Here is a 144,179-nt window from a genome sequence, read left to right as displayed (position 1 = left end):
TTTTTGGAATTATAGGGACAGAACTACCCAAACTGTATTGAAATTTATCCATGTATGCAACTACAGCGGCAAGAATGTTACTTGCCCAAAAATGGAGAGAAGAAGAAATCCCGGCGAAAGAAGAATGGATACAAAAACTTATGGAATACGCAGAAATGTTAAAACTTACCAGAAAAAATAAGAAATCAAGATAGCAAACTTTTTTTTTATAAAAGAATGGAAATGGTTTATTGAATATTTACAAAGAAACTGTAAACAGATAAGAACATTGGCAGGATTGTTGTAATAACCTGCAGTTTTATAAGCGTATATATTTAAAGTAGATGAATAAATGAGCAAATTAATTTGAATACGCAGAAAATATTAAAAATAAATTTAAGGAACCGCAGAAAGAGGGGGAAGGAAGTCAAGTTTTGAAATGTTAAAATCAGTGCTTTATTTCTGTGAGTACGCAGGGGTACGCATACCCCTAAACATTTTGTGAATCTAAGTTTGGCCTCATTGAGGGGCAGTATTTCACTTTAGTAAGACAATGAGAGTACCCCTAAACATTCTTTTAGGGGAAAAAAGCACTGGTTAGAATGATTGTAAAATTATTGAAATATATAAAACTGAAAATCATAAATAATGTAGATAGATAGATAGATAGATAGATAGAGGACAAAAGTAACTAAGACATGTGGTGCAATACTGGGGGATGAAAGGCAGAAGGAGCAGGAAATGGTCAATAACTATGGGAAAGAAGAAAGTTGTATGTTACATAAGAGCAACCCTTCTGAATCATCCTAATGGCCCACCTAGTCTCCTGGTCTCACCGTAGTCAGCCACAAACAGCTGTTTGTGATACCCAGGTCAGAGGCATACCACCTCTCATACTGAAGGGACTACACAGCAGTCTGGGGCATCTTGCCCATAGAGGCAAGTGGCGCGGGGTGACAGGGTGCCAAGTTCTGGAGGGCGCCAGGGAAGAAGCGGAGGCTGGACACGGCACCTCCCAGCATCAGCTTGCCTCCCTTGCCCGCCTCGCTGTAGCAGCGCCGCGCCTGGAGCCTCCGCCTCTTACCCACCGGAGGAACTGCCCTCCAGCCGCTGCCCTCCTCCTCCAGCCCCGCAAAGCTGCCGGCAGCGCCGTAAAAAGGTCAACAACTCTGGGAAATGGGGGGGGGGGTGCCGGAGGGATCTTTGCACCATGGCGCCGGATATACTTAAGACGGCCCTGTGAACAGCAGCTTATACATTTACAAGATAAGTATGATAACAACCCTTAATGCATTCCTGTCGTTATTGGACATAGAGTACACACATGCAGATTATTCCAGCTCAACCATTTATTGCACTGGCAATTTCAGTAACATCAAACCCCAAAGTGTGGCACAACTAGAGTTCTTGCTGGATTTATTCCTTTCTCCACTGCCTTGGACAAATGTTGCATAATCCTAGCCTGGAATTACTTGTAGATTAATCCACCAAACATCTGTATGTATTTTTAGAAGAATTGTTGCTCAGTTAAACCTTAGGGTTCCATTTCAATAATTTTTTCTTTCTCTCTTGAACTTACACCATGGGGGGGTGGACTTCTAGATGCCATATATGTTTTGCAACACTGCCTTGTTAAACTGTTGGCATTTTCTTTCTGCATTAACTTTAACAGTTGCCTCCTTTGAAAACTCACACACCTGAATAATTGGCAAAAGAAAGTGTAGGACTGAAGTCTGCAGAGAAATACTACACTCGTCATTTCGATTTAGAAATCCAAATATTATCAAAAAGATATTTTTGTACATTTGAGTATATATATTCTGAGTTTTGACAAACTTCATGTTTTGGGCTGTCGTTTTGATTTTATAAAGGTATGATTGTGAAATCTAAGTTTCAACTCCTCATAATGTTTTTAATTCAAATATTATATTTCAAATGTTCAGAAATTGAGATTTGTGATCCAAAATGACAACTTCTGAATATTTGACAAATATTTTAATGAAAAGCTGCAGAATTTGGGGGAGCTTTTTTCCTGCAGCAGTGCACTCTCAGATATCTGAACTGCAAGAGAAAACAAAAAACCTAACAGTTCCACAGAAGTCAACTCCCACATTAGGCATGAGAGAGCCATCTGCTCTTGAAAAGATCACCATCACCTCCCTATTTATAGTATTTGCTTTAAATGTTTCAAAACCACCAAAATACAAAATAAAGCCTATTTTATCTCCTATACACAATATAAAACCATTTTTATAGGTCTATATATGCTTCCAAGGAAGAGACTGGAACAGCTTCTCTTCCAAGAGCAACTTTGCTGTGCTGTTTAAGCAAGGCTACCCAAATAAATAAAGTTGGCTGAGGGCCTTCTGGTGGTTCCCTCACTGTGAGAAGCAAAGTTACAGGGAACCAGGCAGAGGGCCTTCTCGGTGGTGGCGCCCGCCCTGTGGAACACCCTCCCATCAGATGTCAAAGAAATAAACAACCATCTGACGTTTATAAGACATCTGAAGGCAGCCCTGTTTAGGGAAGTTTTTAATGACTGATGTTTTAATGTATTTTTTATCTTTTATTGGAAGCCACCCAGAGTGGCTGGGGAAACCCAGCCAGATGGGAAGGGTATAAATAATATAGTAGTAGTAGTAGTAGTAGTAATTTTACTTTACAGTGTATATTATAACTGCTGGTTTTATTTATATGCATATTTTGAATTTCATATTTGTTTTGGTTCACTTGTTTTTAACTTTCATTTTAATCAATATTATTAATTAAACACCTCTGCTTACTCCTCTCGACAAGAATGAATACTCAATTGTATCGTGGCAAGGAACATGCTGACTGCAAGAGTACTTCCCTTCAGACGTTACTTGTGTGAAGAGATGTTCAACCAATCAAGGGGCAGATGGGTTTCTTTGCCCTTAAGTCATGAGCTTTCCCCAGTATCCGACTTTATATTCTGATCTCTTCAGAGGGATAGCCTATGTGCACAGTGTCCCCATATCTTAAATGTATGGTCAGTCACTAACCTCTAAATCATGTGGACACCCCCTCACACAAGTTTTTTAGAAACAGGATTGATTTTTTAAAATAAATGAATATGTTAATATTGTCTATTGTTTGGGGGTGGAAGGAACACAGGTATCTGCCTTATATCAGTCAGAACATTGGTGTGGGAATACGTTTTAGCGTTTTCCCGCGCGATAGCCGCTTTGTTAATCCTTCCGCGCTACTGCGCAGAAGGAAAGAAGATCCGGCCGGAGATTGGAGCCTGGATCCCTCCGCGCCTCCCTGAAAGCGCGCCAGGAAGCCTCCTGGTAACGGTCGCAAGGCTGGTTTCCCGCCCGGAAACACTCGTTATTGCAATGCTGTTATTGGTTGATGCTTGTTTGATGACGCTGTATAATTTGCCAATAAATAGCCCTGCCTCTGTTAGCTTGACGGCGAGTACAAACAGAGCGACAGAGAGACGGAGAGCTCGCTCACATTGAGTGCACTTGAAACCACCAACTGCAGTCTCTTTATTTTGGCCTCCCTTCTACTTCTTCGGCCACACCTTTTGCTTTGCTTCTCGCTGCCTATCCTATCCTCTTCAGACCTTCTGCAACTCCTAAAACTCCTCACGACCTTCAAGAACCCTCATAACCAGCGAACCTTCATAACCAGCCGGAGCAGGCTCTCAGACGACTGGTTATCCCAGCAACTGGTTATCCCGACACATTGGTCCATCTAGCTCAGGACAGTAGTACCTCCGGTTACATAACCCTCTGGTTACATAAACTGCAGGATGCGAAAACGGCAGACCCGGAAGTATTTGACTGGGTTTTGCCGTGCGCGCATGTGCAGAAGCGGTCCTCAGGTTGCAGAAACCTCGGGATCCGACCGGACCTCCAGAACGGATCCCATCCGCAACCGGAGTTACCACTGTATTGTCTACACTGACTGGCAGTAGCTCTCCAGGGTTTTAGGCTGAGGTCTCTCCCTGATCTCTTCAGGGAGATGCTGGAGATTAAGCCTGCGACCTTCTGCATGCAAAGCAGGTGCTCTAACCACTAAACCACAATGCTGCCCCTGAACTTGGTGTGAAATGTCCAGTGACATACACATTGAGACAGGGGCCTCACAAAATATTTCAGTAAAAGGCTAACATCATAAGTGACCTATAGGAGGGGTACAGCTGTATGGGGTTATCTTCCTTTCCCTTTGTGTTGTATCTTTTAGATTGTAAGCCTGAGGGCAGGACCTCTGTGATTTTTTAATTTTTGTACAGTTTCTATAAAGCTTTAGGCACCTTATAAAATACAAAATGCATAAATCAAGTTTATTGTTTTCAAATATTGCTGCTCTGAGGTTGTGTGCTGATAATCCTTTTATTCGAGAAATGAGGGCAGCTCCATTGCAGGTTATATAGAAATCTTCCTTCCAAATTACCCAGCCCTACTGTCACAACTGGAGGTGACTACAATTAACCCTCCAGCCAGGGCCGCAACTGCCATTACACTGGTGCATTTAAGATGATTCTGCAGTTGTCATGGCAATATGACTGAATGTTTGTTTGTTCATTTATTTAAACCATTTGTACTCCAGGTTGCTAAAATTTCTCAGGGTAGCTCTGAACAAAAGAATATCCAGTACAGAACTCAGTATATATATATATAAAAAAATATGTTTGAAATTAACTCAGCCGAAGCAAGAAAAACAGATGAGAGCGGTAAGAACCATTCAAATCATAAAAATAATTGGATAAAATCCGCTGAGGTTATGGAATGCCTTGGCAACTAAAAAAGATCTCCAGCTTGTTGAAAAAAAGGCATCAGATTTAATTCTAAGTGCTACAAATAGGAACACAAGAAGCTGCCTTATACCAAGTCAAATAGGACACACTGGACAATAGGGCGCACCTCATTTTTAGAGGAGGAAACCAGGAAAAAAAATATTTTTTCTGGTTTTCCTCCTCTACAAGCCCTGTTTTTTTGAGGATCAGCTAAAAGTTTTACAGCTTTTTTGCAAAGGGAAAAGCCCTGTTTTTTTTTAGGATCAGCTAAAGTTTTGCAGCTTTTTTGCAAAGGGAAAAGCCCTGTTTTTTTGAGGATCAGCTAAAAGTTTTACAGCTTTTTTTGCAAAGGGAAAAGCCCTGGTTTTTTGAGGATCAGCTAAAAGTTTTGCAGCTTTTTTGCAAAGGGGGAAAAGCAAAGCTCCTTTTGCAAAAGGGGAAAAGCAAAGAGGAAAAGCCCCATTTTTATGGGGTTCAACTCACATTTCTGAAAAATCTTAAGGAAAGGAGCCATTTCTACTGTTTCCAGACAGATAATCTAATCAGCCAGTCACATGTCCTGGGGAAACAAACAACCTCCCTCTGCAGCACATTCAACAAAGGAGGGCGGGGCTGAAAGGGAGCCGAGACTCTTATCTCTCTCCCCATCTCTTGCTGATCAGCTGCTGAGCGGGGTCCTTTCAAACCCCCCCCCCTTTCTCTTTGTAAAATAAAAAGCACAATCTGCTTTTGGCCCCTGGGCATTTTAGCTCCAGGGACCACCATTCACTCCATAAGACGCACAGGTATTTCCCCTTACTTTTTATGAGGAAAAAAGTGCGTCTTATGGAGCAAATGGTACTCCATCTACCTCAGTATTGTCTACACAATCTGGCAGCATTTCTACAGGGTTTCACAAAGGTGACATTCTCAGCCCTCACTGAAGATGCCACGGACTGAAAGTGGAACCTTCTGCATGCAAAACAGGCGTTCTGCCACTGAGCTGCAACCCTTTCCCCAAAATTGAAAAGCGCCTCTTCTCCAGTCATCCCCTAACTTTAGAAGATGGGAAGACGCAAAGGAGGCCATTCAGGTGCGACAAGGATAGCATTTGATAAGCTCACATAGGATGTGGCCATCCCTTTAACATACCAAGGTCTTAACACGACGCAAGAACATTGCAGAAGCCTTTTGCCTAAGGGCCTGGCGTAAAGAAGAACCACCGGGTTAGCCATGATTAAGTCCAGTTCTTCCAACAGTAAAGGTAAAAAAAATATTAAATGATGTGTAATTAGCCTTAATGATCACAGTTGTGGTAATCACTGACAGTGCCCACAAAAAAACAAATAGGAAACAGCTGCAGCTTTACAAGCCAGTGCATTTAAGGTCTTCTCTGTGTGCACAGCCTGAAACTTCAGCTGTGGACTTGCTGCTGCTTATGCACCTGCTCTAATGAACTCTCAAAGAGCCTCCCTTGTCAGGATTGTTCAGAAGCCTGCTGGCCTGTCAGTCCCTTTGCCCTGATAGTCCAGGCTCTGGATCTATTTATCTACCTACCTGAACCTCAAAGAGCTGTTTCATATGCTAAAGATATAGAATCATAGAATCATAGAGTTGGAAGAGACCACAAGGGCCATCCAGTCCAACCCCCTGCCAAGCAGGAAACACCATCAAAGCATTCCTGACAGATGGCTGTCAAGCCTCCGCTTAAAGACCTCCAAAGAAGGAGACTCCACCACACTCCTTGGCAGCAAATTCCACTGTCGGACAGCCCTTACTGTCAGGAAGTTCTTCCTAATGTTTAGGTGGAATCTTCTTTCTTGTAGTTTGAATCCATTGCCCCGTGTCCGCTTCTCTGGAGCAGCAATTTGTAGGATTGCAATTTACAACGCTTATTCATGATATCCCTGCCCATCGTTCTGCCCAGACACTGAGGTCCAGCGCCGAGGGCCTTCTGGCAGTTCCCTCGCTGCGAGAAGCCAAGTTACAGGGAACCAGGCAGAGGGCCTTCTTGGTAGTGGCACCCGCCCTGTGGAACACCCTCCCAACAGATGTCAAAGAGAAAACCAACTACCAGACTTTTAGGAGACATCTGAAAGCAGCCCTGTTTAGGGAAGCTTTTAATGTTTAATAGATTATTGTATTTTAACATTCTGTTGGAAGCCGCCCAGAGTCGCTGGGGAAACCCAGCCAGATGGGCAGGGTATAAATAATAAATTATTATTATTATCATCCTGTACGCTTTCCAGGAAAATGCCCGTTTACACTGAAGGCAAGAAATACTGGCAAAGTTTGCATATTTACCTTGCAACATGTTGTTTTATTTAATTTATATACCTCCCTGTACGCTTTCCAGGAAAATGCCCATTTACACTGAAGGCAAGAAATACTGACAAAGTTTGCATATTTACCTTGCAACATGTTGTTTTATTTAATTTATATACCTCCCTGTACGCTTTCCAGGAAAATGCCCATTTACACTGAAGGCAAGAAATACTGACAAAGTATGCATATTTACCTTGCAACATGTAATTTAATTTAATTTAATTTAATTTAATTTAATTTAATTTAATTTAATTTAATTTAATTTAATTTAATTTAATTTAATTTAATTTAATTTATATACCTCCCGGAGGTCTCAGCGCAGTTCACAGAACAAAATCAAAATATAAAACCACAATATATCATCATCAACAACAACAATAACCAGTAACACACACACAACCCCAAAGAACCACATTTTAAAAGGGCATAGGTTGTCAATCAAACCAACCAAAGGCCTGGTTAAAAAGGAATGTTTGTGCCTGGCACCTAAAGGTGTATAATGAAGGTGCCAGGGAAACTGCCCACATACATGGAGCCACTGCAGAACAGGCCCGTTCTTGTGTTGCCACCCTCTGGAGCTCTCAAGGAGGAGGCACATGAAGAAGGGCCTCAGAAGATGATCTCAGGGTCTGGGTAGGTTCATATGGAAATAGACGTAGCAAGGTAAATTGGTACCCGGGGGCAAAAGCATTTTTGTCACACACACACCCACACCCGAGGCGTAGGAAGGTCAGGTGGTACCCGGTGCGGAAAATTTCTTGTCACCCCCCAATGATTCCCCCCCCCCCCGCCGCAAAAATGTTTTTACGTTATTTCATATTTTCTTACAAAGGAATAATAACAAGTAATAATAATAATAAACTTTTATTTATATCCCGTCCTCCCCGGCAGAAGTCGGGCTCAGGGTGGCTAACATCAGATACATAACATTGGTATAAAATCAAACAATAATTAAATTGCCTCCTAAAAACATCTCAAAATCAAATTAAAGTCCAATTAGATGGCTTTCCACAGGGTTAGGGTTGGGAACAGTAAGTGCTCCACTGAACTGAAATTTCAGCCTTCACGACAGCCAAAACAGCCAAGTAAACAGCTATTTTGGTGGAAGAGGGTCACAATATTAACCGATATGCATGAAATTTCATATATAGCTATATAATCCCTAGTATAGTAAGATAAGACCTTTGGAGCAGGCATTTTAAAAAAAGTTTTTTTTATGAACCACCCTAGTAGGGCAGTAATTGTTCCTTGATAATTTGTCACCCCCTCCATTATGGAACATGGGGCGGTACGCCCCCTACGCCCCCCCTTGCTACACCCCTGCCTTGAGGTATTGTGGTCATGAGCCATTTAAGGCTTTATAGGTTAAAACCAGCACTTTGAATTGACCCCGGAAACTAATTGGTAGCCAGTGCAGTCGGACCAGGATCAGTGTAATATGCTCAAACTGTCTTGCTCCGGTGAGCAACCTGGCAGCTGAATTCTGCACTAGCTGAAGTTTCCAAACCGTCATCAGAGGCAGCACTACGTATAACGTAGTGTATAGATTACTGCAACATGTTTAATGCGATGTTTTTCTTTGTTAAGCTGTAACAAGCAATGAAATGCTAGAAACATGGATCCAGGTTCCCTACCATGAATTGAGGGAGCCTACTGGAAGGGCAGATCCTGAAGTTGAGGCTCCAGTACTTTGGCTACCTCATGAGAAGAGAAGACTCCCTAGAAAAGACCCTGATGTTGGGAAAGATGGAGGGCACAAGGCGAAGGGGACGACAGAGGACGAGATGGTTGGACAGTGTTCTCGAAGTGACTGGCATGAGTTTGGCCAAACTGCGGGAGGCAGTGGAGGATAGGGGTGCCTGGCGTGCTCTGGTCCATGGGGTCACGACGAGTCAGACACGACTGAACAACAACAACAATTCAGAGAAGGCCTTGCATCAAGCAGAGCTTCTGTGGACAAGGGGGGAGTAGATTCCCCCTCACCCCAACAGTGGCGCTCAAGCTCTTAAAACAGTCTTTTGGGGGGCACATAGGTTTAATGGGAGCGGAGAGCCTTCTGTTCCACAAGCCAAACTCCATTCACAGACTTCCACCCCAACCCTTTAACAATAAGGATTAAAGACATACATTGAAATTGCTAAACAACACATAAGGCCTGTTTCGTTGGTTTCTGAGTGTTCTGGGTCAGTATCATTATCATCCATAACACTGAAGAAATATGCTTGTGATGAATGGCCTGTCCATCTCAGTCATCGTTCCAATCTGGCCCAACATGTCCTGTGGCCTGCTTATTGAAGAATCGTCATCCAAATTTACATGCAAGTTGAGCAATTTTGTCCATCCACCCACTGTCCTCTGGCTGACATTTCCACTCTGTGTTCGTTTTGCAACAGCAGAGGAACAGATCGTGCATGTCACATTTGTTGGGTTGGTGTTGAATTGCATTGTGGCAAGCAAGCCAGTTGCGTTCAGCTCCTGTGTGACCAGCTGTGCTACTGAGGGCCAATGCCTTGTCTTACTTCCTAACCGTGGGTGTGTCTTCCTGCACACTGCTGCACTGCTGCTTTTCACACAGCTCTCAATTCCACAGAAAACATAGATCCCTCAATTTTCATTCGAAAGCATCATTGTGCATATTCTTATACACTCTGCAAACTATTCCGCACCATTGCTTATTATTCCTTATTATTATTTCCTAGCTGTGGCTCATATAAAACCCTGCTTATCCTTAATCATAGGTAGATATAGCCTGTGTACACATAACATTTTATTCTAGAATTAATACAGACCGAGTACTTGTTTTTCTAAAACAGTACACACACAGTCTAGAAGTATTATCAATCTTGCCATTCTGGATATCAGTATCTAACATCAATATAGATTGAAAGCAACTTGATGAGGAAGAGCATGACTGATTCCCAGTTGAGAAAAACTACATTTTCCTGCTATTGGACGCGGGTGGTGCTGTGGGTTAAACCACAGAGCCTAGGGCTTGCCAATCAGAAGGTCAGCGGTTCGAATCCCCGTGACAGGGTGAGCTCCCATTGCTTGGTCCCTGCTCCTGCCAACCTAGCAGTTCGAAAGCATGTCAAAGTACAAGTAGATAAATAGGTACCGCTCCAGCGGGAAGGTAAACAGCGTTTCCGTGCACTGCTCTGGTTCGCCAGAAGTGGCTTAGCCACATGATCCAGAAGCTGTATGCCGGCTCCCTCAGCCAGTAAAGCGAGATGAGTGCCGCAACCCCAGAGTCGTCCGTGACCAGACCTAATGGTCAGGGGTTCCTTTACCTTTACATTTTCCTGCTACAAATAAGTTAGTATGTATGCAACCTTATAGACTGAATAACATTTGCTTTGCTACATTTGCATGTGTGTGTGTGTGCACATGTGTTTTTAAGAGTATTGCTTTGGTTCTCAAACTTCATAGCCATGCCAAGGAATAACTGTCGTCTTGCAGAAAACAAATTGAAGGTGGCAACAGAATTGCATCCACGCTGTGTCTGGCTTCCAAGTAAATAACATTTAAAAAGGGAGAAAACTTTTTGGCAGAGATCCTTTAGCTTTGGTGCCTAAGAACAAGAAATAGCTCCCCCCTCCAGATATTTGAATTAATAAGACTATAAACCAGTAACTTTAAAGGAGGGTTTAATTATGCTTTTGTGATTCTTTTGAACTGGAACCTTTTCCTAAAAAGTGTTCTTTGTTGCTATAGCAATAGATTCCCAGTGAAATTATATCAAACTGGCTTTCTTTCAGGTTTTCAGCAGTGTGCAATCAACTCCCACTCCTTCTTCAGTCTGTCAATAATGTTCCTGCCACCATATTTCCCAGTAGCTAACTATATATGAGGTTTAAATTTGGGGCGGGGTGTATCATGTAGCTAGCTAGCTATACAGCAGGCCAGTAGGGAATGAAGATGGATTTTGGAATTGTTAAAAGGGAGGTATTTTGCAAAATGCCTCTTCAGCAATCCAAGTGCAAAGGAATCCTTAGGAATACTTTTTGCTACCTTTTCAGGTGTAATGGAAGGGGGCTGTCCCTGTTGATGATGAGATGAGAACCAACATCTATTAGACTGATGCTGCCAAGGCAATTAAATTTTTGAAGCTGAATCTTGTTCTCTTGAGATGAAATGCTACTGCATTTACACAGTTTGCTTCCGCCTCCGTCGTTCACCAGCATTTGATATCTCTACAGGATTAAAGGGGGGGGGGAGCGCAGAAATATCCAATGTACCAGGAGAAAATATACCCTTCATGGCAAGGAACTGAATTAGTTCTGAAGGGGGGGATATACTCTGTGGTTTAAAAGATTTGGAGTTACCATTTCAGCACTTAAGAAAGAGCCTGTCCAATTAGTCTAGCGATACTGTACTTTGTTCTCTCCCTTCATTTTGAGTTTGTTTCCAGCATCCCACAACACACAGCAAAAGCAATTTACTCCTTGCTTCCCAGTGTTTTCACGTCCTTTATTTTTTTTTAAATGGTCTATTTCTACTGAAAGGAGTTTTTCATTACAAGTGAAGAATAGAAAAAGATCTCCACACATGTGGGCGATAGGGGAAGTAGGCAGAGTTGGGAAAGGAAAGGGGAAGGTTGAGATTAATGCAGCAATAAGAAGGGAGAAATACCTATACAGAACTGGGTAGGAAAACAGGTTACATGTGTATCCTATTTTGTCTAAACTGACACATTCAGGATAAAGAATAAAGACAACAATGCAATAAATGCACGTAAATCTGAGTGCAATTAAAATTTATTGGATCAAAAACAAGTAATTGGATACAAAACCATTTTGAGACAAATTAGTATGTTATGGTTTGCAATGAGCTTGGTTTAGGTATGCATAGTTTATAGGTATGTGGAACCTGTGGATATAAAGATATTGCTGGACTCCAGTACCCATCAATCCCAGCCAGAAGCCAATGGTCAGGGTTGAAAGGAGTTGGGAGTCCGGCATCATTTTATTTATTTTTAAATAAATGTTATTAAGGTTTATAGAGGAAAATACAAAACTTCATATTTTTTCCATTTTTTAAAAACCAAACCATTACTTTTATCTAAATACGATAAAAACGCAAAAGGGGTGGGGAGATAGAGAAAGAAAAAGAAAGAAAGAAAAAGAGTAGAAAAGTGGTTAAAAGAGACAGCTAGAAAAATAAGATTCAGAAAATAAAGAACTTCCTATTCTTCATCTAATAATAATAAAAAAATTCACTTCGTCTGATCAGTATAACACTCAACTAATCTACTTTCTATAAACAAACATGATATTCAGTCCTCAAATTCAGATATCTTATTTCTTTTTCTTTTTCACGCAAAGTCTACAGGGGTTTCCAACCTTTAACAAATGTTAGCAATGACTTTTCTCAGCTAAGCCTGTTAGTTTCAACAGCCATTCTCCCATTGTTGGTAATAATATGTCCTTCCATCTTTGTGCATATGAATAACACGCAGCCGTTATCATATATTGCAGGCATGTCCAACAGGTAGATCATGATCTACCAGTAGATCACTGGGCATCTGTGGTAGATCACCAGTAGATCAGTGGCTCCCCCCAAAGAAGCTAAAAAACTTTGGCTCCCTTAAAAAAAGCTGAACATCTTTGCCCTGCACCCCTAAAATGACATGAACCACCAAAAATAGGGCTTTCCTTCCTAAAAAAACCCTCAATGTCGCTTTCCTCTTCCCTAAAGAAGCTCAACAACTTTTACGTGAACCCCCCATAACAGGGCTTTCCTTAAAAAAAAGCTCAACAAAAAGGGGGTAGATCACTGCCAGTTTTTAACTCTGTGAGTAGATCGCAGTCTCTTGGAAGTTGGCCACCCATGATATATTGTAACGAAGTTCCATAGTCCTTTTCTAACCGGAGTCCAGCGTCGTCTTTGGAGCCACAGTTCCCCCATCTCTGTTTTGCTGCCTCAGCTCCATACGAGCTCAGCCTTCCACATAAGAACCAGTGTGGCGTGGTGGTTCGAGTGTTGCACTAAGACCTGGGAGGCCAGAGTTTGAATCCCTACTCAGCCATGAAGCTCACTGGTTGACCTCAGGCCAATCGCTCACTCTCAGCCTAACCTACCTCTCAGGGTTGTTGCAAGAATAAAATCGGGAGAAGAAGAACTATGTATACCACTTTGAGCTCCTTGAAGGAAAGGTGATCTATAAATGCAGTAAACAAATAAACCCATGGAAGTCCAAGGCTGCAGCATAAGAAAATTAACTGGGGGCGGGGAACCATGAAGGAGGATAGTGTGAGTTTGAGGGGTGAGAAATTATGAGCACGGGCTTGCCAATCCAAGTCCCCTTGTCTAGGCAATGGTTGTAAATAGCTGAGCACCAGAATAGTTGAGCACCATGATTAGCATAACCGAAGAAGGGGTGCTGCCTTCTGAACAAATGGGTGAGCCTTTCCCCTCCTCACCTGGCTGGTAGTTAGAAGGACAAGAGCCAAAACTATGTTGTGTATCAGCTGAGCAAGACAGCAGGCTGAGAAGCAGAGAGACAGAGACATGCTTCATTTGGTATCTACGGCTGTACTAATGAAGGAGCAAGTTCTTTTTTAAAAATTAATTTTCATTACATATTTTATTATAAGACAAAAACAAAACACCAAAAACAAAAAACAAAACATACAAACAAACACCATTACATTGACATTTTCCATTGTATGAGGACTTCCCCCAATCCCCTCCTCTGAGCTTCATTGTCCATTTAACTCCTATAGCAGGAGTTCTTCTTCTAAACTTTCAAATTATAAAATTAATACTTTACAAAACATCAAGTTATATACATTACCGACCACCTAGCTGTACTTCCTTAAGGGTATTCTATATATTACACCACTTCTTCAAATACTCTTTAAATTTCTTCCGATCTTCTTCTACTTTCTCCTCTTTCTGGTCGCAGATCCTTCCAGTCATCTCGGCTAGTTCCATGTATTCAAGCATTTTCATTTGCCAATCACTTATCGTAGGAATTTCTTGCGTTTTCCAAAATGAAGGAGCAAGTTCTGTTAATGTTGTAAGCTCCCCCATCTTAGGCTCGGGTCATATATATGTGCAGATAAAACCATCTCTCCTAAAGACACCATAGTCTCTGCTGGCCTTCATCCCAAGGAAACCAAATCCCAGGTAAGCGCCTTGCAATCTCTCACTGTTCAGAGAGGGGGTGGCATGTAACAAAACACATTGATCTTTTTCATATATCTGGCTGCATTTTGCAGCCAAGGTGGGACCAGACATAAAAGTACAATTATATGCTTGTTTACGCAGAAGTAAGTCCCATTGAACATATTGCTCATCAAGAAGGCCGATCGCCGAAGAATTGATGCTTTTGAATTATGGTGCTGGAGGAGACTCTTGAGAGTCCCATGGGCTGCAAGAAGATCAAACCTATCCATTCTCAAAGAAATCAGCCCTGAGTGCTCACTAGAAGGACAGATCCTGAAGCTGAGGCTCCAGTACTTTGGCCACCTCACGAGAAGAGAAGACTCCCTAGAAAAGACCCTGATGTTGGGAAAGATGGAGGGCACAAGGAGAAGGGGACGACAGAGGATGAGATGGTTGGACAGTGTTCTCGAAGCTACTAACATAAGTTTGGCCAAACTACGAGAGGCAGTGAAGGATAGGTGTGCCTGGCGTGCTCTGGTCCATGGGGGTCACGAAGAGTCGGACACGACTGAACGACTGAACAACAACATATGTAGGATGAGGATGCAATTTTAGCCCAAACTTGGATGTAAAATGCACTGTTTGCCGCCTCCCAAGCAGAGATTAAGCAGTGCCTTTTCAGCTATTATTGGAGTAAGAAAACTCACTCAGGTATGCTGCTAATTATGTCACACTGAATATTCACATTGGATATTGTTTAATTAGATTCTATTACATCCATTAAGAAACTTCTGAAAGTGCATCGAAGGAGCAAGTCAGCTTATAGTGAGGGATAAATGCTGCCAAGTTATAAAAAGGCTCGCATTAGTATTGATTTGCATTGAGCTCAGACCGCCATTTAATAGTAAGTAGGTTTAAATGGACAAGCAATAAGAACTCTTTGTATCATCTGGTTCTTTTACATCTCTTTAGACTTCCAGGCTGTGTGTGATTACAAAAGACCTAATATAAATTAATGTGCACAAGAGACATGCATAAAGCAGTGCATTAAATTTTAGCTAAGAGGAGACATTCATTTTTCATTAGATGAGCTACTTTTATAATGCAAAAAAGGTCTTTGTTTAACAGGCTAAAATGCTGGCAATGCTGAACAATCGCCCCATTTTGAGTGTGGGAATTCTGATTTGCACATAAAGCTCTCTTGTCAATGACTTCTGCTTTCACTTCAAGGTTCAGGAAAAATATATCGAATAAAAGCATATGAAATATTACGCACAACTTTGTCCGACTAAATAAAGACCAATTATAAGGATGGCACATTTCTTAAACATTTCAAGTGAGGCAGAATTGATGCCACATGGAATGAGCTAAAATCCCTCATTTGCCATCGGCAAGACCTTCCGCAGTGGCAAAGATGCCACCAATTATATTCAACATTTCATACAATGTTTGTAATCCTGTACAGGAGCACTATGAGTCATACATTCTCATAGCTGGAAAGTGGAGCCACAGGCAAGCATGGTGCTCTGTGTTCTGCTCCATGTCTTCATCCTAATGACATGGTTTTATATTAGCGTCCTCCTTGGAAATGTGCGATGATTATAATTCCAAGGACTTGCTCAGATGCTTAGATGAGAGCCAGTGTGGTGTAGTGGTTAAGAGCGGTAGACTCGTAATCTGGGGAACCGGGTTCGCGTCTCCACTCCTCCACATGCAGCTGCTGGGTGACCTTGGGCTAGTCACACTTCTCTGAAGTCTCTCAGCCCCACTCACCTCACAGAGTGTTTGTTGTGGGGGAGGAAGGGAAAGGAGAATGTTAGCCGCTTTGAGACTCCTTCGGGTAGTGAAAAGCGGGATATCAAATCCAAACTCTTCTTCTTCTTCTTCTTCTTAGAGATGTTTGATGTCAATGTTAGATTGATCATTAATTTTACAATGTTTAAGCAGAGGGCTGAAGCTGCATTAGTAAACTTGAGGATCATCAAGTGTACTACCGGTAAGTACCCAGGTACTAATCTGAGCCATGTAATCAACACCTGAAAATTGTAAGTTTAGCACACAACCTGTTTCCAGTTGAATGGCTCAAACCCAGGACATGTGACAAAATGATGTGAGGAGAGAGAGCCTCTGAGCGTGCATTCATGTCACCATGATCTATACCTGCATGTTGGAAACAAGAACTTCCAGTATTATTATTTTTTAAGGTTAACTATGTGAATGTCTCTGTGAGAAAAGGATGCTGATTTTGGAGAGCAGGAATGGGGAGCCTGTGGCCCTACAGACATTGATTATTATTATTATTATTATTATTATTATTATTATTATTATTATTATTTGTACCCCACCCATCTGGCTGGGTCTCCCCAGCCACTCTGATAGACTACAACTCCCATCATCCCTAACCATTAGTTGTACTGGCTGTAGCTGATGGGTGCCAGGAGTCCAGTAACATCAGGACGACCATATGTTTATGGCCAAGCACTAAAATATGATATAACTAATACAATGAACTGCTTGTTGCAAGCTATGTGCACCTTCCATTAAAGTTACCTTTAAACAATAGTGCTGAGATCCAAGAGTCCCTTGCAGGAGTGGCAGCTCTGAAATGCTCCTACTTCCATTTCCATTAAATGTTGTCTACATGCTAGAGAGGAAGGCCTTCCAACCTTGCTGTAAAACTCGCCTCCTCTTTCAAAATGTGAAATGGCATGCCTCAAAGAAATGTACAAAGCTGAACAGGGAAGCACTAGAGAGCACACAACTTTGAATCGGGAAGTACAACTGTAGTCCTGTATCTGAGCTATAGCTGCATCCATTTAAGCCAGGTGTCTTCAAATAAACAATTCTTAAAATTGTCTACCTTCAGGGTAGATCACTTTCTACATCATCTTGTCTGCTGCAGAACCACTGCACATCTGCCACAAAACTCCACAGATTCGGCATGTCCTAAGGCATAAAAGGTCGACCAAAGTGACCAAGGGGCTGGAGCAGCTCTCCAATGAGGAGATTTTGGCTTGGCGTGAAGGGGAGGGGCTAACATGAATAAAATTGTCTACAGTGTGGGAAACTTGGGCATAGGTTTTTTTTTCTCCCTCTCCATAAAACTGGTCATCCAATTAAGTTGATTCTGAAGTGTGGGAGATTCAGGACAGACAAAAGGGAAGTGCTTATTTGCAGAGTACAGAATTTGCTACCACAAGTAATGGTTGCAACTCCAGAAGTGGATTAGACAACTTCACAGTGGATAAACCTATCAAGACCATCAGCATCTGGTACAAGTCAGATGCAAATGTCATATAATCCACAATTGTGTCAAACATGAGATGAAAGCTTTGAAATTTGTTTTTTTTTAAATAAGATTTTATTATTTTCTGCAATAAACAACAGATACATCAAACATGTAACCAAAAACAATTAACAACAAACAAAAACACAACAATCACATTTAAACAACATAGGAAATAACAAAAAAACTTATACATACCTAAACAAAAACAGGAACACTAAATAAATCATTGTTTACTTCTATTTTCGAATCTTCTTTGGGGGACTTCCCCCATTCTCTCGACTGCGTTCAATACTAATATACTTTGGTAACTTTGTAACTATTTCCTTAACATTCACCATTATTCTTAATAAACTTTAAAATACTAACTATATAATTCATTATTTATACAACATCACATTAAACATTTCTAAACATTCTAAACCATTTATAACATTACTTCTTGTATACTATTTTCCTCTAACATCATCTAGCGAAAGCTTTGAAATTTGATGTAGGAAGATTTGCCCTCAAAGTAAACAGTGTGCTTTCCTCCTTGGTCAATATGATAGACACGTGTCCTTTTTTGACTTTATATAACCAGAATAAAAAGGTGTGCTTAGGCACATACCAGCAAGGTAGCTGTCACTTCTATGTGCTATTGAACTCATACTACCATGCCAGCCAACAGTGAGGGCATACTTTTTTTCAGAGGGGGGTTTAAGATTATGTGTTCAGCATTTGGTAAGGAAGAACACAAATCCCTGCTTCTTTGTTTTGCTTACTTTCTGCACAACCTGATGGAAATCCTTGACATGGTGCACTGAATACCTGGAGAAATTGTATGGTGTTGAAACATCACTTATAAAAACAGGTGCCAGTCCTCTCACTTCACAGTGACATGAAATGGACAGCCTTACAGTCTCTTGCTGCAGCACTCCACATTGAGATAGACATTGGCAAGCTGCACGATGACTTCTTCTGCACTATGCAACAAACAAGGGATGAGATGATCTTGAAAGAAAGAAGATTCCACCTAAACATTAGGAAGAACTTCCTGACAGTGAGAGCTGTTCGACAGTGGAATTTGCTGCCAAGGAGTGTGGTGGAGTCTCCTTCTTTGGAGGTCTTTAAGCGGAGGCTTGACAGCCATCTGTCAGGAATGCTTTGATGGTGTTTCCTGCTTGGCAGGGGGTTGGACTGGATGGCCCTTGTGGTCTCTTCCAACTCTGTGATTCTATGATTCTATGAGCAGAATATAAATCAGAGATGAGGGGAGATTTTGCAGGTGAATGCCAGAGGGCAGAGGTAATCAAAGTGGTCTCTTTCACACGTTCCATTCCTGGATCTAATGTGAGAGAGTTTTCATAAATGTAGACCAAGGACAGAAACAGGCTGAGAAATAGTGTAGATGCAGGTGCAGCTGAACATTCACATGACCTGTGCAGATTTTCTTGACTGCTTAAAAAAAGAACCCAGATCTGCTAAGAACAACAAGAGGCCAGCTCAAATACAAATTTGAAAGGAAGGAAGGCAAGGACAAGCCAACTCAGCTTTCAGGTAAAAACATCACATTTAATTTCAATTATACCTCCAAGATCACTTATGGTTGCCAGATTTCTGATCACCGTCCTATCCCAAAAGAAGGAAAACGGACTTCTGGGCGGATTGGACATTCCTTTTAAATCATGACTCAGGATGTAATTATGTGTTACCTTAATTGATGTTTTTATAATTTTATAAATAAGGGGTGATGTTTTATGTTGTAAATTTACTGCTTAGTCTGTTACTTTAAAGTCCTTTCGAAGTTCTAAGTAGGAAGGCTAAGTATATATATGTTGTTTGAAAAATCGTGCGCGATGGGCCAATGGCCGTAATAATAAATATATATCTATCTATCTAATTTCAATTATTTCACTATGAAGGTGGCACTCCAAGTACCTTGCTGCAAGGAGGGAGAATACAACAAATCTGGGAGGGGGACAGACATGACTCTGGGGAGGCCCACCACTCTCCCTGGGGCTTACAGTTTAAAGGTGAGCTGAAGGGGTCAAATTGGGTAGAAATTCACTGTCAGTTTGGGGGGGGGGGAATCTTCTGGAATTTCCTCCGCCACAGTTGATAAATCTACTTGAGCATCACAATTACCGGTACTCTTCTTAGAATGGAGAATGTGAGCTAGAATATACGTCTTACATCTTCAAGCTGAAGGGGGAGATCAATAAAGACAGACAAGCTGCCTTCTGGGGGATCTTGTCCATCACTTCTGTTCTTCTCATATAGGAACTACTGAAAGACTTCCAAGGAATCTCAAGTTCGCTGGAACATATCTTGAATACCAAGAAGCTATAGCATATAAAACCGGGCACAGGGTTTCAGCCTTTCTTTTGGACCATATATTCTAGTTTATTAAACAGTACAACTCTATGCATAGAATCATAGAATTGTAGAGTTGGAAGGGACACCAAGGTTCATCTAGTCCAGCCCCCTGCAATGCAGGAATCTCAGCTAAAGCATCCATGGCAGATGGCCATCTAACCTCTGCTTAAAAACCTACAAGGAAGGAAAGTCTACAACAGGCATCCCCAAACTCGGCCCTCCATATGTATTGGGACTAAAATTCCCATCATCCCTGACCACTGGCCCTGTTAGCTAGGGATGATGGGAGTTGTAGTCCCAAAACATCTGGAGGGCCGAGTTTGGGGGTGCCTGGTCTACAAACTCCCAAGGGAGTCAGTTCCACTGTCAAACAGCTGAAGGAAACTTCTTCAATTGTTTAGAAAAACCCTTAAGGCTCGAATGCTAGACCCAGTTTTTAGGACAGGGGTGCCCAAACCTTTTTCAAAGAGGGCCAGATTTGATGAAGTGAACATGTGTGAGGGCCGACCAAAGTTCTTGAGCTTTTTTTAGGATTGAAGTTGCTGAGCTTTTTTCAGAATTTTGCCCCAGGACATATACTGCCATGGGGGCCGGATTAAAGCGGTCAGTGGACCAGATTAGGCCCCAGAAATGGACTTTGGACATGCCTGTTTTAGGAGTAAGCCTCACTGAATTACTTCTGAGTAGGCATATATAGGATTGTACTGTAAACTACTAATAAGTGACAGCAAAAGGGAAGTGGCAAGATAGCGAAGTATTCCATGACTTGATGAATAGGTGCATGTCCTATTCCAATTTTCCACAATCTAATGCCCCCCAGATGATTTGGACTACAACTCCCATCAGTCCTAGCCAGCACTGCCAACAGTCAGGAATGCTGTGAATTGCAGTGAAAAACATCTGGAAGGCACCATGTTGAGGGGGGAAAGGTATCCTATCCATTGGTAGCTGACTGATGGCCAATTTACCACTCTATGAAAAATGACTTTGAATTTGAAGCATTAGTCATTAAATTAGTTAAAGCTTTTATAACCCACTTTTCCAGCCTACGGAAACTGCGCAGAAGTCACTTACAGCTAGCATACTACAATCATGCACGGTGTCATATTTAAAAAGCAAAACAAAAACAAGAAATGCAAGAGACAAAACTAGAAAGAGAGGAGGGAGAATGAGACCGTGAAGTACAATCTTTTACAGTTGCACCTTTTCAGGAAACAAATCAATTTTAGCCATTTTTAAAAAAGTTTTTGTGACAAAGGATGAGAATGACCTATATTTAAAAAATCCTAGTCAACTGAGGGGTAAGAGGGCATGAGCAGCATAGAAAGCATAGCTATTTTCTGCTCCAGTGGTCTGGTTTTGAAAGCTCTTTCCTGTGATGCTAAGTGACAGCAGGAAGGCTTCTTGCCACATGCACACTGTAAATGCAGGTGACAGGCCCCCAGGACATTTAGAGACAGAAGACCTTAGCAAGGCTCAGGGGACATGGGTGGGGAAGTGACTTGGTTGCAGCACCAATTCAGGAGAAGACAGGATTGGTAAACAGCCGGAAACTCCTGACAGTAAGGAGTTAGAAGCCCTTGTGTCCCATTGCAAATTTTGCCCAGAAACTCCTTGTCCAAGTACGTGGTGGGATCCATGCAGCCTCTTATCCACGCGTCAGTTTCCTCAGTCCAAACTGTGTTCACATATGAGGGTACTTCTGTTCCAAGTGGAAAGAAGTGCAACGGCTCTGTGTGTGTAAATATCATGCTCCAGATATTTTAATCTGATCTGTGTGCAAGATAGACAGGTGGAGTGTACGTCTGTGAAACATGCCACACATGATTATAATATCTCTAAAACGTCTTGGTGACACTGTTTGCATAGATTTGATTCCTGTCGTTTCATATACATGAGTGTTTACTTTAGGAAATACCAAGGGATGTGGGTAAATACTCACAGAAAATAGTGCATTCATGTGCTAATTTAAGACCATGCAAGAAGCATTTAGCCAACAGCTGCACAGGGCAGTATTTGGAAATCTTTGGCTTGCTAGTGGAGGTAGATGGGTGCTGCAAAAGCAGTATTCATACGTTTTGGATCCAGATCTCCAGAATTTGAAAATAAACCTGCCTTTCATATTCTGCTACTGGAACAGGGCAAAATGTACACGCACAATGCTATTTTCCTTTTGTAACCCTTAAGTGTAACCCTTAAGTGATCATGTCTTCTTCTTTTTAGCTACATTTAATTCCAGTCAGGTGCAGATTTTATGTTGACTCTTGACCACTGTGAGATGCACCTATGAAAACCACAGTGAAAACCCAGTTAATAACTGTATGACCCAGTTATTTACTTAGGAATTACAGAATTCCCTTGCTAAATACTAGTGGAAGCTGCTCTATTGGAGATAATGGGGCACGGTCCACAAATCTCATTCTGGCCTCAGCCAGTCCTTACCTGCTTCCTGGGGGTGGCACTGCCTATGTAGAATTCAGCTGGGAGAAGAATGGAGACAAAACTATAATTACCAGTAGTTGGCTCTGCCTCTTATTGGCTCTGCCTCTCCCTACAGTTGGGCTCCACATTTTCAACCCTACCAGTCCCAAGGATTGCCATACAGTGGTACCTTTAGTTACGAACTTAATTCGTTCCGTTCTTAACCTGAAACTGTTCTTAACTAGAGGTGTGCTTTCGCTAATGGGGCCTCTTGTTGCCGCTGCGCCGCTGGCACACGATTTCCGTTCTCATCCTGGGGCAAAGTTCTCAACTCGAGGTAATTCTTCCAGGTTAGCAGAGTTCTGAAGCGTTTGTAACCTGGGGCGTTTGTAACTCGAGGTACCACTGTATTTAAAAAAAAACCTAGGCCACCTCAAAAGTCTTTTTTAGACAAACCCCAAAATTACAACAACAACAACAACAAAAAACCACGCCAATTTTGTTGCATGTTGAAGTTCCAGGACAAACTGCCACCTTCCGGAAATCCGCCACAAACGTCACTTCCGCCTTTGAAATCCCAGTAATGTCCGGGAGGTATGGCAGCTCTGCAATAGGTGCCCGCCAACACTGCCAAATCCTCCATAGGCCTTATGTATGCGTTGCAATAAACTATGTACTAACAATTCCTCTACAATCACTCATTAAAAGCTGCAGTAGCAGCTGGGTGCGGAAAGGCAAGTAAAACAGATCTGGGCCAAATGCAACACTACCACCCCGACCCCAGTCAAACAAACCCTTGCAAGGTCCTGTGACCACAGAACACGTAAGGATGTGGCAGGGGGAAAGGCAACAAAAGTCTTTGGGCGTGTATCAGACTATCTGATTCCACAGATGGTCTTTGCAAGCCAAAATCCAGGCAGCTGGATTATAGTGATGTAGAAATCTTCGGTTCTAATTATGATTTGTTGAGTCTGAATTCTTAGATTCACAGGCAATTTGATAATAAATTAAGCCGTGCCGGAGCATGGCTATTCAGCAGGCTTTTAAATGACAAGTTGTGAGTTCTAGTTGCTTGAGCTTTCTCGGAGCTTTTTGCCAGAAAAACAGAGGCAACACATTCTGCTTATAAAGGTAAGATACATAAAACAAGATGAATGTAAATAAACCTACAAGCATGTGATAGACTTTGAATGAGTCTATCTTGCAGTTTTTTAAAAAAATTAGGAAGCCAATGCAGCATTTTTAGAAAGTCTGCAGGGCTGTTCCTTCCTTTCTCTAGATGTAATGGATACATTAATTTTGAGCAAGGTACTTCTTGTGCCTCAGATCTTCTTGACTGAATAATGATACACATATCCTTATTGAACTGGCTGAATCAGGATCTCTCAGGCGAGCCACTGCCGAGAACAACAGGATGATAGATACTCAGAAGCTGACCTTGGGATAGACACAGGTGTATGGAAGCACGCCTGGAAGCACTCGGAACCCTTAGTCCCATATATAGAAAATATAAATAATATGCTTCAAGATAACAAATTGTGATATAATGGATAAATGCTGGCTGTAATCCATTTCAAACATAAGAACACAAGAAGAACCTGCTGGATCAGGCCAGTGGCCCATCTAGGCCAGCATCCTGTTCTCACAGTGGCCAACCAGATGCCTTTGGGCAGCCTGCAAGCAGCACAGGAACACAACAACACTCTGCCCAACTGGTATTCAGAGGCATTGTGCCTCTGAGAGTGGAGATAGAGCCTAGCCATTGTAGCCAGGAGCCATTGGTAGCCTTGCCTGCCATTAAATTGTCTAATCTTCTGGTAAAATGAGACATTCGTAGGGTTTGCTGTTTCAATGAAAGGAAGAATGTTATATGTGGTTCATTGGACACCTGTACCCTGGACCTGTACTCTTGATGTCATTATAGACCAGGTGGCTTATTCTCCTGGTCCTGAGACTTCTGATCTAAATGCAACTGCCCGCAAATGGAAAAGAAAAGACTGGGAAAAAAATGTATAATTTAAGCTTGGTATTTTTACCCTCTTGACCTGTCCATAGCTTCCCTGAGTAATTCAAGCCCCTTCGCCATGACAAGGCAGTGATCCAGCAGTCACGAAATTAGAAGATGCCTGCTTCTTGGGAGAAAAGCAATGACAAACCTAGACAGCATCTTAAAAAGCAAAGACATCACCTTGCCGACAAAGGTCCCTATAGTTAAAGCTATGGTTTTCCCAGTAGTAATGTACGGAAGTGAGAGCTGGACCACAAAGAAGGCTGATCGCCGAAGAATTGATGCTTTTGAATTATGGTGCTGGAGGAGACGCTTGAGAGTCCCATGGACTGCAAGAAGATCAAACTTATCCATTCTCAAGGAAATCGGCCCTGAGTGCTCACTAGAAGGACAGATCCTGAAGTTGAGGCTCCAGTACTTTGGCCACCTCATGAGAAGAGAAGACTCCCTGGAAAAGACCCTGATGTTGGGAAAGATGGAGGGCACAAGGAGAAGGGGACGACAGAGGAAGAGATGGTTGGACAGTGTTGTCGAAGCTACTAACATGAGTTTGGCCAAACTGCGGGAGGCAGTGAAGGATAGGCGTGCCTGACGTGCTCTGGTCCATGGGGTCACGAAGAATTGGACACGACTGAACGACTGAACAACAACAACATTTTTACCCTTGCTAATAACATTCTTGAGACCAGATCCTCTGGTCCATCAAGTTAACTTTACAGGTAGGTAGTCATGTTGGTCTGCCGTAGTTGAAACAAAATTAAAAAAAATTAAAAATCCTTCCAGTAGCACCTTAGAGACCAACTAAGTTTGTTCTTGGTATGAGCTTTCGTGTGCATGCACACTTCTTCAGATACCAAGTGTGCATGCACACGAAAGCTCATACCAAGAACAAACTTAGTTGGGTCTCTAAGGTGCTACTGGAAGGAATTTTTTTTTATTTTTTTATTTTGTTTCAAGTTAACTTTGCATCACTTATGAAAGACCAAATGTTGGGGAAAGTTATTTTTCATAAAGCTAATTGTGTGTTTCCAAGTGGCCCCAGTTTTCCTTGTTCACCAACAGTGCTCTTCCACTGTCCATTATTTGATATGTGTTTAAAAATGGCAAAGAATGTCAGTGCCCTGTGTTCTGTGAACACACTTTGGGACTCATCACAAAGAAGATAAGTTCAGCCAGAGTCTGAGGTATTGTGATGATACCTAGAACTGGGTTAAATTGCTTTAAAATGGCAACTGTATGGGTTGGGACACTATGACAGAGATGGAAGTTTTCTGTTTTGCGTCTGCAAAAGATTTGGGGAAGCATACCCAATGAAGCCTTCTCCTGTAACTTCCTGCTGAAATCATATAACTTTTTATAACACAAGTGTTCTGGCTGTGAGTTTTGTATCCCGCTTCTCTTGTGCTATAGTGCAAGAGTGCAATGATGTGGTTTCAGGAAGCTTCACAGAACTAACGAAGCAGAATGATGGGTGGGTGGTCTGATACAAATCCACAACTGTACTATTACAGGTGAAACTCAAAAAATTAGAATATTGTGGAAAAGTCCATTTATGTAAGCAATTGTTTTCATTAGCTACTGGAGTTTAATATATGAGATAGACTCATGACATGCAAAGCGAGATATGTCAAGCCTTTATTTGTTATAATTGTCATGATTATGGCGTACAGCTGATGAAAACCCCAAAATTGAGATTGTTAATTTGGGGTTCTCATCAGCTGTACACCATAATCGTCACAATTATAACAAATAAAGGCTTGACATATCTTGCTATGCATGTCATGAGTCTATCTCATATATTAGTTTCACCTTTTAAGTTGAATTACTGAAAGAAATGAACTTTCCACGATATTCTAATTTTTTGAGTTTCACCTGTATGTCAACATGTTGCAGATTACACCTGCAAAACACACCAATTTTTTTGGGGGGGGAGCGGCAGAGGAATAGATTTCAGGAATCAGGAATCAGACTATTGGTCTGAAGATGGATTAACATCCCTCCCCCCTGTGATTCTTTAGCCTTTTAAAATACCGTACACTCCCACCTTACACATGAAAATCCAGGGGTTTATCTGTCACCTTCATGTATAGTTTGGAGTTATGTAAAGCAGCTTTGGAAGCACAGTGTGAAGCTGATGGAATTTAAACATAGTCTATGTGGGCAGGATTGCAGCCTTTATTTTTTTTAAAAAGCTTCCAAACAGTTCATTATTCTGTTCAGCATCCATAGCAACAAATGCTAAATGGCCTGCCTCACTGGATAATGCAGAAAAGGCAACAGAACCGAGACAGTGTATTCCAAAACATTTTGTGGCTGTCTGGTATCAAAACAGAAAAGGAACTATTATATTCATGCGGAATTACATTTAGCTTCCTAATGTGCAAGGTTTCGGTGTTTTCACTTCAAATTAAATGAACAGAGGAAAAAATTACATTTAAGGTTGCTGAACTGATGTTTACTCGGATAAAATTAGCTTGTTAATAGGTCCTGTCCTTGGAACAAGCTCTTGTCCCGTGTCACATTTCGGATAGCTCTTCTTCAACTGCTGCACATTAAACTGATGCCATGATGAGCAACATCATGGGAGGGGTGTTTCTAGGACTAAGGTGAAACTGTGAAGCTCCCTTTTTATTTTTGCTATTATGGAATTGTTACTACATTATTGCTTTTGCTGTTATTATGAAATTGTTATGTCATTGTCTTGCTATGCTCTTATGGCATTGTTTTTGTAATGTTTTGCAGTGGACCCCCTCTATAATACTGCCATGGGTTGTTTTTAGTTCTGTGCGAGGGTAAAGTTAGCTACTTGGAGACTCAGGCAGAGGTTGAGCAAATAAGAATGATTTATTTTACTGAACAAAGTTGATAAACAGCAATGCTATTCCTTAGCAAAAAGCACAGAAACCTTGTAATACTGAACTCTATAGGAAGGTAATATACAGGGTGAGCCTCCATTAAATTTACCCTGAAGAACATCACACAGAATTCAGTGGCTGTTGCTTCCTGCAAAATATGCATAGGATTTCTCTCCCCGGTGCCTAAGTGTATAAACCATTCAAGGACATACAGACATGTATCCCCAAATGAGCAAGCTATGATAATGTTTTGTTGCCACCTTCAATTCCCAGCTGTTCTAGAATTGTGTTTAATTCATTACAATGCCTTTTATTAATTACAGGGAATCTTGTCTGGCTGAAAGCCTTTATATTTCCTGGCATGGTCCACGGAAATAAAGGTCCCATTATCTCAACTAGGCAAATGATTTACAACCCTCTTCAGTATCACTTATGCACAATTTACACAGTCATCTTTACATACAAATAACAGGCAAACAGTCACATAAATTTTGGCTTTCCACTACAGCTGCTTTTGTGATTTGGTTGTTAGCCGACAAAGCAACACAATTTTATCCTCCACAATTTTTACTTTTAGAAGGTTAAGCCTCCTTGATTTTCAGCAAGCGGGGTAATATTGGCCCCTTGCATTTTTAGCAAGAAAGGAAGAATATTGTCGGTTTACCCAGGGATAGCAGATCTGTGCATTAAAAGCAGCAAGCCCATCATGAGTCCTTGTAACAAGCAATGGGACTCATCCTGTGCCCTGGTGTTGGAACTGTGCATTTACCCATTCCTGCTTCATACCATTGGCTGCCATTGGTTCAGGGTTGGGTGGGGGAAATGTGCATCCTGATGTCAGGACAGAGGATGAATTGAGCAAGTTACCAGAGGGAGGGAAGTGAGAACTCCATACATGGCTGCCATGTCCTTTGTAACATCAGTTGCCCTCCTTTGTGAGCTGTACTGTGAAAATTAGCATTTTCCATTAGTTGGTGTTCTTATAGCCAAGGACTTCGGTTTTCTTCCTTTTTGCAGTGCCCCTCTGTGACATATGCCAGTGGCTTAGGCTACTGATTCCAAGGTATTTGATTACGTTCTCCTTAAAAAAGTGATGCTTTGTTTATTTATGCATGGTGCTTCTATCTCCTTTGCGTCGTACATGTAACTATTAAAGGCACTGTCTAGATGCAGGTGGTGCTGCGGTCTAAACCACTGAGCCTCTTGGGCTTGCTGATCGGAAGGTCGGCGGTTCGAATCCCCACGACGGGGTGAGCTCCCGTTGCTCGGTCCCTGCTACCTGCCAACCTAGCAGTTCAAAAGCACGTCAAAGTGCAAGTAGATAAATAGGTACCGCTCTGACGGAAAGGTAAATGTCATTTCCGTGTGTTGTTCTGGTTTCGCCAGAAGCGTCTTAGTCATGCTGGCCACATGACCCGGAAGCTGTCTGCAAACACCGGCTCACTCGGCCAGTAAAGCAAGATGAGTGCACAACCCCAGAGTCGTCTGCGACTAGACCTAACAGTCAGGGGTACCTTTACCAAGAGAGATAGAAAGAGAGGGAGAGAGATAGGCTAGCCAATGTGATCCTTGCTTTGGAAACTTCAAGATCATACTGTTGCAGAACAATTAAACCTGTTCCTTGTTCTGGTAATCCCAGCAGATCTTACACCTCCCCCCTCCAGTTATATCCAGATTGAAACCCAATATTTTGGTAGCCCTTCTCAGGGTCTCGTACTGGAGTGTGATAGAATGTCATGAGAGTGCAAGAAAGATGACAATAAATCCGTACAGAGAGATTTTGATTTATATCATGTTGTATGTCAAAGCTATGCTAAGGCAGCTGAAGGAGGATATTTAATTCACACATTAGATCTAGAAGAAAGTTATTTGAGAATGGGAAATGAGTAAGTCTGGATACTAGAAAACTACTGCTTAAGAAATACAATGAATGATAATTAATGCTTATTTCTGTGTGAAAATTAATTTGCTATAATTGCCCAGCCTTTTGGGTTGTTGCCATACCTCATAATCCGGAGCACTTAGCTTTTCTAGAATCAAGCCTGATAAGCCTGTTTTCCTTCCTGGAGCACTGCTTGTTTATTACAGCATTTAACAAGCAAGCAGGATATAGCAGGTTACCAAAGGATATCCTCATACAGTATTATTTTTGTGACGCAGTGAAACTGGAGAGGGAGAACAATATTGTGGAATGGAATAAGCCATCGCTGACACAGCCTCTGGTACCAAGGAGATCCCAGGACAGCAACAGTGATTACAGCCAACTGCTCTGCATTATATAGATAATTTCTGCATTATTTGGAGCTGTAGCACAGATTAAACACATTGCACATAATCATGCGGTTGATATTAAACTAATCTATATTTGTACCCAGTAGTAATACAGCTTTTAAGACCACTTAAAACTTTCTCCCTTAAATATGTCCAGGAACACTTAAGCAAGTGAAACAAGCATGGTCTGAACCATTAGATGTATTTATGTCTCTTACTATGTGAACAGTATCATTAATGCTTGTGATATTCAGTGTAGGTGCTATCAGCACCCAAACCTGGAGTTGGAATAATTATGGGTTGCCATTGCACAATACACACACACACACAAAAAGAGAGAGAGAGAGAGAGAGAGAGAGAGAGAGAGAGAGAGAGAGAGAGACAGGATACCAATTTAATTGCAAAGGCATTACTTGTTGACTTCCAATTTACTGCTTTAGCCATTATTTGCCTCAAACAAGAACAGCTATTTATTGCTAGGGAGAAAATATAGTTTTTTTAATTGACCCTGGCAAATGATGGCACAATAACAGAATATATTTTATTGCTAAAACAAATATGGCCAGATAATTCTAATAACTTGTCTATCTTTGCCCTAATGAACAACTAGCAAATTTCAGGCAATTAAGATTACCCTCTACAAAATTCAACAGAGTTGTTCTCAAGTGATAGCCTAGCAGATTAACTGTCTGGATTTTGAATGAGTGCAGTTGGTTGTTGCACTTGTAACCCTGCTCTTCTGCTCTTAAGTGGCTAACTTTACGGTTTCCAGATGGTCTTAAATCCAGATAATGCTCCGGGCAAGACACACAGATTTTGCAATAATACTTCATCATTCGCAGCTTGTATGCCATCATAATGCTGCTATACGCAATGCTACCCTATCTTCCTGAATACAGACTGGTGACTGTCATTCATGCTCTGGCAACCTCCAGATTACACTCTTATAATGCACTCTGACTGGAGCTGCATCTGAAAAAGATTTGGAAACTTCCAGCTATTGAAGAAGGTGGTGGCCCATGCTAGCAGACATAGAATGGTATTCACGTTTGTGGAGGGGTGTGGGTTGCAACAGCATTTCTCTTTGCTAATTGATGCTTTTGAATTCTGGTGCTGGATGAGACTCTTGAGAGTCCCATGGACTGCAAGAAAATCAAACCTATACATTCTGAAGGAAATCAGCCCTGAGTGCTCACTGGAAGGACAGATCCTGAAGCTGAGGCTCCAATACTTTGGCCACCTCATGAGAAGAGAAGACTCCCTGGAAAAGACCCTGATGTTGGGAAAGATGGAGGGCACAAGGAGAAGGGGACGACAGAGGATGAGATGGTTGGACAGTATTCTCTAAGCTACCAACATGAGTTTGACCAAACTGCAGGAGGCAGTGGAAGACAGGAGTGCCTGGCGTGCTCTGGTCCATGGGGTCACGAAGAGTCGGACACGACTAAACAATGCACAATGCATGTTCACAGTTTGATTAGGGTATCCACAGATCCTCTTTACATTCTCCATTAGTAACCCCACCATAATTATAGAATATATTAGAGATACATTAGGATCCCTGTAACAGACCAACCCAATTAGTTTACCATCCTTGCAGAGGTAAGCAACCTTGATTAGGTAGCTGTCTTATCTGTAACAATGTCCTTGTATCAATATCACTAATAATTTTAGATTAATGGAGTCTGCATAATACTGAAAAGTAAATCTAAAGCTTGAACTTTTTAACTTTTAAATATTTCCAATATAACCTAGGATAACTCATTGGAAGTTCTGAAGGCCATGAAGTCCTTGTCGGACTATACTACGCATTTATTATACATAAATCAGGACAAAGAAAAGCACGGCCTCTCTCCTTGTCATTCTTCTCCGAGAGAGAGAAAACAAAAGCCATACAGAGCGGATGTTCCACTCATGGGACTCCAGCAATCTGTGCTGGAATGTAAACAGACATGTGACATGTAACAGTCCCACCAGCAATGGTGGAATGGAATTCCCAACAGTCCTAAGCCAGATGACCTTGGCATGAATGTCAGAGGACATCCAGTACCATAAGCAAAACAAAATCGAAAATTCTTTCTAGTAGCACCTTAGAGACCAACTGAGTTTGTTCCTGGTATGAGCTTTCGTGTGCATGCACACTTCTTCAGATACACTGAAACAGAAGTCACCAGATCCTTAAATATAGTGAGGGAGTGGGGAGGGGTATTGCTCAGAAGGGTGGTGGGAATGGGTGATCAGCTGATAGGTGTGGAAAACCTGTTGACGATTCCACACCTATCAGCTGATCACCCATTCCCACCACCCTTCTGAGCAATACCCCTCCCCACTCCCTCACTATATTTAAGGATCTGGTGACTTCTGTTTCCGTGTATCTGAAGAAGTGTGCATGCACACAAAAGCTCATACCAGGAACAAACTCAGTTGGTCTCTAAGGTGCTACTAGAAAGAATTTTCGATTTTGTTTTGACTATGGCAGACCAACACGGCTACCCACCTGTAACTGGTACCATAAGCAAGAATGCTTCAAACACCAGGCTTAAGATCACCTCTGTCTATTTGATCATAGAATCTGCTAGCTCCCTGAGAAGTTGCTAAACTAGCAGGATGTTTATACTTGTCCTCAGAGAAAAAATACATTAAAAACATGATCAATGCCAGGCAAAATGTACACTGGGTACTTGCACAAGGAGAAATCCAACCTGTTCACCTCATTCAGCTACATCAAATTAGTTCTCTCCTCCACCATCTATATTATTCACAGCTTCATATTATTTATCAAGTTTATGTGGAGGAAGTTGGGAACCATGGATTCCATATTCCTTGGGATGAGAAAGACATGATGACAGTTCTTAATCATGCTGTATCCAACACCCAGAATTTCCCTGCCTAAATTATCAGTTCAGATAAACTGAGTCATGGAGGGACAAAATATGTACACCTACACACCAGCCATTAGACAACTGGGGTTCCTTGTGTATGAAGACGTGCCTTATGAGATTGTTGTACTTCCCTTGACCTTTGATGATCCGCATTTTTGATGAGATAAAAGAGTTCACACAAAAATTAAAAGCTGCTCATCTGCAGTAGGTTTTGTGCTCCTTTGGGGTTGCGTATGACATGAAAACTTGTCTCAAACATGGAAAGAAATACCGGTAGGTAAGATAATACTGGATTAAATGGGTACAAAAACATTTAGTAGCACTGTGGAATCACAGTCTCAATCATGAAAAGAAATGGGCAAGATAGAACTGGATTAAACGGTTAAAAAACATTTAGTAGCATTGCAGAATCATCATCTCATGCTTACTTTTTACTTACTAATGAGTAAAAAAAAATCACATTTTTCATCTTGGTAATAAAGTGTGAAATTTAATAAATACTGCAACATTTCTGTATAATTAGGAATGTATTTTGTTTTCCAAACTGCCTCCGTTTGGTTTCCTTTCTTCAATCCTGAGTCACCTCAAGAGTTTCATCATATTACATAAGCCAGCTGGTGAAGCAAGCTATATCTAATTCTAGGCAGTTCTCTTGGTTTTGTTTTGGCAATTTAAATTTCAGTACTGTCAATATGTAACAGGGGCAGGATACAGGATTTGTTTTACTCAAATTGATCACATTTCGTATTAACTGAAAACTTTATAGATATAGTTTTGTTCTTAACCTTAAAAACCTCATAATCAAATGCATTAGCCTTCAGAGTAATACAAGGCTCTTTCTTCTTCACGTTGAGCATACAGTGATACCTCTAGTTGCGGACTTAATCCATTTTGGGGTGCAGTTCGCACCCTGAAAAGTCCGCAACGAGAGCGCCTCTTCTGCGCATGTGCGCGGTGTGATTAAGTGCTTCTGCACATGCACAAAGCGTGCAGATCACTTCTGCACATGCGTGAAGTGTGCAGATCGCTTCTGCGCATGTGTGGGCGGCGAACCCGGAAGTAAACACTTCTGGGTTTGCCGCGTTCGTAAGCTGAAAGTCCGTAACCAGAGCAGAACGCAACATGAGGTATGACTGAAGTTAGATTGGAATTTGCTCCTACGAAAGGTAGTGACTCCAACCAACTTGGATGACTTTAAAGGGGGATTAGATGAATTCATGAAGGGCAAAGGTATCAATGGTTACTAGCTCATGATAGATGTTCTACTTCCACTGTTGGAGGCAGTTTTGTTGGTATCCGTCTTTCTCAAGATACAATGGAATGTGCCTCTGGGACTGAAAGCAAACTGCTGGCTGCAGAGACTGGTAACTCATAACTGCTGTCTCTTGCATTGTTTTTTGCTGCATTAGTAGCACTGAAGTGACCTCTCCAGGGCGCAAGCCTGGGCAGTGTATGTGGAGGTCCTGGGCGGCCCAGACAAAAAGATCCCCCACTTGGCCTCACCGATGCAATCCAAGGTAAGCAGAATAATACTTCCGGCACCAGCTTGGCTGCAGGAGTTGCCGGAAGGAGGCATACAAGATGCTATTCAACCATCTTAGGGACTTCACTTTGGATTTGTGTAGGATTTGCTCCTTAACCTTTTCTTCTCCTGAAGATGCCCCACAAGGCAGTGAGTAGGGATTTTTCCTTGCGGTTTACTCCCAAACCCTTTCTCATGAAAAAGTATAACCTCAGTATACCAACTACTAGGAATTACAAGTGGGGTGCCTGCTGATGCATTCAATTTCTGCTTGCATCAAGACATCAAGTTGGCAACTGTGAGGACAGAATGCTGTTCTTTTTTCTGCATTAGATTTACACAGATGTCCCTCTGGAAATTCATTCAAACTAAATTAACATACGTATTTTGAACAGTAATGTCCTTTTAAGATGAGTTTCGTATTTGGTGCTGAGCAAATCAGCCATCTCCTCCTAATAGCAATTGATCGCTGGCAACATTGTTCCAGTGTCTTCTTCTAAAAAGAACGTAAGCTGCTGGTTTTGACCAATATACAGCTAAAAGAAGAATTAAAGAACCTTTTAATGAGGGTGAAAGAAGAGAGCGCAAAATATGGTCTGAAGCTCAACATCAAAAAAACTAAGATCATGGCCACTGGTCCCATCACCTCCTGGCAAATAGAAGGGGAAGAAATGGAGGCAGTGAGAGATTTCACTTTCTTGGGTTCCATGATCACTGCAGATGGTGACAGCAATCACGAAATTAGAAGACGCCTGCTTCTTGGGAGAAAAGCAATGACAAACCTAGACAGCATCTTAAAAAGCAAAGATATCACCTTGCCGACAAAGGTCCGTATAGTTAAAGCTATGGTTTTCCCAGTAGTAATGTACGGAAGTGAGAGCTGGAACATAAAGAAGGCTGATCGCTGTAGAATTGATGCTTTTGAATTATGGTGCTGGAGGAGACTCTTGAGAGTTCCATGGACTGCAAGAAGATCAAACCTATCCATTCTCAAAGAAATCAGCCCTGAGTACTCACTAGAAGGACAGATCCTGAAGCTGAGGCTCCAGTACTTTGGCCACCTCATGAGAAGAGAAGACTCCCTAGAAAAGACCCTGATGTTGGGAAAGATGGAGGGCACAAGGAGAAGGGGACGACAGAGGATGAGATGGTTGGACAGTGTTCTCGAAGCTACTAACATGAGTTTGGCCAAACTGCGAGAGGCAGTGAAGGATAGGCGTGCCTGTCGTGCTCTGGTCCATGGGGTCACGAAGAGTCGGACACGACTGAACGACTGAACAACAACAACAACAGCTAAAAGGCTTCAGAGCATGGGTAGGCAAACTAAGGCCCGGGAGCTGGAGCTGGCCCAACCACCTTCTAAATCTGGCCCATGGACGGTCCAGGAATCAGCGTGTTCTTACACGAGTAGAATGTGTCCTTTTATTTAAAATGCATCTCTGGGTTATTTGTGGGGCATAGGAATTCGTTCATTTTTTTTTTTTTCAAAATATAGTCCGGCCCCCTACAAGGTCTGAGGAACAGTGGACCAGCCCCCTGCTGAAAAAGTTTGCTGACCCCTGCTTTAGACTAACAACAACAAAACTTAACCAATCACTTATTTCCCTATGCTCAGCAATGATGCTAGAAATCTGAAATCAGCCAATGGTAGAGTCCTATCAGTAGGCTATCCTTTTTCAGGCAAATTTAGCAAGGTACGTAGATTAGAGTCATTCCCTGGTTATGCAACTCCTTCTCTTCAGATACCCTTTGAAGCTGAGGGTAGAGCATCTTTCAGAAGCACTGCAAGACAAGACCTATTTGGACGCACTTGTTATGATTACAGATAAACTGACAGAAGGATGGGGAAATTTACAGTATTTTAATTTGGTTTTGTAGGTGTTGCTGTAAATCTTAAAGTCTATAAATATCAGTCCCTTGCACAGTAGTAGACTTAAACTAGCACCTTCTGCCATCTTCCCCAACACACATTATCTCAGCCAATTTTAAATCATTTTAGGCCTTCTGGAGTCAGTCACACTTTCAGAAAGGCTCATCTACCACACATGAGAGCTGGACCATCAAGAAGGCTGATCGCCGAAGAATTGATGCTTTTGAATTATGGTGCTGGAGGAGACTCTTGAGAGTCCCATGGACTGCAAGAAGATCAAACCTATCCATTCTCAAGGAAATCGTCCCTGAGTGCTCACTAGAAGGACAGATCCTGAAGTTGAGGCTCCAGTACTTTGGCCACCTCATGAGAAGAGAAGACTCCCTGGAAAAGACCCTGATGTTGGGAAAGATGGAGGGCACAAGGAGAAGGGGACGACAAAGGATGAGATGGTTGGACAGTATTCTCGAAGCTACTAACATGAGTTTGGCCAAACTGCGGGAGGCAGTGAAGGATAGGCGTGCCTGGCGTGCTCTGGTCCATGGGGTCACGAAGAGTCGGACACGACTGAACGACTGAACAACAACAACCACACACATTACAAAACTTTCTGCCCTGCAAGCTGACCCCCCCCCCGACTTTGATGAAAGTAAAAGTTTTGCTATTGTTCACCTCATACGTTCCAGTAAGTTTCATGTTTCTTAACCTGATGCAGCTACAAGACAATCCATTTTAATACGGTCCTTTATCTCTGTCAAAGCTTATCAGAGAGCATAACTTGAAAAGGCAAGCTGCAGAGGGCTGCGATTCGGAGCCTCTTCTCAACAACAGGCTCCAGCTCTTCCATGCCTGGCTGAAGTCACAATATAACCCCGCTTTGGCACTTTGCTCTCTCGCCGTCGATTAATCCCAAGCAGAGCCATTGCACCGAGCTGCCTGGCCGTCGAAGCCACTCCGGTTTGCCAAAGGGCACCGCAGGTGCGGAAGCGTGCCTAAGCGCCTCCTCCCCGCTGGGCAAACCGAAGCGCCCCGCGCGCGCGCGCGCCGAGCCGGCATCTCCTGCCACCTGTACGGCCGCGTTGCGCGCGTGCGTCCGCGCGCCGGGCTCCCCGCTCCCCGCCCCTTCGCCGCTGCCGAGCGCAGGTCAGGAGAGGAGAAGGAGGGGAGTTCGCCGCGTGCAGCTGCCTTCCCATTGGCCGCGCTCGCCGGAGTCCTTCTCCTGCTGCCTTGCTCGGCTCCCGGGAGCGAGGACGTTGGCAGGGGGGCTGATTGTCGCCGCCTGCAGCTAGTGCGGCCGGTGAGTCGCCAGCGCGAGAGAAAGAGAGCGCTGCATGTCTGGAGAGGAGGAGGAGAAGGAGGAGGAGGAGGGGGCGGGTTCTCTCTCCCTCTCTATCTCTCTCTCTCTCCCGGGCTGCCCCAACCCGGGAAGAGGTTCGCTGCGCAAAAGGAGAACTCCTGGTCGCGCGCTCCTCCCCCTGCAGCTGCTGCAGCCGCCGCCGCCGCCACAGCAGAGCGCGGCGAGGCGGAGGGCTTCCTTCCCTTTCTCCCTCCCTCCCTCCCTCCCTCTGCCGCTCCCTCCCCTCGGTTAGTTTAGCCGAGCTGCTGGCCGCTTCCCTCCTTCTCCGGCGCCGCTGGGGGAGGGCTAGCGTGTGAGGGAGAGGAGGCCTCGTGCCGAGAGCACCGAGGAGGGGAAGGGGAAAGGGAGAGGGCGAAGGGTCCCCGCGCCCCGCCTGGAAGCAACCTGGGGAGGCCGGCGCTCGAGATGGATTTGGTCTCCTCTGAGGCAGGCGCCTTTTAAACCGCGTAGTAGTAGTAGCGGCGGCGGCTCCTCCCGGTAGCACGTCCTAGTTGACCGGGTAACGGAGGGGGGAGTCACTGAGGAATGTGGCGCCCGGGCGGCTCGGAGGCGCCTTCCTGAGGTGGAAATGGTGGCTCGTGGCGCTGCTCCGGCTTTCTCGGCGAGCGAAAGGTGAGGCGCGCTTGGGCGCTGTTGGCGGGGCTGCGCTTCGCTCTCTCGCTTGTGGAGGGGCTCCATCTAGGAAACGAGCGTTGGTTCTCTCTCTCCCCCCCTTTCAGGCCGGTGCGTTTCCCATTTTGCAGCTTTGGAGGAAGAGGGAGACGAGGGAGAGCCCCTCGCCTATCTATGTCCCCGGGAGGCCGGGGAAGGAACGGCGCCTTCCATTTGCCGTGAGGCGAATCGGCGGCGCAGTCCCAGGGGTTCTTGGAGAGCAAAGTTAAGCAGCGCAAGGCCGCGCGCGGGCTGATCTGCACGGCGATTCTGAAACCGGGGCCGCCGCCGCCTCCGCTGCTGCTGGGGACATTTGGCGACGTTAACCGGTGCGGGTTGGGTGCATGTTGCAGTGTGCAGATAACCACACCCCTCTTGCAAACGGAGGCGTTTTAATTTTAAACAACTGTCTTTCCCCTTCCCCGTCCCCACCTCTGTTTCTTCAGGGATTGCAGCCGCAAAATGCTGGAGGATTTTACCAGGGATGTGATGAGTTGAAAGGCGGCGACCGCCGAGAGTGTTGTTTTTCCTTTCTGAGGAGTGGCAGCTATCATGACCGTCTTCAGGCAAGAGAACCTGGATGATCACTATGAGATCGGGGAGGAACTTGGAAGGTACCGTACTTGTTGCAAGGAAAAGTGCATGCCAGGTGTGGGCCTGTATCAATAAGATTGTCCCCGGGTAAGGACCAGATAACAGAGAGGTGGGGAGGAAGAGAAACCAGCGGCGCTGTTGGAAGGAGCAGGGGAAATGAGCAGACTGTGTTGGATTGGAGTGTAAATTCATTTGCTGCTAATGCACCCCAGTGAGCTGCTTATTTGCCTCAGATTAAGGAATGTTCTGTGGTATATTTAAAACCTGCATGCCTTATAAGAGTGAATATGTAAGCGAGAAGCAAAATGTGTTACACTTGGCATCTTTATTAGTGTTTCATAGAGAGGTGTCTCCTTGCATACATATATGTACTCAGATGACATTGTGTAGAAAGGTGATTCTAAGCTAAAGCGATTTTCTTCTGTATGTAAGGCTGGAGGATTGAAACATTACAGTTGATACTTGTACAGTATGTCTGTTTTTATGCTGATTGCAAAAGTGGTTTGCATAGGTGGGTGGGTTTTGTATGCACACTAAGTTCTGGTGATAACAGTAGTGAATTATTAGTGTATGTGGAAGAATGCAAAGCAGTTTGCAATATTAATACTGGCATGCAATATTAATAATTTATCCAGCTTCACCTTGGTTCTTTAAGTATGAGGGTGCCTGAATACTGATAATTTCTAGCATTTGTTTTCAATCCAGTGGAGATCGATCGGTTTCAGGGTATCAGAGTTCAGTTATTCCATTCCAGTCAAATGTCAGATCAAGAGATTTATAGTCATTAAGCAGTGTAGATTTAACACGGTCTCCATAAAGCTTGTTAGTTGAATACTACAGAATGCTGTGTCTGTGCCACAGCTTTGTGATGGAAAACCCAGACCATTGACTAGAGATTATGGTTTGCTTTTGGTTTTAAATCTCCTAGCTTAATTGCTAAATGAAGTGTGTGCTTTTTACTGTGTGTTGTGTTTGCTGCTTGCATTTTATTTTTTAAGGTATTTCTAATTTTTAAATTTAAAAACTAGGTGAACTATTGGTGCTTTATAGCACTGTGCAGTACACTTAAGGGTGGGATTTACCTAACAAACTCTGTAAGCGGAGGCTCTGCACAAGGGTTGCACAATAGGGCTTTTTCCCTGAACCCCCAAAACGCCAGAGTAGGAATAGGAGGGTTCTCTCTAGCAAGCTGATACACTTGCACAGATAGAAGATTCACCATAGTGTGAAGTTAAATTTCACCCTAAGTGTTTTATTATTCTTCCCTACCATCACAACAACTCTGTGGGGAAGATTAAGTTGAGCCACTGACCTCCATACCATGATTTGGAGTGGGTCTGCAAACAATAGTTTAGAGATTTAGCACTAACTATGGTGTACCAATTTGGACATCATGGCAAGCTATGTTAGCAAAAAGTAGTAAGTGGATGGAGGGAACTTGCATGGAAAGAGAGAACATGCATATAAACCTATAGAGATGCTCCTATTCACCAAACTATTGTTTGGCATTACATCTAAACTGAGCTAGTGGCTTGACCAAAGTCTATACTGTGAGCCTGCCCTATGGATGAAGGGGCTCTCATGCTTGGGGGGGGGAAAGCATTAGTGATGGCTTCAATCTTGATTTTTGTGCTTGCTTAAATGAATTTACTTTTACCAGTGGTGTGTGTATCATACAAAATTGTTATACAAAAATAGAAATCTGATGCTTCAGCCTTTTATTTCAGTGCTGTAAACTCAGTTTTTTTGGGGGGGTGAGGGGCGATGGGGAACAGTGTCCCTTCAATTATTGTGAATTGAATGTGCACTATTTAGTAAAATGGGAGAACATCCATGTTTAAATTTAAGCTGAATTATGGGAGCACTACTTTTGCTTTCCCATCAGCCACTGTATGACGATTCAGTGACCTTTAAATTTATTTCTGGCAATCGTCATACAAAAGTAGTGCTCCCATAATTCAGCTTAAATTTAAACATGGATGTTCTCCCATTTTACTATGGTCAGTGCTTCTTTTTGTGCAGATTACATCAGTACTGATGATTCCCAAGTACCATCTTAACAGGTAGTTAGTAACAGTGCAAGCCTATGCATGTCTGCTTGGAAGTAAGCCCCACTGAGCTCAGTGGGATTTGTTCCCAGTAACTAAGTGAATAAAGAAATGCATCCTTCAACAGAATACTGATCAGAACTAATTGGAACGATTGAAGCATGTGCAGTGTCACAGCATTTGGGACTTTTTAATGTAGAGAAAAGGCGAATTAGAGGTGGCATGATAGAAGCATATGAAATTACCGGTATGCATGGCATGGAGAAAGTGGACAGAAAAGTTTTTCTCCCCCATAACACTAGAACCCATTGACACACAATGTTGGAAGGCTCAGGACAGATAAAGGAAAGTACAGTGCATAGTTAAACTATGAAGCTCCGCTGCTGTGGGAGGTGGTGATGGCCATCAAATTGGATGCCTGTAAATGAAGCTGGAAAAGACCCTGATGTTGGGAAAGATGGAGGGCACAAGGAGAAGGGGACGACAGAGGATGAGAGGGTTGGACAGTGTTCTTGAAGCGACTGGCATGAGTTTGGCCAAACTGTGGGAGGCAGTGAAAGATAGGGGTGCCTGGCGTGCTCTGGTCCAGGGGGTCACGAAGAGTCAGACACAACTGAACGACTGAACAACAACAAAATGAAGCTTGGACAAATACATAGAGGACAAAACTTTCAGGGGCTACTAGCCATGATAGCAATGTTGTGCCTCTGCAGGTGGAGGAAGTATGTTTCTGAATGCAGGCAACTCCCGATTTGTATGGAGGTTACGTTCTGGGTCAGGGGCCCCTGATTCACATGGAAGCACATCTTTTGCAACACACAAGTCAGCTGGCCAACCTGGCGCCCAGCAATCTCCACGTAGTCGTAATTGGACCCGCACCAGTAGCAAAACACGCCTGGTGCATGGGGAATTTCAAACGCTGGGTGCTACGAAAGCAAAATAAAAAATAATGCACCACGGAGAAAATACATAGCATAGCAAATAAGTTGCAAATGATTTCTAGTTAAGTTGGAATCTAGCATGTTCATTTGTGTGCTGTTTTAGAAAGCTCTCTGAACTGGATTATCTTAATTAAGGGATTAAGTTGCAGCTCTATACTGAGTCAAATCACTGATCCAGTGTAGTCTATTCTGACTAGCAGAAGACCTCAAAGGTATGTCAGATCCTTTAACTGAGGACGCTTGTGTCTGAGAAGTAGGTACCCTATCTCTTTTTTTAAAATCAATAGACAAAACGATAGGAGATTTGAACCTACAGCCAAATAGGCAAAGGCTGCAACATAATTACCTGTTTTAAACCAGCGAGACAGAGTGCCCTGAGTACTTGCCATATGGACTGGAAGCCACTTCACACAAATGCCTTGCTTTGTGGAGCTGTACTCAAGTAATTACCCAAATGTTTTCCCATCTGGGCAGCAGTAACTATGAATCAGGTCTTATATTTGTCACCTTGAGAGTAGTTCTATCAAAATCAATGAGACGCCCTGTTAAAAATATTTGAGATTGGAATGTAAAATATTCACTAGTCACATTATCTCCATTAAAATACCAAACTTAAAACTAAGATAAGTACTCCCTTGCTTATCTTTTAAACAGATGTTTTAAGCAATCTGCTCACCATGCAATTTCAGAAGACCAAAGCAGATTTCAACGGAAATGATTATGAAATGCAAACAAATATAAGCCTGTTTCTGTTTAGTCCTCTTGTGGTTGAAGGCAGTGTGGCTGTGCATTTTAAATAAACCATTCTGCACTTCTCTTATTATACTTTGTTGTTTCAAGGACTTGGTGTATGCAATTGCCACAGTGCTGCATTCTTCTGAAACTTTTTTTATTGCTCCTTATCAAAACAGTCAAAACACTTGATCCTCATGAAGGTGGCTTAGTTTTACAAAGAACTGCCCTGCATCTAGGAAAAAACACACATTAAAAAACAAAAAAGTTGAGTGAAACTGCAAGAGTGCCGGTCAAGTCGCTCATGATATGTTAAATGAGCTAAATGTGTGGAAGGCATCTATAAAAAATGTTCCCATTGTGGAACTGGAGCAAGCCTGACTCACAGCAACTCATGCAGCTTTGCCTCTCTTGCTGTCTCTCATGCATACAGACAAGTCTCATACTACTGTACATTTAATGTGCAGATTCCTTCTCTCAATCTCTGAATACAGTTGCTGCAGGCAAATGGGAACACAGTTGCCATTGAACCTTGTTTGACAGTTTTTCAGAGGTATTTCACTGGTCATTGCTGCAAACGCTGTGTTCAGCTAAATATGCCTAGGGCTTGCTGATCAGAAGGTCGGTGGTTTGAATCCCCGTGACAGGGTGAGCTCCCGTTGCTTGGTCCCAGCTCCTGCCCACCTAGCAGTTCGAAAGCACGTCAGAGTGCAAGTAGATAAATAGGTACCGCTCCGGCGGGAAGGTAAACGGCATTTCCGTGCGCTGCTCTGGTTCGCCAGAAGTGGCTTAGTCATGCTGGCCACATGACCTGGAAGCTGTACGCCAGCTCCCTCGGCCACTAACGCAAGATGAGCACCGCAACCCCAGAGTCGGACACAACTGGACCTAATGGTCAGGGGTCCCTTTACCTTTTTAACTTAAGGAGGCAGACTGAATACAAGGCAGAGATGGGGCCTGAACTCAAATGCCTTGCCCCCATGACAGCTTAAATTAGGTGCTGGAAAATTTACGGAATCACAGAATTTTAGAGTTGAAAGTGACCATGAGGATCATTTAGTTCAGCCTCCTGCTGTGCAGGAATCTTAAACCCAACATGGGACTCAAACCCACTAACCACTGAGCACAGTTGTATCCATTTTGCAGAAGGCAGATGGCAGGATCCTGTCCCTAAATAGATTGTCCTTTGTTTGGTTTAACATCTCTAATTACTATTCCATCCCAATTGCACTTTGTTAGTTTTTCCTCTTGGCTCCCCCCCCCCGAAAACTTTCCCTCTCCCTCTGCCTCTCTGGAAGGCCTAGGAGAGTCTCTTGCAACATTGCCTCACAAACGTGAGAGGCACACATAGGAGGCAGGGGAGGGAAATGAAGTGAGAGCTGCTTCTTGGATCTGAGCTGCTTCCCTCACTTCTTGACCTGGGTTTCTGAGTTCCTGCCTAGGCAGACCTCCAATTCCCTCCCCTCCGTACTTTGGAGGTTGTGGTGTTAAGAACGCCCGCAACCTGGAACGGATTGCGTGCGTAACACGGGGTACCACTGTATTTACTTTATTAGGCACCATCAGTGCTTTTTTCTAGAAAAAAGTGCCAGTTCTGCATACTTTTGAGTACCACCAGAAAAAAAAATCAGAGTATACTTTAGTCCAGAATGAGTTCAGAAACTCCCAATGATTTCATTGAAGTGTCTAGTTGAAAGTTGTTAGCACTTTAAAAAATCTTATCTTTGATGGAATGTACACCCATATTTGAGTCCCTATCCAGGAATTGGATGTTATCTCACAGAGCAAATACTTAGTAGCTACAACTATTTGAGTCCTACTTTGGTATGTTGTATAGAGTAAGTAACCATGGAACTTTCAACTTTGTTGGAATAAACACTCACAGCAGCGCACCTTTCAGTTGGCTCTTGGCTTCGGCTGTTTTGTGTGTTTTAATACAGTGAGTGGTAAATAAGAGGCTTACGAAATAAGATTGTGTTTGAAGTGCTTATATTAAGCTAAATGCTTGGTGAAATTGCAGGCCCACAGCCTGATGCATGCAGATCCATTCTAATATGCTTGGAGATGCCTTTTAAAAAAGAAGGAATATACTATGCAGACTAGCTAGGTGACAGAGTTGTGCAATGACCCTTCCCCTAGTAATGTCCACTTACTTTAGGGCATGAGAGCTTGGCTATTTTGCTGCCTTTACACTGGTTGCATATGGACATCACAGTAAGCTATGGTTCACTGTGATGGGAATGAGCCACAGCAAGCTTTTGGGTGCAGTGAGAGATCTAAGGCATTTGCTTCAATTTTTGGCTAACCACATTAAAGTATTATATATGAACCCTAAACTCTGGTTAGCAGCAATTATGGTTTGCTCGAAACAAGCCAGCTTCAAAAACAAACAAACTGTAGTTAAGATTAATCAGAGTTTGTCAAGGTTTGGACATGGTAAATTCCAAAGCTTCCTAACTTCTTCTAGTGGCTGCATTGGAGAGACTGAGGGAGTGTATGAGAATGAAGATCATCAGGCTTTATCCTTGAGCTCAGATGCAACCACTGACTCAAATCAACTTACCTGTGGTATGGGTTCACCAAATTAACAAAACATGATTTGCAAATCGGAACCTAGGTTTTGAAGTGGGTTTGCAAACTTAAGTTTAGCAATATGAATTGTCATCTTTTAAAATCTACAATTATTCTAATAAAAACAATTTCTTATTGCAACTCACCCCAATTAATGAATCCCTTTATCAAACAGCCTGGGGTGGCTATCAAGTAGTAAATACAGGTGAAACTTGAAAAATTAGAATATCGTGGAACGGTCCATTTCTTTCAGTAATTCAACTTAAAAGGTGAAACTAATATATGAGATAGACTCATGACATGCAAAGCGAGACATGTCAAGCCTTTATTTGTTATAATTGTGATGATTATGGCGCACAGCTGATAAGAACCCCAAATTAACAATTTCAACTTTGGGGTTTTCATCACCTGTACGCCATAATCATCATAATTACAACAAACAAAGGCTTGACATATCTCGCTTTGCATGTCATGAGTCTATCTCATACAGTGGTACCTCGGGTTACATACGCTTCAGGTTACAGACTCCGCTAACCCAGAAATAACGCTTCAGGTTAAGAACTTTGCTTCAGGATAAGAACAGAAATCGTGCTGTGGCGGCATAGTGGCACCATTAGCTAAAGTGGTGCTTCAGGTTAAGAACAGTTTCAGGTTAAGAACGGACCTCCGGAACGAATTAAGTACGTAACCAGAGGTACCACTGTATATTAAACTCCAGTAGCTAATGAAAACGATTGCTTACATAAATGGACTTTTCCACGATATTCTAATTTTTCGAGTTTCACCTGTACATGAGAAATAGCAGCCGAAGAAGAAGAGGAGGAGGAGGAGGAGGCGGAGGCGGAAAGCCAACAAATAACCATAAAATAACAACAGCACCAGCAATCAGTGAACAGATGCTATTAAACCGAGAGGGCCACTTCCATTATGAACCAAAGACCTGCAAAAATAAATGAGTCTTAAGCTGCCTCCTAAATCAGAACAGTGCTGGGACTGGGCAGCTCCAAACTGAGAGGGAAGTCCATAACTAGTGTGGTGCCATGGAGAAGACCTGTTAGATACAGATTTGTAAATCTTAGAATCTGTTTGAGTATAACATTTCAACCACACTTAGGCACAATTTATTGTGCCCCGCCCCCGTCAAATGTGTTAGAAAAGCTTTTACAGCAGTTCTGTTTTTAAATGCAAGTCAAATAATAATGATAAATCATATCTCAGTTGATTTACAGCTGTGGGCAACCCATATCTTGAATCTCTGCTACCCCGGCAACACTCAATCCAAATTTCTGTATTGCTTGCCCTTTGAGGTTACTTCTCTGATGCTGTTTTACCTGCCTTTTTATCGCAGTGCCCTGTGCCCTGCCCATATTACTTAGAACATAAAAGGACAATTAATACAGTACTGGACCTGAGACTAAAGTAAGGGGAGGAACACAAATTAAATTTCTAGGGGCCACATGAAAATTAAACGTCTCTCTGCATCTCAGTTCCATACTATTTGCTATTCTATATAGATTTTTTTTTTTGAAACAGTAGACTAAACTGTGTCTATAACTGTCTGTAATTAAAATACATTCTTGCTTTTAAAAACCTTAACGTTATCTTGGCAAACTTGTGTTTCCAGTTCTTTGTTTGCCAAGATGCAATTGGGGGGGGGGGGGTGGACGGCAGAGATGGCATTTGTAGGAAAGAAGTAGTGGGCATGCAGGAGAGAAGACTGCTTAAAACACTTCCATGTCTGGCAATCCTCCCCTACAACTCTTCTGCCTCCCCACCAAAAGTTGGGCTGGCTTCCAGTTTCAGCAGTTGGCTGAGAAAAATGATTTAAAAACAGGCTTGAGGTTGGGTGGATTGATTTTTAAATCAGTGATGTTAAATCATCGAGAAAAAGCCTGCTTTTCAGCTTGATTGACACACTCAAAGCCATTTATTTTAACCTCCATTCCCACTGTTCTACTCTCCAGATGAACAATGAGCTGCCTTGCCTTACAGAGTATTTAGAGGATTGCAACGAAGCTGTGAAGCACACTGAAATCAAAGTTGCAAACGTACATGTGTTTTCCTCGAATAAATCTTATGGAACATATAGGACTTGCTTCTGAGCACTCGTGTGTAGGGTTTTGGTAGTCATACTAATGTGGGAGTGGGAGTTATACTTGAGGGGGGGTAGATGTTGCACCTGGGCATTGCAGTTGTAGAATTCCTGTTTGATTGGGACTTGTAGGTGACACCAGAAACTACTCAGGCATTTTTATCAATCCCCATTCCCCTGTTTAACATATCATTGGGGGTGGTGCCAGGGAGAACACCATCACATCTCAGTTCTTGCAGCCCTTCATATGTTGGAGGCTGAGTTAGCATAAGAAGCATCTAGCGACATTGGCACCAGGGCTTGTCTAGTCTAGCATTCTGTTCTTGCAGTGGCCAACCAGATATATGTGGAAAGCTCATAAGCAGGACCCAAGTGCAGTGGCTCTCTCTCGACTTGTGATACTCGGAGGCGAATTGCCTCCAACGGTGGAGGTAGAACATAGCAACTGAGGGTAGTAGCTGTGGATAGCCTTATCCTTAATGAATTTGTCTAATCTTTTAAAGCCATTTAGGGGCCCATCCACATTTCCACTTGATTTCTTAATATTGTTACCTACTCAGCAGGGAGAGATCTCATTGATACACCTGTACAGTGTGCTAGTTCTGGTGCTAGATTCCTTTATACGTTCCCTTTTGGGACTCATTAGGAAGGAGGTGGTGGCAACAGTCATGAACTTCATGATAAACTGTATGTAGTTAAAGATTTATTGTTCTAGGAAGCATCAGATCAGAATTCTCAGTTTAGTGTTGTGTCCAAGACAAAGAGTTTGGTTTGTTTCACTCAGAAAAAAAGTCCCAAGGTATAGCCTAGCGCCTAGGCTTTTCTTGGCTTCCTAATCGTAGCTTGTATGAACGAAACAATCTATAGAAACAAACCCTGGTTACAATCTAATACTAAGCCCAAGGGCCATGGTTTCTTTCTCCCCGGCACTAGCAAGGAGGTAGTGGACATGACTAGGTCATGCACCGTAAATAACTATGGTTTACTGTGACACCTGAAAGTTAATGGCAGGTAGAGGGTCTTCCAAACTGCCAGGCAGAAACACTGTGAAAACAATTGCATTCCCAGTTCTAAACACCAGGTTGCTGAAAGGACTATTATGTGCCCTGTTTGTCTAAAATATAGTGACCTGGATTTCAAAAATTGAGTTTTATCACATTAAAAATTCATAGTGCATGTAGCCCGGTTTACATGCACCTGCAGCAGCAGTAATATGTTTGAATAGTATGAATGCATGGACAGGGTCAGTCTCTTGGCCTTTTCCAACTGATAATTGATCCATACTACTACTACTATTACTACTACATGTGTTAATCAATGGGACCTAACCATGATATGCAGGGACACGGGTGGCGCTGTGGGTTAAACCACTGAGCCTAGGGCTTGCTGATCAGAAGGTTGGCGGTTTGAATCCCTGTGACGGGGTGAGCTCCCGTTGCTCGGTCCCAGCTCCTGCTAACCTAGCAGTTTGAAAGCACGTCAAAGTGCAAGTAGATTAATAGGTACCGCTCCGGCAAGAAGGTAAACGGCGTTTCCGTGCGCTGCTCTGGTTCATCAGAAGCGGCTTAGTCATGCTGGCCACATGACCCGGAAGCTGTAAGCCAGCTCCCTCGGCCAGTAACACGAGATGAGCGCCGCAACCCCAGAGTCGGACACGACTGGACCTAATGGTCAGGGGTCCCTTTACCTCTACTTTAACCATGATATGTTGTTGAAAAAATAGTTGTGTAGCAAAACAACAACAACCCAAACCCCCTTTTAACCATAACAATGTTACTTGGCATTTACTAGAGGAATTAATCTTGCTGTACTTGTTTCTTGTTTTCAGAGTGTCACTTTAAAGCTCTAGCATCTTCTGAAACAAGTATTAGAAGCTAGAGTTGCCTTGGGGATGTTGTGGCATTTGTTCTGATTGTCCCCTATGGAAGGTTTGGGGGGTGGGGAAAAGAACGATCTACTTGTCTGTATGTGTGCTTTCATTTGTATTGGCCACAAAGAAAATATGAACCTTGTCCCAATGCTAGTTCTCAAGACAGTGTTTATGACTATATATATTAAAAAACCCTCATAATCCCCATGAATTTGCTATCCCTCACAAATGCACATGATTCACAGATCCTCAAATCCCATCTGCATCAAGATCCTGCATCAATTTTCTTTCTACAAGAGTCTTTAGGTATGCTGTTCTGACCCCATTATAGCATGCTTATTATCCTAGTCCCATGCCCTTGTACTGAAATGGTGATGTGTAGGAACCCCATGGTTTCTTTGATCTGAGGCACTGTGTACAGCCTGTATTCCTTCATCTCATCCCTCACCCACCTCCTCTGCTTGCTGTGGCTGAAAGAAATCATATTCTACTCCACAATATGCAGGGTTTGATGAATCCACCAGTGAATGGACCAAAGGATGCATTCTGCATCATGTCTCAGGGCATCCTTATCTAGTCTCTAAGGCTGCAGTTCTATCCCTGCTTACCTGGAAGTAAGCCTTATTGATAAATTATTACCACCATCATCATCATCATTCAGTAGCTAGAAAAATAAGCACATCAACCATATATGCACCCTGGAAATTTCTTTCTTTGATTTTAATATCCACTTAAAAAACAGGGTGCATCCATGTTAAGAAAACATTGGCTATGAGGGATTGGCATATGACTGCATGAGTACTGCTTTGTCAGTTCGTGGCTTACTGGGAAATCTTAAGTGTATTTTATTTTATATGTTCTAGGACAAAACTGTATCTGTAACTTACATAAAGTTTCAAAAGTTCTAATTATTATTTGCTGGAAGTCTTGTGAAACTTCTGAGGACAGAATAAATCTTCTTTTGTCTCCGTTCATGCATTCCTTGACCTTCATCTGTCTCAATTTAAAGAGCAAGCTTTGACCTAATTGCCTAGTTCCATGTGATCACAGTTGTTCCCTACATCTAATCAGCTAGGCCTCTAGCCATAAATTCTTTTTTTTTTAAAAAAAAAGTTGTGCTTTTTAGTGAGTGAATTAGCATCAGTAGGAGATCTGAGTTGCAGCTGTTAGATTTCCCACCACTTTCTTTCATGTTTCCTATCATTGTTTGCCGCAATGTTTTTCGGCGTGCACAATATATCCTCTGATTCAGTGAGTGAACAATATATCTTATTTTCATATGCAGAGTAAATTGAGCAAATGAATTGACAGTCGTAGAGTAAAAGTAGATGAAACAGACCTTGCAAACAATAATGGATAAATATATGTGCTTGGAGGATGATTACTTCCTACTTATGCCTAAAATTCAGATATCAGACAAATACTTGTTATTCATAACTGATATAAATAAATTAAATTTAGGAGACTTAAACCTAAAGAAAGAAGATTAAAATATTAGCTAGTATTCCTGGCAAGTAGTGCTCAGTTAAGTCCAGTAACTTCTCAACAGGGTTGGTTCAGATACCATGACAGGCCGTGGTTTGCACTAACCATAGTTTAGAAGCCAAGTTCGAGGGCAATGTAACTTGCTGTGCAAAGCTTTGTCCTTGTGCTATGTTGCCTTTCAGTTCACCTGCCTCTTAGCAGAGTTCTAGGACACTGTCCTAAATACAGTAGATCTCCCATGTGTGACTGCTGGCAGAATGACTTTTTTGTGGCATCACTTGGTAATTTGGCTGGTGCTATGGAGTTCAAATAGTTGATTACTTGTCTGCTTAACAACATTGTCTCAGCTGTCTTCTCCAGCACCAATTTCCAAAGCATCGCCATCCCTTCACACACACATACACACACACACACACACACACACACACAATCTTTCTGTCCAAGACCAGTGCATACATTCTGCTGGGAAATTTATTTCTGTTGTGATGGCTGTAACATGATCTGTTCAGTTGACCCATGTGTGTCCCCTACCACACCACCCTCAGCTCAAGCGTAGCACGTCTGTTGTACTTTGAAACTGTATTCTCTTTTCTAGTATGGTTTGTCCTGTTTTTACAGTCTGTTCTCTAAAGTACCTGTGTTCAACCAGAGGTAATTCAGCAGTGCACTGATTCCTGATGGTGTTAAACTAGTGTCCACTTTGGGAATTGTACCCCAACTTCACATTTTGCATTCATAGCATTGAGCAGAACATGGAGCCAGTATAAAGTGCATGCCATTTACAAGTCCATCCTTTTCCACTTTGCAGAGGTCATTATTGGCCTGCTTACAGAACAATAACAATGAATTTTTTGCTTAAAAGAGAAAACTAATTCCATAAACAGATTATTGTAATGTGAATATAGTCGTCTAAAATGGGTGTCTTAGAGATGTCAGCAACAGCAGCATATCAGCAGGGTGATCACACAACATGCTGTTCCACCAACATCCCCCCATTTTCAAAGCACTTGGATCTTCCCATTGTCAAGCAGCAAACACACAAAGATGCTGTATTTTCCTTTGGAATTATGTTGTGAATCTCTGTGTATCCTTCTATCTACATTCTTATCCCAAGAACAGATACATTTGGGAACTTGAAAATAACTTTAGTGTTTTCAGTAGCCTTGAAGCAACTGAGTTTATGGCTAGAATAAGAATTTTAGTAGGATTGTTCTCTTTTAGTGTCTTTTAATTGAGAAACAAGCATTAGGTATTAAATTTTACAGTTCTCAAAGCTTGTTTGGAATATGGCTGAAAATTCTTTTTCTTACTTGTTGCTGCTGTTTCCATGCAAGGTAGCTAGATGATGCCTAATGCTGGAGTATTGTTTGTTTTTAAATATATCTTTACTAAAGTTTTCTTGGTTTACAAAAGTATGTGCAATGTCTCCTTTTTCAAGTTACGTTTTCTACAGATCAGTTTCATTTGTTGTGAGACATTAGTGTTACATTAGGAAGAAAAGGGGGAAAGAGGTAGAGTAGAGAATGGTGAGTGGGTATTGTTGTTTTTAGTTGCATGTTTTAAGAATACAATACAATCCAGTGGCGCCTTCCTATTTGATGACTAGGCAGGTATAATGCAAGTGCTAATGCTATTCTAGGCTGCATCAACAGAAGTATGGTGTCTAGATCAAGAGAAGTAATACCTCTCTATTCTGCCTTGGTCAGAACACATCTGGAATACTGTGTCCAGTTATGGGCACCACAATTTTAGAAGGATGTTGACAAGCTGGAAGGTGTGCAGAGAAAGGCAACTAAGATGATCAAGGGTCTGGAAACCAAGTCTTATGAGGAACAGTTGAAGGAGCTGGGTATGTTTAGTCTGGTAAAGAGGAGACACAGTAGCCATCTTCAAATATCTATACAACTGTCACATAGAAGATAGAGCCAGTTTGTTTTCTCCTGCTCTGGAGGGTAGGAGATGAACCAATGGCTTCAAATTACAGTACAAGAAAGGAGATTCCGACTAAACATCAGGAAGAACTTTCTGTCAGCAAGAACTGTTCGATAGTGGAACAGACTCCCTCTGAAAGTTGTGGACTCTCCTTCATTGGAGGTTGTTAGGCAGAGGTTGGATGGCCATCTGTCCTTGATGCTTTAGTTGAGATTCCTGCATTGCAAGGGGCTGGACTAGATGACCCTTGGGGGTACCTTCCAAATACGATTCTATTATTCTAAGTGTGTATTTTCCCCCAGTACCTGAAATAAAAGTAATTATTTTACCAACTAGGCTGCTTAGTTTTTCTACTTTGTGGGTTTAGATTTACTAAGTAAATAAATAACTGAAGATTCCTACCACCACCACAGCATATGAGCACACCACACCAAGAGGAGTGACTGAATCTCCATAGGACGTTTCCTACCGCCAAATACCAAACTCTCATTTCTCATCCTGGTTTGTTTTTCCTAACTAGGGTTTTAAGCAGGTGTTTCCCAAACTTGGATTGGGTCTCCAGCTGTTTTCAGACTACAGTTCCCATCATTCCTGACCACTGGTCCTGCTAGCTAGGGATGATTCAGGTTGTAGACCAAAAACAGTTGGAGACCCAAGTTTGGGAAACACTGGTTTAAACAAACAATAGTCCCTGATTTAAGACAGAACAGAGAGCTGTATTGGAAATAGAAACTTCCAGTCTCCTGCTATGCTGAAGGTGAAGAAGAAGCACATGATCTCAGATCTTGTTTGAAAAGCAGGAACCAATGGTTTTCTGACTGAGCTTGGTTTGAGACTCAATTGAGCATCATGATCCCAATATGCCAAACAATAGTTTGAAGGACCGAGAATGTGCCACAGGCTTTCACACTCTTTCATTTCCAAGTCATTCCAAGTCAGTCCTGCTTAATGCTAACCACAGGGTTCCCCAATTTGTGCATTATGGCAAACCAAGAGAAACGAAATAAATTCAAACATTCTTCAAAACCATGGTTTGAAATAACAATGGTTCTAGGCTGACCAGTCATTTCATTGAATAACCTTATGTTAGGGTATAAAATGCACAGGTTAAGGAGGTTTGATAATATTTGGAACACCAATGCCAACCCTTCTACAAACATTAGGATTACTGACTATTCTTAAATTTCTGGGGGATGGGGGAGAGAAAGTACTACTGTCTCCTTCCACTTCAGAATAAATTGAGCTGTCATCCCATTTGGATCAGCAGTTTAAAGATGTGATTTTATTGATGATGGGGGAAGAGAATTCCTTAAATTCATTCCTTTAAAGACTCCTGTATTTAATTTTCCGAGTGCTAAGGTGGCAGTTGGAAACCTTATCTCTGCAAAGCTCTGCTATCCATATTTTTGTTTCAAGTTCAGGACAGCTGTATACTGCTTATATTTAGCACACTGCTTTAGCAAAGCTCCAAATGCAGAATACAATAAAGCTGGATTATCAGTATTTGTGTGTTTAATCTTAAATTGAAATCTCAGGAGAAGAGAGAGAGACATCTTCATTTCAAGCTTTCATCATCTCTCTCTCTCCCCCCCTCATTCTTAGTCAACTATGCCTGCTTATTATTAGCTAGTAAATTTGCATGAAAGGAGTGATATTTTATACATAAGGTCACCAAGGGAGATACCCAACATCAGTCATACTTGGGAGAAGACCCACCGTAATCAAGGAAATTGGTTTCCGTTGGGTCTACCTCAGATGTTTGTTTTTTTTTCCTATCGAGGTCCATTTCTGAGCTTAATCCATAAAATGCCATTCATTGCTGCATGCCATGAATGGAGAGAAGGGCTCAAAAAATCTGTCTGCAGGACAGACAGCTCCCAATCATTAACATAAGTAAGCAACACAGTATGCTTCTGTTTAATCTATTATAATGAGATTCCAGCATGCTTGGAAGCCACACCACCTGACATGGCAACTGTTATCCAGGGAATAGGCTATTTCTGGTGATGAATTTATGGTGAGGGAAGATGCATTGGGTGTGCTGGGCGAGACACCTTTTCCCCCCTCATCTTACATTTCAAGAAAAAGGCTGGAATGCCTCTGAAATGGAACTGCAGCTTCTGCCTGACTCTCCTCCCTTCTGCAGTTGAAGAGAACAGAATAGGGTCTCTTCTTCTGTCTGCCTCCACTGCTTACCGGCTTGTCTTGGAACTAAGGGAGGCTTGTTTACACTCCCTACTCTCTCCTCCTTGCTGCGATACCTTGGAGAGGAAGGAAAACAATCTGCTACAGCCCTCTCAGTGCTGGTATCATGTATGGATGAGTGAGGAAAGCCATCAGAGTCACCAGAAGTCCTCCATGCGAAGGTTCCCTCTCTTGCCTACCAGCAACTTTGGGCTGCATTCGATTATGCATATATACGCTGCCTCTGGAAGAGATCCCTTGCGTGGGATGTGGTTGCACTGTGTAAAAACCCGCTTTTAATATTTTGAGCCGTCTTAAATACACTTGCGTAAAAGGTGGAATTGATATAATTGACTTAATGGTAAAAATATTCTTTCTAAAAGAAAAAAAAGGTTCTAGTACTGTACTACTATTAACTTCTTGAACCATATTATGGTTTATGGTTCCTTTTTATTCTGACTTCTTGCAGAGTAGTTGGTGTGTCATTTACTTGTCTCCCCTCCATTTGTAACAGAATAATAATTGATGAGCTTACTTGCTTTTTTTTGTATCTGTTGCAGAACTTTTATAATTCCTTACGTTTAAATAAAAAGTATTAATTTATGTGTGTATGAATTAAACCAGTTAATTGAATTAAATATATTGTTGCTGGCTTGCTTCAGAGTGAAATAAATATAGGGTGATTCAGGAATTTTTCTCCTTTCATGTAAGCAATACAGTACTTTTAGTAGACATTAATTTCCCTCCCATGATGATCTATGCAAGAGTTGTTCTTAGGAATATCACAACAATAATGCATTGTAATTGTACACTGATAATTTGCTTTGTGGAAAAGCCACAGTCAAAATTGATTTCAGTCAGACTTGATTTACATTTTTAGTTTGGCATACGTTATGATGAAAGCAAAAGTGAGACTTGCTTTCATCAATTATACTATTGCTTAGTATAATAGAGGCAAACAACGTATAATGGGATTAGGAAATGACATATTAGGCAAATAACCTATTTCTGTACATGAAGTCTACATGTTCATGAAGTCTAAAAGTTGCTTAAGTTTTTTTTATTTAGTGCATACTGGGCTGCCTGTGACATGACTCCTGGGGGGACATCTTGGCAGGGCTGGCCTGAAGGAGAGGAGGAATGAGAGGAGTGCTTGGAAACTGATCCTGGGGAGGGTCCCTGCAGCTTTGGAGGTACCCATCAGGATGTTGGGGAGGGGCTGAGCAGGTTGTCAGGAGAAAGCCCTACCTCAGAGACATTGGCCGTCCCAGGCGCCAACTGGGGAGGGTCCAAATTAGCCTCTATCTCACCTACTGCTAGCAGAGCACTTCCCATCCCAGGTAGGCACCTGAGCCTGGGTTGAGCAGTGAACTGGCACTATCAACCTTGCCTCCATCTTCAAGGACACAGTGCTGCTGGCTGTGGTGGTGTGAACAAAGTCTGACTACTCAGAGGTGTGCCTGCCTGCTTGCCCAGTCCTGTGGCTCAGGATCTGCATGTAAGACTGTGCCTGCTCTTCCAAAGGGGAGCTCAGCTTGTGTGTTAAGTGTTGGGATAATGTCTTACCTTAACACCAAGCCATGTACTTGGTTAGTATTAATCTGCTAAGTGTGCACCTTGTTACCAGATTGATATTTATACTGTGTAGTGAATTTTGGATTAAACCTATGGTAATATCTAGGCCAAAGGTCTGAGTACTACACCCAGGAGTGAGAGCCAAGGCAGTTGTTTTTTTTTTTTTTGTTGGACAGAGAAACCTTTAAGCAGGAGTCTACAGTCCTTGTAGAAGATAAACACCTCTTTCAGATTTGATAAACGTAAGTGGAACTGTGCCCAGAGCTCGGGCATTTTTCTTTCTTTCTGAGAGCTGCATTATGTGAATTGCTATGTACCTCCACACACCTTCCCTCATGTTTTTCTTGCCAATGTCATTTTAGTTGCATGCTTAACCAATCTCTTAGTTTGTGTGGGTCTTGCCATTAAATATATTTAATTGAAAGTGTTCTAGCTCAAATGTAAAAAATTGTTGATTTTAAATTGCACAGTGGAACTGGCATTTAAAAAATAGTTGAGCACAAATTAAGAAATGGTTTTAAACATGGCATGTCCCCTCTTCTCATGACTGTGTTATGCTTTGAGTGTGGATGAAGCATAGCAGATATATACACTTAAAAAGTGCTACACTGCCCCAAAGTGTAGGAAGTCAATTGAAATTCAACATGTAGCTTATAACAGAAGACCAATGTTTGATTCGCTCCTAGGAGCTGCCCGGTCTTGAAGCACCCACAGATGATAATCTGGAAGAAACAAATATGCTGAAGTTGTTACACAGACCCAGGAAACGGAAAGAGGATGTAAAAAAAGAGAACAGAGAAACTTTAACAACAATTTCCAGAGGCATAGCTGTAATAGTTTCCTGCAGCAAAAACAACATTTTTGTGGCATGTTAAAGACACACACGCTTAGTATTGAATGAACTTTTCTGGACTACAATCCATTTCCAGCATTCGAAACACCCATTGTTCTAGGCACATATTGCGACAGGGAATTTCATTAGCACAAGCAGTTTCTGAGCTCTGGGCATAGTACTGCACCTAAGATTTCAGATTAAAACTGCAGAGTGGAAGGAAAGGAGGACCCTTTTCTGCCTCTCCATTTCCACCTACTCTCTGAAGTCTGGAGAAGAGACCCTCTTAAGAATATTACGGGAGTGGGCAGGGGAAGGACTGGACCATGTGAAAAATGAACATAATATTTTAGCTGCAGTTCGTTCACTTTTCAGCTTTGTATTCTTGCTATTTAAAAAAGTGTGCCTAGACATTCCGTTGGTGCACCCATAACCTAGGTTTAAGATGCTATTTAGCTTCTAGCTTTCACAGGACAACAATAGTTTTGCTGTGGTTTGTAATGTATTGGTTTTATTGCCGAAGCCACAGATAGATGGTTGTGTGGTTGGGCATAGTTAAATTATCTGTGCAATTTATGCATATTTATTGAGAAAGAAGTACCTGCCCATTTCCTCAAATCAGGAAGGCTGAGATGAGAATTTTGCCTCTATTCGTTTTAGGTAGAATCTGCAGACTCATAAATGGAGAAGGTATTTTTGTTGGTATTTTCCTTCCCAACCACACATCCCTTTCAAAGTATTTTTACCAATCTCTTGTAATTTCCTTCTCACATTCAACTTATACCTTATTGTCCCCCAAATGGCAAAGTTCTTTCATTGCTCTTCTCTGTTCATTTTACATTCACTTCTTCCTTCTATGATAGCTTTTCTTCAATCCCCTTCCTTTCTATTCCCAGTTTATTTATACTGTAAAGGTAAAGGGACCCCTAACCTTTAGGTCCAGTCGTGTCCGACTCTGGGGTTGCGGCGCTCATCTCGCATTACTGGCCGAGGGAGCCAGCAGAGGAAGCCAGCGTACAGCTTCTGGATCATGTGGCCAGCATGACTAAGTCGCTTCTGGTGAACCAGAGCAGTGGACGGAAACGCTGTTGACCTTCCCGCTGGAGCGGTACCTATTTATCTACTTGCACTTTTGACGTGCTTTCGAACTGCTAGGTTGGCAGGAACTGGGATCAAGCAACGGGAGCTCACCCCATCGCGTGGATTTGAACCACCGACCTTCTGATCAGCAAGCCCTAGGCTCTGTGGTTTAACCTACAGTGCCACCCATGTCCCATCACTGTATTATACACCACTATATTATTATACTGTATCTTCAATACCTTCTCCAGCCCTTAGAGGAGGAAAATATTTCTTCCATCCTCTTCCCCCTCCCCCCCCCATGAACCCCTCTGTTTCCTGGCCATCTTCACTCAGCCTACTATTTAAGAAACTAATTCCATACACTGACCGTAAAATGTCGACTTTCTAATTTCTGTTTCTGACATCAGAAATGAGTTTACTTGTAGTCATGGATTCATGTTGCTGAGTTGAATGTTTCTTTGATCTGCCTTGAATCTCTCTGTGTGTGCGTTGGTGTGTTAAAGTTCCAAACAGCAGGACTTGCAAGGCATCAGTTGCTCTTTTTTTATAAACTGTCTACCAGGGCTAGTGTCCCTTTAGGAAGGTGTGTGAGAAAAAGTAAACAAACGAGTGTGCTCCATTTATTTATCTAGCTGCGGCATTGTTTGTATTGGCACTCCTTCTTTGTTTAAGATTAAGGCGACTTTCAATAAAAGCATCAATATAAAAAAGCAAAAGCTGTAAAACAAAACAAAGTTCCTGCGGTTTAAACAAGCCCAGTTTAACATTCACTGACTGAATGTGAGTGATTTTAGTCAGCAAAATGCTTAATCATAGTTGCAAAGTCCCTCACAGGCCCAGTGGTGGTGAAAAGGTGTACAGATTCCTTACTAGATTCATTCTCGCTCACACAAACTCTTTCTTTCTTTTTCTCATGGCCAACAAGTTGCAGTAAAGCTTGTAGGAGTAAACCCTCCCTCCCCCCACTGGAAAATAGCAGGTTTTGAAATTATTGTTATTATCAGATGTTACATGTTTACAGTGTGTTCTAGATTATCAAACTGCTGTAAATGCAGCTTATTATAATTTCATCTAGTAGTAATAGCTTTATAAACACTCCAATGTCTGATTCTTTTTGTCTTTTTCTATAAAGAGAAGGAAATTGGACTGCCTTGGGAGTTATTGTTGCCCATGTTATGCTAATTAGTAATCCTTAATGTGTGCACCCTACCCATGCTGGAGAGCAACAAGAGGGCTGGGACGCAGAGTCCATTTACGTAAATTTGTGAATTCCCTCTTCACCTTCTCCTTCCTCCCCACACTTTGTTTTCAGCAGCAGCTTATGATTTCCTGGACTAAATGCTAAAACTCAATTTTATCTGTCAGATGATATGCTAACTGGTCAGAAAGATGGTTGAAAAAATCATTACGCATACAACACTTGCATAGGCTGATGCCAAGCACCTTGAACAGAGGAGATTTAGAGTAGCAATTATCCACCAATTCAAAGAGAATTGCAGGATCACAAACAAATCACTGTTATTAAATGACAGCACTTATTCTTGCAAAGTGCTTTCATTGTGATTCTCAATGTCTTCAACTGATATTCTCCCATGAGGGGAATTATATGTGCTAGTTAATATTATTTAAGTAGAGTGCTGGGCATTATTATTATTATTATTAAAAAATTTATTTAAATTATCTCTTCAATTCTAATAAAACCTATGACACTTGGCACTTTACTTTTGAAACCTGCAGAGTGTTTCCTGTATTTGCAGCACGGGCAGCTGTGACGAGGCATAATAATGAAATGAGAGCACACTGATGTTGTAGTTAATTTTTAGCAAAATGGCTTTCAGGATTTCTTCCCACACTTCAGCTCACAAACACCCATGGAAAGCTCTCTTTATTTCAGTTTATACCTGCCCTTGTAGTAATAAAAACCCCACAAGTCCTTAACTGTATGAATCAGTAATATATATTGATAATATTTCTTCATTACAAAACAAATGAACACAGGAAAATATGCATATGCAGTAAATAATGTCAAATTTTCCATAGTATTTAGAAATATCTCCTAAGTCAGGTTCAAGGTTTTTGTATTAACTCACAAAACCCGGAACAACTTAGGTCCGAGGAACCTTAGGGACCACCTGAAACTTATTTTGCAGCTCAGTCACTGAGGTCATCTACAGAATGGTTGTCCCCTGGTTTGCTGTTGCTTATGAACAAAGGAAGATCTTAGCCACCTTTGAAATTTGTATCAGTGTGGTGTAGTGGTTAAGAGCGGTAGACTCGTTATCTGGGGAACCGGGTTCGCGTCTCCACTCCTCCACATGCAGCTGCTGGGTGACCTTGGGCTAGTCACACTTCTCTGAAGTCTCTCAGCCCCACTCACCTCACAGAGTGTTTGTTGTGGGGGAGGAAGGGAAAGGAGAATGTTAGCTGCTTTGAGACTCCTTCGGGTAGTGAAAAGCGGGATATCAAATCCAAACTCTTCTTCTTCTATCAACATGTAACTAAATCGTTGTACCAGTTACACTAAATTCAAATGAAACACACCCTTCGAATGAAATAACAGTCTTCTTTACGTTGGCGTTTTGGTTATCATGGGATGCTTCCATACTAGGTATTTAATGTGGAATTACCATGCCTCATTCATTTACAGTGGGCTCATCACGTTTGCGAGGGTTTGGTTCTAGGGGTCTGCTTACAAAGACAGACACGGTATCATTAGTTGTTCACCTGAGGTTGTATTTACCTAATTTTAAGATCTCCTGAGGAACAGATGATTGTGTCCTTATATGTAAAGCCATAGAATTCAAAGAGGGTGTTCTTTCTTTCCCCCCATGACTGTAAACAAATGGGGCACAGAGAGCAGTGGGTTCCCCCAGTTCTCCATTTATTTATTTCCCCCACCTCACTCATGTAAGGTTGCAGGTTGCAATCGCGTAATTAAAGTGAGAGAAAGTTGCAGGCTTACTGTACTTTTTATGGGGCATTGGGGCATCCAATGGTCAGCGTCCTGTATTTTCCTTAGGATTCATCTCCAGAAGATTGGGCGCACTATCCACAGGTATGCATGCCCTTAAGCGCATCTATTCAGTGCACTTGCACAAAGGGACTCCCTCCCCCCCCTTTCTCTCATGCACACTCCACACTTTCCCTAAATCTGCTCCAGAAGGTTGGTGGAATCCTTAAAACAAATTTAGGGAGCATGCAAGAGGAGGAGAGTGAGAGGATGTTCCATTGTACATGGATAAATAATTCTGCTGATGGGATGAGAGACTTGGTGCTATATTGGATTCCACCTTAAAGTGTTGCTCTATCTTGTTTAAACGTCAGGGTTTTGACTCTGGCAGTGACGTATCAAAAAGGTGATATCCAGTGTGGTGTAGTGGTTAAGAGCGGTAGACTCGCAATCTGGGGAACCGGGTTCGCGTCTCCACTCCTCCACATGCAGCTGCTGGGTGACCTTGGGCTAGTCACACTTCTCTGAAGTCTCTCAGCCCCACTCACCTCACAGAGTGTTTGTTGTGGAGGAGGAAGGGAAAGGAGAATGTTAGCCGCTTTGAGACTCCTTCGGGTAGTGAAAAGCGGGATATCAAATCCAAACTCTTCTTCTTCTCTTCTTCTGGTACACATTCACTCTAACCTTCGTTATGAGCAGCATTTTAAAGCCTATTTTAATTAGTGCTAAATTGCTTTTCTGGTGATTTCCCCCCCCCCCCCAAAAAAAAAATTCCGCGTTGCAGTTATTTCATTTTAAATGAGTGGTTTTATTGGGGGGAGATCACAGCTCATTGGGGGGAGATCACAGCTCATTGGTTGAATCCGTAACTAGCACCAAGTGAGCTAAATGGACCAGTGGTGTCACCAGGTATGAGCACACTTCTGTGTTCCTTTCACATTTAATTTTTGTCTTTTCTTTTTTTGCCGAATAATAATTTATCAGTTTTCCAATATTAACCCAATTTTGCATATGCCAATGAATTCTGATTTTTTGTCATTTCTATTGTGTGTAGCTATAGAAAATATTTTTTTGTGCTATACTTAATAAATACTTTCCCTACTGTCTTGTGTTTCTTAGTGGACAGTTTGCAGTAGTAAGGAAATGTCGAGAGAAGAGCACTGGGGCACAGTATGCTGCAAAATTCATCAAGAAACGAAGAACAAAATCCAGCCGCCGAGGAGTGACTCGAGAAGACATTGAACGAGAAGTAAACATATTGAAAGAAATCCAGCACCCCAATGTGATCACTCTGCACGATGTTTATGAAAGTAAAATGGATGTAATTCTTATTCTTGAACTGTAAGTAGTTTTGAAATTGCTTTTTAGGGGATGGGGCAGTTTCTGAAAATCAGAAATGTATTGTTTTTGGAAATGCAACTTTCTGTCAGTTTGCACTGGAAAAAACTGGTACGAATTTTAATAAAAAATCTGCAGCTTTTTGAGAGAAGCTAGTGGATGGCGCTGGGAAAGGGCAGGAGAGTACTTCAGAGAAATGTTATTGGAGTATCAATTATAACCTTGCAGATTGAGGGTGGTAGTTCTGGGTAGTAGAATTGTGAAAAAGAATTGTGTTGTGTGTGTGTGTGTGTGCACAGAGGTGAGTTAGAAAATTTATTTTGTTTTATAGCAGATCAGTGATTTGAGAGTTGAACAGTGAGAAAACAAGAGAATTGAGTGGTGAAGTGGAAATCCCTGTCATTTTTACCTACATGTGGCAATTAGGTTTCTCTGCCCCCGTTTGCCAGTTTCTTGCATTTTGATTGTTGGTGGAGCAACAGAGGCCTAGCTAGTGAAACAAGGAAACTTTCATGGACTGACTGGATGCAGAGGAGTGGAGCGGGGCACCAGCTGGGGAATCTCTAAGAAAGAGGGCTCAGAATCAGGGGATTGGTGGTAGGATGACAATGCATGGTCAGAAGCAGCAGACTGGGAGGCTGGAGAGGCAACAGAGTTTAGAGAGCAGAAAGAGGCTGGGGCTGAGAGCCTTCCAGACTCAGTGGCAGGAGAGGAGAGGAGACAGAGATGAAGCAGGCTGCTGAAGAATCAAGGGGTCTCTGCCTCCTGCTACGGCCAGCTCCCCTCCTCTCTGGTCTCCCAGGACGCACAGAGAAATGAAGAGGGCAGAGCGAAGGGAGACAAAGCGAAGCAGGCTTAGGCTGCAGGGGATGGGACAGAGGGAGGAGCCTAAGAGAGCAGTGGGAAAGCAGGGATCTTTAGTCCTCGCAAGTGTGATCACTAGGCCTGCACTGATTTGGTTTCTTTGAATAAAGGATCCACTGACACCAGGGTTGTTGTTTATTAATTGCTGATTTACTCCTGGCACTGGCCCCTGACAGAAAGTAAGCACTGTTAAGTAAATATCTCCAATGCATGAAGAAGGAACTCATTTGGTTTGGGGAGTCGGGCTGGAAACTTGAACCATCAATTTTTCAAACTTAATCATTTAAAAATACTTACAATTTTCAATAAAGGTTAACTGTCAGGCATCTGTTCTGTTATTGCTGAATATTTCCCTATACAGTACAGTCATACGCCGGGTTGCTCTCGCTGCAGGTTGCGCATTTTCGGGATACGGACGCGACAAACCGGAATTACCGAAACGGGTTACTTCAGGGTTTCGGCGCTCGCACATACACAGAAATACTAAATCACACTTTGTGCAGAAGTGCTGAATCGTGACCCACGCGTGTGCAGATGCGGCGCTGCAGGTTGTGAACGTGCCTCCCGCACGGATCACGTTCGCAACCCGAGCGTCCACTGTAATTTATTTCTTCTTGTTGGTTAACATTGCTTAGCTGACTTAGTTACTTACTTAGTTAGTTAGTTAATTAGTTTGATAACACTGCTAGTTTACTAGTTAACGCTGCTGAGCCCCATGGGGGCAGAGATTTCATCAATATACATAGGATGAATCTGAAAAGGATACACATTTAACATGAGAGTGCACTCAGTGTTGAGGGGGCATAGGAGGCTGAGTGCGGTGTGGCTTCTGTGACCAGCTCCTCCTGAGAGCAAGAGAGGAGGAGCTGCTGGCCATTGAAGCCGTGCTGCACTGGTGTCCGTGCTTGGCCCCCTCCTGATGAAGTAACATCCTGTACATGATGTCACAAACACGTGACACACACTGAACCCCCCTCAATCTTGGGCTAAAGTCTGTGTCTATGCTGACTTTTTCACTCCTTGCTTTTCTGTCTTATCAAGCAAGAAAAAAGCTATTAACTAAATGTTCAGGCCTCATTTTTCACCATGAATGATCTGTGAAAAAGGTCAAGTTCCCCAATAGCAAAACCAATCATGCTAAACTCTGTTTTGTTCTGATTTACTCTCCATTTCCAATGTAGGCCATTTTAATTTTGTTAAACGCACTGGGCTTAAAATGTTCCATGGGACAATAAATATTTAGCTGGTGCCTTAATTATTTAATCAGTTAATTAATAAAGGCATGTAAGTACAATGCTACTAGCTCATTAAGGAATGATGATGCTGGTTTTTGAAGCTAATCTGTTTCAAGGTTACTGTTTAAAATCTATAATTATATCTTATGGGATGTAGCACTTAATCCCAAAGCTTGGTAAAGGGTTGTTTGCTTCTTTTGAAAAATAATTATTTTCTAGTGCTGTGTGATGTATTTTTCCTCCCAGAGGATGGAAGTGTTGACTGCAAGCATCTTTTTTTTTTACTGTTAAACACATTGCTTGGTCTTCTTGAAGACTCTCAATTAAACCTTGCACTAGAACCTATGGCAACTCCACATGTATGCTTTCTGTTGATTCCGTTTGCAAACTTCTTATGCATGCATAAAAATATAATTACCTCTTGTGATCCAGAGAGAGAGTACTGTAGATACAGCATTCTTGTGTGTTAAATACTGAGGGATTTTATTGGGTTTACAGCTGTTTTGCTCTGGGTATATAGGTCTCAGAAAAACCAACTCTGCAATTGCTTCTTGTTGCTTCTACGCTGGTATTGGTTGCTGGTGCCTCTTCCATACTAGAGATTAACCAACATGTCAGAAAAAGCAATCCTCAAAGAGCTTGTTTCTGGAAAATGTTTTATGTTAAGGATGAAACTAGAACAAAAATGAAATGTTAGGTCGCTGAAACGTTGGTTCTGTAGTTGTTTATTCTTACAAGGATACAGCATATGCCAATGACTAATGGTGTCTGCTGTTTGCTTAGTGTGGTCTTTGTGTTATTTTATGCTCGGGGAAGCAGTCAGTATAAACTTTCAGGTACGAATTGGAGAAATTGCATTAGAGAGGTTACTTTTCTGCTGCTGAATGAGAAAGCTGCAGGGTTCATACATGATCTGAATTTACTGTAATTATATGCTATGTTCGTTAGAAGCATTTAGAGTCTGTGGGTGGCACTCACTATAATGTTCTGCTAATCAGAGTTCAAGAGCATGAAGTTCTTTAAGGAGCTGTGCAGAATTTACTCAGTAATCCCTATTAGAGAACCAGAAGGAAAATAATCAATTAGACTTGCCCTCAGCTGTTGTCATAAATATGCTGCAAATAAAATCTCCTGTGTGGAAAAAATATGGCGGCTGATGTAGGGGACAAGTTATTTCTTCAAAGGACGAGTTAATCATCAACTAATTAGCACCATTTTGTTGTGCTGCATTTCTTTTCAGAAATATTTATAGCAGATGTTCCAAGAAGTGAACTTCAGAATTTTAAACATTCCACTGGCTTCATCTGGGTGAAATGGAGATTATTCACATTTTAATTTTATAATTTGCTTTTTAGTTCCATTAAGGTGAATAAACTGCTGAAGCTTAACTTGGTGCATGCTGTGGCATTATAATGAATCACAAAGCAGCAGTGCACTGAAATGTGGGGTGTGTTAGCAGCTACCCTGCTTAGGTAAACCTCTTAGGTGTGGGCTTTTTTTCTCATGCTTCTAGCCTATTTGATGAAATGCCTGCTCATTTATAATGGTTTCACCTTTCCTGCATTTCACATTGAGGAGCAAAGGTTGTTTCCTGCCCAATGCCCATGGCTACCGCTACTTTTTTCTTCCTCCTCTCTCCATTTCTTCAATACTACTCCAATCCCCTCTAATCCCACCACAGGTTATGCCCATTACTGTCTGCTTTAATTGTTCCTATTAAGTTGTTTTTCTGTAGTACCGGTATATACAGTCTTTAGTGTTCGCATCTACCGGTATCTGTCTCAAGAGACTATGAAGTGTGCCTCTGGGGGTGAAGGCAAACCGCTGGAGAATCACACCTCTCCAGGATGCAAGTCTGGGCAGTGTGTATGGAGGTGTATGGAAGACCCCACACTTAGCTTCACTGATGTGGTCAAAAGGGAAGCAGAACAGTACATTTGGCACCAGCTTGGCTGCAGGAGTTGCTGAAATGAGGCATATGAGACACCATTCAACCATCTTTGGGATTCCACTCTGGATTTGTGTGGAGTTTACTCCTTAGCAGATAGATTTCCCCCCCCCCCTCCAGATTTGCTGCCAAAGCCCTTCTCATGAATGAGTATAGCTGCAGGGCAGCAGAGGTTTAGGATCAGTTTTCTCCTTTTCCTAGATGGGCTGCCTTCCCAGGTTGACAAGCCCCATCTGCCCCTCAATTCCCTCTACAGCATGTTCAGTAACCGCCTTCTTGATTGTTGGACCCACTGTTGGTCTTGGTCGCTCAATCCGCCAGAGCCTTTCTTCGCATGCAGGGGAAGTCTCATAGGTTTAGCTGGCCAGTCGAAGCCGTTTCCTTGTGTGTGGCCACTGTTGCATGCTCACTGACTGATTCTAGGAGCCACAGGTGCAGGGTATACATTATACACCTAACATGAATAGCAGCCTTTATACAGTGCAGCTATTCACGTTAGGCGTATAATGTAGAGATTCAAAGATAATATATATTGGACAAAGCAAACTTCTGCAGGAGAAAATGAAAGTAATGTGGGATATTGTCATACCAGCAAACTTTAAAATGAAATTATATTCTATAAAATTAGGGATGGGGGACCTGTGGTTCTCCAGGTGCTACTGAACTGCAACTCTCATCAGCCCCAGCCAGTATGACCAGTGCCCAGGAATGGTGAAAGTTGTAGTCCATCAACAACTGGGGGGGGGGCACCGATTTGTGAAAGGATATTCAATGAATGGCCCTAACTAGTGGGATATTTGGATTCTTGAGCTATTCAAAGTTGAGTGGAAGGCAGAGAACTGAATTGAGTATTGGTATATGGATTGACATTTGGGGTACAGTACCTCCAGTTGCGGACGGGATCCAGTCAGATCCCGAGGTTTACGCAACTGGAAGGACCGCTTCTGTGCATGCGCATGACGCGGTAGAGCACTTCTGCGCATGCGCGCAGGGCAAAACACTTCTGGGTTTGCTGCTTTTCCAACCTGAAGTTTACATTACCCAAGGGTAACGTAAGCTGAGGTGCTACTGTATTTGTACTGTATTTGTAATCTTGGTCTGCAACCCTTTACTCCCCTTGTATCTTCTGTCCAGTTTTAGACGAAGCTCTTCAGGGTATGAGCTGTTTAAAAATGATGCAGCTGCATAAGCAATAAGAATTAACAATGCTCTGCGACTGATGGTCACTCAGGACTAGTTCAGATTGCTAGGGATGGCAGCACTCTGTACATCCTTGGGACACCCATATGCATGCCTGCCTTTCACATGAAATTTTCATATTGCCCTACATACATGCAAATGTATGATCACAGCTATGCTATAAATTAGAATTCATTGCATATAAAGGGCATTTATTCATATATATTAGCTGCCTCATAAAATAATTTCTCTTGCCAACCTACAATACAGAGGTACTGGTTACATACTTAATTCATTCTGGAGGGCCATTCTTAACCTGAAACTGTTCTTAACCTGAAGCACCACTTTAGCTACTGGGACCTTCCACTGCCACTGCGCTGCCAGAGCACGATTTCTGTTCTTATCCTGAAGCAGAGTTCTTAACCTGAAGCATTATTTCTGGGTTAGCGGAGTTCTTAACCTGAAGCGTATGTAACCCGAGGTACCACTGTACCTCAAATATTGTAAGCAAGGTTATAAACCCAACAAAAATACAATAAATTTAGAACTGGATCCAAACCCAGCTTAAAAAGATAAAACATATGTCAGCCATGATTGCAAAACATTTTTAACATAAAAACAGTGGCAGCCTATATAGGGCCATGATTGCCTGCGTCATTGTATGACACTACATCTCTTCATATGAACAAGATAGCATTATGGAATTCGCTGCCTCAGATAGTGACAGATAAGGCCATTATTGAGATTTGTGTGCCAGGTATGCTAGTGGTTTCTTGCAGGGAAGATGGAGTGTGGACCAACAGCAGAGGAGGGCTGTTGCCTTAACACCCTGTTATGGGACTTTCCAGATACATCTCACCAACCCTTGGTGGGCTTAATGGCACTTTGTCTATGGGCTGTTCTAATGTCTGCACAACACCCCAGTGGTGAGATGAAGGTACCCATAGCCTGTACCCATGAGTACCCCTGACAGTACTACAATTGGTTTAGCTTTAAAGTAAATAGAAATACGGGCTTGGCTGTTTCATACAAACTTTGGTAGCTTCCAGATTGGCTTGCATACTATGTTCTGTATAAGGCTACTTTTGGAAGGCTGGAATAGTTCAGCTTGTTCGGAATGATGCAGCAACACTGTTATCTGGGTCTGATCACAGAGCACATATTGTGCCTCTTGAAGCCTGACTGCCTACAAGTTAGTTTGCAGGCACAATAAAAAATAATGGTGTTAATTTTTAAAGCCACAGACAGCCTAAAACCAGGTTACTTAAGGGAAGACTGATTTCCATCCAGACCTTTCCAATTTATATATGGTTGTAAAGGTAAAGGGACCCCTGACCATCAGGTCCAGTCGTGTCCGACTCTGGGGTTGCGGCGCTCATCTCACTCTATAGGCCGTGGGAGCCGGCGTTTGTCCGCAGACAGCTTCCGGGTCATGTGGCCAGCATGACTAAGCCGCTTTTGGCGAACCAGAGCAGCGCACGGAAACGCCGTTTACCTTCCCGCTGGAGCGGTCCCTATTTATTTACTTGCACTTTGACGTGCTTTCAAACTGCTAGGTTGGCAGGAGCAGGGACCGAACAACAGGAGCTCACCCCATGGCAGGGATTCGAACCACCGACCTTCTGATCAGCAAGCCCTAGACTCTGTGGTTTAACCCACAGTACCACCTGGGTCCCTATACGGTTATAGGTAAGGTCTTTTCCATCTCTGTGTTGTGGATCTCCACAAGGAAAACCATCCAGTTGGCTTCCTCTCCCTTGTCTTCTAAAGATTGGTTAAGGCATCTTTCCCCCTTTGGGTTGGTTTTTTATTTTTTATTACCACTGATGAGTTTCAGTGCCGAGTTTCTTCTTTGTTATGGGTTAGTTGCTGCTTTGAGAGCACTTGGTGAATGGGAATGAGATATATAAATAAGTAATAAATACGATGAAGACAGTTGTAATAGGCAAGGATGTTTTCATCAATGTTTCATTTTAAAATCTGCCTTTGTCGCTTAATATTTGTTGCTAATAATGTAGATGCTGACACAAGTAACATTTGGAACAAAAAAAAGAACATTGCTCCGTTGTTTTCAGAGAGTGTTGTGATTCAATTTTGTATAGAATGAAAGGATGTGATGGTGAGCCAGTATACTGTTATTGTCAGCTGCTATTCATCATCACAGAAAGTGATGGATGGGAAAAGGACTATGCGTGTACACATTCATTTGTAAGAGTTTCTTGACAGATTTTACAATCAAAATATTTGAGAACTTTTTAAATGTAGTCTTTATCCAGACAAAGGGTTACGCAGTAATGTTTAAAATAAAGTTTGCTGCAGCACTGAAAATCATAACCAAAGTATGGAAATGGTTGAGAGATGGCAGGAGTCAACACTTATAGAGTTATGGGGGGAAATTGTGTGACTTCTCTGTGTTCTGCTTTAAAATCAATAGTTGCATATAATATTGCTATTTCTCTCCTGCCCCTCCGGAGACTTGCTAATACTTCCGCTTCCTGTCATCCAAAACAATGTATGAACCTCATTGATTTCCATAAATTAAAGTACCGGTACAACCTATGCTAATAAAGCTAGAAAAATAGTTCAGTATACCAGAACAATTCTTCAGAGGCAATCATCAATTTTCTAGGTGCCTAGAATATTTTCAAGCATGCATTGTTACATGGCAGACTGAAATAAACATTTGAATTGTAATGTTTTTTTAAAAAAAATGTGTTCAGACCCTGTGCAGGAAGCTTTAAAGAATGGATTGCCTTTCTTAATATGGCTGTACAAAGTCCTTAAGCTAAAAAAATAATAATCAATAGGTTAAAGTCAATAACTGCTGTTCCTATTCTCACAGTGTTGCAGGAGGGGAGCTCTTTGATTTTTTAGCGGAAAAGGAATCTCTGTCTGAAGAGGAGGCCACAGAATTTCTCAAGCAAATCCTCAATGGTGTTAACTATCTGCACTCTCTGCAAATTGCACACTTTGATCTCAAGGTATGTTGGATAGATTTTAAGTACGGGAATAGTGCACAAAGCAACCCTTAGAACTTGGATAGCATAATAAAATCCCCCATTATTTATGTGAAAGGTAGCTATTGATAAGAGTATCATGGGGGGGGGAGCATGCCCCGGGACGTCGGCACTATTTCCTAAATATTTTGTGCCCCTGCCTACTAGTCTACTCACTTCGCCCGCCTGAAAGAACCTGGTCTCAGTGCCAAACCAGACTTAATGATTGATGAATGTGAGTAATTATTAATTGAAGGAAGACTGGTTTTGAACTGGATGTGGGAAATGAATTGAGTAGAACTTAATTAAAGACTTGCTGATTTGGGGTAGATGGGTGGTGGGCTCAAATTAATTGAAGAATTTATTTTACTTAGGGTTATTTGGGTGAGAAATAAATTAGCTTGCTGCTGTGAAGTTTATTTCCAAACTTGAATTTGTATATACAAATTAGCATGTGCAAATGTGTGTTTTATGGGTCTCTGCCTCAGTTATTTTAAGTACTTAGGAATACACCTGATTTTGAAAAGAACAAATGGGAGTCTTGCAGCTGTTTTCTGCGCAGGACCCACCATAATATTATGATGTCTGGATATAATAAATCATCATCTGGGAACCCTGTGTCAGTCAGGATTCAGTGTGAGGAACCAGTGTGTTTTCACAGCCACAGGGCCATTTCCGTTGAGTGTGGTGCTTAGAGCATATGAGTTTGAGTACTTGTCAGGAAGAGATTATTTTTTCCAAATTGTGCCTGTGTTTTGCAACTGCTCTCACACAACCAATCTTTATTTCTTCAAAGCCTGAGAACATAATGCTGCTGGATAGAAATGTACCAAAGCCTCGTATCAAGATCATTGACTTCGGCTTAGCACATAAAATAGATTTTAGTAATGAGTTTAAGAACATTTTTGGGACGCCTGAATTTGTTGGTGAGTGTTGTACTTTCCTATTTAGCTGTTGTGGTGTGTTTGCATGACAGTCATAGAATCATAGAATCATAGAATTGGAAGAGACCACAAGGGCCATCCAGTCCAACCCCCTGCCAAGCAGGAAACACCATCAAAGCATTCCTGACAGATGGCTGTCAAGCCTCCGCTTAAAGACCTCCAAAGAAGGAGACTCCACCACACTCCTTGGCAGCAAATTCCTCTGTTGGACAGCTCTTACTGTCAGTGCTGAAGTGGACTGGTTGTTATAGCCAGAGTAGAACTGACCTCCATTTTCCACATGAGCTGGAAACTTCAGTCTACTTAGTCTGTCAACTGTACTGTCTGTGCTGAGAACAGGGGCAGCAGATGGGCAAGCACAACCTATCCAGATTGCACAGCAAAAGAATTTACCTAGGATGATACTGTAGTGTGTACTTCTCCCAGTTTCTCATTTGCCATGCAAACAAAGGTACATACATTAGAAGTTCACACACATTTTTCCAGCCCTCCTGTCCCCATATGCCCATCTTAGAAATTTGTGACAGATGGATGGCCTGACTTCAAAACCGAAAATAAGAAACAGTTCTACCCATTTGCAAATGCCTGGTAACCTGGAGCTCATTCCTGGTGCCAGATGGGAGACCTTTCATTTATTTAAAAATATTTCTATCCTGCCTACTCATCAAAAGAAATATCAAGAGGGGTTTACAGGAATCTGCTGGTGACACCCAGCTCTGTTTCTCTTTTATATCTGACCCAGGTGTTGGCATGGTATCAGCTGGTATCTGGAATCAGTAATGCGCTGGATGAGAGCTAACAAATAGAAGCTTAATCCAGATAAGACAGTGGTGGTGGTGGTGATGAATGATTTATTAATCCAGGGAAGTGGTATTTAGCCTGTTCTGGATGGTGTTGAGCTTCATGAGAATCAGGTCTCCATTCTCTGAGTTCTGCTTGTCCCTGCTTTGCTGCGGGATACTCGGGTGGCCTATGTTTCTTGCACCCATTCTCCAAAAACATCCAGGTTTGGTGTCATGTGTTAGACATGGGGCTGCTCTGGAAGAACATCCAGAAATTACAGCTAGTTTAGAGCATGATAGCAAGATTGGGTCAGCACCACAAGTATACTTCAGTGGTGTGGAGAACTTCACTAGCTGCTAGTTCATTGTTGAGTTCAATTCAAGGTGCTGGATTTGACCTTTAAAAACCTAAATGACTTGGAATCAGGGTATTTGGGAGACACTTTTCTACCTGGTAACCATCAACTAAAACCTTAGTTCCTTTGGTTTTTGAGGTTGGAAGGGTGGCTACCAGAGAGAGGTCCATTTCAGCAGTAGGGCCCAAATTATGGAACTCTCTCTCTCTAGGTATGTTCACCTTGCACATTTATTGCAGCTTCCCAGCAAAAGTCCTCATCTTTTAATAACATCTGATCAGCATTTATGGTGTCCTGGCACTCATTTTAAATGGATAATTTGAAACACTTAAGACATTTTTGTTTAGGCACGCTTATTCGGACATGTAGATGTTGATGTTTTTAATCTTTTTTACTCTTAATTTTGAATATATTTGAATGTTATTGTTCGTAACTGTTTTTATTGGACTTTTAATACAGCTCAGTCGGTAGAGAGCATGAGACCCTCAAGGTTGTGAGACTGAGCAAAATATTCCTGCACTGCAGGGGTTGGACTAGAGGATGGGTGGGCAGACTAAGGCCCGGGGGCCCAATTGCCTTCTCAATCTGGCCCACGGATGGTCCAGGAATTAGCGTGTTTTTACATGAGTAGAATGTGTGCTTTTATTTAAAATGCATCTCTGGGTTATTTGTGGGGCATAGGAATTTGTTCATTTCCCCCCCAAAAAATAGTCTGCCCCCCCCCACAAGGTCTGTGGGACAGTGGACTGGCCCCCTGCTGAAAAACTTTGCTGTCCCCTGGACTAGAGAATCCTTGTGGTCCCTTCCAACTCTATAATTCTATGATTCTTGTAAAACATTTGGATGTTTTGCCACCATGAAGTGGTATATAAATTTTGTTAAATAAAAATAAATTTTGTCCAAAGCTTTTTTTTTTAGTATTACTGTCTGGCTGCTGCTGCTCTTCTTTGCTTATTTGTTCTTTAGCTGGTTGTATGCTGGTTTATTGTTTTTATTCTAGTTGTTCTAAAGCACGTGTGGAATATATAGATCTCTTTAAAAATTGCTCGCATCCATTTTAGAATATGTGAAAAGGGTACAGACTGAGCTACAGGCCAGTTCCTGAGACTGAAGGGGGAGATATAGTAGCCTGATAGGCAATCGTAAAAGGGAAGGTAAACAAATACAGGAAAAGTGAGAGAGAACCAAATTATAAAAAGAACACAGGTGAAAAACGCTGTGCCACTAAAGGAGGAAGGAAACAAGACACTTGTAGTTGAAAAGGAAAAGTCCAGAGACCAGCAAGTGGTTCATATTAGAGAAAAAAATATTTAGGAATTTAAGCAAGGTGGATGAGTGTTAATGCAAAAATAGAAATTCTGTGGAAAGGAAAAGCTGTTGACAAAAGTGTGTAGATTGAATAAAAGGAATAGCTGCTAATTTAATGCATAAAAGAGTGTTCATTTATCTCTTTGCATGTAGCAACATATAAAGCAAAGACAGTGAGAAGGAAAAAACTGGATGTTTTATTTTAAGTTCCTTCCAGGCACTAAAAATAGTCCACATGAGGGAGGGAACTGTTGGGAACTAATGCAAGTTTTTAAAATAGACTCCATAAGGACTTGGAAAATATGGTGAAATAATAACAATGTAGAACATTCATACTGTAGAGTATAGGGAAGGAAGGCAGAAGGAAGCATTGTATAAATAAACCATAGAAAGCAAAGTTGTTTCCATATCAAAATAAGAAAATGGGGAGAGCATAGAACAAGGGCTGTGATAAAGGGAAAATCTTCAGGTTAACATAAAGCAAAGACACCAGGCATTTGAATAATTGGGGGGGGGGGGTTATTGAACAGCAGGAGCAGAAGGAATATTTCTAAAATTAACTCAAGAAAAAAATGTCATGAAGATAATAAACATAGATAACTAAACAAAAACCTTGCACACAAGACTAAAGGAGTTAAAGTGACTTATATCCCGTAAACTAAACTAGGAACAGTCAGGAAAACATTAAAAGCAGACTTCTGGGGGTTGTGTGTTTCCACATGTTAAGAGAGCAGAACAGGGGACAATAAAAAGTGGGAAAGAGATTAACAAAGAAATAATGTTGAACATGTAAATGTTCATCAAGCAGAAATAAAAGAAGAAAATGGTGTGAGAGTGGGTGTTGGTGTTTTATATGTTAGGAAAAACACAAGCCTCTCAGAATGCCAAACACATTATTATTAAGCAGTTTGATACGTACATGTCAGTACTGTATTGCTTAGGCCTACATTTCATATGTGAGCAGTGGTGATCATTACGTGTGTTCAGTCTTTACAAGGTCTCTTTAAATGTTTCCCATCCTCTTTAACACTGCTTCTAGGTAGGTAATATTTACCTGCATTCAAATTAATTTGAATTTGAATATTTGCAAATTTAGCACCATTCCCTTTCTATATGTGGGAGTCATGACTTTCTGCCTAGACTTTCTATATATCTATATAAAGCTTCAAATGTGGATAAGATGATAAAACAACTTAAAACAGTACTTTTTAAATAAAAACGCAATTGTGTATTTACATGATTGCTTTATAACTAAAATCCCTAACAAAAACACAGACAAAGCAGCAGTAAAATAGCAGTGGCAAAAGGAGAGAAGGAAATCAGTTTAGTGGAATAACATTGCCTTACTTTGGGGTAGGCGTGTGCAGATTGCACAATAAACTCGATTCAAAGCTCATCTGACCTTTTCCCCCTCCTGGGAAAATAGCAGGATGATTCCACTCTGCACCTAATCACTAAAGGCAGGTCATTCCCAAAGCTGATGCACAGATTCCTATGAAAGTAGACAGTCCCAAACTAATGTACTGTATTTTTCGCTCCATAAGACACTTTTTTCCTCCTGAAAAGTAAGGGGAAATGTCTGTGCGTCTTATGGAGCGAATGCATGGTCCCTGGAGTTGAATTGCCTTGGGGCCAAAAGCAGATCATGCTCTTTTTTTTTTACAAAGAAGAAGAAGAAGAGTTTGGATTTGATATCCCGCTTTTCACTACCCGAAGGAGTCTCAAAGCAGCTAACATTCTCCTTTCCCTTCCTCCCCCACAACAAACACTCTGTGAGGTGAGTGGGGCTGAGAGACTTCAGAGAAGTGTGACTAGCCCAAGGTCACCCAGCAGCTGCATGTGGAGGAGCGGAGACGCGAACCCGGTTCCCCAGATTACGAGTCTGCCGCTCTTAACCACTAGGGTGTTGAAAGGAAGCTGCTGAACAGCTGTTCAGCAAGTGATCAGGAGAGAGATAAGGCTCACTTTCCAGCCCCACCCCCTTGCCCAGGCCTCCATTGTTGAATGCAGAGGGAAGCTGTTTATTTCCCCAGCGACATGTGACTGGCTGATTAGATTATCTGTCTGGAAACTGTAGAAATGGCTGTAGGACTAGAAGCTGCAGCCCTGTGAGTTGGACCCCATAAAAATGGGGCTTTTCCTCTTTGCAAAAAAAGCTGCACCACTTTCAGCTGATCCTCCAAAAAACAGGGCTTTCCCCCTTTCCTCCTCTAAAAACTAGGTGCATCTTATGTTCAGGTACGTCTTATGGAGCAAAAAATACAGTATATAGTTTTATAAGTTAAAAACGTTGACTTCTCTCCAGATACAAACTGAGTATGTGGCAATTTTTAGTTCTGGTGAGATGATCCAGCCAACAGCTTGACTTCTCTATTCTGGCCCAGCTGAAGTTTTCTGGACAGCCTTCAAAATCAGCCCTGCATACAATACACAGCAGATGTTTCGGGAGCGTGAATACTTGTGGCAATAGTATATACATGGAATGTGTTGTTTTCAAATACAGTGGATCATAATGAATAAATATCTTACAGAACAGTCTGAATCAGTTTCATAAAAAGTTTAAAAGGGGGTGAGGTTGTGATAGAATAAATTGTAAAATAAACTAACGATAAAATGTTTCTGGATCTGCATTTGTGTAAACTAATGCAGCTTGTAAACTAATAATGTACAGATGATTCCTGCTGGAAAATCTGCTTTTTCCCTTTGCACTTTATAGACCCTACCCTTGTGGTATGTATACTTCATAGCTGAAAAAAAATAACGTTTCATGTCAGACTGCTCTGCTATAGACTAAAGCTTCTAATTTGTCTCTTAGCTCCTGAAATAGTAAATTATGAACCGCTGGGCCTTGAGGCAGATATGTGGTAAGTTCACAATTCTTCTGCACTTGAACGTTTTGTAATTTTATTGTGTCTTTTTGAATAGTAATAGACACTTCCTTTTTTCAGGAGTATTGGCGTAATAACGTATATTCTGTAAGTATTACCACTCTAAATCATTTTGTTTTACCCATTTGGTTATTAAATCTAAGAGCTGGTCTTTGACCGTAATAAAGAATGATTTGATTTTGATTTGATTATTAAATCAACTCCACAAAGTTATAGTCAAGGTTACTAATCTATCCAGGCCCATGTTTTGGTTAAAAAGGTAAAGGGACCCCTGACCATCAGGTCCAGTCATGTCCGACTCTGGGGTTGCGGCGCTCATCTCGCTCTATAGGCCGAGGGAGCCGCCGTTTGTCCGCAGACAGCTTCCGGGTCATGTGGCCAGCATGACAAAGCCGCTTCTGGAGAACCAGAGCAGCGCACGGAAACGCCATTTACCTTCCCGCTGGAGCAGTCCCTATTTATCTACTTGCACTTTGATGTGCTTTCGAACTGCTAGGTGGGCAGGAGCTGGGGCCGAGCAACGGGAGCTCACCCCATGGCAGGGATTTGAACCGCCGACCTTCTGATCAGCAAGCCCTAGACTCTGTGGTTTAACCCACAGCGCCACCTGGGTTAACTAACTTGGTTAGTTGGACATAATTTTCCAAATTTATGCTTCAAACTACTGATTACAAACATAATTTGTTGCTGTCCTTATTTTCAATGTTATGATTTATTATTATGTTCCTCTATATGGGAACATAATTTTATTATATTTGAATAGTGTGCATTTTTCCATGCAGTCAGCATAAATGATGAAAACCGAAAAGATGTAAATTCTGAGAGTTGCAGTCAGTGTGAGAAGATAGTGGAGGCCTTGTTTAAATTATTGGGCTGAGCTTCAGAATCACTTCAAAAAAATCAATCCTGGAACCAAACTTTTTGTCCTGGAGTCATACTATATCATTGTGGCCGAACTTATTTTTTGCAGTCTGAGTGGTGCATCGCCATTTCTTGGAGAGACAAAACAAGAAACATTAGCCAATGTGTCTGCTGTGAACTATGACTTCGAGGAGGAATTCTTCAGTAACACCAGTGCTTTAGCGAAAGATTTTATAAGAAGACTACTAATCAAGGATCCAAAGTAAGTTTCTTCCAGGATTCATTTTTGTGATACCAAGTACAAGCAAACAGGATTAGTTGGTAATTACCCTTATCCCTTTCAAAGTGAAGGAGATCTTCCCTGTTTCGTTGATCCAGGCTGTCAAGTTTTCTGCCTTACCACCACCACTTTATACAATTTACGTTGTTTTTTTATTAGTTACCGTATTTTTCGCTCCATAAGACACACTTTTTCCCTCCTAAAAAGGAAGGGAAAATGTTGCTGCGTCTTATGGAGTGAAGGCTTCGCTCCCTGCGGCCTCCCCCCACCCTGATTTCGGGCGCTGGGTGCTGCATCGGCTTCCTCCACCACCCAGTGCCCGAAATCAGGATTTTTGGATCGACGCGGGGCGCTGGGTGGTGGGGAAAGCAGCCGGGATCCCAGCTGCTTCCTCCACCACCCAGCACCCCGCGCCGATCCAAAAAGCAGGTTTTCTGCATCGGCGCGGGGAGCTGGGCGGTGGGGAAAGCAGCCGGGATCCCAGCTGCTTCCTCCACCACCCAGCACCCCGCGCCGATCCAAAAAGCAGGCTTTCTGCATCGGCGCGGGGAGCTGGGCGGTGGGGAAAGCAGCCGGGATCCCAGCTGCTTCCTCCACCACCCAGGATGCAGAAAGCAGGCTTCTTGGAGCAGCGCTGGGTGCTGGGTGATGGAGGAAGCAGCTGCTTTCTCCACCACCCCACACCCTGTGCTCATCCCACTTGCTTTGAAGGGAGCTGGGGACGAGGGGTGAACGCTCACCCCTTCTCCCCTGCTCCCTTTAAAAAAAACGGGGATGAGCAGCGCTGGGTGCTGGGTGGTGGAGGAAGCAGCTGCTTTCTCCACCACCCCACAACCTGTGCTCATCCCACTTGCTTTAAAGGCAGCGGGGGAGAAGGGCTGAGCGTTCACCCCTTCTCCCCAGCTGTCTTTAAATCTTTAAACCTCCCCAACACCAGCGAAAGTGGGGTGGGAGGACAGGAAGCCCTACAGCATCGCTACTGGGCTTCCCCTTTCTCTGCCCCACTTTCGCTGGTGTCGGCAGGGTGGGAGAGGCAGGAGAGGCCCGTAGCATGTTCCTCTCCCAGTCCCTCCACCGCTGCTGCCTCCTTCGCTCCCCCTCCCAGCCTTTTAGAGGAGGAAAACCAGGGAAAAATATTTTTCCCTGGTTTTTCCCCTTTAAAAATTGGTGCGTCTTATGGTCCGGAGCGTCTTATGGACCGAAAAATACGGTACTTCTGGCATGTTTTCAGTGCTGTATAAATACATTGTGGAACTATCCGCATGAAGAATGTGTTAGCCCCAGTCTGGTGTAATGTTCAGAATCTCCAGCTGGAACCAGGAAGAAATACATTTAAGTGCCCCCTAAGCTATGAAATTGACCATGGGACACTCCCCATTTCTGAACCTAACCTACCTTACAGAATTGTTGTGAGAATATAAAGAAGGATGCGTGTATGCCTTTTTGAGGCCTTTGAAGAAAATACAGACTATAAAAGTAATAAAGGAAATGAATTTTTTTTTCTCCTTTAAAAGGAAGAGAATGACAATTCAAGACAGCTTGCAGCATCCGTGGATTAAGGTTAGTGTGCAATGCATAGACTATTATATTAGTTCTACCTCTTTCTTTTGCCCATGTAGAAGGCAGTATCTTCTTCATTCGTTCTTCTTCGCTGAAGAATATAGCATTTCAAAGTGTTGTTTTAATTTTCTCACAGCCTAAGGATACCCTTCAAGCACTTAGTAGAAAAGCATCTGCCGTGAATATGGAAAAATTCAAAAAGTTCGCAGCACGAAGGAAATGGAAAGTAAGATCTAACAGTTCTTTATAATAACTATTGTTCCTTGGCTTTGGAATAAGTACATGTAACAGCGGGTCACATTAAATCATAATGCTTAAGTATGCTCTAACGTGAACAAGCAGCATGATGGTATACACGGCTCATCCTGGTTTATTGCCCCCAGCACAACTGGGCCAGGAGTAAAGAAGGAGCAAGTGGGAATGAATGGTTAAAGATTAAGTATAGTTTAACGCGGCGTGTCAAAATAGCCAGTATATATTAACACATGAAAGCTATTGAGAGCTTCATCTGGGCCTTAAATGATTTGGCTTAGTTCAGTCCTGAACTTCTTGTATATTTGTTAGACTTCTAGAGTGAAATCGGTGCGCGGCATTACAGCTGAGCAGCATATAGTGTTTCCAGTGTATCGTGAGAAATGAAAGAAGATCAGCAGGAAGTCAGAGCAGCAAGGAGTTTCTTGCAAACTGTGAAAAAGAGACATGTAGGATAACTTGGAAGAAAGAGATATGGAACAGTGTGCGTAATTATCATCAGGGGATAATAACTGTAAGTAGGGAGAGAGTTAGCAAATAAGTCCAACCAAAGAAAAGAAAAGAACTCCTTCTTGGAAACGAGATCAGCAAATGCAAGGCGGGTGTGGCTGTTGACGAATTCAGCCCTATAAAAATAGATCCCAAATTTGTCCTAGATCTGACTGTCACCAGACTTTCTAAGGCATTCCAAGGTTATTTGACCACCTCAGTTTCCAGTGGCAGATTCTTAATGTCCAGTATGCTTTGTCATATTCACCATATGACAGAAGCCATCGAAAATTAGATGCCTCTGCAAATGCAACATTCCACAATGGCACATTGAACCATATGCCAAATAGAACAATATGTCACATAGTACTAACATGGCAATATTGATTATGTTGCTGCTTGGCAACCCAGTTTTATTAATATGCTTATTAGCAATCATTCACTGATGATCAGTGGAACTTTCCTCAGTGGGCAATACAGGCAGTGACCGTTTTAGGTGTGTCTGATATGTGTGCGACTGCATTGTTCCGGACCCAAAGGTGACCTGAAAACATCACCAAAAGAGGCGAGGCAGGGACAGCGGGGTGTTTGCAGGCTTTTTCAATGGTGGTTCTAATTACAATGACCCGGAACGCAATCCCCACACAACCGGGGAGTTGCCTGTCATGGTGCCCTCTAGAACAGGCTTTTTCAACCTTGGCCCTCCTGATGTTTTGAGACTACAATTCCCAGTACCCCTGACCACTGGTCCTGCTAGCTAGGGATCATAAGAGTTGTAGGCCAAAAACATCTGAAGGGCCAAGGTTGAGGAAGCCTGCTCTAGAGGTTTTTGGACTATAATCATCATCCTGGACCATCAGCTGTGATTGCTGGGGCTGATGGGGGTTGAAGTCCAGCAACATCTGGAGGGGGTACCATTGGCTAACTCACCATCAGACGACACTGTTTTATTTTATATTTTGGATGGGCAATTCGTCTGCAGGGAATCAGATCTGAGAGGATCGCTCTGCAAGGTAAAGTGGGAAGAAATGGAGAGAGCTTGCAGCTCAGTTTGGATACAACAAGGGCAGGGGGAATAAAGGTTTTAGCAGGACTTAACCTGGACTGGAAACAACTGCCAGGGTGTCTCCACTTCCTTCCTGCAAAATTCATGTAGGAGCAAAAAAAAATTTGCTGTCCTGTGTAGCAATCTTGCTGAACAAATATAGCAGATACATTGTGAGTCTGCAGCCTCTTTCATCTATAGGACACTATATTTTATAGCATGATCCCTGGAACGCTCAGGGAAGTAGGGAGTGTGTAACCATACTATTATATTGGACCATATAAAAATACAGGCCTTAGAGACTTAGCTTGATTACAGTTTAGCAGTATTGCTTGCGGAACTGAACTCGTATCAGAAATGCTTCCTATAATAAGTTTTTATGGCTTCACATAAATATTTGTCTCTTCTCTTACAAAAGCAATCAGTGCGCTTAATATCGCTATGCCAAAGATTATCAAGATCCTTTTTGTCCAGAAGTAACATGAGCGTGGCTAGGAGCGATGACACTCTGGTAAGTAAATACTTGGGAGTATGGGAATTAACACAGCATATAACATCTTCTGAACTGCAGTACAGTCGTACCTCTTGTTACGAATGCTTCAGGATGCGTACAACACGGGTTACGAATGTGCCGAACCCAGAAATAACAGAACATGTTACTTCTGGGTTCGGCAGTTTGCGCATGCGCAGACACGTCAAATGATTTCACGCGCATGTGCAGAAGTGCCAAATCGCATCGCGCAGATGCGGCGCTTCAGGTTACTCATGTCACGGGTTACAAACAGGCCTCCGGAACGGATCCCGTTCGTAACCAGAGGTTCCACTGTACTTGGAACTGTAATGTTCCTTGCAGGTGTTTCAAATTGATGCCAAGGAACTGAGCAATAAATACACACAAGAGTCAATATGCAGACAATACCTGTAATCTAATTTAAGATAGATGACTAAATTTTGCTCAGTCACTTCTGCTTTCTGTATTTCTGGACGAAGCTAATTCATTGATATTTGAGCACCACTAATGGGTTAAATCTAGAAAAAAGCCAGAAGTCCCTCAAGTAGATAGAGGAGAGCAGCAGGTACCAAGCAGAAAACTGGGCTGGCATTTTGTCTCCCTCCTTCGTACCGGTCACTTTAATTACAGCAGTGGCTTGGCTGGTGGAAATGACCGCTCCCCACATCAAAATGGAGGCGCATTTTGCATGGTCGCGTGCAGCCCCCCGGATCCCATGCAACTCCTGGCAGTATGGGCTGGCTTTGCTCTCCCCAGGCTGGATACCTGGACGTCTCCGCCTACCTCAGCCAATTGCCCAGTCCCGCCTGGGGAGGCGTTGCCAGGGGATCGGCCAGGTAGGGGGAGAGACTGCCCTACCTACACAACAGAGGGTGGATCTTACCTGGGAATAGTCAGTTGGCTCCAGAGCTTCTCCCACCCTGCCCTCCCTCAGTTAAGCCTTCTTTTGCAGGTTGACCTCTTCTCCACAGGTACACAGGCGCTGCTACATCAGGGTCGCTGTTGAAGGGCCGGAAAGGAATTTTCCTGCATTGGCAGGTTTTGCCTTTCCAGTAGCAAAACGTCACAACTTTGGCGGTTTCAGGCTTTGGGTGGAGTCCTTTAGTCTATCTTCCTAAATGGGGGGGGGGCACGAAGCAGTGACCCATGCCCCCCTTGTGGCGGCGATCCCAGGATTCCCCGTTAAAGGGGTCTTGAGGGGAGGCATTGGCCATACGCCGAGAGGTTGTCATTTCTCTCCCCTGCAATGGCAGGGGCGGGCTCTCTGCTTGAACATATGTTCTCCAGAGCCAGCCCAATCCCCACACATTCTGAATAACCCTGAAGTCTCCCAGATCCCCGGCTGGGGTCTGGAAAGGATAAACACCCAGTGCCTGAGCCTACACCTGAAACTTAATAAAGTTGTGGCCAATTTTAATCCCATAGCACGTTGTCTTGAGTCATTATTCCACTCAGGAGTCGCCTGGGATTGGGGGGACTCCGCCTGTCCACACAGGAACTGTGATACAGTTGAGAGGTGTGGCCACCTTATTTGCTTTAGTGTAACCATGTAGCTGGCCAAGGGATGTGAGAAGAGACTCTATGCCATTCCCAATAAGTTGTTGGCAGGCAGCATGGATATAGATTTGTAGGGAGCCCAGCACCCAGGGGAAAGTCTTGTACAACTCCCAAGACCAGCTGTTGCATTGCATTCAGAACCCAGATCTGTGGACCCATGCCAGAACATTCAGTATGTGTGTCCACAAAAGTTTGTCATAAGTTATAGTTTATCAAACAAAATATTATTTATTTGTTGCATGTATATACCACCTTTTTCTTCAAGGGGCTCAAGTTTTCTGTCCCTTCTCATTTAATCTCCACAACCACCTTGTGGGGTAGGTTAGGTTGGGAGGCAGTGACTGGCCCTAGGTCCCCCAGTGAGCTTCATGGCTGAGTGAGGATTTGAACCCAGATCCTCGTCCAACACTCTAACCACTACACCACAGTGGTTCTCAGATAGGAGTGTCCAACTAAATGTTACTTAGAATAGACCCATTGAAACAAATAAACATAACTGTTAGACCCACTAATTTCCGTGGGTCTACTGAGTAAAACATGAGTAACACCCATAGTTTTTGGTTTTAAGACTAAACCATATTTTAGTGACTAGAAACTGGAAGCATTTGCTTCCTGGTTTAAACTTGCTTTAGCTTCTCATCATGTCTACGTTAAGCAAAAGTGTGGTTACTTTGAACTATGGTTTATTGAAACAAACCAAGATCAGATTGTGATATTTGGTCTTGGTTTGCTTTAATAAACCATAGTTTAAACAACTATTCTCAATTTAGACATCATAATGTACTGTGAGTTTAAACGAGCAAGCACTTACTTCCACTCTCCCCTTCACAGCTGTGTCATGGGACCATAGCTGTCAACCCTTCCTGCTGTTTTCCAATGCTATAATAAGGGAATTTCCCACAAAAAAAGGGAACGGTTGACAGCTATGCATGGGACAGGGAATCACACAAATGAAAGCAGGTATGTTACCTGTTTTGAGTCTTTCAGATTTATATTTGGAGGTGCATAAATCCAGTAGATTTCTTTTTAAAGGTTTTATTCTGCACTTTGTAAAATGTGTTCTTAGATACTAGTTATAATAAGTATCATGCAAACATTTTCCCCTCAGAATTAAAAGTACAGGTGAAAGTCGAAAAATTAGAATATCGTGGAAAAGTCCATTTATGTAAGCAATTGTTTTCATTAGCTACTGGAGTTTTAATATATGAGATAGACTTGTGACATGCAAAGCGAGATATGTCAAGCCTTTGTTTGTTATAATTGTGATGATTATGGCATACAGCTGATGAAAAACCCCAAAGTTGAAATTGTTAATTTGGGGTTCTCATCAGCTGTACGCCACAATCATCACAATCATAACAAATAAAGGATTGACATATCTCGCTTTGCATGTCATGAGTCTATATCATATATTAGTTTCACCTTTTAAATTGAATTACTGAAAGAAATGAACCTTTCCATGATATTCTAATTTTTCGAGTTTCACCTGTACTTAGGCATTAAAAATTCTGCAGAGTGGCACATCTATCTGTCTTACTCTCTTTCTTTCACTTGCTAACTTCCACATTTTTGTAAATAACATTTCTGCTTATTGATGTGCTGTTATTTTTTAATGTTGAATCAGTAATCGTAGCCGTTGCAGAACCAGCTCCCAGTAGAATTGTAGCCTTGTGCCACTGTGGTTTAAAACCTATAAACTCTAGGTAGGAGCACTGTTCTGCTTTAAGATGTCATTCTTGGGAAATAGATGCTTCTTATTCCTGTTTTTATGTTGATGTAGCTTTTAAAAAATGAATTGTGAAATGCATAATAGAGCTCTTTTAAATCAGGGTCAATGATATGTGCTGATTGATAAAAAGGAGACTCTTATTGGAGAAAGTAAATTACCTCCAGAATTTGAGCAGATGTTTTAACAGCTTGTTTCCCATTGGGAATGGCATTCATACTGTGAAATGACAATATATTGCTGCTGAAAAGTTTATTTCCTTTCCATATCCTCCTCTCTCTCGAAGCTAATAACTTCTTTTCTCTTGTCTTTCCCTTCCCATCTACTTTATGGTTAATTTATGAGGATGAGGAAGATTCATTTGTAATGAAAGCCATCATTCATGCCATCAATGATGACAATGTTCCTGGTCTCCAGCACCTTCTGGGCTCTTTGACCAATTACGATGTCAATCAACCTAATAAGGTATGCTGTTGTTGTATAGATTTAGCAGCTAAAGAAGAAGAAGCTATCATTTTTACTGACAAACAAAGATCAGCCCAAAGACTCATGAGCATTCCAATATCAATTCAGGAAAATCTTCCTGGGAAGGTTACAGAGGACACAGTTTTGTTTGGGGGGGGGGTTATTTGCATGTGTGGACAAGGGCCTATCTCTCCCACTTGATATCTACCGTATTTTTCGCTCCATAGGACACACAGGACCATAGGGCGCACCTCATTTTTAGAGGAGGAAACAAGGGGAAAAATATTTTTCTGGTTTTCCTCTAAAAGCCCTGGTTTTTTTGTTGTGGTTTTTTTGGTTGTTGTTTTTTTGAGTTTGTTTTGTTTTTTTGAGGATCACCTAAAAGTTTTGCAGCTGTTTTTGCAAAGGCAAAAGGCCTTTTTTAGGATCAGCTAAAAGTTTTGCATCTTTTTTTGTAAAGGTTTTTTTTTTGAGGATCAGCTAAAGGTTTTGCAGCTTTTTTTGCAAAGGGGGAAAAGCAAAGAGGAGAAGCCCCATTTTTATGGGGTTTAACTCACAGTTCTGAAAAATCTTAAGGAAAGGGAGCCGTTTCTACTGTTTCCAGACAGATAATCTAATCAGCCAGTCACATGTCCTGGGGAAACAAACAACCTCCCTCTGCAGCACATTCAACAAAGGAGGGCGGGGCTGAAAGGGAGCCAGGACTCTTATCTCTCTCCCGATCTCTTGCTGATCAGCTGCTGAGTGGGGTCCTTTCAACACTCCCTTTTCTCTTTGTAAAATAAAAAGCACAATCTGCTTTTGGCCCCTGGGCAATTCAGCTCCAGGGACCACCATTTGCTCCATAAGACGCACAGATATTTCCCCTTACTTTTAAGGAGGAAAAAAGTGCGTCTTATGGAGCGAAAGATACGGTAGCTTTTAACACCCGTTTTGAGAAAATATCACAACATCTATAGACGGTTACTTCCATTCTTGGTGTCCTTGCCCAGATTTGCCAGCAGTGATGAGTGGAGAAGAAGGAAAAGCTGGGGCTGTTGTGTGCAGTTTAGGCCTCCCCCCCCCCAAAAAAAAATGCCATGTGGGATCCAAAAGCTACCATTTCTGCCTCTCTTTGGGTGGTCCGGGGGGGGGGGTACCTGGTGCTGCCTACATGAGTGGGTGGAATGGATGGTTGTTGCTCTGAGAATGAGGTGTTGCATCTGTTCCTCTTCCTTTTCATAAATGTTTGAAAACCAGCAGTGTACCTCCAGCCCTGAAAAACTTGCTTTTCTGTATAATTAAAATACTCAGCGCCTTTATCCTTCAATAATTATTTATCTTCCGAATCTTTCATTGTCTTTGCATCTCTCCAGTGAAATGGTTTTTCATGATTTGTCAATATCCTTTTTGAAATACGATGCCAACTTACACAATGCTCTAGATAAATGTTCACAAAGCTAAATTTAGCAGTACTGTCGCTCACTACATTATGAAAACAATAATCCTAATAATGAAAAATAAGGACACTGTATGTTTGACATAGGTTTTGCTACACACGGAGAGCTATTGTACATGGTGCACCAAACCCACTCTAAATCTTTCTCAGAAACTCATTGCATTGCATTTTTGGATGTTTGTTCAATGTATCTGGACTTCCATAGTGATTTTGACACAGCTCTTCAAAAGCAGACGCTCGCTCTTCATACACAGATTTTGCATCAGCTAAAACATATGTATTTATAAATATCCATATACCACTATATCATTAAAAAAAATCAAAGCTGTTTACAATCTTATATTCATATATAATAAAATCTGTTAAAAAATTAAATCAGAGACTGTCAACTAGCAATAATAATAAATAATAATAATAATTTATTATTTGTAACCCGCCCATCTGGCTGGGTCTACCCGGCCACTCTGGGCGGCTTCCAACAAATATTAAAATACAATACAAAGTCACAGATTAAAAACTTCCCTAAACAGGGCTGCCTTCGGGTATTTTCTAAATGTATATTTGTTGTTCTCTCCCATAATCTCTTGAGAAGAGTGATCAGTTTTTAACAGTTTGCTCATTGCAGCATGGGACACCTCCATTTCTGATTGCTGCTGGATGTGGAAATATTCAAATGCTTCAGTTATTCCTAAAGCGAGGTGCCCGTATTGATGCCCAAGATAAGGTGAGACAATTGTTCAGATTGGTATCTAAATGTGTTGCGCGGTCAGGCGAAGTCCCCCCCGTACCCCGGGGCAGCCCCTGAGGGAAATAAGACTCATGACAACGTTCTATGGGATTAAATTGTCCACAACTTTATTAATATTTCAGATGTAGGAAGACCTTGGCTCAGGCATTGGGCGTTTATCCTTCCCAGCCCCCCAGCCGTGGTTCTGGGTACCTTCAGGGTTATCCAGCATGACTGGGAAGTGGGCTAGTCTGGAGAACATATGTTCAAGCAGATAGCCCACCCCCCTATGTTCGCCGCCACTGGAAGGGGAGGGCAATGACGACCCTGGGCGTTTGGTCAATGCCTCCCCTTGAGACCCCTTTAACGGGAACCCTGTTATCGCCGCCACAATGGGGGCGGGGGGTCACCGCCCCACGCCCCCCCCAATCCTGTAGATGACTAAAGGATTCCGCCCAAGGCCTGCAACCGCCAAAGTTGTGACGAATTGCTACGGGAAAGGCGAAACCTGCCAATGCAGGGAAAGTCCTTTCCGGCCCTTCAACAGCGACCTTGTCATAGCAGCGCCTGTGTGGCTGTGTGGCTGTGGAAAAAAGGGGTGGTTAAACCTGCAAAGTAAGCATCAATTGAGGGAGTGGAGGGTGGGGAAGCTCTGAATCCAACGGCCGCTTCCCAGGTATGACTCGAGTTCTATTGTGTACTGCCTAATCCCTCCTTCAATCTGGCCAATCCCCCCCTGGCATCACCTTCCCAGCCAGGATTGGGCGGCTGCTAGTGTGGGTGGAGTCCACAGGTATCCCAACCTGGGAAGGTGAAGCCAGACCAACTGCCAGGAGCTGCCACCGTGATCCAAAGGGGTCTCCTCGCAACCCCGCAACATGCACACCCCGTTTGATATGGGGGAACGCTCATTACTTATTTGCAGTGCATTTTAGAAGTAAACAGATTGAACATTTGTTTACATGGTTGTAAATGAATATTATAGATTGCAGTCATTCCTGCAGCTCGGTCGGTCATATTCTAAATTTCTCAAAGAGCAATTGCATTTCTCACCCTTTCATTAATATCAGCAAGTTAATACCCATATGAATTCAAATTTTATCTCAATGAATACCTAAACAAAATGTTTCTGCTTTGGAAAAATCCCCTCGTTAGATCTTGATAATTATCCTCATCGTGTAACATTATCCTAAGTGTGTTGGAATATATTGCTGCAATTGGCTTATGGTTTTATTGATTGCCGCCATCAAATATTTTGGACAGGCAGGATCTAATGCAATCTACTGGGCATCTCGACATGGTCACGTTGAAACTCTGAAATTTCTCCATCTAAATAAATGTCCTTTGGATGTTAGAGACAAGGTAAGGGCAAACTTTTAAATCTGTTTGAGCATTATTTTAAAACTTCTATTTTAGATAGCCTTGTGGTGCTATCTTATAGCTTCTCTACTCAGAAATAAGCACCACTGACTTCAGTGGGACCTACTCCAAGATAAATGTGTATGGGAATGTAGCCTGACCCATCCTATGCTAAAATTTAGGGCAGGCTACAATGTTTCTAAAAATTAAATAACATTCTGTTAAAGTACTTGTACAGTGGCACCTTGGTTTTGCATATGTCTTGGTTTGCATATGTTTTGGATTACAAACACGTCAAACCCGGAAGTGCGTGTCCCGGTTTGCAACCTTTTTTTGGATTATAAACAAACAATTTTTGGGAGGCCCCATTGGCGAAAGCGTGCCTTGAGTTACAACCTGTTTTGGTTTACAAACGGACCTCTGGAACGGATTATGGTTGTAAACCAAGGTACCACTGTACTATGCTAACTCCTGAAGTTTTCTGTTAGAGGAACGTTAGTATGTGCCAGAGGTAGCCATCTGTCTACCTGCGTTGGGATGGGGTGGGTTCTCCACCAGTCAGTGTGGATGCCTGTAAGTAATGCTACTACAAGCTATTTTCCAGCCAGCAATAGCCCACAGCAGGATCCAAAACAGAACCTTTGTGTTTATTTGTATTATTTGTATTATTGCTATTGTTGTTGTTATTTTCTTTGAAACTGGCATGGGAGAAAAAGGACAAACCTCTCTCTATAGGTAGTTCCCATCCAGTATTTATAGGAACCAATATAATCCATGATGTTGGGAGTACTCAACAGTGTGGCATGAGGAATAACTCTTGTGTGTGTGTTGTCATCTTCTCAGTCTGGAGAAACTGCACTCCATGTGGCATCTCGGTATGGTCACGTTGATGTGGTTCAAGTCTTGTGTAGCATTGGCTCAAATCCAAATTTTCAAGATAAGGTGAGTAGTAGAGATTAAGCCTTATTCTGCTGCTAAGCAAAACCAGGATTCCTTCCCATTCAGTACTTGAAATTACCATGTGGATTTTTTACTTGGAGTAGAAATTAGTGGGCCTAACATTCCAGTTTCTATGGGTCTACTGTGAGTAAAACCTAGTTGACAACCACCTAATGAGACCAGTAGTCCATGCTTACGCACGTACTAGTAGCAGGTTTCATTCATTCATTCATTCATTTTTTTTTTGTATGCCACTTTTCCACAAGAAAGCATGCTCCAAGTGGCTTACAGCAAAGAAACAGGGATGCATTTCAAACATGTACAAAACAATTTCATAGTAACAATGCAAAGCAAAAATAAAATGTACCAAAAGGCCACATTTTAAGTACTATAAATATAGCAAGATTACGTAACAGCTTGCAGCTTTCCGGTGTTTCGGATAGGCCTACCTGGAAATGCAAACCATGTGCTCTACTGCTGAACTTTGGCCCTTCACCAACTAATCCAGGCTTCCTCAACCTTGGCCTTCCAGATGCTTTGAGACTACAATTCCCATCATCCCTGACCACTGGTCCTGCTAGCTAGGGATCATGGGAGTTGTGGTTCCAAAAATATCTGGAGGGCCAAGTTTGAGGAAGCCTGAACTATTCACTGACACTAAATATTAAAAATGGATTGAAAAGGCCTGCTTAAGGCTAGTTCTCACTGAATGTTTCTGTGAATATATTATAATTGCCGACTTGGTAGAGAAGCATATAGGACCCAGTCAATCACAAATATAGTCATTGCTGATTTAATAAATTGCAACTCTACTTCCTCCGTTTAGTGCAGTCTTATGTGTTGTTGTTTCCTGCTGTGATTGCTCCAGAATGGTTGTGACGTCTCATATGTTCACACAGATTGTTGGGCTATCTGGTCCTAAGTAAAAATTATGCAAAAAAATATATATAAAGAATCCCCCTTGCCCATCCCATTCATAGCTGTGCTACATGGAATTTACCCTGTATTCCTTGAGGCAGGCCAGTAATACATTCACTGATGTATTACTAGTGATATCATCCAATTTAATCACGGTAGTAGTAATAATTTTCTTTTCAGTGTCCGTTGATGGGGGAATTAACTCTTGGGATTGTTTGTGATCTATAGATATGAAACTAATAGAATTTGCAGTTTCACTAGTCTGCCGCATGTCGATTGGGGAGCTGGAACACACTGCTGTTGCGAGATCATGACAAGGAGATCATGTGCATGGATGAAGCCTATTCACAAATCTCATACTTGTGTGTGCTTCCTCCTTCAGATGTCGACCCCAGCGCATGGGCCACTGTGCCTGATTGATGCATTGAAGGGCACTAATTCACAAATACGTAGCACATCCTGTTAATAACCTTTTAATGGCGTTAGATTTATTGAGTCAAAATTGGAAGTGTTGTTTAAGCATTATGTCAGCTTTGTTAATAGCAATGTTACTAAATTTATTTCATAGGAAGAAGAAACTCCTTTGCACTGTGCCGCTTGGCATGGCTACTACCTTGTTGCCAAAGCACTGTGCAAGGCAGGCTGCAATGTGAATGTTAAAAATAAGGAAGGGGAAACTCCACTCTTGACAGCCTCGGCTAGAGGTTACCATGATATTGTGGAATGTTTGGCGGAGCATGGAGCTGACCTTGATGCAACTGACAAGGTTAGTTATGGTTGAATTGAGTCGCATTTAGCAAGAAATTGTCTATAAAGGTTTTGAATAGTAGAGAAGAGTTTTAAATAGCTTTCATAACTTGTTTGGATATTGCATGTCATTGTTAACCATTAAATGAAGGCTGCCTTAAGAAGTAGGATACAGCACTATGAAAAATCAATTAATTGCATTTACTATGCTTATTTCATACAACTGTATGTTGATTTCGTCTGTGGTTCAGCTGTTCATTTTGGCAGACATAAGGCTGTTCCATGTTTTACTGAAAATAACCAGAGCATCCCAAATGATAGCAAGACTTTTTAAATTTTTATTAGATACTTGAAATAGAAATAAGATGATGAAAATATATGATGCTCAGCATACAGGTAGATTACTAGAAGTTTGCAGTTTCTTCCTTGTCTGCATCCAGTCTTTGAAGATTGATTGATCCAACACTGACTACAATTTGACCCTATGAAAGGATAATCCATAGTCTGGATTGATGGGCTCTCATCCTTGGTCAGAGCCCTCTATTCTGCCTGCAGCAGGAGCTCAGTTTGGTTCTTTATCAATGAGAGAGAGACTCAAAAGGCAAAGCAGGGAAAGAAACAAGGGATTTTTAGCTGAATAAGAAGTTCAAGCTTCAGTCCTTTTCCCACTTACCTGGGAGTAAGCTGCATTGAATTCAATGTGAGTTACTTCTAAGACATAGAGCAGGCATGTCCAACAGGTAGATTGTGATCTACCAGTAGATCACTGGACGTCTGTGGTAGATCACTGGTAGATCATTGCCCCCCCCCCGAAACTGAACTACTGTGGTGCCACTAAAAAAAGCTTAACATTTTACCTCCTCCCTGAAAAAAATCAACAAAACTTTGACCAGAACCCCCCAAAAGGGGGTAGATCACTGCCAGTTTTTAACTCTGTGAGTAGATCGCAGTCTCTTGGGAGTTGGCCACCCCTGACATAGAGCAATAGAGGAGTATGAAAAACAAATTTTAAAAAATGTAAAAGTCTTTGGCAATAACCCTAGATTTGGGACCCCTTTTTGAGTAACTCAGAGATGCTTTCCCATATACCAGGAGCAAGCAAATGAAGCTTTTATTTCCAACTTTTAAGTATCTGAAATCCAGGAAACTCTAGTGTATTTGTGAGTCCTCCGTTTACCACAAGGTCTCTTTCCCATATATGAGGTTAGAGTCTCTCCAGCTAAGCTCCACTTACTGCTTAGAAGTGTCACAATGAGTACAAACTCAGCAGTATTCATTATCATCACGACACGTACTGAAGAAGAAAAATACAATTCTATCTCTGTTGCTAGAAATTCGGGGCTTCTTTAAATAGCTGTTTCTTTTGCAGTTTAAGAGTTTTCATTGTGAGTCTTACTTGCAGTTTCCTGCATCTGTACTTGTACTTACAGCAAAAGAATCATTGCGGAAAGTGGAGAAATTCAGGTGGTTTTGTCTGTGATAGATTTATATAGAAATTTCCTCATAACCTTTTAAGCACTGCACAATGCTAACAATGTGCAGCTAATTAAACAGGACTAATTTTTCACGAGGTAGTTTTGAAGTTCCTGTTTGGTCTTTTTCTTGACACCTGCAAAGAGTGGCTTTCAGTACCAGGGAAATGTACATGGGCTACGCTTATTATACAAGAGCTGTGCTATTTAAATCTACTCCTTCATTTATCTAGAATATTTCTTTTTTCATTTGGGTCCCAAACAAGGCAGGAAATGATGTAACTTTTCATGGGACAAAACCATTTGTACTTCAGTCCAAGGTGGTCATGGTTGAAAACCTATGGTGATTGCCATTTTATCCTAACCGCAGCTCTGAAGTTGATGACCCCAGTTCATCCAATGGGCTTCATGGTCGAGCAGGGCGTTAAGAACATTCCTCTACTCTACAATGTGATAATTTAGCATACAAGAACAATCCTAGCCTCTGCTTCCTGCATATCCCTCCTTCCTTGGTGTTCCACAAGGAAGAAGGGAAGCGTCTGGTTTCCTCTTTAGAATTAACTACAGTTTAGGATGCCTTCTGAAACCTCTAAAGTGTGATTAATCTTAACTTTGGTTAATGGGTTATTAAGCTGGTTTATATTCATAGCTGGCAATAGCCATACTTCAGAGTTCAGTTGACACACCAAATAGCAGTTAATCTGAAATGGAGCCAGAAGATTCCAAACGCATCACAGTAATGTGCCTCCTCACAGTCATGTGAGGACAGAGGGAGCACAGCAGTCCAGAGGGAGGTTAATCTTGTTCTAGTAATTTTAAACCATGGTTTAGTGTTGCATCCAACTGCAGACACTGACTTAACAAGGAAGTTATCAGGTTCCACAAAGCCCAAAAGGAACTCTGTGGTGTTCAAAATGACTGAATATTATTGTATTTGCTTCTGATGTAAACATATAAAAAACCCAGTTATTGATTTTGTTTGCAATGCAAGAAATAGCTGGTCATTCTTTTTTTGTGTGCATTTAGGACGGACACATAGCCCTTCACCTTGCAGTCCGAAGATGTCAGATGGAAGTGGTTAAAATGCTTATCAGTCAGGGATGCTCCATAGATTTCCAGGATAGACACGGGAACACTCCTCTCCATGTAGCCTGCAAAGATGGAAACATTCCCATTGTGATGGCACTCTGTGAAGCAAATTGTAACATCGATATAACCAATAAGGTACTTAAAAAAAAAAAACCAACAGCAACCGTACAGTGTTTGTACTAATGGCTTATCCAGATGACAGATTGTTCTAGCACTGAATGCACAGTAGGTTTGCACTTGAGAGGGATCGAACAGTTCTTTCCCCCCCAAAAAGGCTACAATTAAATGAAAACTCCCATTTTCTGAGTACCTAAAACACAATTGCTAATCACTGAGGGAGGAAGGGGGATATTTCTCTACAGCTAGTGGTTCCATTTCAAGAGTGAATGTTCATAGTTGAGTGTAATTAGTACCTGTTAGGTAGTTCTCATGATTGTCTACCCCCCATGTCCTTTGGTGAATTTTATTTTATTTTACTTGAATAGCCTCAGTATCCAGAGAAGTTACACTCTTTCCTCCCTCGTCTCCTCACATACTAAGCTGTGTGGGCATGCAGGCAAATATACTTACACAGTAGTACCTTGGTTTACGAACTTAATCAATTCCAAAAGTCCGTTCTTAAACCAAAACTGTTCTTAAACAGAGGCGCACTTTCCCTAATGAAGCCTTCTGCTGCAAGTGCCCTTCCACCGTTCGGATTCTGTTCTTAGACCGAGGTAAAGTTCACAAACTGGGATACTACTTCCGGTTTTGCGGAGTTCGTAAACCGAATCACTCACAAACAGGACTGTTCTTAAACCAAGGTACCACTGTATCTTCTAGACAAGTTCATCAATTCAGTTATGTTTTTATTTCATCATGCCAGGTTAAGTCACTCTTCATTTTATTTGCTGAGAATCTGAATTTGACACATAGTCCCAGTTTTGCACAAGAACAGTATAAAGAATTTTGTGCAATCAGAAATTTATCAGTGCAGTTTTCGGTTCTGACATTATAGAGGCAGATAGACCCCTTCAAGCTGTTTCTCGGCAACATTCCCTACCCACCTCCTGGCAGGTTGGCCACTTACCTTCTGGCAGTGCTCAGCTGCTTCTGAGGTAGCAGAAGCGAGCAAGAAAGTTGCTGCATTAAGTAAACTAATAATTAACTGGGGGAAAGGTGCATTGGTGATAGGTAGCAAGTGGGTGTAAGGATGCTTTTAGGTCCTAAGGTGGAAAGGCTTAGAGCCCTTAGACAGCTTCTCATGTTTTATTTTGCTTCCATGCAGCTGGTAAATAATACATTTCAGCAACTCTTGTTCCTTTGTACATTAGAAGATTACTGTTAATTGCATTGCAAAAAACAACAACATTGTATGCCTCTGTGGCGTTGGTGTTACTTCTTTGTTAAAATGGCTCAGCAGTATGTGGGAAAGCGAAATGCAGTACTTAACAGGTTTGACTCTGTGACTTTCCATGTAGGAGTTTGTAGGACCTCAGGATTTTTCCTGGTGCTAATTTCAGTGGCTTTAGGCTCTGCCGACACACTTGTGTGTGTGTGTGTGTGTGTGGGTGTGGGTGTAGGGAGGCAAATCTTGGATTCTATAATGCTACAGAAGTGAAGGGTATTTTGAATAATGCAGCTTTTATATGACACAAATTGGTTCAGTTCAAGAGTCCTTGCATTCCTTTCAAGGAACATTGTAATATTGCAGCCTGGCCACCTAAACACCCTCCATGACCTTCTGTGCTACAGCCCACCATGGAAAGTTGCTGATTTTTGGCTAACCCTGTGCAATCATTTATTTGGATTATTTTTAAATTTAAGTGTCGCCAGCTGCCAAGTAAAAAGCTTATGATAATGAGCCCTCTGCCCTCTTGTGTTAGCTTAATCCTGACTGATTGAGCAATTAAATGCAGAACCATGATAGAAATTCTCTTTTCGGGGAAGCAGAGTTAATACAGCTAAAGGCTTGACTTTGTGGCTGAAAATCTTCTACAGGTCTCAGTGACTTGGCACCAGTTTCCCCCTGGGGGCGGGAACCGTATATCTGAAGAGGTCAAGTCATTTCGTTACACATGTATGATGGTTTGCACCTTAAGCTGTTTCGGTTTGTGACATCATTAGATGCCATGAACTTTATTAAACTTGCTTGTTCGACTTTGAGCACAAAACATTCTAACTGTAAATCATGTTCAAAATCAAATCTTTTGACAAGGAATAATGAACTTAATGAAGCATTGCTTCTGAATCCTTAAACGTGACATTAAGCAGTTTATTGGATATGTCACTGTCTTGTATAGTGTCAGGTAAATAATCTGTTCAGCCTAGTGGAGATTACTCTAACTGACAAGGGTTCTGCAGAGTTTGGGGGGGAATTTTCCCAGCTCTTCAGCTGAAGATCCTTTGACTGGAGATGCCAAGAGTTTTAAATGCAAGTAGTTCTCAAACCACCAAGCTCTTATTAACTTTCTTTCTTTGCTGCTTCTCCAGATTAATTAAGGAAAGGTGAAATATTACTGTGCATGTGCTCTGAAAGGTCATAATATTTGATGAAATTACAGCAGCACAGATAAGGTAATATCTCTAAGCAGCTTTGCCCAGAAAGGTGCACAGAAAATGTATTAGCCAAGTAAATGTTCATTCTGGGTCTGGCGGTAAAGCCAGGATTTCACAAAAACGATGGAAGAATTGACAACATACATGGTTCTCATTATCCTGCAAAAAGAACACAGACTTGTATGTAATTTGCAACAGCTTCATATTTTAAAAGTAAAACTTCTAGAAGCATTAATACAAGGTTTAAAATCTTCAAACGCTTGTGTTTCTGCACTCCTATAGAAATCCCTAGATGAATTACTATAGTACTGTGACCTCAACATTCCTTTCAGATGTTGTTTCTAAACACTGACTCCTCTTTATTTTCATCTTCCGTGGGCACATGAATCAAATTGTAATTATCTTGATTCTCTACTGAACCCCCCAGAAAGAAGGGCCTTTTCGTTGGCCAGGTTCAATGCAAATCCATCGAACCTCCTATGGGGAAGGTTCTCAGGCAGGGTGGAGCGTGAGAGGATTTGTCCATGCGATGACCACCAGGTGGAAAGCCTTGTTCATATGGTTTTTCACTGCAAACTTTATGACGATCTCCGCCAGCAATTCCTGGAACAGCACTGTATCCCTAGAAGGAGACCAGAGCGGGAAGTCTTACGCTTCCTACTAATGGGGACTGACCAGGAGCTTACCAAATTGGTAGCTCAATACCTACATTTGCTCTTTTCTTGTCGTAATATTCTGCAGTCGTCTGAGTTATCAGGAGTCCCAGAGATGTGATCGTGGTCAGCCATGTCTTGTCTCTTTTCTCTTCTAACATAGTCTGTGCCACTGTGAAAGTATTAATCCGCTTCTGTTTTGTATGTATGTATGTTTGTTTGTTTGAGGCCAATAAAAGGTTGATGGATGGATTCATGGAAGTTTTAAAGGTTTTTTTAAGGAGGAAAAAGTGAGTAGGCGCCACTGTAAAGTTGTTTGCTTCTGCTGAAGATTGAGACTTGGGGGTGCACCTCTTGGATTACAAACTGCCTTGCTAGATTACACAGTGCTGAATGGTTTAGTAACTAAATTGCAAGAGGCAAGATTATATCAAACTGGTATATTGAGAGTCTCCTAGAGGATGACCCTGTTCAGATATAATGCTGCGCACAAAGAGCCTTGGTCTCGCAAACTCCCACTTCTCCTTTCTCTCACATTGCCAAGAGGAAGAGCATGAAACCTTTCACTTTTGCTTAACTGCAGCTACCCACTTCATTTGAACCAGGAATGGTAGTTTAATACGATCCAGTTTATCCAGGAATCGTAGTTTATCCAGGAATTGTAGTTTAATATGATATGGTCCAGTTTCAAAACAAGCTAACTTCAAACTATGGTTCAGGAAACGTGACTTCTTTAAACTAGCCGTAAAGGTAAAGGACTCCTGACAGTTAAGTCCAGTCGCAGACGACTCTGGGGTTGCGGCGTTCATCTTGCTTTCCTGGACGAGGGAGCCGGCGTTTGTCTGCATACAGTTTTTCTGGGTCATGTGGCCAGCATGACTAAGCCGCTTCTGGCGAAACCAGAGCAGCACACAGAAACATCATTTACCTTCCCGCCGGAGTGGTACCTATTTATCTACTTGCACTTTGACATGCTTTCGAACTGCTAGGTTGGCAGGAGCTGGGACCAAGCAACGGGAACTCACCCCGTCGCAGGGATTCGAACTGCTGACCTTTTGATTGGTTTAGACCACAGCACCACCTGCACCCCCTAACTAACTAACTAACTAGCCATAGTTAGTGATAAGCATTGATTCCCAGTTTGGAAAAAATAGGAAACTGCTGTTAACGAAACGCCTCCTTTCAGCTGCATGGAAGGAGGAGAGAGTGCAAGGCTATGTCTCTGTTTGCAAGCCAATCACAACATTTTAATATTTTGACTGGATTATTGCTTCAGCAGAAGTCTTATTTTATCTTTCATAGTATGGTAGGACACCTTTACATCTGGCAGCGAACAATGGAATTCTCGATGTTGTCCGGTACCTTTGCCTAAGTGGAGCGAATGTGGAGGCGTTAACTTCTGTAAGTATGACCTAGTATTTGCTGGATTTGGCAGTTTTCTGAAATCTCCCCACACACACACACACACACACACACAAAGAGTTTCTGAGCTATAACACTTGGGTTTAAAAAAAAATCTTACACACAAAATAAATTAATTTGGAACGCAGTTCCTAGCTTAGCAACAGTATTCTTGCTAAGAACATGGCTACTTCGTTTCCAGTAACTTGTTTGCAATTTTCCAGACAATGTGTGTTGAAAACCTATAAATACAATATTTAGGCCTTTTTGAAATTAGTTCCTCTGGAAAGCTTTCGTGCTAAAAATAAGAAGGATAATTCACAGTGTGCTGGCATGTGTGGGAGGCAGAGTGAATGGATCAGCAAGCTTGCAGGTGAGCTTGTAAAACAATTACTGCTTGTCCAACGGATCTGCGCCACTGCTTCCAATCAGCACCACCTGCTGTCTTTTCAGCTCTCACCAGGGTTGAGTAATGTTCCTAAAACTGACCTCCTTGAAGAACCAAATAGCTGTCACACACATCATTGCCTGCACTTTAACTAAGTAACATGTGGGGTTTTTCTGCAGGAGGCGCATAGAGATTGCACCCAAAATGTGTGTCCCGCCCCCTCGGTCTACCTGCATAGTTGTCAGGGCTCTCCTGCTGCAAGCCCAAATAGTTTTATGTCATAGGCTCACAACATTGCTGTAAAGAGAAACGGAAAGAGAGAATTTTTGCATGCAATTTATGTGCCTGCTTGCAATCCCCTACAGCACTTGCAGTGATTTAAAGCTAATTCACATATTCAAAGGAATCCTGTGGTATGCTCTCCATGAACTGTACTGCAGAGTAGGGAAATAAAGTGGCCTCAGCTTGAAGATTTTAACTTTTTACTTGGAATTTAATAATCCAGAATAGGTAACTCCACCTATGTCCACACTTGCATGCACGCAAACTAATAACAATTAGAATTACTACTTGGTCAGCATCATAAGGTTGTATTGAAAAACTGGGGAGGGGTTTTTGCTTTTGTAATTCTTTCAGCACTCTCTTCTGTTTTCTTTAATGGATAGGTATAAAGTGCATTCATTTAAGTAGCTTAAGGGATATGTGATTATGTAAGCATAGTTTTGGACAGATGGGGTAGCATAGCATTTCAAAATGGTTAGGAGAAAAGAACCGCTTTGAGTTCCAGTGTTTTGTTGATCTTGGTGGTCTTAATTTAATACATGCTAACACACTATCAGACAGACTGCATTATCTCTCCTTGCTTAAATCGAAAATGCAGTTCTGTTTCAGAAAAGATTGTAAATACAGAATGGGTAGGCCCTCAAGGTATAACAGTTGCACGAATGCAGCCCTAAGAGGCTATTGCAGTAAGCAGTTTTCCTTATACCTCATTTCACACCAAACTGCTGACTCATGAAATGTGGGTAATTAAAAGTCAAAAGCAGAATACTGAAGACAGATTTGCTCTGCTCCTGAGTTTGCTTAAGCTGTTTAAAGCTCTGCTGTCATCTTCCCTGCATTAACACCTCCCAGAGATGATAGGCACAGTGACCAAATAATTCATTTCCCCCTCTCTGTTTCTCATAGCTATATAAACACAATTCATGATTTCTTGCATCCTATTTAAATGAGCACCGACAGATCATCCTCGTTGCATTTTAAAGATTCGTATTGTTCATATGCAGTATTAGGAACACATGGCTCGGAAAAAGCATTTTGCGTGTTTCTTTGTAAAGATGGGAGCAATCATGCTGAAAGGGGTAAAAAAGCGTTTCTGTAATATCAGGATGCTTCTATAAAAGAAGCATTAAGAAAAAAAGAACAGAAAGAGAACAAAATAGAGATTCCAGCAAGGAGGTCCTTGCTATTTCTTTCCTTAATCCATTTGCTTTTGATGTAATTTATTTTCTTACCACCCTGAGGATATTGGAACATTTTTGTTTCTGTTTTTCTCTTGTGGGCTAGAAGTCTTTGTACCTAATCACTTGTCTTCCAACAGGATGGAAAAACAGCAGAAGACCTGGCAAGAGCAGAGCAACACGAACACGTAGCCAGTCTGCTTACAAGATTAAAAAAGGTGAAGAATCGAGCTTTATTTCACTTTTTCACTTGAACCTAAAATACTGTGAAAAATAATAGATCAAAAAAATAATTTTTAGTAATGGTTAGTAATTCATTGACAGATCTCACTTTAATTTTAACAAAAAACCCTAAGGGTAAAGCATTCCTTTTCCCCTAGAGGAAAGCAGGCTTGTATCCAGCAAAGTTGTTCCATTAGCACAAAGGCTTCCCCCTTGTCCCATGGGGCTTTGCCTCCCCCATCCCTCCCGTCATTCGTTGTATTTCTGCTACTTGAATCAGAATGCTAATTCCTGCACAACTGGAAAATACTCTGGAAAATATGGGATGTTTAAAGAAGTAGAAGCATTTTTATATTTGGCTTTTCTCTTCACAACGATGTGCTTGTTTTATTCTTTGCTTTCACCTTACAGGATACACACAGAGCACTTTTCATCCAGCATCTTAGACCTACTCATAATCTGCAGCCGAGAATAAAACTTAAGCTTTTTGGACACTCAGCGTCTGGGAAAACGACTCTTGTGGAGTCTCTGAAGTGTGGGCTGCTGAGAAGCTTTTTTAGAAGGCGCAGACCAAGGCTTTCCTCTACAAACTCTGTCCGGTTTCCTCCTTCACCTTTATCTAATAAGCCATCAGGTACCATTTTAAGGCTTTTTTATGTTGTCGCTCTTAACAGTTACTGTTTTTTTACTTCAGTGCATTGGGTGAACATACTACTTTACAGGTACTGTTTTAATTTGTGGTGTTTGTGCTGGGCCTAATCTAGTTGCAGCAATGCAATGAACACTTTTCATGCAGAGTTGGAGAAGGCAGAAGAGAAGCCTTCCTGCAGGAATGGGGGGCTTGCTATATACATGCCAGCTTTAAAGATGGGAGGCATTAAACTCTTGGAAATAAATTGTTGTTTTTAGAAGGAAAGACCCACAAAATGGCAGAGCTTCACCATTCATTTTTGGCACTTGACATTTTATATTTCAGTAGTACAGTAGCATAGTACAGTCATACCTCTTGTTGCGTTCGCTTCATGTTGCAGATTTTCAGGTTGCAGATTTTCTGGGTTTCACGCATGCGCAGAAGCGCTCTATCACGCTCCGCGCTTGCGCAGAAGTACCGCTCTAGTTGCGGACTTCTCGGGGTGCAAACGGCACCCCATAACGGATCGTGTCCGCAACTAGAGGTACCACTGTACTTGGTTTCTAACAAGAGTGGATGCACCACTATTCAGATGAATGAGAATGCTTTATAGTGTAGCATTAAAGGTGCAGATAATTATGGTTTTCATATTAAAATATGTATTTATATTTATTTCAGCTTTTACAAACTGGGTGCCCTCCAGGGCCTTGCTGGCTGGGGCTGGTTGGAGTCGTAATCTAAAATCAGGGCACCAAGTTGATCAAAGCTGACTTGCACCTTCAGAAATCTCAGGGGTGCATTAATTTTTTTCAACCACTAGAGGAGGCTAGTTCAATACCAAAAGTACTGATTATACATATTTACTAAATGGTTTCTGTTAATCCTGAAAAAGTTACGGATAATGAGATGGCTCAGCTCCTTCGTGCTTCCACTTGGAAAAGATACAGCTTTGCTATTTATTATTCAAACTGATGCTTTATAGGTAGTCTCCTTAATATTAGATAATAACATACTTGTTCAAATCATTGATCCCTGCAGTAATAATTGGAGAGAGATAAAATATTGCCCTCACAAGTAAAGTCTTAATGCCTCTACCCCCTCAAAAAAAAAAAAAGGTCTCCAACCATATGCAATCTACCCAGCTGTGAACTGGGAACGACCTCCTTCGTCACCAAGGGGCTGTTCTGAACTGCTGATTCACCTCTAGAGAAGACAGGAGGGCTTTGGTTGTGATTGATTGTTCCATACTTCATACCAGGAACAAACTCAGTTGGTCTCTAAGGTGCTACTAGAAAGAATTTTCGATTTTGTTTTGACTGTGGCAGACCAACACGGCTACCCACCTGTAACTGTTCCATACTTGTATATCTTAAAAGAGAATATTCCAGGCAGCTGCTGATAGCACCAACGCCTTATTTTTGCCACCAACTCTTGAACCTGCTCTGTGCAGACTACCACAGTGGTCTGTCCACATGGTTTTGTAATAATACTTCTTTTTTTTTTGAAAATTCAAGGTTTGTAATCTTCTTTTGCCCTTCTCCTTTTCTTCCTGTGATGCAGTTTCAGTAAGTATTACAAACCTGTATCCTGGCTGTGAGAATGTTAGTGTGAGAAGCCGGAGCATGATGTTTGAGCCAGGCCTTACCAAAGGGATGTTGGAAGTGTTTGTGTCGCCATCTCACCATTCCCACTGCTCAGCGGATGACCAGTCAACCAAGGCCATTGACGTTCAGAATGCATATTTGAATGGTAAAACATGAACTTAAGTCCTCTTCTTTTAATAATAACTTAATTGGGTCCTTCGTGCTTCAGTCTGAAATCCACTTCAATTATTTATTGGTCTGTTTTGTTAGTTGCCGAACACAGAGCATTCGGGTTGAAAAAAATCCCAAAATTGTTTGAAACACCCATGGAAAATTAACAAAATCCATAGAACAGTACCAGCCGCCACAGAAAACCAACAAACAAAAAAATTATCACTAACCCAGAGCACAGCTGGATCATGTTCCATCAAGTGTCCTGGGATTGAGAAAGTGTTAACCTGGTAGTGAAAACATGTCCATGACGGTGCCAGGTGAGCATCATTGGGGAGAGCATCCTACAGGCAGGGGTCCATAACATAAGTCTCCCCTATAGTTTCCACCCTTCAAACCTCTCTAAGAAGGGGCACACTTTAAGCATATCAGTGCTTCACCCCTAATTTTAGAATCTCTACCAGCACAATAAAAGTTTACGATTAGGTGTAACATTTGCTATGTCAACACAATATCTCAAAAAACATTACTATTTTAAAGTTTCTTCGGTGTCAACGTAGTATCTCAATCCAGCACTTAATCCTCTGAGAGCCAAGAGATATTGGCCAAAGCCCAGTGGTGGTATTACATTTTCAGCAGGAGCTGCCTTTATTGATGGAATCCCAGAAGTGTGATTTAACTTGCTGTTTGCTCTGTGCAAGCATCTCTTTGAGGAATACAAGGTGGAGAGAGCCATTCTCTGTCTGATGAGATGTAGGCCCTTTTACAGCCTGCAAAGAAACCCTTATACGAGGGGCGGCCTTCTCCGGGGTATTCAACGTAGCGTTGAAAAACCATGATGGGAGCATTGTATCTATAGTCTGAGGAATTCACTCTGCCACTGATGAACAAACATGGTGAGCTGCTTACTCAGGGCAGATCTAGATTGCTGTTTAAGAAGCTCTCATTCAGCCAACCTGCACCCAAAGAAAGGCTGAAGTCCTTCCAACCTGCAGGTGTACTAATGGGTAGATGTTTCAGGTGTTTATTTGTTATTCTTCAAAGCTTTGAAGAACAGCAGCCAAATATTCCACGAGAAGGAGGAATAGATTGCATCTCCACCGTCGTAGGACACAGTATTTGTCAAAAGTGCCAGGGGTTTGTGTAATAGAAATTATGAGATTAGGAAAATGTCACAACCAACTGTAGCCTGACATCTTGCATATATATATGCAGATTGAGATTATTACACTAGCCAGAGTATTTGCTCAAATCCTCCAGATTAAGAATGATAACATTTCTGAATTACTAATATCTGAAATTACAATTCCTTTTAAAATGCTGAGGGATTTTTCTAGTGCTCCCGCCTTCCTGAGATGCATTTATTTATAAATCCTATTAATTAAAGTTTGTAAAAATGTCTGTTACTCTCTGGAGGACAGGGAATAAACATATGCTTCTCTCAGCTTCAGAAAATATAAAAATAAAAATTGCATGATAAAGTGTTGCATAAAATGGCAGTTAGTAAATGAACTATGACTATTCTAATCTCTCTCTGAGTTTACAATTACGCATTATTATTCTACTGTCTTGTGAAACAAAATGGCCAGTTCGGATTTTTTTGAAAAAGAAAACCTCCTGTTTTGACACTTTATATAGCACAATAATATGCCTGTGTAATATGATGCTTCAGATTCTGTCAAACAAGGCAAAACTAGTAAAATTACTCATTTAATATTTTAGCAATTAACTCTCCTGCAGTGGTCTTAACATGTACTTCTGCACAAACTACAGCTTTAGTGGTAGGTGTATTGTGCCATGTTTTCTATAGTTTTTACAGAAAAGTTATGGAGAAAAGTTGGTCTTCTAGTGTAAGACCCACTGTGGGGAAAAAAGACTTGAATTTCTTCAGTGGATAAACCTACAGTATCTAATTTTGACAGCAGTCTTGCACCCAGTATGCATGCTTCGGTTCTTTGAAATCAGTAAATGTAGCTGTGATCAGGATTGCAGCCTCTGAATATAATAGATAATAATAATAATAATAATAATAATAATAATAATAATAATAATAATAATAATATACTTCAACAACAACAATAATAAAAATGTTTGTGAAACTTGTTCTACTTAATGTCTTGATAATATATATTTGCTTGTTGCAGGAGTTGGTGATTTCAGTGTGTGGGAATTCTCTGGGAATCCTGTGTATTTCTGCTGCTATGACTATTTTGCTGCAAATGACCCCACCTCAGTTCACGTTGTACTTTTTAGTCTTGAAGAGCCCTATGAAATACAGTTGAACCAAGTGACCTTTTGGCTTAGTTTCCTAAAATCTCTTGTTCCAGTCGAAGAATCCATAGGTATGCCACAAGTCCTTTATCTCTGCCAGCCCTTCAACGTGGAGAGAAAAAGCAGTATTTCTTTTTGTAGGGTTTTGTAGAGTTATGTTGAACCATTCCATGCGTCTTTTTACTCTACTGCCTTGATTCATACAAATTACTGTATATTCTGGCGTATAAGACTACTTTTTAATCCAGGAAAATCTTCTCAAAAGTCAGGGGTCGTCTTATACTCTGGGTGGAGAATCTGCAGTCGAGCATATCTCAAACTCTATATTTTAACTGGAAAAGTTGGGGGTCGTCTTATATGCCCAGTTGTCTTATACGCCGGAAAATACAGTAACTTTTTTAGAATTCTTTGCTGTTCAATATACTTCTTAAATGAGATCGCTGGTCAACTATTTTAACTGGGCATGTTGCTTTAAAGTTGGGTATACCAATGAACTTAATTGCTCCATGTTTTGGAGAAGTATTAAATATATATGTTTAGCTAGCATCATAAATCTAGCTTCATTATGATAAATTACTCTTCACCTACTGTGGAAGTTTTTTGAAAGAACAAAGCCATGATGTCTGTCTTCATTTCATCAACAGCAAAGTTGCTGAATTGTGTGCAACAAAGCCATTAATTAAACGATCATGGGACTGACGGTTTAACAAAGACCATAGTGCTTGTTATGAATATAAGATGAACCAGTTAATTGGTCCATCTAGGTTAGCATTGTCTACATCGGGGTAGAGAACCTTTGGCCTGCCAGATGTTGCTGAACAGCCCCAGCAAGCATGGCCAATGGTCAGAGCTAATGGGAGTTGTCATCTGACAACACCTCTGGTCTTCATTGGTTTCCAGTGGCTCTCTGGAGTTTGAGACAGCACTCTCTCCCAGTCCTACTTGAATTGAACATAGGACCTTCTGCATGCAAAGTACATGTCCTGCTACGCATTAGAATGCATAAAGATTATATTTGCACTGGAACCAATATAGGGATATGGGGTGTTCTAGATTTGCATAGAATTTACGAAGAGCACAAAACAGAACCCAAGGATTGTATTGGGCATGCTTATGTTCCATGGAAGTCTGAAGTATACTTATCTGTAATTTGCATTTGAAGAATGTATGTGTTTAGCATATGATGGCCCTTGCTCATACGGATTTTTGTGGTATTGCCTCTAGAGTATGTGCCACAATACAGGTAATAGCAATAAAGTTAAATTCAGTATTTTCTGAAATTTGGCAAAATATTTTCATCTTACCAAGATGATGTATAAGCAAGCAGGCTGTACAGATTTGTGTTCAGTGCTGTTACCTCATTCATATCCCATTTGTATCTCTTTCTCTCTCATTCTTTTTCATGGTATCTCCCAGGCTTTCCTACTTAACTCTCACTTATGTGAGAATTCTTTGTTTGTGTAAGTACTGTAAAGTTGCATTCATACCACTGTATGAATGTTTTTTAGATCATTTGTTTCCTGCCTATAATAATCTCAACCATAGTATTGTAGAGTAGTGTGGTCATTTCATTGGATAATCTTTTTATAAAGTAGCTGTAGCTGGAAAAAAGCATTGCCCCTTCTCCAAATATATATTTTGTTAGAGACGAAATAGATGGTTTACAAAGATTTGTTGTGATTTATAATATGTCTCTGTTTTATGACATGGACCATCAATTTTGTTTTGGAATGATGAACGTCTGTTTTTTGTGCTATGAATGTAATCACACTAGCCAGACTCAGCCTCTTAAATTTGGGGAAACATTTATTCAATCCCTGACTTGAGCGCAAGGTTCACATATAACGCTAAGCCAAAGTTTATAGACCAGTAACAAACCATGGCTTACAGGTATGGTTTGTTCATGGTTAACAAACCGTGGTTAAGCTGCTGGTCCAAGTTCAAATGGTCAACTAATTATAACAATTTAACATACCATGAAATGTTACATTTGAAACATGCTATTAGAAGAGAAAGCTTTTCCCCTCAAGAGTCTTCTTTGTGTTTGTTTGTTTTTCTCCTGAAGCATTTGGAGGAAAGCTAAAAAACCCACTACATGTTGCACTGGTGGCTACTCATGCCGACATTGTCAATCTTCCGCGTTCTGCTGGAGGAGAGTTCCAGTATGACAAAGATACATCTCTTCTGAAAGAAATCAGGAACAGGTAAGACGGGGGAATTGTATTTTTCAAAAAAGGAACGATTGCTTTACTAAGAAATTCGTATATTTTAAAACTTGTTTGGATGTTAAGACCTTGAGCTAAGCTTTTTTTTTAAAAAAAGAGAAAAGGCTGTACTTGCATACAAATAAAGAAAATCTACACCTTTCATTGGACTGGTTCAGACTCAGAAAGGAAACAATGGATTTCCTTTTTTTATCTTTAACTAAAGAGAACCATAAAACAAATATAAAACAGATCAAAAACATCAGAAACAAAAGCAGTTATTGTAGCAAAAGTAAAAAAAAATATACAAAAATCAGTAGATATAAAATAAGTAAAAAATCCTGGGCATTCTTTTTTTTTAATGTCTAAAACAATGGATTTTCATTAAGAAAATGTGCCGCAGCAAACTCTGAGCTCAGGCATTCCCTACTTCCACGTACAAGCATCTGCTTGCTTTCCATTTCGAACAGACGTCCATTTTCTATTTTGTATGAACTCTTGAGTCAAGCAAAGCAGCATTAAGCCATGGTTTTCAGATCGTGTTTGAAGTGAGCACGGTTAGAGTAACCCACAGCTTTCTTAAGTCCAGGCATAATGGGAAACTGCAGTTAATTCAAAAGGGAAAATGGGAAGGTTTCAATTTCCTTCCCTCATGCATGAGGGAGTCAGTGTAGTTTCAACTAAACCAGGGCACTGTGTACCACAAAAATATGCACATTTACTGTGGGATAAGCACCACTAAATTTGGAAGGATCAGAGTATATAGAAATAGGATCAAGTTGCAAGTTGTTGTTTTTACTAGATATGTGATATTAGTAGAACTCGCTTCGCCAAACTGCTTCAATTAATACATGGAATAAGAATGAAAAAGATGGATGCAGTACTGTAAAATGATAAACAGATTATTTATTCTTTTCCTTTCAGGTTTGGAAATGACCTTCACATTTTAGACAGATTATTTATTTTGGATGCTGGGGCATCTGGTTCTAAAGATATGAAGATTCTCCGCAACCACCTCCAAGAATTACGTAGTCAAATTATTTCTGTAAGTCATGTCTTCTTATTACATCCATTGGCCCAAGCCTCATGAGAGTATTTCCATTTTGAGTGCACCTTGAATTATGAAGTTGCCTTGTGGTTTTAAGTATGGGAAGAAAGGAAGGCAGTTAGAAATGTGAATCCAGTACAAACAAGGTCTGTATGGGATAAATTAGATTCATCGGCCTGAGTGCCCTCTGGTGGTGAGCAAGAAGTATTTAAATAGATCACGAGCCCATAAATTATTTCAGCTCTTTCTTACGCCTTGTAAAAAAAGGGCAAGTAAATTTAGATAGAAAATATACTTGTCTCATTCTGCAAAAAAACGGCCTAATAAATACTTTATTGAAGTATAGCAAGTTTTTAAACATGTGTCTGCAGTGTTGAACTAGTTCTTCTGAAAAGCTTTGGGCCTCTTGAATTGCACGTGACCAAACCAGTCTCAACCTTTCAGTGAGAGTCATCTTTGTTTTCTTCATTTATACTTTGCCGTTCCTCCAAGGAACTCATGGTGGAATAAATGAGCTATTCCACTTTATTCTCATATCACATGAGTTGCCCAAGGTCACCTACTGAGTTTTGAACACTGGTCCTAGTCCCATATTTTACACAGCATACCATAGTGGTGGTCTCACTGCTTCTATGTTTAATTTTGCACATCATTTACTCAGCCGCTTTCACTTCCAACAAATTTGAAAGAGGGACTAATTTGCCTGCCATCCAATCATGTGTTGTTGTTGTTTTTAAAAAAAACATAGTATACATACAGAAGCATACTTTTCTGTGTAGATCAACTATCTCTCCTCCGCTGCATAATTCTGACACTCTCCTACTGCTGCGTTTGCCACCAGATTTTTTTGGTGTATAAAATGTTTCTCGCTCCCAGAATTAAGTATTTAACAGTGCTTCTTGCTGTCAAACAGGCATCAGCAACTATACAGCTCGTTTCAGTGTGAGTTTTCGCCAGAAGCAGGATTCTGAAGAATGCAACCCCTTTTAAGCAGTGTGTGTTGATTCCTGCTTTCACATGTTCCATAGATTGTAATGTTGTGGTGAAAAGCTGGTCCTTCTTTGCCAGAACCACTCAGCTAAACTAGTGATCATTTTACTGCACTTTTTCTGCAGCATATGCATGCACTTGGAAGTTCATACTGTTAACTTGTGCAAATGGTGCCAAGAAACTGGGTTTGTTTTGTTCCCAAAAGTTCGTGGCACTGCACAGTTTTTCCATTAAAAAGACATTAAAGAGCCTGTCTGCTTATGCAAGCCATACTAACATGTTGTGTTGTCTTTATGAAACGTTTGTAATATAAAAGAAAAGGCTTGTTAACTGTCTCGTCAAAAACTGAGGATAATGTACTGTGGCATACTTTCACATGACAAATGTGCTTTGGGGTTTCTTTGTTGTTGTTTTTTAAAACAATACAGTTTACATGATGCCTGGAGCAGGAATGACTATGACTAAGTACTTAGCATTATCTGTGATTTGATAGCTTCTTTCATTCTTGCATTCCTTTACGGAATGCATCACCTTGAAATGGCAATGACAGAATAGCACAGCCTTCACCTTAAGCAGAATGAGCATGCAAGCCAGTTTTGCTAGGGCTGCATCAGTTGTGGAAATAACTTCAACTTCTAGCATCATTATCAACAGAGGAGTATAAATGGCCAGATAGAATCAATGCTCTATTCTTCAGCATTCAGTGAGGTGTGGCAGAGCCATGGAGCCAGCCCTCACAGTACTTCAGCTTACCTGGCCAGGTAGAGACTGTGCAGATGCACCAGTGGCAGCAGCAGATTGCCTCTGCTGTTGTGTCTGTGTAGCATCACACCTGCCCTGCCACAGACCCATCTGGCTAAGCTGTAGTAACACCAGTCTCAGAAGTGCGGCTCTGTGACTCTGTTCCACCACACTGGGTCTGTTCCTGCCAGCATATGAGTCATTGATGGCATATGTTTTTTTTTAAGCGAAAAGATAACAGTTTACCTTCTCCAATTAGAGCTAATGTCCAGTCTGGTGTTTTTCATAGACATGTCCGCCCATGACACACTTGTGTGAAAAAATAGTCTCCACACTACCTTCATGGAGAAAAGTGAATGGACCCAACCAGCTCATGTCACTGCAGCAATTTGTGTATGATGTGCAAGATCAGCTTAACCCGTTAGCAAGTGAAGATGAGCTGAGGCACATTGCCCAGCAGCTACACAGTATAGGAGAAGTAAGTAAACTGCATTAATCCAATTTTAATTCTATAGGTAACTGCATTCTTTGCAGCTTGGCCATCGAAAGAGGTGAATGAATTGTGGCTCAGCTTGATACCCAGCCATAACTTGTGGTCTGCACTGTCCTTTAAGTGCTGTATGCCAGAGAACTCAGCACAAGGAGAAGCTCTCCTCCCTTTCTCAAATTCACATTTTTCATTGGATGTAGATAATGGACCATATGAGAGCCTGTAGTCCTCTTACAGCTAAAGCTGTGATGTCTGCAAAGCTATTCCTTTCTCTCGTGTTTGGATTTGACTTGTGGCTTTTCTTCTGTTCAACAGATCAATATCATGCAAAGCGAGACAGTCCAAGATGTTGTTCTGCTAGATCCTCGCTGGCTGTGTTCAAATGTGCTTGGAAGACTCCTGTCTGTGGAGAACCCCAAGGCCCTCCATCACTACAGAGGCCGTTACACTATAGAGGACATCCAGCGCCTGGTCCCAGATAGCGATATAGAAGAACTCATACAAATCTTGGACGCTATGGACATCTGTGCCAGGGATCTCAGCAGTGGAACAATGATTGACATTCCTGCTTTAATCAAGACGGATAGCCTCCATAGGTCTTGGGCTGATGAGGAGGATGAAGTTATGATTTATGGTGGTGTCAGAATTGTTCCTGTGGAACACCTCACCCCACTGCCTTGCGGGATATTCCACAAAGTTCAGGTGAATCTTTGTAGATGGATCCATCAACAGAGCACAGAGGGAGATGCAGACATACGCTTGTGGATCAATGGATCAAAGCTTGTGAACCGTGGGGCTGAGCTCCTTGTCCTGCTTGTGAACAATGGTCAGGGTATTGAGGTTCAAGTTAGAGGCCTGGAAACTGAGAAGATAAAATGCTGCCTGTTCCTGGACTCTGTGTGCAGTACGATTGATAACCTGATGGCCACAACATTACCAGGACTCCTGACAGTCAAACACTATCTTAGTCCTCAGCAGCTGAGGGAACGCCATGAGCCAATAATGATCTACCACCCGAGAGATTTTTTCCGTGCACAAAGTCAAAAGGAGACCTCATTGACTAATACCATGGGTGGCTACAAAGAAAGCTTTAGCAGTATACTGTGCTTTGGGTGTCTAGATGTCTATTCACAGGGAAGTTTGGGGATGGATATCCACGTGTCTGATCTGAATCTGCTTACACGAAGGAAACTGAGTCGACTTCTGGATCCACCTGATCCCATGGGCAAGGACTGGTGCCTTCTTGCTATGAACTTGGGCCTTCCTGATCTGGTTGCGAAATATAATACAAACAATGGGAGTCAGAATGACTTTGTCCCAAGCCCATCCTATGCTCTGCTGCAGGAATGGGGAAATAGCCCTGAAAGTACTGTGGGCACCCTAATGTCTAAACTGAGGGAACTGGGGCGCAGAGATGCGGCTGACTTTTTAATGAAAGCATCCTCTGTGTTTAGAGTCAGTTTAGATGTGAATGGCCAAGAAGCCTATGCTTCAAGCTGTAACAGTGGGACATCTTATAATTCAATTAGCTCAGTTGTCTCTCGGTAAAAGCAAACACAAGAAAGCACACACTTTTCTAATAGCAGATAGCGCTACAAAGGATTGAGTACGACAGTTTTGTATGTATTTATAAGTTTCTACATTAATGGGTGGCCACTGCCTCCCAGCATCAATTTTTAAGTGACCAATCATCTTATTTTTTTACTGTGACCTCTTGCTCTTATTTTAGTTATAAAAGGCTGGTGTATTTCTGGGTATTTCACAGTTTGTTTCTGATTTTACATCGTGCTGCTTAAATACTGGCGTTTTAACTGGGAGGACTCTAGCTTTTAGGTACCTAGAGGTTTTTAAAATCATTTTTTCCAAACAGAAGAAGCCTACGTAGTGATACAAAGCTCGTTTCCTAAGTCCTCTCCTTTTATATCGTGCTTGTTTAATTAAAAAAAAACAAAACATTTATAGTGAAACAATGCTAGCATATTTCAATTTTAACACCAGACTTAGAAATGAAAAAGTGAGTGCCTTTTGCAGAAGATAATGTGGCTAAAATCAAGTGATCCTGTTGAAGCTATAAGACAATGCTACCTCTATTTCACTGTCTGCATGCTGGTTGTTACAAGTGGTGCTTGCCTTTGTGTTTTTCTGGAGTTTTAAGATACTTGGTAACATGAAAATTGTTCTGCTGAAGAGCTCTCATGTTGAATACCATGCGAGTACAAACATTAAGACATTATCAGTTTTTATTTCCGTTGAAGTGGAATGGAAAATTGAAACCCCCATGAACTTGCACCTTCCATTATTTCCACATATCTCAGGTAAAGATTTTACATGGTTGTAAAGTTCACCAAGGCACATATACAAGTGTTAGCTAAACAGATTTACTCTGAACTTAACAGTGATCATTTGTGCAAAGCAAATGTTTTTTTCACTTTCAGATACTAGTGTGCTTATTTCTTATACTTGAAAGTTTGATTTTTTAAAAAATTAATTGAGGAAAGCAAGAATTTCTTGCAGTAAGAGAAATTGGTATGAGGGATCAAGACACTTCTGTTATGAAAAGCATGTAATTTTAATTGTACAAGATACATTATGTGTATATACATATACAATGTATGTATATATATTAATACTGTTTTTCCTTAATCTTTGTTGTAGTAAAATTTTAAAGTTTTTTTTTATTTTACAAATAAATTGTTGCCTGTTGCAACTTTTTCATCATTCCTCATTTCCTAGCTGCATTCATGTCAACCAGCAAACTGAGCATTGCTAGCTGTTGGTTCAAACAACTTGACTTTTTAGTAGCAGCTGTGAACTCTGCAGGGCTATTTTACTCACTGTAGTTTTTATATTAAGAGGTTGCTGGTCTCTGGGTAGGCTTTCCTTTAAGCATGGCCTGTTTTTTTTTAACCTGCAGGCATGCCAACCTGGAAGACACCATTACATTTATGTTCCACCTTTCTTCCAAAGTCTACTGTGATTTGTGAGCCATCCCTAGAACATTTAGGATAAAGGATGTCATTTGCTTCTGGTAGTGATTTGGATATTGCAAGTAAGTCAAACAGAAAGGGAACTAGCTCCCCGCCCCCCTTTAAATAGCTTGTTCACACTAGAGGAGGACTCTGGAAGACACAAAGGTGAAAACATATGCAAACATGTTTTTGAAGACTTTCCTCTGCTGAATCATCTTTTTAAGTGTGTGAAGAGGAAATGACTTTTTGTGTAAATACAATAATTTCTGGCCAAGGTCTGTGTTAATTTCCTCAAAAAGTGCTGATTCTGCAGAGTTGGAAACAGCAGTGATAGTGAAGGGTGTGGCTTTGCTTAAGTATGCAGAGTGAATCACCATCACCAGACAGAAGAATCCAGGATTGCTTTCTGCAAATGGTATATGTGCTGCATTCATGAGTGCATAAAAAGTAATTTGTGATTAAGCTTTCTTTTTTCAGCAGTAGTTCCTATCAGTATGGGCTCTCGGTTTCAATTTCCAGGGATCTTTGGACAGGAATCTCCCAGTTTCAATTTGTAATAATAGTAGTAGTAGTAGTAGTAGTAGTAGTAGTAGTAGTAGTAGTAATAAATTATTTACATGCTGCTCATTTGACTGTGTTGCCCCAGCCATTCTGGGTGGCTTCCAACAAATTAAAAGATCAAACACAGTAAAACATCAAACATTGAACACTTCCCTACATAGGCTGCTTTCAAATGTCTTCTAAAAGTCAGATAGTTTTTCAATGCAGCGAGATTTCTTTTTTCTGTGTTCATTTTAATACGTACTTTCACCCTACAAATCCTTAAGGCATTCCTTATTAGGCACTTAAAACAAATCTTCCTCTGGCAGAATATACTTGTTTTGACAGAGGTCTGGTAGCCAGGTGGTCTGGCTCCTTTGGAGGGTCTGAAGTATTATATTTTGGCAGAGCATGAAAAGTTAAATTTTCAAAGGTCCTCAATGTGGCCCTTTTGAGGACCTGTTTGTTTATTGTATATAATATATAAGTATCTCCATAGGTTCCATGGATATAAAAAAAGGAGAAGCTTTGAGAAGAAAGAGTTTCCAAGGCATGCTCTGGTTCATAGGGTCACGGAGAGTCGAAAACGACTAAGATGACTAAACAACAACAATCTCCATAGGTAGATAGATGTTCCTCTCCTGTCTTCAAGGAAAGGAAGCTGGCCTACACCTATTTGAATCAGCGTTCCATTTTAGTCCAGACCTATGCCTACACAGGTAAGGTGTTTTCTGAGATTAAGTCCTGTTAAACCCAGTGACATTTCCACATAGCTTAGCTCTAATTGTTTTTCAACCTTTGAACTGAGAAAAGTTCAACTGCACGCAGCCACACACAACAAGCCACACAGCAAGGGAGTGTGCAAATCAAACTATGACAGATTTCATCATGAGGACCCTGTAATGCCTGCCAGCAGTAGCAATCATTCTTAATAGCTTCCTATTTGTTAGTGAGAACTATCTTTTAAATAATAGGTAGTTCCATGAAAATGGCAACCCACAGACCCATTTTTAATTTTCATATTCTATATCAGGCATGTCCAACAGGTAGATCGTGATCTACCGGTAGATCACTGGACGTCTGCAGTAGATCACTGGTAGATCATTGCCCCCCCCCAAAAGAAGCAGTCTCTTGGGAGTTAGCCACCCCTGTTCTATGTCATAGGAGCCAACTCCTAGGGGCTGAGATCCCTTGGGTTCCCCTAATAAAATATTTGAGGGGGCTGCCCCCCAAGTTGATGAGCATTGCTGTTCAAATGGGGGTGCTGTATTGTGATTGATTATGTGGGGTAGGGCCCTGCCTGGGGTTGCGGCGCTTACAATCTGAAAGAATGTGAAGAAGAGCAAGTATGACTTGTGCAACAATCAATCATGTGACTGAAATGTGAGGTTTAGTGTTTTTCTTTCCCAACTGTCCTGCTGAGAAATGACAAAAAGGAGCAAGGGACTGACATAGATAGTGCTGATCTTGTTAAGGTTGCAGTTTCCATCTTCTGACTCAGAGCTGCAACACGTCACCATCAAACATCTTGTTTGTGCTGCTGCTTGTATTTCAGCTAACATAAAGTAGAAGGGAAGACTGATCTCTTCATTTTGTTCATTCCCTACTTCATACCCTCCAACATTTCTCCAATGAAAATAGTGATACCCTAAGGAAAAGAAGGACATTGCAGGATCAAATCGGAAACCAGGGTGGCTTCTGTAAATCCAAGACTGTCCCTGGAAAATAGGGTCTTCTACTTTTATATGCTGAACTGTTAGAAAATTAATGTAATCTACACTGAACATATATAAAAACACTCTTCAAACCTTCTCTAACCCACTTCCTGTTTTTCCTTTCCAACCCTTCCAGCAATCATTGACTACAATTACTTCCAGTGAATAAAAAACAACAACTGCTTTTCAAATCCAATGCTGCTGAAGGCCTAGTGACAACATCTACCAGGCAACTTGATCTGTGAGCCACCATGTCTCACAATGCTGCCAACGTGTTGCTTTTGGGAATTGTGGCACATTTAAAATGGCGGCTCATAACTGACCATGACTGCTGCCCACTAAGTGTGAGTGACTGACAGGGTTCTGAAGAGATCTAATTTAGTACACAACCTATAGAGTGATTTCTGAAACATTGTAGGGTTTGGCTTTCTTCTCCACCTGTAGTTTATTCTGTTCTCTGGAAAACCACTAATTTTCATAATGTGGCAAATGGTAGCCAAATCAGCTTCTTGCAGATAGGGTGTGTCATTCTGTCCAGACAGATGAAAACCAGTAGCAATGTTTTCTGCTTTTTTAAGACAAGCATGTGCAGGAGCCGATCTAAATGGATAATGAAGTAGTTTGTGACTGCTACACAGGACTTGCCTCAACAGCTGAAAACCTGTGGCCCTTCAAATTTTGTTGTACATTATCTCTCTTCATCCTTGACTATTGGTCGTTCTGGCTTGGACTGATGAGAGCTGGAGTCAAGCAACAGCTACAGGTTTACCAACCTTGTATAAAGTGTGTGTATGCAATTATTGTTTGTTTGTTTATTTATTTTATGACATTTATACTGTGTACCGCTTGATTAATTATTTTAAACACACACACCCCTCAAAGCGGTTTACAAAAGATAAGACTCTTGCCTTTACTTTAAAAATAAGAGCAGTTTGGCATGTGGAGAAGGGGGTTAAACTTTTGCTCCTGCGTTGTGATCCCCAACATCACAACTCATCTGCTATTCACTTGGGCAGCTCCAATTGCAATTACACCCACCTCCACATACTGTGGACGTGGGTGGCGCTGTGGGTTAAACCACAGAGCCTAGGGCTTGCTGATCAGAAGATTGGTGGTTCGAATCCCTGTGACGGAGTGAGCTCCTGTTGCTCGGTCCCAGCTCCTGCCAACCTAGCAGTTCAAAAGCATGTCAAAGTGCAAGTAGATAAATAGGTACCACTCCGGCGGGAAGGTAGACGGCGTTTCCGTGTATTGCTCTGGTTCGCCAGAAGCAGTTTAGTCATGCTGGCCACATGACCCGGAAGGTGTACGCCAGCTCCCCCGGCCAATAAAGCGAGATGAGCACCGCAACCCCAGAGTTGTCCGCGACTGGACCTAATGGTCAGGGGTACCTTTACCTTTACCTTACCACATACTGTAGCCCTTATCTTAATTCTCCTTCCTACCGCCCTGCTTCCCAAAGGCTGTTGTTTTCAAAGTAAATATTTAAAAATGCCTTAAATGCTTTTGTGCATTCAACATACTGTCTTGTGTGGCCCTGGCTCTCATTCCTTTGTCGGTGTAAAAAACGCTATTGGGATGAACAGACCAGTTTAGTTTCCTCCTATTTCCATTCCATGTGGGGCCTTCCTTCGGACCATTCCATCACATTTTTGCATAAGTGTTAAATGTGTGTATGTGGTTTAAATCCACATACACACTCCAAATGTTCACCCTGCTTAGATCAGGTCAGGAGAATCTTTATTTGCCTCAGCCACTGGCCATAGCAATAAAATAAAATGTACTGAAGATAGAGGTAGAAACTTAACTATACAGATTACATTTTGGAGGTTTACATCAATAATCAAATAATAGATCTTATTCTAATTGCCCCTGCTAAAAACCTTGCAGTTTTTGCTGTCACCTGATCATCTTGATCTGCTAGAAGAAAAGACACAGTAGCGATGGCTGAGCGACCCGGCATGGACAACAATAGAGGGGTAATAACCTCACTCCTCAAATCTTTATAAAAGAGTGCAAGCACATGAGCCACTGACTCCATACTACCATCTCCACAGGGACATAATCATTTTTCGAGCAGAATTTTTTGAAATCAACCCTCAAGTACAGCCGAAGGCAGTATATTCAATCTTGCAAAAGTGGAAGCGTGTCTGTATTTGGGAATTCTTAAATTTTGCAAACAGGGTGCCAATTCAACCTACTTAAATTATTATGAGGTCATCCCAGTGGACTGCCTTTTACATTCTTTTTTCTTCCAGCACTTGTTGTTGCTGAATTTGGCTGAAGCAGAACCACAAGTGAACATGCTATCATGTCCTACCTCCCCCAATGCCCATTACCAATCCAAGCAGTAATAGCCACACTTCTGGCAGCCCTAATTTACCAGTCTGAATGAAAGAAAGATGTAAACGACAAAAGGGAGTCCACTCTGACCACCTTGTAGAACTTCACGTGAGCTGGGTGTGGATTCTGAGGAGGAACACAACTAACCTGCGCAGTAATATGTCGCCTCAAAGTACAAAGCTCCCTCCCTGAAATAATTATCCAGCTTCACTAGCCGTTAACGATGTTTCATATGTCTTCAGGCATCGATTCTATATCCAAGGTGTGTTTTATTTACCTCTTTTACACTCCAATATGTTACTTATTCACTGTGAATGTAAGCAGAGTACAAGATTTCCAAACACACTTTAAGCTTTCTGGAAAAGAAGTATCGGTCAAGCTGTGGAAATGTTTAATGGTTTTATCTGTAAGCCGCCTTGAGTCCCTGTCAGGGAAAAAGGTGGGATATAAATAGATACATGATAATGATGGTGAGGATGGAGATAAATTCTGAAACCAAACACAGGCAAATGAAAAAAGCAGATGTAGAAGGGCAGTTTCAGGAGAAAACAAGGGTTAAACCCCCACCCAATCCCTTTTATATCACCTCTTTCCAAAAGTAATTTATAATGCTGGAGGTGTTATTACACATGGCTGAAGTATACTTCGTGGTTTTATCAGATGCAGCATGTTTGCATTATCGGTTTACATTGGCTGCAGTAGTGTATCAGTAAATCCAGTGGTGATGTGTTATTAATAGCAGGTATGACTGAACTCTGAATGCTCTATTATGTAGGTGTGGAGGAGATAAATTCCTAGCAGGCTGCATCCTATTTTTAAAAAATTGACTCACGTTTGAGGAAGTACTTCCTCTGGTTCTTCAAGGTGAAATAGACTTGAAGTTATTTTGCAGTTGTTTGCTTCATCAAGTTAGGCCTCCTAGAGAAGGATCTTGTTTTATATGTAGATTTACACACACACACACACTGCACATAGGAGCCACAGAATATACAGAATTTAGCAAGTTTTCAAGTTTCCTAACCATGTATTGCAAGAGGTAACATTAGCCGTCACATAGCATTTCTATGTTACAACATATTAGTCCATAAAGAACAGGATTTCTTTAGTTCAAGGTGCTCACATCGGTGACCTACATGACTTAGACCCCAAATATCTGAAAGAATGTCTCCTTCCATGCAGACCCTCTCAAGTATTAAGATCAGTGAAGTCGGGGCAGCTTGGCAGTTCCACCACACACAGAAATTTGTGGGGGGGGGGGAAGCCAGTGAGAGATGATTCTCTCTGGTAGCCCCTAAGTCAGGCATAGGCAAACCTGGCCCTCCAGATGTTTTGGGACTACAACTCCCATCGTCCCTAGCTAACAGGACCAGTGGTCAGGGATGATGGGTGTTGTAGTCCTAAAACATCTGGAGGGCCGAGTGTGCCTATGCCTGCCCTAGGTTGTGGAATTTCCTTCCCCACAGAGGTGTGAGTGGCACCTCCATTGTACAGCTTTTGTTGTATGCTGAAGACACACCTCTTGACCCTGGCCTTTGACCTCTGAGATGTGTTTTGGGGATCCACTCTATTCCCGTGACTGATTTGTTTTAACGTTGAATTTTAGATTGTTGTAACCTTACTTGGAAGTGTTGGTGAAGGATACTTAATAAATGTATAACCATAACAACAACGATAGCAGGTAATAATATCCAGAGGGCTGAGGGGAAACCCAGAACAGATTGGGGAGAGCTGCCCATTGTGTGGACTTGAAGTCATTGCAATAATGGGATGGCTTTGTTGAATACTGCCCATAATGTCGGAAGATTCCTCAAAACTACTCTAATCCAAACCCCTGCTGAAGCAGGAAATCTACTTTTACAACATCTCTAATAGGTGGTCACCCATCTTCCGCTTCAAAACTTCTACTGAAGGAGAGACCACCACCTTCTGAGGAAAGCTGCTCTACTGTCAAACAGCTAGCAACTTCTGGATGCTCGGTCCTAATGTTCTAATAAAATCCTCTTTTAATTTAAACCGGTTTGTTCAGGTCTTACATTCTGGAACAACAGTAAATAAACTTGCTCCATCCTCCACATGAGACAGCCTTTCCAATATTATTGATGCCATTCATACCATGCTACCAGTGAGCTACAGATCCACCACCTTCACAAGCAAGACAAACAGGTTTTGTTGTGCCTCAGATTGGGATTTACTTGTATTCTATTTCCATTTGGGCCTTAAAATTCTTACTTGACTTTTAATGCAGTTGTTCACAATCGCAAGTGACTTAGGGAAAGCCTACACGTTCCTTCTTTCACGTGATGTATTAATTCACTCCATGTTGGGGTTCTTGCCACACGGAGTAGATTGGTTGCAGATCTCTTTTATTGATCCCTGGTGGAAATGGAGAAGAATACCTGGTCCGTATGGTATGCCATAGATATGCAGCAGTGGAAAGTGCTATACAGTATTGTGCTGGAGACCACAATAGAACATGATTGATTGCAAACCAGCCTTGACTTTGTCTTGTTGACAATAGGAAAATGATGCATGAGGTGAAATTGTTTTGCCAAGCTGGTTGAGCTCCTTAAGTAGCAGATTCTCCTGGTTTGACTAAGCATATTCAGGCTCTTTGGTGACTCAGCAGGAACCACACCTCTGGGATTGTGGACACAGCAGTGTTTTCTCTCAGTAGCCTTGATGGAAATGAGAAACAGACCCTCATGTATACAAAACACTTCCCCTGAGGTAATGTGCTTTTATCAATTCCCCCCCTCCTCGAAACGTTATTAACGTGGAACAGAAGAAACCAGCTACTTCAAAACAAACCACCTATCTTTAGTAGCAGTGTTTCCATTTGCAATCCCATAATATTAACGCATTCCACCTTAAAGGGCCCAAAGGGGCTTTGTTGTGAAGTGAAATGAAATACTTTGAAGAAATGTTTATCCTGCCTTTGGGGAGGAAAGTCATATAATAGATTAGCTAGCCACAGCATGAGCATAAAATGTAAAGTCAAGATTGTCTTTACAATTGACGGAATATATTCTTCAAAAGTTCCTATTTTCCAGGGACATCCCTGATTTAGAGAAGCCGTCCTGGTTTCTGATATGATCCTGGAATGTCCCACTTTTCCTTTGGATGTCCCTATTTTCACTGGAGATACGTTGGAGGGTATGGAGTTATTCAACTCCCAAGCCGTTTGAAGGCAAACTTGTATAGCTATTTTTTCATGTTTAATGTTTTATTATGCTTTTATATATAGTAAAAATATCATTATGGAATGGGACATCCCTATTTTCATCAGAGAAATGTTGGACGGTATGGGCCATGTTGCCCTCCAGAAGTTGCTGGACAACAATTCTGACTACTGCCTATGCTAATAGGGCTGCTGGAAGTGGCTATTCAACAATATCTGGAGGGGACACATATTCCCTACTCTTGAGCCCCTGGTCTATACCACACTGCCTAGTGCAGGTGTAAGCTGACATGACTGAATACAACTCCATACAAAATTTTCCAGACTCAAGTTGCGCCTGACATCTAGTTTTTGGAGATAAAATTTTCTATATGCATTCAGTGATGTGAAGCTCTCCCCCCTGTACAAAGACCTGAGGAGCGAGATTATTACTCCCCTCCTACTTTCCGTCCCAGGTCGCTCATCAGCGGCCGCAATGTTTTACTTGTTAGCGGACCAGAACACCCAGACAACAGAGAAGGTCGCCAGATTCATTGAGAGACAACTCGGCATATATGACTAGCCCATGCACCTGAGGTCTATATTTGTCTCGATCGGCTTATCTATATAGCTCTGAGGAACGAGAGTATCGTACCATCTTTACTGACTATTTCAGGCCGCCAAATTGTCTACCTCATTGTCTACCTTATTTCTAGCAGGAACAGAAACAATAACAGAGAAAATCGTTTGACTCTCTGAGAACGAGGTCACTATCTGAATGGCCTTTTAGCCTTGGGGTTTCATATGATTTATCAGTATATTTATATATTTGTGTACTTGACTGGTCTTTCTCCAGTATTTTTATCTGTTTTATCTGTATTCTTAGTCGCAATGGCCTGTTGGCTACATGAATAAAGTTTGATTTGATTTGATTTGATTTGATTTGATGTGAAGCTCTGAAGTGGTACAGCCTCAGACACAACCTGATTCACACGTAACACTAAACCATGGTTTAACAAATGCTATAAAGAGCGGGGAGTCGGCCAGAGATTGTAGCCCACTGGCCATGAACATGTATATTATGCAAATCTTTGAGAACTAAAATTAGGAGTGTATATAGTATACAGTACTAGATAACCCTTTTTCAATAAGACTTTCCAGAATAAAATGAAAAGAAGTTAATAGATCTGAGACTCTACTTTGATCTAGGCAGCCTCTGTCAGGCTGCCCTACCCTTCTGCTACCTAAACTGCATTTCCAAATCATTTCTGGAATGTTCTCTTGCATCGCCTTTTATTTGTGTTCACAGTAAATAGTTTTTAATTATTCATGCGTTCAAAGCATCCCAACATTCCTACTTGGTTAACTGTGAAGATGGTAGCAGGTTGTAGTACAAAAAAGGGTATCTCTGAGCTGTTTGAACTCTGCCGCATACTGCACAAAACTGGCGTAACAGTCTTGCCTGCCGTTTTATACGTATTTGAGATCATTGCGTGAAGATAAATTGCTGAGGGTGTTGTAGTGTGGGATACACTCTTGCCAATTTAGCAACCAACTAATCCTGTTGGTGACAGTGCAAACTCTAGATTTATTTTATATGTCCTCCAAAGAGATTAGACTGGCTTACATATTTATGTGCGTATGGCATACATATTCCCCCCACTATTTTATCCTAACAACAACTCTGAGTAGCTTGTTAGGATGCCTCTTGCTTGCATAGATGGATAATAAAGAAGGTTGTGTGTAGAAATTATGCAGGGATGCGGGTGGCGCTGTGGTCTAAACCACAGAGCCTAGGGCTTGCCGATCAGAAGGTCGGCGGTTCGAATCCCTGTGATGGGGTGAGCTCCCGTTGCTCGGTCCCAGTTCCTGCCAACCTAGCAGTTCGAAAGCACGTCAAAGTGAGTAGGTACTACTCCGGCAGGAAGGTAATTGGCGTTTCCGTGCGCTGCTCTGGTTCGCCAGAAGCAGCTTAGTCATGCTGGCCACATGACATGGAAGCTGTAAGCCAGTAAAGCGAAATGAGTGGCCAGTAAAGCGAAATGAGTGCCGCAACCCCAGAGTCGTTTGTGACTGGACCTAGTGGTCAGGGGTCCCTTTACCTTTACCTTTTACAAAGGCAATATGTTCCATTGTTGCTTTACCCACTTTTTGTCTCTGGCTATTGGAAGGTCGTCCAAAAGGGAGCATGAATCTCATGATTTCTGCAGACTGATAAATAATATGCACAGGCATGTGGTGATAATTTCGGGCATACCTGAAGGTATCTTTCCCCCACATGCACTTAGCTATCTTGAACTGTGGCCCTGGGTCTCATCGAAAGGATTACCGATGGTGGTGACTTGAGGATGGATAATCACAAGTAATATACAGGCGTCTCCCCATTTATGAATGATCAATTCGCGTGTGACCACACACAAGCTCTGCACCATGAAATAATTAATAATAATAATAATAATAATAATAATAATAGATTCAAACCAGGAAATGGTGGGAGAGAGCTGGAGAGTCATTGTGGCTCCTGAAAAGACCCTTCCCGGAGCCCAAAGAGGTTTTCAGTGAGGGCAGAGGAAGCCCTGTGAAGACCAGCCCTGTAAAGACTGGGGGGGGGGTGTGGCTTTGGTTAGGCTACTCAGTCTCCCTGCCTAGCAGCTGACATGTGTGGTAGCGCAGCCAGCCACCCCAGAGCTTAAACTTTAGTTGAAGACATAGTTCTGTGGAGGGAGAGCAGGGGGGAAAACAAGCATTTAGAGGCTTCTCAGAGGGTGATCCCCACTAATGCAACTTACACTTATGCATGTGGGGGCCTGGAACGTAACCCCCGTGTAAATGCCCGTATATGTTTCCTAACTGAGACTGATGAAATAGTGCAATAACCTATAATAAATAGCAAATGTTCTCAATGGTTCCAGGTTTTTAGAAAAAAACCACTTCTGCTAAAGTTTGTGTATAACAAATATTTATTCGGACTCTTTAAAACTAGCAAAATGACTATGTACCCATCCATTACAAACAGCAGAACATGTGTATTACCTGAGTCTCTTAGTCATTCTTTGACATTTTGTGCTTCACTTAACAAAACTATTTCAGGTACTATTAAAATACTTACAGGTGAACAAATATTTGTCTAATGGGAAGTTAAGTGGGGCTGAAATCTTAGTGAACAGGGAGGATGGGAGGTGCTAGTTTTAAGAAGCTAGTTTTAAAAAGTGATTGAAATTATTGTGTTCTTTAGTTGCAGGAAAAAAGCAGATTTATCTCCTGAGGTAGTAAATAACTGACTGGTTAAACAAAAGGCAAGCACTTTAGGGAAGGGCAGATGACATGTGATGTCTCTGAAGGGAGAGAGAAAGAGCAAAGATCTGAATGACAAATGTATGACAAACACCCAGGAATGTAGACTGATTGACCAATCTTAACCCTAGTCACTTGATTTGTGTGTTCAGAAAGATTCCAATCTGTCATACATACTGGTAGTTCCTACACAATATTTCAGCTGCTGTACATCAAGAAGGTAGTGGAAAGTTCATTTCTCCAGTTACTCTCCTTTTGTATTCATCATAGCCTACAAAAGTGGGTTTTCTTGTGCAAGTGTACACTGGTACACTAATACCCTATTTTCAAAATAATCCTTATAACCAAGAGGTTTACAGTGTTTGTGTGTGTGTGTGTGTGTGTGTGTGTGTGTGTGTGTGAGAGAGAGAGAGAGAGAGAGAGAGAGAGAGAGAGAGAGAGAGAGAGAGATTTTAAAATTGCTATTCACATAGCGGGGGTTGGGGTAGCAGAGGTTCGTGATAAAAATATTTGCAAATCTGCTGCTGTTGTTGTTGTTGTTCAGTCGTTCAGTCGTGTCAGACTCTTTGTGACCCCATGGACCAGAGCACGCCAGGCACGCCTATCCTTCACTGCCTCCCGCAGTTTGGCCAAACTCATGTTAGTAGCTTCGAGAACACTGTCCAACCATCTCATCCTCTGTCGTCCCCTTCTCCTTGTGCCCTCCATCTTTCCCAACATCAGGGTCTTTTCCAGGGAGTCTTCTTTTCTCATGAGGTGGCCAAAGTACTGGAGCCTCAACTTCAGGATCTGTCCTTCCAGTGAGCACTCAGGGCCGATTTCCTTGAGAATGGATAGGTTTGAACTTCTTGCAGTCCATGGGACTCTCAAGAGTCTCCTCCAGCACCATAATTCAAAAGCATCAATTGGACAAAGACAACAGGCAAATCTGCTAAGAAGGCTTGAATATGAAAAGTCACATGTGCCTATGTTCAGCCTAAGTGATCTGCAAAGCCAAGCAATGGTAATAGAGTTGCTATGTCGAGTTTCTTTTTTCCAAGCAAGTATTGCAATGGGTTGCCTCCTTACTCTCATTCCCCCTGCTCCAGAAGATTCCCCATGTTTAATTTGAGAGTTTGGGTGCAAGGTGGAGGAGAGAAAGGAAAGGAAAGGCTTGTTATGCAAGCAGAAAACTGTTCCATTGATAGATATACCTCCCTCCCCACGGAGTTTTCTTTTAACTTGGTCTGCACTGGAGAACGGTACTTTAAAGACTTTGCTTGCGGTTTTATATATAAGATGTTCTACTTCTAGCTTCGGTATTCTTATATAATTGCAGTGGCTACTGGCCGTCTATCTCCATAAAAAGCTTGCTTTTCTCTGTTTATTTTCGAAGAAGACAGCCAAGTACTGACAGTCACTGAAGAGTAGAACACTTTTAGAAATGCAAACACTCTCAGAAATGGAAACAGGCCAGGGAAATACAGGAAAGGTGGTGACATGCGATGTCAAGACCTTACCAACTGTCTCAAGAGTTACCAAGGTCAGGATAACTGGAAGGCACAAAAGGGTGTGTAACGGACTTCCGCTTGAGCCGCCGAGGAATATGGCTGAAAATTCCATCTAGCTCCAGCTCCCACGGGGTAATTGGAGGCTGAGAAGGGAGTAATCAGCCTCCCAAAATCTTCCCGGGGTACGGGAAGATGCTGCCTCATCCGCGGTTGCCCGATAACCCATCTTCAAATTCAGAAAGAAGGAGGAGGTGGGGGGCACTGGATGGATAGCCCCCGAGAGAGCTCGGACCTCCCAGATGCTGTATCTTACAAGCGACTCAAGTTCCATTACTTAAGACAAAAAACTGCCTTATTACGTACAGCAAGCGAGAATGGAAATTTGGAAAACTGGATATAATATGGTTTTAAGAGTTATAAACTGTGTGGAAATAAAAACATTATATAACTAAGACGTTGGATTTGTGAATGGTTTGTGAATGGCTTGGAAGAAGATAAAAGATTCTTCAATTTGTTGATATGGACAAATGAAAGATCTCATTAACTGTTCGTTATAAACTTTGGATGGCTTCCTGGAGTGTCACAGTTAAAAATTGGAAATCCACCATATTGAAAGTTGAAACCGGACCAAAGAATGTTAGTCATAGGGGAAGGGATATATGTGATTACACTTTCTCTCTTCTTCTTTTATGTGATTAAACCTCCCCTGGAAAGGCTAAGATCTGAGGTAACCGGCCCAGGAAAAATAATGAGCAGGACATTTAGTTTTGATGTTATTGGAATCAGATAAGATGGCGGCTGCAAATAATGAAAGGACTTTTGGACTGACTCGACAGAAATACTGGTTGTTTGGAGATGGAAGAGAATCAGACTGATATAAAATCCACACAGAAACATATTATTCATTTTAAATCGCTTGTGGGAACAACTCAGAGGCTGTGAAAGAATGAAGGATAACAATAGATAGAACCGGAGAACATCGGAAAGAATACGACATGCCATGGAATTGAGATGATGAGGAGCCTTCCAAAACTTGAAGCGTGGGGAGTCCCAAAAAATAAATAAATTATAATTTGACAGAATATTTTGATTATATGATTTGCATATGTATAATTTGGTATATTTAATATGATTTGATTGAATTGTTAATTTGGAAATTTTAATAAAAATGATTTATTTAAAAAAAGGTGTGTGTAACAGGGAGTTTCTATGAAGAGGAGTGATCCCAAAGCTCGGGGGAGAGAGAGAGACACACCTGTGAAAAAGTGAGGCTACAATTATTCACAAGACTAATTCATGAGCAATTTTTCTAGGCATTCAATAACAGGCTTGAAAGTTGTCCTACTTCTGCCAAAATGTTTCAGCTGAAGACTACGAGAGGAAACTGGTTGATGGTTTCCATTGCTTCCAGCTCCTTTTGTGATAATGACTTCTATCCCAGGTGAGGTCCTGGCCTGGGAAAGAAACTTATCTAAATTCTACCATTTATTGATTTCTAACGTTCACTAACTCTAGCAGAAATTGGTGCTATGGTACCCCAAAAACTCTGTTACCCCAGATCTGTAACAATATATTTGAAAGCAAGGTTGGCAATCATGAATCCTAGCAATACAGTGCTATATGTACCATAGCGCATGAACAAGATGCTTGTACTGTATATTAATATTTCAACTGTCATTGACTGTGGTGAATTTCTCAAGGGTACGTGGACTGCTACTGCAGTGAAAGCACAATCTGTGTTTCCATGGCTTTTTATTCTCTCAGCAGCAAGGATGACTAATCAGTGCTGCGTTATGGCAGGGAGCTGTTTCCCAGGCTAGCAATTGTGGCTGATGGCTGAAAGGTATTGTGCTATGAATGTCAAGCCAAATTTGACAGTTGTTGTTGTTGTTGTTGTTGTTATTTTAACAAAAAGAGCAGCTGAGTGCTTGAAATGTAACCAGGCTTCCTGGTGCAGAATAGGTGGAAAGGTAAAATAACGTTGCAAGGGGTTGTTGTTTTTAAAACCACTTTGTTGTTGTTCAGTTGTTCAGTCGTGTCCGACTCTTTGTGACCCCATGGACCAGAGCACGCCAGGCACGCCTATCCTTCACTGCCTCTCGCAGTTTGGCCAAACTCATGTTAGTAGCTTCGAGAACACTGTCCAACCATCTCGTCCTCTGTCGCCCCCTTCTCCTTGTGCCCTCCATCTTTCCCAACATCAGGGTCTTTTCCAGGGAGTCTTCCCTTCTCATGAGGTGGCCAAAGTACTGGAGCCTCAGCTTCAGGATCTGTCCTTCTAGTGAGCACTCAGGGCTGATTTCTTTAAGAATGGATAGGTTTGATCTTCTTGCAGTCCATGGGGCTCTCAAGGAGTTCAGAAACCACTTTAGGAGCTTTAAAAGGGGATATTTTTTTAGAAGGTTAAAAAGTTTGTTGAATGGTCTGAGTGTTGGAATGTTCACCTAGGGCAGGGATGGGGAGCTTGCCACCCCGCATGTGGTGTCAATCCCAGCAGCCCCATTGAGCATAATACCTTCTGTGTATTTTGGACTACAATTCCCATCAACCCCAACCATCAGAGTTGTACTCCAAAACATATAGAGGTCACTGCTTTGACTACCCCTGACCTATAGGGCTGAGTTGATCTGCACTCACTTCTGATGCTCCGAACAAAATTTTATGAACTAAAGCTTCAACATTGTATTGATTCTTACCAGAAGTAGTTTCCATAGGTAAAAATTTAAATGCAGAGTAAATGCAATAATAGCTTTTGTGGAACCAGCTAGTCACTTGAAACACTGGAAATAATCTTTCAAGTAGTACCAAGCTTTTTTTTTAAAAAAAAAAAAAAGTTTATTTAAATAATTTCTAGGGTACTTTCTTGGGTTCCATGATCACTGCAGATGGTGACAGCAGTCACGAAATTAGAAGACGCCTGCTTCTTGAGAGAAAAGCAATGACAAACCTAGACAGCATCTTACAAAGCAAAGACATCACCTTGCTGACAAAGGTCCATATAGTTAAAGCTATGGTTTTCCCAGTAGTAGTGTACAGAAGTGAGAGCTGGACCATCAAGAAGGCTGATCGCCGAAGAATTGATGCTTTTGAATTATGGTGCTGGAGGAGACTCTTGGGAGTCCCATGGACTGCAAGAAGATCAAACCTATCCATTCTCAAGGAAATCGGCCCTGAGTGCTCACTAGAAGGACAGATCCTGAAGTTGAGGCTCCAGTACTTTGGCCACCTCATGAGAAGAGAAGACTCCCTGGAAAAGACCCTGATGTTGGGAAAGATGGAGGGCACAAGGAGAAGGGGACGACAGAGGATGAGATGGTTGGACAGTGTTCTCGAAACTACTAACATGAGTTTGGCCAAACTGCGGGAGGCAGTGAAGGATAGGCGTGCCTGGTGAGCTCTGGTCCATGGGGTCACGAAGAGTCGGACACGACTGAACGACTGAACAACAACAAAGGTACCTTTCTACACCAAAGTGTATCCATAGTGCCTTCCCATAAAATGGCAACAGATGGTAAAAATTAGAATCGTAAATATAAGCCAACCAGTTGAGTCAGTCATCCAGTCAAATTTGCTAACAACCATTGCTTATGGCAAAATGGCAAACTGTCAAGTTGAGTGATATGTTTTAACAGCAACAACAAGAAGCAGCAACAACAGGAAAAGCGTCAGAAAAGCCACTTTGGAACAGTTTCAGGAATGGATCTTAGGGGTTCAGTGCAACAATACAACTGTGCTGGTGTCAACATTGCGGAGTCTGCAGATATTAGAACAAAAGGAAAGGAAAAGGATAAGATTACAAACACTCAGGCCGTGCCGAGAAGCTTCTGTTTTCACAGACCTTATGTGGGGCACTCCTGCAAGTACTGTGTGACCCAGAGGTGTGCTTAGTTTCTACTCCAGTTGATGTGACTTACAGCTTGTTATTAAGAAAGCTTTCCGTGAGGCACGACCCATTTATGAAATATTCAGCATACATCTGTAGGGATTATTTTACGGGGTTTTTTATATAGTTTGCAGAAATGGTTTTAACTATTTTTAGAATTTGTATTTTCTTAATCTTGTTGTATACTGCTTTGATGCAATGGCAGCATGAGGAAAAAAATATGGGAAGGTGAAGTAAATTTCTAGGTAGGTGAGAAAGGAAAATGGGCGCATATGTTGATGACAGGAGTTCAGCAATGGGAGGCAAGTGGGGAAGTGAGCTGCTTTTTGGGGGGAGGCTTGACCCTCCTGCCCCCCCCACCATCTATACTTTGATTGCCTTAGGCTCTGAAGCAGTTTATAAATTTGTAAAATAAATTAAATTAAAAATTAAATTAAATTAAATTAAATTAATAAAAAGACAAGGACTTGGGCAGGGAGTGAGAAGGTTTTGCTGTTTCCCAACCAGTCTACTTCTATGAGTGACTCTACAGTTCTCTCCCCCCGCCCCCCATGCAAGACAAGCATTTAATTTCATCACTCTGGTGATTGTTTGTCTACCTAAACTTGTGACCAGAAGGGCCGGTTGATATGCAAAAAGGGAAGCTTTACTGACAAGTTGAAATGGTGCCTCTCATTCCAAGGACATCTTTTTCAAGATAAGGTTACAATGGAATTTCTCAATGCGGAGCAGTGTGTCTCCAGGCCACCTTAACCAATTTTTGTAGACCATTTTTTGTACTGTGCAGTTCAAATGTAAAAGGTACCTTCCCACCGCCTTCCACTTTCTATTAAAGGTCCGTGTTCTTTTCTGAGGCAGATGTTTAATTCCTGAAATTGATGAAAATAGAATTAAAATGACGAGTAAAGTCCGGTAAGAACCATGCTTTCAGCAGCTAACCAGGACATCCACGCCAAAGAAGTTTTAATATATATAATGGATGCTGCCAATTAGAATTACAGTAGTCATTTGCCACATCTTAACTTGTGGGGCACACAGAGAAGGGCACATGACAAGGATTTTAAGGATTAGTTAAGTATATACAGGTAACCTGGTCCCAACCAGTTCAGGGTGTTAAAGACTTTCAGTTTGGTCCAGAAACCAAGAGCAGCTGCTGGCATATGAGCCTAAGTTCTCTTCATCGTTGTCCCAATAAAATATTGGAGGGACTGAGGCTCCCCCAAAGTTGATGGTGTGAGTTAGTGTGTGCGTGCCACATATTGTGATCAATTATGTGGGGTGGAGCTTAACTGCCTCCCCCCCCCCAATATTTTATTTAAGTTGGAACCCCTGGTGGGGTCGGTTCCATGGACCTGTCCTCACCCACCCAACAGCAATGTTTTTGCAGGTGCATACAGGGATGGTGACATGGCAGTTGTGCCACTGTTGGGTGTCCACTCTTGCCAGAAACAGACTTGAGAGCCTGTACAACTTACAGAGCGCAGCCATAATGTGGTCTCGCAGTCTTATTTTTGGAGCAACTGCAATTTCCAGACCATCTTCAAAGACAGACGCACATAATATGAATTGTGCATCGTGCATGACTAGCAAAATAGGTTTGGGCCCCATATTTCCGCTGAGATCTGACCCCTCCATAGATCTAAAGACAGCTGCTAAAAGAATATGCATAACAGTAATAGATTTTAAGGGCCCATACAAATTGAAGGGGTTGGGTGGGGTGGGGTGGGGTGGGATGTTTTCCCCAAAACCACAGTGCTAGCATCTGGGAAGTGAGTAAGCTGCAGGTCCCATGATCTCTGCAATTTGTTCTGTATTGTGCAACATTAGAACCCAAAGACGGCAAGTTTCCACTGCGAGAGAGGAAAGAGAACTGATTGATATCTGCATGTTGTTTCATTGTTAAAGATGCAGTGCCAGACGCAGTTCCAGCCCCAGCTGCACTATTTATTTTTAGCAGCTGTGTAACCACGGCCTATTTTAATGTGCAGAGTACGCATTCATCTTTAATTAGCCGCGTGCCAGAAGACTATTGCAGTTCCCATTTTGCTGATGAGGAACTGAGGTTGAAATATGTCTCTAGGTGAATCCAATGTGAGGAAACAGAGATTTGAGCAGAGACCAGACAGTTGTCTGTTGATATGGCAATAGTTATATGAGCATGGCTGTTAAAAAAAAAAAAAAACCCACGCACTTATTAAGTAATGGCAGTGAAAAGGAGAATTGCAGAAAGTGTTGGCTGATCAACCTACCCCAAAACATTTGCAGTCCCAAGTGAAGTGGTTTGGAGATTTCCCTCAGTTTATTGGATTATCCCTGTATTGGGTAAACCCAGTGCACTTTTTTCTGGGGGTACGCAGGGGTACACATACCCCTAAACATTTTGTGAATCTTTGTACTTTTGTCCATTTACTGTATTTATTTTTCCTGATTTGAACTATAAAATGGTGGTTTTCTTGAGTCAAAATGAGAGTACCCCTAAACATTTTTGTAGGGGGGAAAAGCACTGGGTAAACCCAAATTTACAGGGGGGAAACATTGAAACTGGTGCTGTTTGGTGGTAATATCATGTGGACTAAGTACCTGTACATTAAATGGGAATGCAAACCTCTGCAAATACACTATCAATTCCAGTGTGGACAACCCCTTAATGGCATATAGCAGGGGTTGGCAAAGTTTTTGTGGCTTGGACTGGTTTACGGTCTTGCAGACGCCGCGGTGGGCTGGAGTGTGTGTGTGCGCGCACGCATGCATGCGCAAAAGCTATTTCCGGCGCTCCTTCCAATGGGAAGCCAGCCAGCGTCGCAGAAGGCGGTCCCTGCTCTGCTCCGCGCCAGTTTATCGCAGCACACGGGAGCAGACCGAGCGGGCAGCAGGAGACTCCGAGCGGGCTGCTTGTTGCCCATGGGCCTTAGGTTGCCGACCCCTGGCATATAGGCTGCTACTTCAATCCAAGATCCTTCAAAACCGAATTGCTCTGGTATTATTAAAAGAATGAAAGTGGGATTTGTTTTGCTGCCGTTATACACTGCCTTTACATATGTTTGTTAAATATGTATAGCACTTGCCAACACGGTTCTGTAGGACAGTCAGCATGGCTTTAAATGCCTACTGCAGCCTTCTGCTAAGTAGGTTACTCAGAATTAAATTCCACTTAAGTGGTAATTGTTTCATGAAATGTATGCTGAGGATCCTATACATATTCACTAGAAAATAAGCAGCACTTAGTTTGAAAGGACTTGTCTCATGCTAATGTCTATAATACTATCTTAACCATGTAGCTAGATCTTCCTATTCCTGCTTATGTGGATGTAAAGTCTAATTTCATTCAATGGGTTCCCCAAAAAAGTGGACACAGAAGAGGCAGTGCAGTGTGTTAGGGTGTCCAACTGGGACCTGGGAGACCAGAGTTCAAATCCCCACTCAGCCAGGAAACTCACTGGGTGACTTTGAGCCAGTTTTCTCAGCCTAACCATGAAGAAAAAGGTGGAGTATAAATGCAATAAATAAATTATTTTGGCCTTGGTGGGTTAATTGGTCTTTCATTTTGAAGGGTGAAGGAGTGGTTTTCTGTGGAGTGTGTGTTGGCTATGTGTATGTACCCTAAAATTTAGTAACAATTCCATATGCTTGGCTAGCTAACAAGCCATTTTGCCAATTTAAAGAGAGCCAATCCGTTTTACATACGTCCTGCAATCATCACAGCTGTTGTGGAAATTTACACAAAAATTTTCCCAATTCAAAGGACCTTTGGTTTTCAGCTCAGGCTATTCAGACTACCTAAACTATTCAGACTAACTACGCTACTGTTTAACTTTTAATTAGAAGAAAATGTGCTTTGAAGCTTTTCCGTTTACTTTAGGGTGAAAATCCAATCATTTCAAAGACAGCTGAAATCCTCACATGACTTCAGAAATCATGTGCTTTTCAACATAAGAGTGGCTGAATGGTGCCAGAACTTATAGGTAAATGATCTCTATTTGTCCACCCACTTTGTCAACACGAAAACTTCAATTCTGGACAATTGGTAATTACTAAATAAATAAGTGGACTTATTTGCCTGATATAAATTACAATATTTACCTGATGAATCTACTGAATGTTGTGTCAGAAGTTTGTAAATGTCCAAATATAAAAAGCAAAGGATTGCAAACTTTATATAATGTGAACCTCTCTAAGGCGACTCCTCTCACACTTAGTTTAGGGGTATACCATGGGGATTAAGAGCTAATAAAAGTTGGGGGGGGGGTTGTTCAGGGCTTCCATCTTGTTTCACCTTGTGGCAGGTGGGAGTCTTGTTGTGACAGTCTTCAATAAACACCAAGCCTACTGGTTGCTGTTTTGCTCTGATATTCCTGGCTGGTGTCCTTGTTCTTTTTGTCCAAGGGAGCCCTCAGATTTCTTCAGTCAACAACACTGATATAGTCTTATTGGTTTGAAAAATAATATTTGAACTTAAATGCAACTTAAGTCATTTGTGGTTATTAATTACACAATTTCACTGTCAAACTCTAAATGTTTTTTTTTTTTTACTATTGTTTGCACAACTGGATTATTAATGCAAATTAAAGTTACACATGTGAAAGCAAATCTGTTAGTCTTATGTTTCTACCCACAGGCAACTGTCACTAAATTTATTGAGATTTATACTAATGTTCTACATAGGTTCAGTAAAATATATGTCTGAGAACTAGAGGCTGACATGTGCACATGTATAGATGTGTTTAGATTTGGGGTTTTGTTCCTCAACATTAAAACTTTGCATGGTTGTACAGTGGAACCTCGGGTTGCAGACGTAATCCGTGACAGAGGCACGCCCGCAACCCGCAGCGTTGGCAAGCTGAAAAGTCTGTGCAGGCGCCGGTACGATTTGGTGCTTCTGCACATGCGCGAGTGGCGAAACCTGGAAGTAACCCGTTCCAGTACTTCCGGGTTTCCTGTGGTCCGCAACCCAAAAACACGTAACCTGAAGTGGGTGTAACATGAGGTATGCCATAGAAATTACGGTACTTCTCAACAGAAATGTTATATTCAGTGTAATACTAATTGTATTCATCAAATGCATTGGATTACAGTTAAGCAACATCCTAATTCTATGTGTGCCTAGTCCAAAATAAGACCCAAGGAAAGGATTGCAGAATTACAGCAAAATCCCATGTGTACCTATTCAGCATTTCCACTGAATCCGGTGAGGCTGCTTTCCAGTTAAGTATGCAGCCTTAGACTAAAAACCTAAGCACTATAACTAGGTAAAGGTAAAGGGGCCCCTGACCATCAGGTCCAGTCGCGTCCGACTCTGGGGTTGCGGCGCTCATCTCGCTCTATAGCCCGAGGGAGCCGGTGTTTGTCCGCAGACAGCTTCGGGGTCATATGGCCAGCATGACAAAGCCGCTTCTGGAGAACCAGAGCAGCGCACGGAAATGCCGTTTACCTTCCTGCTGGAGTGGTACCTATTTATCTACTTGCACTTTGACATGCTTTCGAACTGCTAGGTGGGCAGGAGCTGGGACCGAGCAACGGGAGCTCACCCCGTGACAGGGATTCGAACCGCCAACCTTCTGATCAGCAAGCCCTAGGCTCTGTGGTTTAACGCACAGCGCCACCTGGGTCTACAAACCTAAGCACTGTAACTAGCAGGCCGCAATGAACAGTGATACAGTACTTGCTTCCAAGTAAACCTGCATAGGATAGTACTCTTAGAACACCAGACAGACAGTATTATGGTGTTTGCCTCAAAATTTTATGCTTTCATTTAAGGAAATTAAAATGCTACAATAAAATGCTTCTGAATTGTGTTTTGGAGTTGTTGTTTTTAGTACTGTGTTATGCTTGACAGCCACAAAAATGAACATTGAGATCTTTGCTTGGCTATGAAGCTCTTTGGTTTTTTAAAAAAATAATTTTTATTCATTTTATAAGAAACAAATAAAACAATACTATTAAAACACTACAAACAATACAACAATACAACAATACAACTACACAACAAAAACAAAAACAACATACATTTTTCTTAATTTCATCTAACTTCTCTATCATCTTAGGGTGACTTCCCTCAGACTCTTCCTTCTGAATTTCATTGTTTTATACCTTTGGCAGTTTAGTCTACATCGTCTATTAACCTTAAGTAATTTTAAATAAATCATTTTCACTTATTCTTTTACAAATTTCTACATTTATCTTTCTCAACCCCTACACCCTATTATAACACTTACAACCTATAGTTACTTTTCTAAGGGAATATTTTAGTATATACTGTATTACAAAATTTATTCAAATAATCTTTAAATTTCTTCCAATCGTCTTCCACCGTCTCTTCCTTCTGGACACATATCCTCCTAGTCATTTCGGTGAGTTCCATAAAGTCTATCATCCTCATTTGCCATTCGTCTATCGTTGGTATATCTTGTGTCTTCCAATTCTTAGCAAGCAATAATCTAGCTGTTGTAGTACCATACAAAAAGAATGTGGTATCCTTCTTGGGGACTTCCCCCCCTACTATTCCCAGTAGAAAGGCTTCTGGTTTTTTAACAAAAGTGTTTTTTAACACTTTCTTCATTTCATTATAAATTTTTTTTCTAGAAGTCCTTTATTTTGGGGCATGTCCACCACATGTGGTAAAAGGTCCCTTCTTTCTCTTTACATTTCCAGCACTTATTATCAGCAACATGATACATTTTAGATAGTTTAACAGGTGTCAAATACCATCTAGACATCATTTTCATCATACTTTCTTTCAAAGCCGTGCATGCAGTAAATTTAAGGGTCTTTTCCCAAAATCTCTCTCAGTCATTCAACATTATATTATGTCCCACATCTTTCGCCCAATCAATCACCACAGATTTAAGTTGTTCATCTTTCGTATGCCATTCCAGCAATAAATTATACATTCTAGAAAGACTTTTCACCTTTGGGCTATGAAGCTCTTTGGGTGATAATGGGCAAAAGAAAATCTCCCAGCCTCAGAGGGCTGTTTTAATGTTATATAATATTAATCTGCATCTGAGCTGTTTTAAGAAAGGGTGAGAGACCAATGGAATTATGTAAAAAAAAAAGTGTGCACCTGTTTTGTGAGTTCTGAAGGTATTGAAAAATCTGCATCAAAACCATTAAGTTTAAAGACAAAGAATTTGATAACGAGTGAAGGAAAGGGTCACAGTCCATGACAGATGACATTATTTGCATTTTAAGGTCTCAGATGGAACCTCCAGCACCTTCAGCCTGAGCAGACAATACTAGACTACAGAGTCTGACACAGGCTAAATTTAGTTATCATCACTTTGTTACTTTTATCTTGTTAAAATAAATAAAGAAAATGCTTCCCTCTGTGAGGGAAAGGCACAGATGTCAATGAAAATGTTTTCTAAGACTATCATCCTACATTAACTGCTTAGCAGTAAAAATCAAGTTGAACTTTGGGCTGCACAACTCAAAATTTTATTTATTTTGAGTGTTTGCACACTGCCCAGAGTGGCTTCCATACAATCATTTAAAACAGCAAGTTTTTCATTTATTTGGCACTGCCTGATTGCTACAGGGCATTAAAAAATGTTTCAGGCCTGATCTGTAGCCAGTCAGTGGCACGGAATAAAGTCCTGGGTTCACTCTCTGCCATCTGGGGTTTCGGATAGCAAACTTGAGAAGACACCTGAGATCTTTAGGAGCTGCAGCCAGCCAGCCTGAGCAAGTACCAATGACCAGACTTGTTTTTTCAAAGCAACTTCTGATATCATTAACTGAGCAGGCCTAGTTCATATTGTCCTGGGTATGATGATGGGGGCATGAACAGGAATGAGAAGTAGGTGACCAGCTCTGCATTTTTGACACAGTTGGGTTTTGCACAAACACCTAGACATGGAGAAAAATGGAGCCACCATTGCTACAATGCAGAGATTACCTGCCCATGCCATTATTGTTGTGCCCATGGTGGGGGCCAACCATGGGCATAGCCAGGGGGGCGGGGGGCAGCTGCCTCCCTATAAGTAACAGAAATACTGTACTCAACTTACTGACCAATGACGTCGGTTCTGCCCCCCAACAAAAGTCCTCCCCCCCAAAACAACAACAACAACAAAAAGCCTGTCTACGCCAATGGGGCCAATCTAACCAACCCCTAGGTGCGCCCCTGGAGACATGCATAGTAGAAAACATAAAGAAACGCGAGTTCATTTGCATTTAATTTAGTTGTAGTCCAATGTCTTGTAAACCACCGTCACGTCTGCTGGTTTGTTTTTGCGCTTTGGAGGCGGCGAAGGCTTTTGAGTTGGACGAAGAGAACAACGCCTCGTCTTGCGAGGTGGAATGGCCTGAATGCGCGTTGGCTGCGCTTCAGGGCATTCGGATCATATCTTGCTTGCAACGTCTCCTCCCCCCCCCCCCGGCATTGTTTTGAAACAGGATTTCCCTCGTCTTGCTGACTATATTATTATAATTGAATCACATATCGAAAAGCTTCTGAAAGTGCTTAGAATTGAATTACACATCGGAGGCTTCTGAAAGTGCCTCTATGATTTCCCAGAAAAACCCACAACCAGAAATTTGTCCTCGGCCGCCCCACTGGTTTCCATAAGAACAAAACATCACCCCCCCTCCCTCCCCCTCTTCCATCACGGAACAGGTCCGGGCACCGCTCGGATCACGGGATCGGGAGTCACGAACTTTTGCAGGATTAGCCCTCGCTCCGCCTTTGCGCCTTGCAGCCAATGGAAGCGCAACAGGGGCCGGGCTTCTGCAAGCCGGTGCACATTTAGAGCAAACCCCCCCAGGCCCGAAACGAACAAGATCAGGGGCGATCCGAGAAGGGTGTTCTGTCCTCGGTGCCGACAAGGTGGGTTTGCAAGGCAGGTTGCCAAGAGCCTCCATTTCGCTCCTCTCCGCGGGCCTTTCTGCGTAATGGCTGAGCGCTCCGTCTCCAGCATCCCTCGCTGCCGCCCCGGGCGGTTCCTGCTGCTAACGGGGGCCTGGGCTGCTCGGAGCCACTCTGGAGGGACGGGTTCTTTATTCCCCGGGGGAGAAATGAATCCGGGAGGCGTCGCTGCCCGTTTAATGGGGTGTTTTTGTGTGTATCTTTGTCTCGCCCGCCTTGCAAGGAGGCGCCTGGGTGCTCGGCTGAGCTTATGTACGTTTGCCTGGGTGGCCAGCGCTCCCAGGAGCCCCCTTTCCCATCTTTTAGAAATGGGAGTAGCGGGGATTTGGGGCGCGCCTGATTTGGTTGTGCGCGTTTTTTTTTTTTTTTTAAGGCGCACCCAACTGGGGTGGTTGGTCCCGTTGGCGACGCTGGCGTGACCCGAGACCCTTCCTTCCCAGCTGGCTGCTGTGCGGGTCTTTCTCTCCCTTCGAGGCAGCCCGGAGCAGGGATTTCTCATCTTCTCCTGGGTTTAGGGGTTTCCCCCTTTCCCTTTCCGCAGCGCGCTTCTGCTCCAGCGCCGTCCTCCCCGCGCCGCTTCCCTCCCCTCAAGCGATTTGGCTCCGGATCAGCAGCCAAAAGGGCTTGTTTACACTGGGCCCGGCGCCTGAGCGCCCTCCCCCCTCGGCCGCCTATCATGTGAGGGGCGCTCGCGTGTCTGTTTACTGGAGCGGGGTCACGTGCTGCTGCTGGTTGTTTTTTTTCCCAAGGACCCCCCCCCCCTTTCCTTCACCCCCCTTGGTACTCCGCCCCAGACTGGGATGTCGGGAGAGCGGAAGTGATTCCTGGAAAATGCTTGACTCATACCGGTGTCCCGGGAGGCTTCTGAAAAGCGCTAGCTATTAAAATGCTTGCAGATTCCTCCTGTTTTTCTCCAGCCTTCGACAAGGGCTTTGAGAAAAGTACATTTGGGGAGGGGTGGGAGGGGAAGGTCGCTGCCTTATTTATCTAAGCTGCAAAGGAAAAATCTGTAAAGCAGCCAGTCTAATTCACTCCGATTGAATATTTGTGTGGTGAGAAAAGGATGGGTGGGTGGGGGCTATGATAAATATAAAGTATAGGATTGCTAGAGATGTGATTTGTGGACATTTGGCAGGATTGGGGGACCTGGGCTTAGTAGTTGCTGGACATAAATCTGATATCAGGAATCACAAGACAGAGAAACCAGCAGGAGAACATTTCAATCTCCCGGGTCATTCTATAAAAGATATCAAAGTAGCTGTCTTAATACAAAGGAATTTCAGAAATAGACTGGAAAGAGAAGTGGCTGGATTGCAACTAATCACCAAACTTAAAACCATGGAGAAACCTGGTCTGAACAAAGACATTGGATTCTTATCTCATTATACATGACAAAGCTATCTTTAACCATCTCACCCCTTGCCTTTCCCTGTAAGACCCTGTAAAAATTGCCGTCAACAGGTTTTCCACATCTATCAGCTGATCACCCATTCCCACCACCCTTCTGAGTAATACCCCTCCCCACTCCCTCACGATATTTAAGGGTCTGGTGACTTCCGTTTCAGTGTATCTGAACAAGTGTGCATGCACACGAAAGCTCATACCAAGAACAAACTTAGTTGGTCTCTAAGGTGCCACTGGAAGGATTTTTTTTTTATTTTTTTTTTTGTTTTGACTATGGCAGACCAACACTGCTACCTACCTGTAGGCCTTTCATATCTCTCATTTGGTTAGTTTCTGGTGCTACTTTTTCACTTGACACGGAACCACTACCAGAAACATGTTGTATATACATACTAGGTGCCTTCTGTGGTAGCACTGGTGCATTTATACCAAAACTTTAAACAAGTAATTTATTCTCACTTCAATGAATTTCATTTCTGTATAGTTTGCATGGCCTCATCAGTGGCGATTAAAACTGTTTCTGTCTATTGTTTCCTCACTGTAAGTGAAGGAGAGATTCCTGTCTAATCAGATCTTTTTCTTAACCTATAGAGAGGTTTCACCATGAAGTTCTATCTATGCGTTTTGGCCCTAAGTTTGGAGGCATGCTTTGCCGCCCCAGGCCTGGACCCTGCTTTGGATGGTCACTGGGGCATGTGGAAATCGTGGCATAACAAGAAGTACCATGAGGTGAGAGTCACTACATACCTCTCAGTGTGCAGGGGCAAAAGGTGTTCAGAAAATGTGCGGTAGCAAAAGTTGTACAAATGGTTTGTGTATCTGTTGGTGAAACCGTCTGCCAGCCTAGGTATTCGGATATAATGGTCAACTTAGGGGACACAGACAACACTTGGCAATAATCTGTACAGGTAGACTCAAGTGCTCTAGGTACTTGATTATCAGATACAAAAAGAATTTTTCAATATTATTTTGCTGCTTGAATAAGTCTCATCTTGGGAACAAAAAATGTAGCTTCCTATTAACGGGAATACCAAGCTTTCAAAGTAGTCATGTTAAGTATGAACTACTCAAATATTAGGGCTAATGTTTGAAATGTTTTTCATAGCAATGGTAAGCCGCTTAGAGCAGCAAAGAAAAGCCAGGCATACTTTTCGTTGCTCAATTCAGATGTCATTGCAAGCCGCATTTAAGAATTCTGGCTTGGCATGATGCCTGGATGGACGAATCATGATTTGTAATGAGCCAGTAAACCAGAACTGGGTACCATGATTTGGTGTGGTGTGTGACTTTACAAACCATAGTTGAAGCAGCCTTATGGCAGTTGGAGCCATAGCTATACAAAATAGATAGGGAAACAAAAACGGATGCAACCATGGTTTGCAGGAATATACAGAGGTTCCAACCATGGCTTGTCACAAACTATGGTTTAGAACCCAAACTATGGTCTGGTGTCTGAATTGAGCCTATGTCTTTAGCTGTTAGAGGCTGTTGGGTGCTCAAGTTTTCCTTGTTGCTTTCTTCCCCTTTTAGAAGGAGGAAGGCTGGAGAAGAATGATCTGGGAGAAAAACCTGAAGATGATTGAATTGCACAACCTGGACCACAGCCTGGGCAAGCACAGCTACAGACTGGGAATGAATCATTTTGGAGACATGGTATGTAAATGCCAAGTTGCACAGCTGCATCCCTTTGAGTAACTGCTTAGATGGCATGCTGACTTATTTCCTCTTTCTTCAGACTAATGAAGAATTTAGGCAAGTCATGAATGGATTTAAACGCTCCAAAACGGAAAGGAAGTTTTCAGGATCACAGTTCCTCGAACCAAATTTCTTGGAGGCACCAAGATCTGTTGACTGGAGAGATAGAGGATATGTCACACCAGTGAAGGATCAAGTATGTATCTGATCTGGGGTTTCTCTTTTCCTTTGCCTAACACAAGCAGCTTAGTCTGTGGTTGGATGTCTAAGAGGTACTTCAGCTTCCGTAGGCTTACCTTACTTTAGTTATGGGAGGTAGCTGAAGAACCCGAGGACACAAGAGCCTGTTGGATCAGGCTCCTGGGGAACTATTCTGTACTCAGAGTGAACAACTAAATGCCAGAACACAATAGCACACTCCCTGTCCCCAGTGTAGAACTGTCAATCAGTGAGTATCCCTTGAGAATTGGTTGAGGGATGCTTGGCAATGGGGTCAGAAATACAAAGTGCGTTTTTCTTACTTGATGCTAGTGAAATTGATTTGCCTTTGCTAAACCACAGGGGATGGGGACTCAGGCCCTGCTTTGTACCTTCCTTGGGTGTCTTTTGCCTAACTGGAATGCGTTGAACTTGAATAATGCCTCTAGATTGTATGTTTTCTGTCTAGGCCACCTGGCTCCCGCCAATTGTTGGGACTGCAACTCCCATCAATCCCATCCATTAAATACTAAATTGAGTTCTAGACTTTTGAAGTATGGCATTTCGCCATCTGAGATCATGAAGTTAGGGTAGTCAGGCAACGATTGGAGGATGTAGATTTACAGCAAAACCTCACAACGGGCAGCGCGACTTGTTCCCCATCGAATCCAGGCATTATGCCAACCTACCAGATTCCATCATATTTGTCTACTTTATCTGTAGCATCACATAGATTTGCTTTTGCTAAAGCAAGATTTAACACGTTTCCATCAAATGTTACGAGACGTAAGTTTTCAAATGGCAAAATTTCAGTCCTATGTATGTGCGATAACAAATCAATAGAGTCGCTCCATCACATATTATTTAAATACCCATTATATATCTTACCCGGGACCAGAATTTTGAACCCAGTTATTTTGGAAATTACTGATAATCCTTCTGAAACACAATTGGCTTGCTTCTTGCGAGATACGATCCCCCAAAGAACATTACAGGTTGCTAGATTCTTGATTTCAGTTATCTCATATACGCCATGGAACACTCCAAGAATATTGATATTATATTATTCAAAAATTCCAGCTTAAATGGCCTTGTAATATTATTGTCATTATTTTACCTGTAAAATTGAGAAGACTGGGTGCATTAGTCTTTTAATTGCTGTGTCGATGTTCATAATGTGTTTGCTTTTGTAACCTGAATGTATTTTATTTTATTTTATTTTATTTTACTCCTGTTGTGGGCTTATAGCCGAATAAAGATATCTATCTATCTATCAAAATTGAGACAAGGAGTAGTGACACTGTCAAAGCAGCATTTTCTCCCGCTGCTTTACTAGAAGCATTACAGTAGCATGCACTGAACTTCTTCCTGGCTTTAAACCAATTCATTTCTCCCCATTTGCCCTCAGGGTCAGTGTGGCTCTTGCTGGGCATTCAGTACCACCGGAGCCCTGGAAGGACAGCACTTTCGCAAAACTGGCAAGCTGGTCTCCCTGAGTGAACAAAACCTTGTGGATTGCTCTCGGCCCGAAGGGAACCAGGGCTGCAATGGGGGCCTTATGGACCAGGCTTTCCAGTACATAAAGGACAATGGCGGCATTGACTCTGAGGACTCCTACCCCTACATTGGAAAGGTGAAATGGCTTCCTGACCGACAGCTTCTTCCCTGCCTGTCCTCTCTTGTCAGATCTACCAGGTCAACATACCTCCCACGAAAAGAAATTCCAGAAGTTGTGTTGCAAGAGGTTGAAGCCAAGCATACATGGGAGTTGTTGGCAGCCCGGCAGATGAAAATGGCAACTAAGCCTTTCCCCTCCCCCCCCCTCTTTCATCATTGGCCTGAATTGGTTTGAAAGCCTTGGGCAATGATAGTGTTGTGGTGAATTTAACTAGGTTGCACATGCTAGATAACCCTTTAAAGCTCTTACTTGCGCAATGCAAGTTAAAAATAATAACTACAGGTTTACATTGTTGACACATCAGTGAGTTGCTGCGGCTAATTATCTCCAAGGACTTGATAGGATTCTTAAAAGACTA

At 41.9% G+C, this 144,179-nt stretch overlaps 2 protein-coding genes across 3 annotated transcripts in view; both read left to right on the top strand.

Annotated features, from left to right (window-relative positions):
* Positions 1-36,910: 36,910 nt before the first annotated feature.
* DAPK1 (death associated protein kinase 1) lies at positions 36,911-113,268 on the top strand. 2 transcript variants are annotated; one of them, XM_033164784.1, is made up of 26 exons: positions 36,911-36,928; positions 38,086-38,253; positions 61,648-61,869; positions 69,935-70,073; positions 70,885-71,014; positions 76,294-76,342; positions 76,427-76,453; positions 77,337-77,489; positions 79,022-79,067; positions 79,204-79,293; positions 81,272-81,364; positions 84,993-85,112; positions 87,176-87,274; positions 88,541-88,639; positions 89,480-89,578; positions 91,062-91,259; positions 93,739-93,936; positions 98,295-98,393; positions 100,382-100,459; positions 100,875-101,097; positions 102,655-102,843; positions 104,993-105,190; positions 107,185-107,323; positions 108,248-108,368; positions 110,392-110,580; positions 110,908-113,268. In XM_033164784.1, the coding sequence occupies exons 2-26, from the start codon at positions 38,192-38,194 to the stop codon at positions 112,138-112,140; spliced, it is 4,293 nt and encodes a 1,430-aa protein (XP_033020675.1). In that variant the 5' UTR covers positions 36,911-36,928; positions 38,086-38,191; the 3' UTR covers positions 112,141-113,268. The 2 variants fall into 2 exon arrangements, with proteins under 2 accessions (XP_033020675.1, XP_033020674.1); XM_033164783.1 differs by lacking the exon at positions 36,911-36,928 and adding an exon at positions 37,430-37,600.
* Positions 113,269-138,576: 25,308 nt separating this feature from the next.
* The window catches only part of CTSL (cathepsin L), an 8,885-nt gene continuing 3,282 nt past the window's right edge, over positions 138,577-144,179 (top strand). Inside the window, exons 1-5 of the mRNA XM_033163761.1 lie at positions 138,577-138,807; positions 140,842-140,979; positions 141,781-141,903; positions 141,986-142,141; positions 143,552-143,776. Of these exons, the coding sequence (XP_033019652.1) occupies positions 140,854-140,979; positions 141,781-141,903; positions 141,986-142,141; positions 143,552-143,776 (630 nt within the window). The 5' untranslated portion in view covers positions 138,577-138,807; positions 140,842-140,853. The remainder of the gene's footprint in view (positions 138,808-140,841; positions 140,980-141,780; positions 141,904-141,985; positions 142,142-143,551; positions 143,777-144,179) is intronic.

This window comes from Lacerta agilis, chromosome 11 (assembly GCF_009819535.1).
Source record: "Lacerta agilis isolate rLacAgi1 chromosome 11, rLacAgi1.pri, whole genome shotgun sequence".
In the NCBI taxonomy this organism is placed as follows: Eukaryota; Metazoa; Chordata; class Lepidosauria; order Squamata; family Lacertidae; genus Lacerta; species Lacerta agilis.
The sequence above is the reverse complement of the archived record's forward strand: the minus strand, read 5'-3'. Positions and strand labels throughout refer to the sequence as shown.

What these genes read in the sequence shown, in the direction of transcription:
- DAPK1 (XM_033164784.1), top strand. Translation starts at nt 38,192, where the DNA reads ATGACCGTCTTCAGGCAAGAGAACCTGGATGATCACTATGAGATCGGG. An exon ending in CTTTGGATGTTAGAGACAAG is followed by an intron (nt 88,640 to 89,479) that starts GTAAGGGCAAAC and finishes TCATCTTCTCAG; the next exon opens with TCTGGAGAAACTGCACTCCA. An exon ending in TTTATCTAATAAGCCATCAG is followed by an intron (nt 101,098 to 102,654) that starts GTACCATTTTAA and finishes CCTGTGATGCAG; the next exon opens with TTTCAGTAAGTATTACAAAC.